Genomic DNA, 134,349 nt, shown 5'->3' on the forward strand with positions numbered 1-134,349 from the left:
GTAGTGACGATGGTGTTTGTTGTTGTGTAGCAAATCATATAAAATACTGCAGTTTAAAAACAATTCTAAATGCCTTCTCATCTTGATATTGCCCACATAGCATAGCATGAACTGGTTAAACAATCACCTTATGTTTTTACGAGGGCATATTTCTGTTAGACAAAATAAATCAGACTGTGGACGATTGTTCCATTTAACTGACATTCTGACAAATGAGTGAGAATCCATACACAGAATGATGACATCTGAGTTCTTTACATCTGTTTGAAAATATAGAGAATAGTCAGAAAACCCCTTGAGGATGAAGAAATTATAAGCATGGCCCATTACTGTCTACATTAAACATGACAAGTGACAGAGCCACTGGCGCCATATAATTCTTTGGTATTAAACTAAAAGTGGGCTTGGAATTACAGGGCCACTCATGGGACTCATTCATGTATGCAGTAATATTTCCATGAATTTTTATACCCACGCAATTGATTTCATGACATGTCTAACGACTAACGAGAATCGTAAAATTATCGTTTGATGTGCCTTTTCTTGAATGTAATTTAACAAGAATTTTTCATCCAGATGGAATGGTAAAGAGGGAAACTCAAAATTAATGAGGCATTTTCTCCACAAACATATTTGAAGTGGTAACAACTTTTTTTTATGTATACCCTCACAACTAATCTTTCAGAATTCCTTTCCAGTAGATCTACTTGTATTTACTACCTTGTCTTAATTTTGTGTATTTTCATGTTTCTCCTTTTCTATTGGACCTTGAACACATTAGTCATGGAGTTGGGGCATTATAAATACTCCATATTGTTATAATGGTTAACTCATTGCCTACTGAAACCTGGCAATCCCTGTATTAATCATATGGGAATAAGAGTCAACAGGTCAACAGGAATTCTATCAGCATAGCTTCCCCCATGAAAGTGATGGTGATGAGCCAGAAGACATATGGCCTTATCCCTATATGAGGGACTTGGTGATTTGAGATCAATACCTTACAAAAGAGCACTAGCACATTCATCTTTAGCCCTTAGTTACACACAAGAGGAAATTGACAGTAATGCATTTTTTCTAAGATCGAAAGAAAAATGTAAAGTAAAGGATATGATAAACTCTTTATGATTGTCTAGCAGAACAGTCATGCAGATACAAATCATATGAATAAACCTGGTATAGAGAAACTTGTTTATAGATAAGTAAGTTGCACCTCCATTCAATTTCTCATACTAGACCATATTTTATTGATTTCTCATTCAAAACGACTCACAAAATACCTTAAATTCACTACTAGCCTATACTTTCAGTTGAGAAAATTTTAATTTCTTATCTTCAAGCTATCACAAGAACTTTTTGTTTTTACAGTGTCAGTTTTTCAATATGTGTTGGAACCCAGAACCTTCCAGTTCCATGACCTTTTTCTATAACCATTAAGCCATCACTGCCTCCATAAAGGTATTACAAAGTTTTGGGAAATTTAAAAAAATGGGTGGATAGTGATTCTTTACAATTTTAATATATTTGGATATCCCCTGTGGATGTATTAAAAACACCAGAAATTTTAGCCCCTAAAACACTTCTGCTTTCGAGAACAATTGAATATAAAGATTTACCGGTGCTCCCGGTAAATTTTGATAAATTTCAAATAGCTCCTACGGCCGTACAATGGTAGCTGCGATCATGAAAATCTCAGAGTATGTAGTTGTGGTATATAATTTCCGAACGAGAATAGCTAATCAGTAAATTTTAGTCAATAAACATTGTTTTATAGCTTAATTAATATCTTGACCTTGAGAGGGAGCTATTCAACATAAATTGTTTATTATTTACAATTTCATAACTTTAGAGTCGATTTGGACCGCGACAACGATCACTGAATATTGTAGGATCGTATATGCTTCCAATATGTTCATTTGAACCAAATTCATGACCCCATACCAAAACTTTGTATTACCTTTAAATAGAGCTAAACCTCAAGAATGTCAAGTATTTTAGGAAATACTACACTAATCACAAAATGCCCTTGACAGTGTTCTTTCAAGGGCCCCCTCCCTCCCCCTCTCTCTTTTCTTTTTCAAATCCAAAGTGCCCCAATAATGGCTTTAGTGAAAGATTAAGTGGTTAACCACAGTATTAGTTTAGCTCACCTAAGCTTTTTGGACTGTCAGCTTGAAGGAGATAATCTCCTGCTTAAAGCTAGGGTTTCTCATTTTAAGAAGACCCAAACGCAAATCGTGAGAAATAGAATGTCTGATATTCAGAGGGATATGGTTACAGATAGTTTTCTATACTTCTTTGGAAAATCAATATTTTTTGTGAATTTTTTGAATTTCAGCCCTCAATTTTCCTGTAGATATGTGCAAGCATCACAAAGAATTTTTAGTTTCTCAATCTCTATTAACTTTCAATAGATGAGAGACTATAGTGAAAATCAGTCGTAAATGGAGAAAGTCTTACACCCATATGACATTATGACAAAAACATTAAAATTTACAAATTTTGCGTTAATTTTGTTTTTAGATTGGCCTTAGATTTGTCCCTTTCAGATGATAGGGTTCATGTTTATTGTGTACCTTACTTTACCTTTAAGATAACTGTTTATGGTCCAAAGCTTTTAGTTGACCTAAAGAGGACATGATCCAAAGAAAGGGTATATTACCAAAAATAAACATCATTTGAAGTTCAAACAAGCAGATACTGTTTACTAAAAGCAAAACAAATACTGTGATCTTCTCAAATAGTCTGAACTTTAGACTTTCCATTTTCCATTCTGTGTATGCTTTAACTTTTCTTTTCAAATTTGTTGCCTGTGTTTCCCTTCCATCTAAAATGGAGGTCCTTGGAGCGTAGATTTCAGGTATTACTTGAGAAGCAGCACGTTATTGAAAGAAAGAAAAGGCTTTTGACCTGAGATTTAGGCTACAGGGGGTTGTATTTATAACCAGGTCCTGTACTTTACAGAAGTTGACTTTAAAACATAATAAAAAAAGAGTTGAGTGTGTAAGAAGTCTTTTAAAAACTGGGCAATTCTCATTATAGAATGTAAATATAACCCCATTCGCATTCGTGGAACTATCTGAAGTTGTCAAACTCCTCTCTTCATACCTTGTTGTATGTATTGTAGAGAGAGAACAATCCAAAACTTGTGACTGTATTGTCTGCTGAGAGCCAGAAGGGCATTAACTCTATGTAAAAGCATGACTTAATGCCCTACTAGATCTAAACTCATATATATATATATATATATATATATATATATATGGAGTCGGGCTAACTCGGACCAGGGGACAACTCGGCCCAGGTACAAAAACGGTCAGTTTTTGCATGTTTAGGGTTATAGGGTTAGGGTTAGAGTTAGGGTTAGAGTTAGGGTTAGAGTTAGGGTAAAATGACAAAAATTGACCGTTTTTGCAGCTGGGCCGAGTTGTTTATATATATATATATATATATATATATATATGCAGTTTGGAAAAGGTAAATTTATTTTGCAGTAAATCATTAATATAGAATAACCATATTTATTGAGTAGGTCACTTAGGTGGAGCATATAAGCATTATTCAAATACTTTTATTGTAGTCTCTAAATGGGCATGAAATAATTGATTTTACAAAGTTTAAAGCAACTTCTTCTTTCTAATGTCAAGGCACAGTATCTGTTGTCTACATGTTTAGATGAATGATTGTACAGTTACTTCTTTGCATTTACCGTTAGGTGAGTTTTCACATAGAGAGTTTAATTAAAGAGGATAAACTTCTCTGTGTTGTGAAAGGGGCATCGGAAGCACTTCAAGATATCCCAAGCTCAGCTGCAAACAGATATAGCTACTGTTCTAAGTGTAACAGAGAGCATTAAGATGCAAAGACTTGCGAAAAAGGCTTTAGAAGGTACTCAGAGGGATTGTAAAGAATTCTTATAGTATCAGCAGCTTATTTTATCCGCATCTTCTGTGAAAAGAAGTGGGTCATTTGTAGTTGGACATCGATTGAAGACATTTTCAGGACTCATAATTTGTCCTCTTTTGCAATTTTAAATTGGATTTGTTTGTTGTAGGGGAGTTTTAGGAGTGTTTAGCTTGTATTATTTAACACCTTCTCATGACAAAGAGGGGTAATGTAAAGGATCCACTTATCTACACTCTAGATAAGGTGTGAAAACCCAAAATAGAAGTTAGCCATGGACTTTTCAGTCAAAAAACTGCTTAAGTTTAAGGATGATCGAGAGTTTATTATCCTAAAGATTTTGGTTTTGTTGGGACATGGAGAAGATTTTTGTTGTTTGGGGGGGGGGGGGTGTTTACAGTATGTTTGTCTACCTGTATATAGATACTTGGTGAATGAGGGCGTTTGCCTGTGTTTCCTTAGAAGTGAATTATTTTTGTTATTTGTGTGAGAAATAGAGTTATTTTCAGTCCTCTCAAATGAGTGGATATGTATGCGCATACATTTATCAATCTATTACAATTGTCTAATACCATGGAGCTTCTGGTGGCTTCATCCTTTGTATTACCAGGCATTATACACTCTACTGGGTATTCTTTGAGAAAAGAGGAGGAAAAGAAAAATACAGCAGTAGTAGAGGAAGATGATGAATTATTTATGGTGTATTTATTTTGAGAATGACTTTGGGAATGTATTCTTATTATTTATTCATTCTGATGTTATTTGATAGAGCATCTTCAGTTGACATTTGTGTTCCAAGAGACATCAATTGATTTTTTGTTTAATGCAAAGAACAGTAAAAGAGAAGAATGCATATTTTATCAAAGAATCAACTCGATATTGCACTGTACGAAAAGTTCATTGAGTGATAATTTTTAAAGTTATTATGACTTTATTTTTTTTCTTTATGAGCAGTGAATCATTTGTTCGTGTCTCCTTAGATCAAGATAGTTATGTAAAGTTCCTTAATTAAAATTAAATTAACTAAATTAAGTTCTCCCATCTCCCGATTGAATAACAAGCATAACAGTGAATAACAAGCATTGATTTAACATTTTCATTAAATTCCGGATCACAGTATCAAATCACCATGAGCTGTCAGAATAGGAATGTTGGATCAAAGCCTGATTTCGAATAAAAAAAGACCATAGACCCATTCACACGTCCAAACACCATTTTGAAAAAACATAAATTTTTCGAACTGCCGTTTACTCTACTTGAATATAAAAAAAAAAAACTGTTATTTTGTGCTTATTCCATTTTTGTTTTAGTAATGACGTGAGGAGAGTCGAGTGCCAAAAAACTAGAATTTTACCTACGCTGCAAAAATCTGTGAAATTTGGCAGGCATTTCAAAAATCCACAGTCCAGCAGGGTAATTTTCTGATTTCAATTTTTCATTGTGTGTTAAGCGAACATTGAAATGTGAGGGAAAAATCAAAGATTTCTAGTTGCAGTGTAAATACAGCTAATTTTCTTCAGTCTGACTCAGGCTTTTCAGACATGGCCGATGACTTCATTTTAAAAGTGCAGAATATGCTTCACGTGTCGTGCGTTCTAGATTCTGACCCTTAGTTCATTCATTCCACGCCATCTTGGGCCGAAAATAGAACGGCTTGAGGGGAAATACAACACCTGGTCTGGCATTCAAAGAAGAGAGACAGGAGGATAAGACGGAAGATTTTGTTATCTTTAGAATTATTCAAGAGAAGAAAGCAGGTGTATCATGGGATGTATGGTGAAATGGCGGAGGAAGCTAAGGCTGTAGTGGCTCACACACGTGAAACACTCTCACGCAACAGATTATGTAGCTTATCAGAGGCAAACAGAAAATGCTACATATGTATAAACAAGGAAATATCACAAGAAAGGGCTTTATATGGTATGTTCTTTCCTATAAGAGCTAGAAGATTGCTAGATTCTTGCCAAATCACATGATGTAATGCCCTTCTGGCTCTCAACAGATCATATGGATAGAGTGATCGGGATACACTTCAATGTCCATCTTGTATTGTTTTTGTATAGAAATCTATTTTTGTGACAATTTTTAAAGCTTCTTTAGACTTGGGAAGAGATAATTTCCATGTACATTCATGAAGGAGGAAATTACTTGATGGAAAATAATAATAAGCGTTAACAACCTTCCAACTTTTAGGAGATAATAATGATAATAACTGTTTCCTACAAACCACTTTTACCAGTTACAACGTAGCAGACCAAAGCGGATACAGTATTTTTTTATCCCAGTCACTAGATTTTGTTACGATTCTCCACTTTACAGTGCACACTCTCCACTCCCTTGGGGAGCATTCCGGCTATTATATTATGTCATTGTAATGTTGGCACATAGGTGATACACAATTAAGGCTATTGAAAAAATTACCCTTAGGTTGATTTCTTAATAGTCTTTGTGATCATTTGTAGAGAAAGATTTGTTTCAAAAAGAAGGGATCCCCCCCCCCCCCACACACACACACAAACAAACAATGGGGATACAATACAAGCTAACTGTTTTTATTCATTGTTACTACTTTTAAATCTTTGGTGGCCTTCACAATGAAAGTCGAAAATGTCAAGAGCCCAGTGAATCACTGATTTATCCTCTTAATGAGCTTAGAAGCCCACTCCAATCCAATTAGAATTAATTTGAATAGATATAATAATCTTAGGGGGAAGTCACCAGGATTACCTCTAGACCTCTGTTCACCTAATGTCAGCTAATGAGGCTTGAGAAGATTCCTCCATCGATTGTATCGATGATGAACAATAGTATTTTAGGACTTAAATCTGATTTACAGGGTTGGAGTCCAAGGGCTACTTGGAAGTCTTTCAGGAAATCAAAGACATCGAGGAGCCCTTGAAGTGATCTTGGAGGATTTAGGCATAATTTGCAAGACTTGGGGTGTGTCCATGCCACTTTTTATTTTAATTATTAAGTCAAGAAGCTCTAAAATCAACCTTTGCTGTGTGGATGGTCTCAGAAGAGGCTTATGGTGCATCCATACCAGTTTTTATTTCTTCTCACAATTGGGGAGCTCACAATCATCTTTTTCCATTACCATGTATGTTGAAGGATAGACATATAGTGCATTCATCCCAGTTTTTATACTTTTAGATCAATAAATCAATTCCAATTTAAGTTGTATAGATGATGAACAATGGTGATTAAGAAGATAAATCTGATTTATACAGTTGGAGTCCAAAACCTACTGAGTCAGGAAATCAAAGACTTGAAGGAATCTTTGAAGAAAGTTTGGAAGACTTAGGGTGCGTCCATTCCAGTTTTAATGTTTCTACTTATTTGTCTCCATGCCAGTTTTTGTATTATTTGTAATGATTCCATTGTCTATCTTAACCAAGTTAACCTTTCAATGCAATATGAGACCTGACATTATGTTCCTGGACATGCTTAGATATATTTGTATGGACAGCGAACTAAGTCATTAATGTCATTTCACATTTAATGGACAATAAAACACAATGGGTATCTTAATTTGCTGTCCATATGATATGCGATATTGTCCCATGCTGGGTAAATGGCAAGAGATATCGCACCTTTATCATTTGATAAACCTGACCAAAAAGTCTTGTCAATTCAGTCCAAAATTAAAAAGGGTATAGATGTAACTATTTCATTAAGAGAAAACAACTGATTCTGACTTACTTTGGCTGCGTTTATGCTTGATGAGCGATCTGAAACGCACATCGTAAACGCTCATCGTAATCGCAGTTTCACGGTGTACTGTTTATGCTCACTTCTCTGGCTCATCCCGGCAATTCTCCCTGTGTGGCCTTAATTGGCCTTGCAGCTGGATTCGCAACCTGCACTGTGCATGCTACGTAGACCCACTAGAGGTCAGTGCGTTGACCCCATTTAAACGCATCTTTTTGTGAGTTTACTATCGGTGATCGTGATCGCCGTTTTTCGGTGATTCTACAAAAGTGAGCATGGACGCAACCGTGTTTTAAACTAAACGCGTAACAGATGCCTGATTCTGGCCAGAAAAAGTTAAGCATAAACACGCCCTTTGAGAGAGAAGGAAATACTCTACAATCTATAGTGAGATAAGCACTTGTCCTTTTCTGCTTTGCTACTTCAAACTTGGACTAAGGATGGTTTGGAATGTTGATTAGTGTTAATTGTTTGACGATGATCCATGCTGGTAAATAGCCAGTTTCATATGTCTAGAAGCTTTTCTTCATGGTTTAAGTTATTGCTTTCTGGCTCAGGTCCCATTTTCTGAAACCTTTGGCATTTCAGAGTCTTGACTCTTGAAAACATCATCAAGGGGTTTCTTACTTTCTTTAGATTTTAAAGGTATGCTAAACAGCCATGACTGTACTTTTTAAAAGGAAAAGTCATTACTTTTTTTTTTTTAAACGGTCATCAGCAATTAGTAAATAAAAATGATAAAAACATCATCCATACCGTCATATGAATATGTATCAAATTATAGATTGTCAAAACTAGAGAGGTAATTTCACATGAACTCCAGAGTATGGTCAAACAAATTGCTTCACATATACTTTTTGACTAAATTTTTAGCAAGCATTATATTTTCACTTGATTTTTTTTAATTTCATGTGATTTTTTGTTTTCATATTCATTACTATACTTGCGTTTGTATTTTACAAAAAATATTCATGTACTGTGCATTGAAGTTTCCTTATAATAATGAATACAAAAATTAAATACTAGTGCCCTTTAAAATAATAGGGATTTCATTTGATTGCCTATTAACATGATCAAGGCTTTTAATGGAATCCAACATTTGGAGGCAAGATTTTGGCCTTAATTTACATCATCTCTCCCATGTCTTGTCTCTGAAAAGCATCAGGTGGACTGCGTTTAAACATAAAATGTGTCGATTAACTTACCTCATTAATTCATTGCTTCTGAGACCATATGCACCCTATGTCTCATTCATTACATTCGGATGAGCCATTTGGGAGAGAGAGGGGGAGGCGGGGAGGGGGAGAGATATAAAGAGAGAGAGAGAGAGAGAGCAAGAAAGGGAGAGATAGCAAGAGAGTTTATGTGTGAAGAACCAAGCTGTGTTTTCAGCATGGCATCAATTTGAAATCGCCCATGTCCGCTATTCCCGTCAAGCGGCTTTCGGAGAAGACTCGATGGAGACAACCTCCTTTGAGTCTAATCTAATTGAATTTGTCAGGATTGCAAGGGAACTTTGTCAGATCCTTTGCCCGTTTTTTTTTCACCTGTAACATTAAACAGACCTTATAAGGGGAGGGGGAAGAAACAAAATTAAATTAAAAATGCAGTGTTCTGGCTCATACATGTGATATGTAATAGGAAATTGCAAATTGTAACCAGCCAGAAGTTGTGTCATATAAAAAGCAAGTCATGCTTCAAAAGTCTGGCCAACAGCTCGATAAGCAAGGCAGATCATCCATAATATCTTAAACAAAAAAAAAGGAATTTGGAAAATTAAATCATGCAATGTTACCTCATTAACATTTTGAAGTTTGTAGACTTTGCTGATCTATACAGCACATAGTCTACATGATAACAATTAACAATTTTAAGCCATTTATTTGATTAATTCCAATAGTGCAAGAACTCAAATTTGATATTAGGAATGATCAAATTATTGAAAATTAAATTTTTAGAGATTAAAATTTATACCGGTAGTTAAAAATGAAAATATACTCAAGTCCATATAACATGCTTTATATAAAAGCAGAAATTTTCGTGACATGAAACTTTAGCTAATCATGACATTAAGGTGGCCATTTTCATGGCAAGAAACTAATGAAAATGGCAAAACTTAACTCTTATATCATAATGTTCGAGTGTGATTTGATTATTATGTGGCATAACATTTATGTGAATCTGAACCACTCGCAAAATCTGTGGATATTTAATGCACATAATTTTTGAGGTATTAAAGTGATATGTTGTTACTACCATGACTTAAGCTGAGCTGCTATTTAAACCATTAAGCAACAGGGGGTGTGTCACACCATGTTGCCTCTGTGTTATTTGGTTTCACCCACTTTCTGTTTATCTCACCTCCTGTGACATAGATATTATTGGTTGATATGTGTGTGGGAGGTGTAGATAGACAAAAAATATTTGTCATTGTTTCAGTTTGATCTGAAATCGTTCAAAGAATGAGTTTAATGTTTTATCCTGTTCTAGCAGGCCCTAGTTGATAGAAAGTTTTTAAAGTCAAAGTTTAAATTACTTGGGCTTTGATACAAATATTATTTCTAAATATTAAAAATGAGAAGGAGCCCCAGCCCCAGGCCCCCCCCCCCCAAGAAATAAAACAAATAAACAAATAAAACAAATAAAATAAAATAAACAAAATTAATGAATAATGGATTTCGCTGTTGTTGATGTTGTTTTTATTATTGTTAATGTTAGTTTTGTTGTGATGGATGTTTTTGTTTCTTTAATGACTGACATTTTTGTATATGTATGTTTAGACAGATTTTTCTTGAATCTTTCTTCTTTCGCTTATGAAGCAATTGTAGATAATTGCACATCTTCATGTTATTTTTATGTTACCTTTTACCTTTAATTCATTTCTATGAATGACACTGCACTTTACTTAGGGGAGACCAGAGATCAAGAAACCACATAGTTTGTCAAAACAATGCATTTCAGGAATCTTGAGTGGGCTTAGCGTTTGTGGGCAAAACCACACATTTTAAGGACGGTCATTGTATTTTAGTTGTCATGGAAAGAGTACTGGTAAATAAATGCAAACTATCTGTGATGAATTGGCTTATTAAAGTAGGGCAGCTTCAACCTCAAGTAGTTTGGAAAGTGTTATACAAAAGGCAAAAAGAAACAAAAACATGTCAGACATTTCCTTTGAATTAAGGAGAATGAAAGTATCCCATATTCCAGTTAAGCATAATAGATATCTACAAACTATTTTATTAAAGGCTATCTTTTTATCATTTGTTTAGTGTTGATAGGAAATAGAAAAAGACATTACTAATAACTCCTGAATATGCACCAAAATGTTCAGTAAAAAAAGGGCTATTATTTTCATGCCTCTCTGCTGCAATATTCTGATATGTTTATTCTGTATCTTATGAATAACTTATGCATAAGTATATTCATTGAATAGATATGATAATAGAACTATGTAAGTAATGGACTTTCCTGTTCTGAAAGTTTATTCCTTCTCTGTATCCTATTCTGTTTTGCAAATAGACATAGAAAATAAATGTTGTGCACAGTTGCTCTAATTATTTGCCAGTTTGAGAAAATTATTATTGTAACTTTTTGTTTATTAATCCAATTGCATTTAACACAAGTATGATGACACCCCCCCCCCCCCCCCCCCCCCCCCCCGTTAAAAGGGCTCTTCACATCCTTTTTTTTTCTATCACGAGGTGAACTTTCTGTCCAGGGCCGGAATGGTTCCTGTTTGGAAGGTTAATTTCAGGATATTTTTCCTAATTTTGTCCCCATGACATCTCTCTCTTCCAAATAATTTATTCCATAGACATCGTGTAAATATCACATGGTTTAGAACCACATGAGCCTTAGGATGCGTGGGCCTATATTTTTTTTTACCCCAAAATATGAAATTTGAACCCCAAAAAGGGCATTTTGTCAACATATACACCCACACACGCACATGATTGATTGAAAACATATGCCAACATTAAAGATAAGAGATATTATTGACCTTATTTGGAAGAAATTGAAAACAATTGTCGAATACATATATGCTTTAAAATCATATTTTAAGTTTCAGACGGTATTGTTGAGTGTCTCCAAAAAGAAACATGATTCTTTTGTATTCATTTGATGTTTTCTAAAGAAAGAAATACAGAATGATGCTAAATTGTCAACAAATGGCAAATATTCCCTCTTATCGTCCCTTTTAGTTCCTACATTTAGAATAAAAGTTTTAGTGATAGAAGATAAGAGAAATTGATTGAGATATTTAGAATTCAGCCTTGAACTTCAAAATTCAGAACACTTCATACTCTATCCAAATAATACTGTAAAATCCCTTTAATTCATTACATATTGAGCAATTCTTTAGAGATATATGATCCCACAAAAATATTTTCCTGTTGTTATTCCACTCTCCCACTCACTGGAAGAATAATGTTCTGTTGAATATGTTTTGATGTTGTCTTCTCCGGTTGAATGGTGAAAGGTTACACCTTAACAGCGTTGGCAAAAAAGAAAAGATGAAAAGGTGTAAAGCAAATGATAAACAGTTTTGTGTTAAAAAAGATCTCTTTTTATCACCATGCACATATCTACATTTTGTTATCTACAACAAGTTTTAATGATTTTGTGTGATAAGACCTTGCCTATTTGTTGTTGTCGTTTTGTTTACTTTATGCTTTTTATCATTATCTACACATTTCTTATTTTATTGTCCTTTACAAGTTGAGATAATTTTGCATAAAGTTATTGTACATGTTTAACGGTTCCTTTAAAGGTACTATGTCCCATTTGCAGGCCCAAAAAATGAAAAAGTTAAATTCCAACTGCATTTGAAAGAAAATACTAATTTAGAACTTCCCTAAAAAAGGTGGGGCTTGAAAATGTCTTCAAGTGGGAAAATAACGACTATTAGTTGCCAAATCGACTTTAGGGCTATAGAGCCCAAAAGTAATAGTCTTGATTTTCAGACAATTGTACCGAATGGTCATACGTTTTATGCTGCGCAAAGATTCAATCAGTTTAATCTTGGCCATCACAAGAAGTGGGTTATTGATGTAGACAAATGCTCATGTACCCTTTACAACTCTTTTCATGGATGTTATTACCAAAGAAGAAAAAAAGCCAGTCAGTCACTCAATAGTGTCTGACAGTGAAGTCTAGCAAGTAAACAGGTTTCCTTGCATAATTTGAATATGAGGACACTGCTAACGTTTAAATTTCACAGATAGGACATACATGACATATTCATAATTCCTGCAAAGTTCTACAGCATTTGAGGTTGGCTGCAAAAAGGACATAGTTCCTTTAAAGACACATGATCTGCCAAAATTGTTTTCCTGTTGTTATTCTGTACACTCCCACTCACATTATTACAAGGTTACATGTGAGGAGGGAATTCCAGAATGTTTTAAGGAAAAGGTTCAACTCTAGTGAAATTGGAAAGTAATTTGTGAGCCTTTTCATTCTTTTTTTTATGTCAGTTTTGAAAAATTATGATAGAAAAAAATACCCCTGAGAAGGATTACTCTTCAAATGCCATCAAATTCAAAAAATGGGAAAAAGCCAAAACGCTTGGACCAAACTTTCATGTCACCAGTGTGTGCAGTCTCTTATACACCTATCCACATTTTGTGAATGTGACTTTCAAGAAGATTGAGTACATTTCTTATCATGTTGATGATTCCAAAACCTAACATGATCGATGCTCTAGTTTGTTTTAATTCTTATGTAGTACAAATAAATCAACCATTCTCAATTGCTTCCCGACAATTTCTTTCACAATGATATCATAATGGCCAGAAATCAATCTTGACTTTAACACCCACTCAAAAATGAAGAAAAGAGTTTGTTTACATTCAATATTGTGTACTCTCCTGAGTATTGATAAAGGGAATACAGCGCACCTGCAGGAAGGACGTGTTACTTCTTGGCACACCTTTGGAACCAAAAGTTTGAAGAAGAAACAGTACAGTCTCACCTTTATATGATTATAAATATTGCTCAAGGAAGACTAAAAAGGCAGTCTTTACATTGAGTTGGTCTCATACACAATACTTTGCGATGACCTAATTAGCCAGAGTACGATGAAATTTTTTACAGCCTTTTTTCTGGCTAGATCGGAATGCGCGTAGATAGAAAGTGCCCTTACCTGGCATTATACGCTTATTTCTTCAACCGGATAAATTCAGTATAACTAATAGAAACATGCTGATAGAGAGTGGAGTAGTGTCTAGTGATTAGCTCAATGGTAGAGCAGTGGTCTCTAAACGGGAGGTCCCAGGTTCAAAACCAAGCTGATGCACTGGTGCCCTTTGTTGGAGAGTCCATCGGAGAGGACTTAAAGCTGTTGGTCCCCTGGTTGCTTTCTTACAAGCACTAACAAGCTTTCTTAGCAGTCAGGTAAAACAAACAAACCAACTAAATGTACAGGTTATTTAGACTACATGTTTTAATGAATGACACATTTGTTTAAGGGAAACAAAAAATATTGTATATCTATACAGTTGGGATATCTATACAGGTCATAGCTAAATGGGTTTCGCTGCATCTCACATTGGGTCCTATTTTTATTTGCTCAAGGGATCATGTTTAATACCGGTAATAATTTTTTTTATAGAGGAAAAAATATCATTTTGGTAAGAAAGCATTGCAAGCATATACCTCTCTGGTATTCTAATTGAAAATATAAAAATATAAGAAGCAAATCAAATAAATAAATTCAAATTCAAATCAAGCATTTGTTTGTAAATGAATTAGTAGAAGCTGTTCAACTTCATGTTTATTACTCACCATCACCACCCCTCAAAAAGGAAAGGAATGAGAAGGAAAAACATTTTGAATGGAACATGAAAATAAGAAAAAAAAATGAAAATACCCATGTTGGTAAAGCATATTTTCCATCAAGTCATATCAACTACTAATACTTTTTCCAGATGGAAATAATAAGTTTTGTCCTACATTATGGTTTGTGTGCACCTTGTTGTTCCCCTTTACCAATTCACGTTCATAATCTAGAAGGGAGTAAATTAAAAACTCTTCCCTTGGTAATTTCAGATTCTAGTGAGCATCACCAACAAGAATTTCATTGTAGCTGCATCTTTTTTCCATCTCCCTGGTGGTGTGCTCATTACGATCCTCCGGAGCCAATAACGAGCTTCTATTTTGGGGTTAACTGCTCCTGGTTGTGCCATCACTCTGGCTGCTATCATCTGCTCTCCAGCTGTCTACCAGGCATCACCACCTGCTAACAGAGGATGGTGCTCTCATCAGGAGGGTCTCTGTCATCATGGAAAGTTTTCAGAGGAGAGAGATGAGGATGGAGGGAAGGAGGGACAGAGGGATAGACAGAGGAAGGAGGAAGGGGTTTTCAAAGGAGGGAGGGGCTGTCGAAGGAGGGAGGGTTGTCGAAGGAGGGAGGGTTGTCGAAGGAGGGAGGAAAGGGAAGGAGGGAGACATGGAAGGAGGAGGAGGAAGGGAGAGGAAGAAGGAAGGACTGGTGGAGAGATGAAGATGGAGGGGTGGAGAGAGGAAGGGAGGGAGGGGTTGTCGAAGGAGGGAGGAAAGGGAAGGAGGGAGACATGGAAGGAGGAGGAGGAAGGGAGAGGAAGAAGGAAGGACTGGTGGAGAGATGAGGATGGAGGGGTGGAGAGAGGAAGGGAGGGAGGGGTTGTCGAAGGAGGGAGGAAAGGGAAGGAGGGAGACATGGAAGGAGGAGGAGGAAAGGAGAGGAAGAAGGAAGGACTGGTGGAGAGATGAAGATGGAGGGGTGGACAGAGGAAGGGAGGGAGGGGTTGTTAAAGGAGGGAGAGTTGTTGAAAGAAGGAGGGAAGGCAAGGAGGGAGACAAGCAAGGAGGGGGAGAAAGGAGGGAGGGAGAGTTGGAGGAAGGACTGATGTAGAGAAGGGGATTGAGGATGAAAGAAGGGGTGAATGGATGGAAGGGTGTAGAGAGGGAGGGGAGAAAGAGAGAGAGAGAGACATGAGGGGAAGGAGGAAGGAGAGTTGGAGGAAGGGTTTATTGAATTTGAATTTGAATTTATTAACAACAACAACACATCACAATAATGACAGTACATATGAACAATCATACAATGCAAAGAATAATACTGATACATGTATACATAACATAAGAGTAATGTCGATTGAACAGTAATGGTTTTAAAACGATATTTTTTAGACATACATCTGCATACTATTAAATGTACAAAAGATATATACGTAAACTATGTTTAGGTGAAGTTGTTAATGGGAACTAGAAGTTAGCACAAGTGCTAGTCGAGCCTAGTTCCATTCTTTGGCAAGATTTTTTTCTGTTAATTTGTTTTTACATATGAATGTAAAACTTGTTTGTTTTGTATTTACATATATACAACAAAATAATACAATATCATGTAACTTTTTTTCTTTACTAAAATGAAAAAAATAAAAATAAAAAAGCTTAAGCGTTAAAGCATTATAATGAAAGAAGACAAATCTTTGAAGAAATAAAATCATCAATGTGTTCATAAAAATGAAAAGGTTGTATTAATAAAAATAATCATACACATGTTCGTACATGCACAAATCCTGTAAAAGCTTAAGGCTGCTATAATCGTTAACAAGGAAGTGTATACAGGGAGGGAGGGATTGTGTGGATTTTTTTTTTATCTATATCATATCACTTTCACACTTCTGACTTTAAATATTGTAATGAGAATTTGTTTATATCAAATTTTGAATGTCTCTTTTATTTTCCACGTATAGGCCTACCTATTCAAGTCATGGAAAAGAGCAGCATGTACATGTTAACTGCAGGAGTAGAAGTCCTGTTTTGTATGTGCCATCGAAAGTAGAGCAGATTTTAATCAAGTGCCATGTTTATGTATCAAAGAGCTGATACAAATAATGCTTTTTTTGTGATATCAAATAAAGTGCAGACGAAGGGTATTGTATGGAATCAATAGAATAATAAAAGTCTATTCTATCGAATTTCAATGGTCATTTTACCTTTAAAGGAAAATGACAGTTTTAATCAGCTCTCGAAGATATAATTTAGTTTTTTAAATGTTATTTTCATCAATTCACACATCACAAGCAGGATACAAATCGAGATGAAGCTAAGAAACGTGACCCTTTCATCCTTCTGGACAACCAATTTAGAAGTAATTAGTTTTATTTTTATCTTTTATTTCTATTTTCTCTTCCGTTCGAAGAAGAGACTTAATGTAAACAACCATAACATTGATAGGGCGTTCCTATTACTGTATTAGATCAGAGACCAGGATAAATACTGATACGTTTTTTTAAAAGTTTTTCATACTTGTTATTTCTGTCTAGAAGAATATCACAAGAAATAGATTGCTCTTAATATGACTATAAATAGCTTAAAACTTTTGACTAAAATTTGATTGGCAGAAGATAATTTCGTCCCATATTACTGAATCTTTGAACAAAGTAAAACAGTACATCAATCCAAAGTTATATGAACAAGCAAGTCAGCAACTATTATAACAAAAGCACATATAACAATTAAAAACTATTGCCTAAAAATGAGCTTGGTTGATAATCATTGGCATTTTTATGTATATGATTGTCTGCTAACTCAAGCATATTTTGTAAAATGTTGTTGAATTTCTGTTTGAACAAAGTAAACGATAATCATCTTGCCAATGTTATGATTCAAAGCATAGATCATGATTATAGACAATTTAAATATATATCCTTTCTCTTCCACATGAAAGTATCCAGTAGTATATACACACCAGTTAAGATTTTGATTTTGAATTATTCAGAAAGACTTCCATCATGAAAAAATCATGCTTTGTATTCCATTTATAATTATACTGTATACACAACATGTTTAGCTATACCAACTGCTGGAAGGAGTGTGTGTGTGTGTGTGTGTGGGGGGGGGGGGGGCGGGGCACTTTTAATCCCCAATTATTGTTTAATTGTCAATTAGCAAGAATAATTGCTAGAATATACATAGAAAACCACATATACTGGTATAGATTTTCTATGTATAATAAATCCTGCTATCTAGAAGTAGCACAATATTGTTTTATACCTTTACAAAAAGAAGGGTGTATCCTTTTATTTCTCTGAATTTGTTTATTTCCTCTTCTCTGAAACGATGACCATTTTTTCTGACCCGCTGTACGCAGGCAGGGTTGAGGGACGGCGGGCGGTAGGACAGGAAGAGAACGAGCTCAGTGATGACTTTTCCAGAAGAATTGCGAAGAGGCCTCCAAATTAAGACCTGATCGTTTCCCCAGAAGAAGCGTTGCATTAGAACGCTTCTCTTCAGGGGGAGCCAGCGTGCTACACTATGCAGTTCACACACATTTTGATATATATCTTTACATCATGCACCATAATGCACAGTGTATTCTTGTCGCTAGTATATCCATGGCATATCAGGGCAAGTTTTGTAGAGTACCCTCATATAGGCATTATTGCATTTTTAATGCGCCTCTCCAATTACAAGATATATTACATCTAATTACATAACGAGATGACCATGAGTACCTTATGACATGACATAACAGTTCACCCATGCAATCTCTTGAGAATTTTTTTCTTCTTGTCTTTCATGGAGCATGTACTGTATACTTTTTGAGTATCTACCAAATTGATTTTCTTCAAATGTGACCAATATCCTTTATGTGAGATAATCGTAGTGTTAATTGCTAAAAAGCTTGCATGATAACAAAAGTAATGCCAGGAAACAATTATGAGCACTAAGATATACGAGTGGATTTAATTTTCTCAAGGCATTAGACAAGTATTAAAGGGGCAGTCCACCCTGATATTAAGTTGGTTTAGAAGGAGGAAAAATAGGAGAAACAGGTCAGTTAAAGTTTGAGCAAATACAGAGTTAAAATTATAAAGTTATGAAATTTTGAAGGTGCGATTAATCAAACACAAATTGGCAGCTCTGGGACGTATCTTGCGAGTTCTCTTATTTACCTGGACTAAAAAGAGAAAATTTTCAATCGTACATTCACAATAAATATAATTATTGCAAATATGTTTTTTATACAACCCCTGAATGATACAAAACTATTTTGTCATCAACAAAACTAAAAAAAAAAAGTTTATGAAATTATCTGTACAGAGCAACTTTGAGAGGAGCTCGCATGATACATCACAGTGTTGCCAATTTGTGTTTCACTGATGACTTCCCCTTGAGGACTGTCGTTGTATGTAACCACGCTCCGTTTGAGATGTATACCATGTGTGTCAGGTTTCACGTTGAAGCGGAATGGATGTTACCTGACATGAATGAATACATGCATGTCAATAATGTGATGGTTTGATGCTTACAAACAGAGTACATGGAATGTACATTACATGCATCATGGTTCTGCATGATGAGACACTACAGACGGGTTTAATTAAACTTTTTGTAAAGAGTTAGGGGCTTAACCCCCCCCCCCCCATCCTTCTTCTAGTTCCTACTATACCCTGTGATGGCCCTGTGGTCTTGTAACAGGAAGGTCCTAGGTTCAAGACCAAATTGTTGCTTTTATGTACATTACCACTTGCCAGTGCTCTTCAGTGGTTTTTTTGGATTTGGCTTTCCAGGCCCGGTCTTTGTTGTTCTCACTATGAAGGAATTCAAAGAAAAGTGTAGAGATCCAAGTACCATTATGTAAACTTAAAATTTAATTACAAGGATCTATGATCATCCTTTCAAAATGTTAACATTGGCAACACTGTGATGCCAGCAAGCAAGCAAGCAAATAGAGTACATTTCAGACATAAATAAATCATAGCAGTTTGTTTTAGAAGTTGCATATTAAAGAAAACATTTCCCTCCTTGATCCCCCCATATATTTGAAGTTCACCCTTGTCTCTCAAGGCAATACCCCCAAATGTTGAAATTTCTTGTGTATTTTGCAATAGCCATTGTTTTGTTTTTAGTGGGGGATTCCCCCAAACCCTAGTCCCTCTCCATTGGATCAACATATAAAGTTTATTGACCTTATTTCCAGCCAGTGGGATCACATGTGATAATCCTAGATTTGGTTGACCTCAAAAAATATTAAACCCACTGCTAGTCTAAGTACTCAGAACCTGGTGTTAAATGTTTACATCCAAATTCTTCTTCTTCTTCTTCTTCTTCTTCATCTTCTTCTTCTTCATCATGTTCTTGTTCTTTGCAAAGTTTGTGAATCATGTCCCTGGAAGTATGTTGCAACCTAGGTATTTGCAATGTTTGTTTAGTGTATGACAATGAACTGTTATGATATGATATTGCACATGAAGTAATTGTTTCTGAATTTCAGCATGTCTGTACATGTGTGAGTGGATGAATACCTGACTTTATTTGCCCATGCTCATACCAATGAATGAGACAATAGTTGAAAAGGTTAAGGAATTGATTTTGTATTAATGATGAGTTTTGTAAGGACATTCTTTCTCGAGAGGAGCTTGAGAAAATTATTAAATAAATAGACTCTGATTTCCCCTTTCTACCGTTGCATTTCCCCCCTAAAAACGATGTTAATCTTTGCTATTTTGTATGATTTATGTGTGCTTTTTACAATGAGTGAAAAACAAATTATATTGTATTAAATCAAATCAGTTTTAAATGTATTGAATTATGGTACCAAGAAAGGGCAGATATAGAAAACTTTGCTGTGAACTTTTACTGTTCACAAACATACTAAAATAACGAGCACTAAAGTTTTGTTAATGATCTAAACCTTTTCTAGGGTCAAAAACCTTTAACTGTGAGTTCATTGTGAGATAAAATGACAAAAGTAATGGAATATATGAAAATGCATTATCCCTGCTTGTAGGAGTCACAGTGTACAAATAGATAGACATTACAAATTGGGGAATTGATGATGTACAGTCATGTATGGTGAATTAAATAATAAATCAAAAATTAGAGAAAGAAAAACAAGCAATAAATGCATTCACAAAATGGAGATTATGTTACCGTAGGCCTGTTGGGTAGTTGTTTTCAGGAACTTTTGTCATCATTCTGTTTGTGGATTATCCATAACCTTTTAATAAAGAAGGAGAATGTTGAGAATGGTTACAAACTCCGTTTTTCATCTTGTAATGGGAGAAGCTACCCCACAGAAATAAATGGAAGAAGATAAAATGAGGTTACTAATTAAATTAAATTCAAGTTAATCTCATTAAATTCATGATTTTTTTAATAAGTAAAGATGTAGCAACATGATTGGTAGTCAGTGTTGGTCCTGTAAACATTGCAATAGGTTTCGGGACAGGATATTTAACAGAAATCATGTTTATGAAACTAGGGTCTGATATTGGAGACTAAGCCTGGCCATGCAAAGAGGAAGCAACCAAGGGAAATCACAGGATACAAGAAGAAGATCACCTTCACAATCACATGGTACATCAGGGATAGTGCATAGATGTATGATGGGTAGGTGGGTGCCTTTCATTTCATAGGAGCAGACATGTAGTCTCGTCTGCAGTCTCTTTTGTGATATTTTAGATTCAAGGAAATACCATTTCTAACTTTTGTTTTATCAAATTATGTTGGCACAGATATGAGCACCCAAATTTATCGACTAGCGCAGTTCATGACACCCATCTATCAGAAAGTACTTTGTATTGTCATTGTGCATCAGTTTATAAGTATAACAGTAAAAAAAAATCTTCCAGAAAATGTCTGTGCAAGAAATGTTGCAATGTTTAGATTACACCAATTGTTTCAAACAAAATGTTCTCATTCAGTAAGATTTAAAAATGTCCCACTTTCAAGCCTTGCTCAAGGCTAGTAAAAAGGTGTATGAAATTTACTCATTAACACAATGGCATATCCAAGATTCTGTAAGTATTGGGGTGCATTGATGAAAACTCTCTGACAAGCAAAATATCAACATACAAGATACAAGATATATATATTTTTTTAATTTTCATTTACAACAAGAAATGAAGTTCATAAAAACATGTGTACTTTATTCAGGAATGTCAGGTTTGGTTTGGGTGCCCCATCTCCCCCTTAATTTTGTTTTACAGATGATCATAACTATGATTGAGCTATTCCAAGAACTCGTCGCTGTTTTCATGAAGTGACAGTAGTGAAAAAAAATTGCATTCACTTTGCGTTACGATTTTCCTCACTACCGTCACTTCGTGAAAACAAGGACGAACTGTACAAGCTACCATAGGAAACTACTACTCAACATATTTTGTTTTAATGTTTATGTTTGCATATCTGAAACTCACTTTCATTTTCTATGATTCCATACATCACTTGTGTATGTTTCAAAGTATCATCAAGAAAGATAGATACAAAATATGTTGACCCAAAATGAACTGAAATATGATTTAGTCTATTGAGGTAGAATGTAGAGAGAAAGTACATGTAGAAGATCTCATATGTATACTTTTTCTGAATCACTTTTACATTTTCCCCAAAAAATGTGAAGTCGATTTTCACTTTCACTTTCTTTGATATACTTTCAACATACCTCATCAGAGAAGAGAGAGTGTGTTTCTGACAGTTTTCCTGTGAAACACTGCATGTGATAGTCAATACAACCTCCTTTGATCATCTGAACTGTATAGAGATAAGATGGGCTAGTGAAGGTCATTTATGTGATCAAATGTGTTCTTCTGGTTTGATAGAGATGCTCTAAGGCCACAATGACAATTAAAAAGTGATTAATAATCAGACCTAGGTCTTCCTTCAGTGTCTAAACTACCCTGGGGTCTGCTAAATCTGCCTGTACCCAGACAATGATGTTTTCCTATTTTATAAAGCTTTTTCTTTTCTTTTCGTTTATAAGCCCTAAATTAATTGACATGTTGAGATTCTCCAGCATGAATAGATCTGCATTTGTGAGTCGACTATGAGACCCCTAAATCCTTGTCAGCTTTCTGAAGAGCCCCCTTCCAGTCACAAAGGAGGGGGTCTTCATTAATTGACTACTTCAGAAGGACACTTGGTATGTTTGATCAAAACAGTATTTCTTCAGTTTGTTCATGGATATTTATCATTTCTTTTTTAATTGTCATATCAAACCAGAAGACCTCGATATAGATTTTTCTTAGACCTCTGACAAGTGATTCTTTTTTTTTTGGTAGGGTAGGGCCTACATGGTTTGATCTTTAGAGGAAGCGCATGAAAGAATGAAATATCTTGATCAATTTCCCCCAAGAGTGTTATCAGTACATGCTTTCCGTCTTTATTACTTCCTACTAAGATTTATAATCGTGTTGTTTTGCAACCAGGATAAAGATGATATGTTCCAAATGAAATATGTTCTTCCTACTTCCACTATCTCATAATTATACTGCCCCAAAATATGACATTTTTAGTGATCATGTAGGGGATGGTTTACAAATTACTAAAGAGTAAAAGAAAGATTAAATTGGGTCACATATCCTTCCCACAAGTCCTACCTTTGAGATAATGTGAACTAGAAATTATGACACATTTCTTGTGGTCAAAATGGAGGAAGTTTTACGATTTACGAGAGAATACAGAGATAACAATGAAGATAAGAATTGGTATCTTTTTAAGGAAGTCTTGAGGAAACAGAAACGTTGTGATTGTCATGTCTTGTTTTGAATCTTATTGTGGGGTCATGTGACAATGGGATACCCCCTAAATAACCTCTGATATTTTTGTAAAACCATAGGGCCTACTATACCTCTTTGGAACTACCCATAGTTTTAAATCTGAAAGCTCTATGATGATATATTATTGTAGGAAATTGATATCTGCTCAGAAGGAGGTTATTAATGATAATAGGCCAGTTCCAAAACAATAAAACTCTTCTGCTTTCTACTTCTACTTTCCTTTTTAATTTGATGAAAAAAAAATGTATGATTGCATCAAGTTATATTCACAAGTTGTAATAATTTGTCTTAACTACTTTCCTTTTCAATGTTATGACAAAATCCATTATTGTATCAAATTGTATCGTACTCATACATTGTTAGAAGTTTTTTCTTAACAACAGTAATAAACTTATAATAATAATAACAACATTTCTGATATTATTTGTCTCAAAATCAAATGCACTCAGCATTCATTCTCTGCCTCTCTGACTTTGCAAACTTTTTTGGGGTGCTTTTTGGGGTAATTTCTGCGCCAGTTTGCATGGAAATGACAAATTCTATAAATAAAGCGGTTTCCTGGTGGGATTTTGGTGTGCTTTGAGGAGGAAAGCACTCAGGAAGAAGCAGTGGAACCTGTGGAGGAAGGCACAAGGCAAATGTCTGACAGGCTTGATTGCCAAATCAGACTCCAGGGAGAAAGTTTAGAAAGGGATTGGTTGTGCGACACAGAGGGGAAAACCAATGGCAGGTTAAAGGAAGAATTACTAAAAAAATTGTAAAAACGGCATACAGTTAACAGCTAAATTATTCATATCCCTTTTAAATGTGCTGTTTTTTTTATTGTTCGTAACTCAAGAATTGGATTTAACATAAATCGGGACAAATCAACTTTTCACATACTTACAGAAGAACAAAACTTGGTAAGGGTATGAATAATTTAGCTGGTAATTGTGTGTATATATATATATATATATATATATATATATATATGTTTTGCTATATTGCATATTGCAATTTTCTTGTACATGAGCTTCCCAAACTGGACATCATTTCCCTTGCTTTTGACATTTATCCAGGTCTTTAGCTCCAGGCTGGGAAATACACCACCATCATTACATCTCAGGCAAACATCCCATTCCTGTTTTCTTAATATTTAGCGATAACATCGTTTCATTTTGTTAGCGCACTACTCACAGCATTGGGTGAAGGTTATAGAAATATTGATTTGTTGGATCGGAGCACTGGGAAAAAATTATATGTTATCATGCTGCTATACCAATAATGTGTACTATTTCAACAGTTTATCTCATTTCCAATTCAAGTCAGTCATATTTCCGGATGGTCTTTTTAATGTCATGTGTTGTATTGAATGTGGTTTTATCATTCTGTAGATATCTTGTTCTGTTTTATTATGATTTTGAATGATAAAGAGGAGAATAATAATATCACTGGTAATATTTATCTTTAAAAGTTATTGAGAGGAAATATGTAGTTATAAGAGTATTTTTACTAGATCAGATTTAAGAAATTGAAGGAAGATATTATGGCTAGTATCTTCTTAAATTATCATTCTTATCCGATATCCTCATCTCTGTGAAATAGTCCAATAGCTTGGTATACTATTCCTAATGGACACTCATTTCTCAGAATGAATTAAACAAAATGATAAGTTCCCTTTCAAATAAATTGCTCTGTAAAGAATTCCTTTCTTTGCCAGAATGCTCTGGAGGGCTGTTAGATCTCTCTTGTAATTTGTTGAAGAATTTCTTACTTGAATGGCAGTTATTTCAAGATAATTATCTAAGGAGCGATTACAGAGCTCCTTGGGTTAGCTTGCTGTTGTTTCAAAACCAGCTCATTTGTGAGAGAAGTTTCTGTTTAGATTTCATTTTGGTGTATAATTCTTTGGATTGTAGAGAATTCAGTCTGTCTAGTGAATTAATGTGTTTTAGGCATGAAAGTTAACTGACTGTCCAAGAGGGATTACAATTTTAAAGACATTGTTTCATGTCCTCCACATTGTAAATACTTTCACTTATAATCATAATAATGATAATGCGATCCTGTAGACCACTTAAGTCTGTCTTAAATGAAGGCTCTTGCGCTAGAATATTATTATTCTAAAGCTGAGCTGCTGATACACATGTAGGCTACAGAGCTATAGCATCTTAGTTCTATACTCCACCAAGTAGCCATTTTCTGCAACTGGGTCGAGAGTGGCAAATATAGATTAATGTCGTGAAAGAAAAAATGTTTATTTGTCTGTCAGGTTTTAAACCAATGAGACTTTTACATCCTCAGTTAATGATCAAACCACTTGACTATCCAAAGCATAACAAAAAAGAGAAAGACTTTGGACAAAATGCATTTGACAAATGTGACTAGTAGGACGTTGAGGAGATAATGAAAGTGAAAGGAGTAGTGGCTAGTAGCATTAGCATAAGCAATAGCGGTAGTATAAATGGAAGCAGTAGTATAGGCAGTAGCAGAAGTAGAGGTAGTAGCAGGGGTAGCAGCAGTACGTAGCAGTAGTTGTAGCAGTAGTAGAAGTAGAGGTAGTAGCAGGGGTAGCAGCAGTACGTAGTTGTAGCAGTAGTAGAAGTAGTAGAAGAAGTAGAAGTAGTAGAAGTAGCAGAGGCTGTAGTAGTATAGCAGTAGTTGTAGCAGTTATGTATATTACACTATAAAGTAGAAAATAGATTTTGAAGTAGGAGCAATTGTAATGGACACCAGAAGAGACGTAGAATACTCTATTTATTTACAGTTACGTCAAACTTTTGTCAAAGTTTGAGAAATCAGTGAACTATACAACGCGCCGTAGACCATTTAATCCTCCAGCTTTGTATCCCCCTCCCACCTCTCACAGCTGAAACAGACCGTGGGAGTTTCAATCAATCTCTTCTCACAAGATCTTATTCCTTTCAAAGGACCAATGAATGGGTATTGTAATCTTTGAAAGGGTCAATGAAGTCACAGTATGGAATTCTTTCTGAGGCAAAGGCCATTGATCTGCTATAGTGTGGATAATGCCAGATTTACGCTATTTCTCAATGCACTTCAGCTGGAATAAGCACCTTTAAAAACTTCCCATCTTTTATACCTACACAATTCCCCTTCCCACCCAAAACTCTTAATTCCTTTTCTCCTTACACTAGCCATCCCACCCAAAACTCTTTCCTTTTTTAAGTTATCAATTATCTATTATGACGTATGTCGATTAATGATTCAAATCAAATGAAGGGAGCTTTGTGGTCTTATCTCTCTCTTCCAAATGTATATAGTCTTCCACCTTTTCCTTTTGCTTGGGGTGTTTCATGGCAAGTCCGGGATATAGAGAATTGTTGTGATTTTTCCACTTTTTTATTGCTCTTGTGACCCAAAACTCTTTCCTTTTTCCCTGATCCCTCTCTTGTGAGACATCTAGATAACACGATACCAAGCAAATTTATGAGAAGTGTCTCTTTTTTCTTCTTTAAATCGCATTCTCCCCAAATGCTCTTTATCGCCCTCACCTGATGCGCACCCAAATCCGGGATTCCTGCATTAATGTTGAGATTTTCAATTATTCCCATTTTTCTCCTTCAAAGGTCACCTTCTAACATAACAGTCATGTAAAGAATGCTATGAACTTATTGGAAATATCTGGAACATAAAAAAGTGGACTAAAGTTGAATGCTCAAGTACATTTCACAAAAGAAAGATAATTTTCAGATGCAAACATATATGGAAATGATATGCAAATATATGAACATGATATGCAAATATATGGACATGATATGCAAATATATGGACATGATATGCAAATACATGTATTCATATACATATCATCTGTTGAGAGCCAGGGGAGTATGATCCTCAAATACTTTTATATTGAGATTCTCCCTTCCAACTCTCAGCAGACAATATAATACACAACATCCTTTGTGTTAGGTATATTTATATCTCTACTATTCTACTGGTAATAGTCTATATCAGTTTAGATCTATAAATACCAAGATTTTGTTCCTCTTGTGATTTGGAAGTTTCTTTCCACTTCTGCATAGGCTCAAGATGGTTCATTCTTGGTGGTGATTTGTGTATTTTACATGGATTAGACCATGATTATACTTTATAGGCAGGTGTTGAAAACAATGTCTTTGAACTTCTTCTGCGAATCCTCTACCCTTTCCACCTAAATAGATAGTATAAGGGGGCGGGCGGGTCACATACCAGAAGATTGTGAGTATGATGGTCCATTCATAGCAGAGATTAGTACCGTTAGAAATTTGGTGAAAGGTATAGTATTTGGACCATGTGGAACTGTTCCAAGGATTTCACGCTTGGAGGAAAACTGGTGGGTGAATGGTTTCCCCCAGATTTTCCTCTTTACACCCACCTACATATACCCTTCACGATACTATCGAATGCTGTTGAAAGTCTGAAAATGGCACGAAAATGATTATGGTGTTACAGCATGGACCTACTATCCATGGTTACAGTCAGAAAAGGAAAGTTATCTTTAGTTGAAGTTGACAATCAGGCCAATAGTTCCACACATAAAAGTAGAATTAATGTTTATTGGTCAGAAGAAACAATCTGCCTCAGCAACATTGCTGTTTATCACGATGAGTCAATCTCTGTTGAGCAAGTGCTATTCAAGTCATTTTAATATTTCAAGATAACCACATTTAAAGTTTCTAGTAAGTAAGGCCTGTGACTTTTGAACTAATGGTAATGATCGACATCTTTTGCTGAAAAAAGTTTTAAACTTCAACAAATTTCGAAGGACAAATGTTTAGACCATTTTCATACCATTTCATTTGACATAGGTAGGAGAAACATTCTAAGTGTAAATCAAAATACATGTATTTCTAGTTGAGCTAAGTTTAAAGTAATCTGCATTTATCCCTGTTCTATCTGTTTTAAAGTTTGGTGTTATTTGTTAAGTACTTCATCCAAATCCTTAGATAAACCTCTTTTGGACAGGTATAATAACAAGCCACTATTTTTAGGCACGATACAAGAACATCAAAGAGTCTATAGTACCCAACCAAATTATGAAGAAGTCCTTTCTTTCCCACCCTCTCAAAGAGAACAATCACTTTAATCCGCCATCTTTATCCTTTGACCCGAGCTTATTCTTCCCCGCGACATCGTTGGCATTTTTCTCATTTTTGGCCGGATTTTCTTCCTCGACACTTTCCTTTTCCTCACTTCAGTGTTTAGTTTGTCGCCTGTTACAAGCCCCTGTTCCTACAGTAAAGCAAGACAAATGCACCTTTTTAGAAAGTTTGTTTACCCCTATACCTACCATGATTGTAAAGGACTTCGAGAAACCAAATCAAGGGCAATTCAACCACCCTCCCCTATTGCCCATATATATCATGTTTGGGTTATGTAATATATCATTGTAATGTTTACACATTTCATAAGGTGATGTGCAAGGCCCTTTAAATTGCCTTAAACTACTCATTTTCTTCTTCAAGTTTTTGTGATGCTTCCTGGACCCCCCCCCCCCTCCCCCCTCCCCCCTCCCCCAAACAATTTTTTTTAATTACTAAACCAGCAATTTTTGTTTTTTCTCTAGCTTGAAAACCACTTTCATACAGTGTAGATTGAATTCCTTTTATAACTATCAGTGTATATTCCATATAGAGATTTTCAAATAGTGTCTGGGTTATCTTTTAAATGTGAAAGGTGATGTAAGTCTTATTACAGGGTTGAGAATGCCAAGGCTACTGAAGGTTTCTGGAGGTTTTTGTTTCTTTTTCAAGACATTCGCTTTACTTGCTTCCTCAAAAGGGTAAAGACTTCTTGTCTTTAGCAAATCACATCCAGAAGAATCATCTTAAAGGAATTGCTCAAACTTTTCTCTTTTTGGAAGCATTTGTTTTTCACGTTTTCTTGGGAGGTTTTGTGGGGAGGGGGTATATCCCAACCCCACTGTGGAGAGCAAGATGACCTTCCCCTTAAAGGTACTATGTCCCTTTTGCAAGCTAAAAAAAATGAAAAGGATAAATTCCAACGGCATTTTAAAGACAATACTAATTTAGAACTTCCCTAAAAAAAGGGGGGCTTGAAAATGTCTTTAAGTGGGAAAATAACGACTATTAGTTGTCAAATCGACTTAGGAGCTATAGAGCCAGTAAGTTTTAGTCTGATTTTTCAGACCATTGTACTGAATGGTCGTACTTTTAATGCTGCGCAAAGATTCAATCAGTTTAATTTGGGCCATTACAAGAAGTGGGTTATTGATGTAGACATGCTCATGGACTCAATAGTGTCTGACAGTGAAGTCTAGCAAGTAAACAGGTTTCCTTGCACAATTTGAATATGAGGACACTGCTAGCATTTAAATTTCGCAGATAGGACATACATGACATATTCATAATTCCTCCAAAGTTCTACAGAATTTTATGTTGGCTGCAAAAGGGACAGAGTAGGAAATTCTATCTAAGGAACTCAGATTTTTTTACTGTTACAATGTGTCCTTTTATGCTGTCTTTCTGGGATTTCTTTCTTTCTTTTTTGTTGTTGGGGGGGGGGGGCGCATGGACTACAAATCAGCATAATTGTTGAGATTGAGAGCAAGATATCCCTTCCCTAATACAAAAAGAGTTCTATTTAAAGACCTCAGAATTTACACTGTTACCACAGGGGCACGGGAGTCACTGATTTTCCCTGTGGCTGCTGCATGTTGTTGTAATTTCTTGCATTCTAAATCAAATTTGACTTCAGGCTTATACAGTGTAACAACAATACAACAATTGTTCTGTGGTCTATTTCTAACTCAAGTCAAATTCCAAACTCCGACCCTTGATCCAGAACTATATACCTAACCCTAATTCTTTACTATACCAAATGTCGAACCCAGGGACAGGACCATAATAAAATAATAAATTTTGATAAAATAAAGCCTTGAAAAAATGCTGCATTTAGCAAACTTTTTGTCACTGCTTCCTGTATATTACCCGAGAGTGAACATGAAAAGATCAAGGCTGCACATATATGTTTCATTTGGTAAATAACTTACACACTAGAAAATGTCAGAAGGATAGAACATTATACTCCACCCACTCATGTCTCAAGAGGTGCTGTTTCCATTTGCCAGAGAAAAGTTGGAGCTTGAGATATTAGACTGATCAACACTTCAAGAAAATGAGTTTCAATTTCCCTGTTTTCATTTGCCAGAGTATAGCAATGCCTGTTTGATCAAGAAATTAGTTTGAGCTACAGATCATGTCATAAACATACTGCATCTTGACTGGTGTTTTATAGCCAGTTATTCGGCCAAATTGTTGGTTATCTCACAAAAAAGCCTTAGTTTGCTTAGGAAAATATAATTCAAGCTAAAATCCATATTGCAATGGTAAAATACCCCATTTTGTAAATCTTCACTGTGAGTAAGCGCAATCTAGTTTATATCAGGCTAATTTCCCCCTATAGACTCTATATATATCAGAATTAGCTGGCTATTTTGAAAGCTCAGGCTAATGAAAATGGATCTTTACTCTTTAGTGTGCTGATATGAAGCACTAAGGACTAAATGACACAGAAACCCAAATTTTGTAGCTCAAGCCAAATTATAGACCATTTTCAAAATGTATTCAAATTTATACACATTTACCTATATCAATACTAATAATAACAATATGCCTTGTTTATTCAGGATAGCCTCATCAGTATTCATAATGACATACTTAATAAAGACATATTACATTAATGAAAATGGCCTATTCTTAAAGAAAGTGAGGATTGCTTGACTTGGGCTAATGGAAACAGAACCTCAATCTCCTATCTCACATTATGTTCCTTGAGATGCACTGATCAGTACAAGGGCAAGTTATGCTTGGTCTAATAGGAACGCAGCTACTGAGGCATTTACCTGTGACCTGATTCACCTGTCATAGCCCTGGAGCCCTTAGAGACCAATCAATTAGTCTTAATAGACAAGCCTTGGCCATTCTCTATCATCAATACTAATGATATCAATTCACCCCAAACAGGTCTAGTATGACTGAGCAGTATGGAAGGAAGGAAGGAAAGTGAAACCCCTCCTTGGGAGCCAACAAGTGGCGACGAGTAGATGACAATGTTCAGCTATCCTTCTTTCTTTCTTTTGTTTTCCTTTCCTGGCCTTGTCATACTTTAGTTGTGCTATTAATTTGACATTTGTTTCTTAATATTCAGTGCCTGCAAAAATGTGTCATGAATAGAAAGTTATTATGCTGCTACTGCTATTACTATTGCTATTTCTATTACTGTTACTACTGCTGCTTCTATACTTGTATTATTATTACTACTACTACTACTACTACTACTACTACTACTACTACTACTACTACTACTAATTTTCCTTCTTCTTCTTCTCATCCTCCTCCTTCTCCTCCTCCTCCTTCTCCTTCTCCTTCTCCTTCTTCTTCTTCTTCTTCTTTTTCTTCTACTTCTACTAATGTTCCCTTAAAACACTGCTGGTCATTTAAAATTTGTGTAGTTCTCAAATTTCAGGGGTAAATTTGACCCTTATATGAGTAATCCTGGCCTATAAAAAGCTACCATCTGACACGCTTCTCCTATATATTCTTAACCCCATTCCACATTTCCACAAGAAATATGACCTCACAACTTTCTTCCCTCCCTCCAGAATTCTACAAATTTCCCACTCCTCTCAGCTTTCATCCTCTGAACCCCAAAAAGTTCAGACAAGAGAAAAGAAGCAATAAGAGTTTCTTTGATGATAACGTCTAAATACAACATCTCTGTGTCTTCCGAGCTTCTTGTTAGAAAGGAAATGATTCATCTGCGCGATCACTCGCAAATTCCATGCAAATGTAAAATAATATTTCAACATTCTTTCTGTGAAATATTTAGCTCCTGAAGGTTGTCTCTGATCTTAGATTGAAATTAATTATGTTATGTTCTTGCTATAATTGAAGTGATTTATCTGCTCAATTGCTCACAAATGTCATGCAAACAAAAAAACATTTTCCAATAATATTTCTGTAAAATGAGAGTTCTTGAACTTGTCTCCCATCTGATGTACCATTTGAAATACATTAATGTCACAGGTTCCATTTACACAACATGTCAAAATTGTAACTCTTTACATCCTTTTCATTCATTTCATGCATGAATTGCCAAAGGTTATCTGCAAGTAATGTTAGTAAAGCTATATAGGCGTTTTAGTGCCAAAAGATATCTTAACATAATGTTTTTGAAGCTGTAAATGACATCTCTGCTCCAGTTGGCAGTTTTCTTTTGAATCAATCACATCTTGGAAAAAAAGTATTAACATTTCTATAGTAAAATGAGAGTGACTGAATGTTATTTTAGCCATTTCTCTGTTTATAGTGAATTGATTGACATTGTGTCATACCCCAAATGGTAAAATTGACTGGATATAAGTAAAACAGACTGAATAGAAACATTTTGAGAAGGAATCCAAAGTTTCTATGGAACTTATATGAGCTGGAAATAAAAGGAATACATTGCCTTGTAAAGAGTTGTAATTTGTGATATTTGGTAATCATCATCTGTGAAGTGTTGGTTTACCTTTAAACTTTGTACCTTGCATGGAATGTCAGTGAAAAGATCATTCTGCAGGCTAATTTGATAAGATGACAACGGAAATGCAAAGTTTAGGGACAGGAGGATGGCTGTTTTTTTTTTATGTGACGGCAGCCAATAACTAATTGAAGTCTTCCAGTTTGGCTTAGGCAGACCTGGTGACATGCCAGATAGCAACCAAATAAGCTCACTTCTGTCTTGTCAAACTCTTTTGCAATATTTAGCCGTGTTTGCAATATTTAGCCGTGTTTGCATAACATGTTCTGTATCTTTGAGAAGTGGATATTCAAGAGGATGGAAGACTTTGAGAACTTAACTCTCAAGAAGATGGACTGCAAGAAATGTCTACTATGTTGTGCTTTTCAAAATTGAGATTTTCTGGCCTGCAAAAACTTGTAGACAAATTCTAAGAACATAACTTGTTCACATTAGAATTTTTGTATCTTTGAGATACAGGAAAACAGGCAGCAGAAAATTTCAATAATTTGTTGTCACCTTGTAAATTTTCATACACCTCAAAAACCTTAGGAAATTTGTAGGTGTCTAGTCCTATTCACATTAGAAAGTATATATCTTCCAGAACTTAATTTTTAAGCAGATAGATTGCAGAAATACAAAAACCTACATTGTTAGGAATATGCAAAGTATAGCCTGTGCAATAACCACAGCTTATGTTATGAATTACAGATAATGGATATACATGTACTATATTAACAGAAACCTGTTCAAACTTCCAAACCCTGCGAACATAGTTGTCTAGTACCAGTATTAAATTCTCTAGAACTTGCCACTGTGTGAAGCCAGCCACTATTGAAGCTATTCAAGTCTGCATTGAGCAAGAGGAAGTACAATTTGGCAGGATCATAGATGGAAGAGAGAAGAGGATTGGAAGGGAATAGAGTGAAGAAAGAGAGAACAAGAGAGACAGATAAGAGACTTACAGGATAGAATGATTTTTTAAAAATGTGTCCCCCCCCCCCTCCCCACATCAAAATTAAGTGCTCGTTGAATTATGATAAAATTCCTGTACAAATCTTCGTTAATATAGGACAGGGTTAAACAGCACTATCTAGAGAAGTTGTCATTAAATTGAAGGAGGAAGGGAAAAGGAGAGACGGGGTGAATGCCAACAAATAATAGAGATAATAATTAGAGAAAAATTAAAAGAGAGAAACAATCAAAATCAAAATGGGAGATATTGAATTAAAATTGTTAGTAAGAGAGAGAGAATACAGAATGTTTAGGTCCAGTATATATATGCAAAAGAGAACTATTCAGAGAGATGGACGGCTAGAGATGGCAAAAGAAAGGAGATGTACATGGTAATATGTAGAATCCATATTTTATCAACAGTTTTATGTTTTCTTCGAGGATTAACATGATCATTCTCTGTTGATCATGACATGTAGAGATAGAGGTGAGATTCCTAAGAATATTAAACCTTGAAGATAATTTTGAGTTTGAAATTATTAACATGATATTAAAGCTCCATTACTCGTGATGCTTCATATGTGCTGTAAAATTGCCTATTTTGTTTTATAGTGCATATATAATAATTGCAATTTTCAGTAAATACATACATTAACATAAGATAATTTGACTTTGTAGCTTTTAGCAAACATTATCAGCCTTATGCTCTTTTCCCCTCTATTCTCACTCTTCTCTTCTCTCACTCCCACCCCCCCCCCCTTTATCTCTCTGCCTTTCTCTCTCTTCCTCTCCCTCTTCCTCTCCCTCTTCCTCTCTTCCTCTCTCTCCCTCTCTCCCTTTTCCTCCCCCTCTCTCTCTCACACACTCTCTCTCTCTTGCACCCTTTCTCCCTCTTCCTCCCCTCCCTCTTCTCCCCCTCTCTCTCTCTCTCTCTCCCTCTCCCTCTCTCTCCCTCTCACCTTCTCCCCTTCTCCCCCCTCTCTCTCTCTTCTCCCCCTCTCTCTCTCTCTCTCCTGAGAGACGCAAGAGAAAACAAACTTCTCAACAGGTAGATGCAAGCAGACGGTTGTCATGTCATTAGTGACGTAGATCATTGCACTTGCCTTTTGAGACTTCTGTTACCATGGCGATCTAATGTGGTAGATGGTGTTTTAGTAGGCCAACAGTGAATTCCAAAGTACTCTCAAAGCCTTGCTCTCGGGAGGTCCTTGAAGAGAAACAGTATTGTTATTTTTATAAACCTTTGTTATTTTTCTGTATATTTCCCTTTCCCTGTATGTTTTTCTTGCTAATTACTTAAAATAAGACTGGAAATTCAATTATAGTATTGATTTTCCATCTTCCCATTCCTTTTTAGTTCTTTTATTTAGAAATTCTATTATTTTTCTGAAGGTTATTTCTAAATTCTCAAGTGTTATTGAAAGAGGTATTTGTCCTTAAAGAAATTCAATGAATTCTTAAAGGAGTTTTTTTTCTTCTCCCCATTGAAAGGAAACTGTGGAGTGTTTCATTAGAATGTTAGTCCATTTTAAAATTCAGATTCATGTGGTTGTATGAATTTGCTCCACCATAAAAAAAAATATGAAAATAAGTAAACAAAAAAGAGCCATTACTATACTGACATGTCGGCTTAAATCCTACCCAACCTAAAACCAAAAAGCAAATATCTAACCCTATTAGGTACGAATATCATCCCCAAATTTAGACTAGGAACAGCAACCCTCTTTCCATAATGGAAATTACCTGTCTTGCCACCTTCATGTCAAAAGATCCCTCAAAACTTACCTTTTCCCCCAGTGATCTATGTGATCTACTTTGTATTTGTATTTGTAAGCACTATGGTACTTATTGTTTTCAGCGCTCCTCAATATTCTATATTATTATCATTATAAAGAGTGACACAGCCATGAAAAACAGAGTACTGAAGCTGTAAATCACTTCAACACCACTAATTTTCATTCCTTTCTTATGTTTCATTATCTAGGTTCATTAAAATGATTCTCTTGGATTTTATGACAGAAACGGATAACTGTTTACTTTTTCCCTACTTTTTTTCCTTTATTCAGGTTTTAATGAGCATGGATGTTTTCAGAGAAAAAAGTAAATATATACTTTTAGCTCTTGTTACTTTACCTAGGTTCATTAATGTGGTTCATTGAATGAGCATGGATGTTTTGATAGAAACATATTGTGATTTCATTTTTTCTTTCTTTTGTTTCTTTATCCAGGCTTATCAAAGTGGTTCAATGAGTTTGGATCTTTTGAGACAAACAGGTAACCCATTTATTTATTTATCTATTTTTTATTTATTTGTTTATTTGTTTGTTTGTTTATTTTTTATTTATTTATTCTGTTTATTTATTTTTTTTTTTTTTTACTATTTATTGTTTCTTGTGTTTCTTCTCTGGGTTCAGGAAAGGGGTTCTCTAAAAAAGCATTGGTGTTTTTAGAGACACAAATAATTCTTTTTCTTTTTCTTTTTCCAGGTTTATCCAAAATGATTTCCATGATTGAGGGTGGATATTATGACTGAAACAAGGGATGCTGAGCTGGACCTTGCTATCCCCAGACTGTCACTGCATCATCGGGTATGGTAGGATCACTTCTCTAGAAAGGACACCTGTGCAGAAAGTATGGTGGCCCTGAAGGGACATCGCGAATAGACTAAATCGTGAAAAATATGCGATAAAATTCACGATATCGTCAATTTTATCGCATATTTTTCACGAAGAAATTCACGAAATTGACGATATCGTGAACTTTATCGTGAACTTTTCACGATGAAATTGACGATATCGTGAATTTTATCGTGAAAAGTTCACGATATAAAGTTCACGATATCGTCAATTTTATCGTGTACTCTATCGTGTACTCTATCGTGTACTCTCCTGACGGGCGCTTCGTAAACAAAACCAGCCCTAGCTGGGGGAGACAGAGAGAAGGAAAAAAGGGAAAGGGAAAGAGAAGATAAAAGGAAAGAAAGAATAATAAGAAGAAAAGAGGGAAACGGGGGGGGGGGGGGCGAAGGGCTCTTGCCTCCTCCTCATGCACTCCCCCCCCCCCCCCGCCAAAAATAAATAAGGAGAGAGAGAAGGGAAAGGGAAAGGGAAAGAAAATATAAAAGGAAAGAAAGAAGAGGAAAAGGGGAAGAGGGAAACGGGGGAAGGGCGAAAGGCTCTTACCTCCCCCCCCCCCGCCAAAAAAATAAATAAGAGAGAGAGAGAGAGAGAGAGAAGGGAAAGGGAAAGAAAGAAGAGGAATAAGAGGGAAACAGGGGAAGGGCGAAGGGCTCTTGCCTCCTCCCCCCCCCCCCCCCCCCCGCCAAAAATAAATAAGAGAGAGAAGGGAAAGGGAAAGAAAATATAAAAGGAAAGAAAGAAGAGGAATAAGAAGGAAAGAGGGAAACGGGGGAAGGGCGAAGGGCTCTTGCCTCCTCCCTCCCCACCCCCCGCCAAACAAATAAATAAGAGATAGAGAGAGAAGGGAAAGGGAAAGGGAAAGAGAAGATAAAAGGAAAGAAAGAAGAGGAAGAAGAAGAAGAAAAGAGGGAAACGGGGGCGAAGGGCTCTTGCATCCCCCGCCCAAAAAATAAATAAGAGAGAGAGAGAGAGAGAGAAGGGAAAGGGAAAGAGAATAAAAAGGAAAGGAAGAAGAATAAGAAGAAAAGAGGGGCTCTTGCCTCCTCCCCCCTCCCGCGCCAACAAATAAATAGGAGAGAGAGAGAGAGATAGAGAGAAGGGAAAGGGAAAGGGAAAGAAAATATAAAAGGAAAGAAAGAAGAGGAAAAAGAATAAGAAAAGAGGGAAACAGGGGCGAAGGGCTCTTGCCTCCTTTCTTTTCTTTCTTTTCCTTTCTTTCCTATTCTCCCTCTTTTTCGTTTTTCTCTTTCTTTCTTCTCTTTCCCTTTCCTTCTCTCTCTCTCTCTCTTATTTATTTTTTGGCGGGGGGCGGGGAGACGAGGCAAAAGCCCTTTGCCCCCGTTTCCCTCTTTTCTTCTTCTTCCTCTTCTTTCTTTCCTTTTATCTTCTCTTTCCCTTTCCCTTTCCCTTCTCTCTCTCTCTCTGATTTATTTTTTGGCGGGGGGGGGGAGGGGGGGGGGGCAAGAGTCCTTCGCCCTTCCCCCGTTTTCCTCTTTTCTTCTTCTTCCTCTTCTTTCTTTCCTTTTATCTTCTCTTTCCCTTTCCCTTTCCCTTCTCTCTCTCTGATTTATTTTTTTTTTGGGGGGGGGGGGGAGTGAGGAGGAGGCAAGAGCCCTTCGCCCCCCCCCCGTTTCCCTCTTTTCTTCTTATTATTCTTTCTTTCCTTTTATCTTCTCTTTCCCTTTCCCTTTTTTCCTTCTCTCTGTCTCCCCCAGCTAGGGCTGGTTTTGTTTACGAAGCGCCCGTCAGGAGAGTACACGATAGAGTACACGATAGAGTACACGATAAAATTGACGATATCGTGAACTTTATATCGTGAACTTTTCACGATAAAATTCACGATATCGTCAATTTCATCGTGAAAAGTTCACGATAAAGTTCACGATATCGTCAATTTCGTGAATTTCTTCGTGAAAAATATGCGACAAAATTGACGATATCGTGAATTTTATCGCATATTTTTCACGATTTAGTCTATTCGCGATGTCCCTTCAGGGCCACCATAAGAAAGGGCAAGGATCTTTAGAAGTGGAATGCTTCTGGATAATTTATCACGAGCATGTGCTAGGCGACGTCTGCGGAGCATTCTGGCTGAAGAAGCCTTTTGTTTTCATCACGTTTTGAAAACTGCTATTGTATCACCATAGACCGTGGTTAAACAATGTCGTGTCTTGTGCCATGAGTTAAATTAAACTGCATTTTTTTTACCATGTTGTATCGTATCGCAGTGTGAATTTTTTTCAGGCAGCATTTTATGTTGTATTTGTATAATTATATGACGGTGGTGAAGCATTATTCATTTTCTTCATGTGAAGTACCACTTGCAAAAATTGATCAAAGATGGGTATGATATTGTAAAACACTCTCAAGGGGGGAATGAATGGAAGCCCAGGAGAGGAAATAAAAATAGTCAGAGATTGGAAGAGAGGGTGACAATAAGAGTTGATATGAGAGAAAAGGAGTGGCTGGATAATAGCCTTGAGGAGGAAACAAACTTACTGGGTCAAGAGCGGTGGTGCTCAAGGAATCAAAAGGGTGGAAGAAATTAAAATAAGACTCATTAAGTCAAGATGGGGAAAGGGGAAATATAGAAGAATGATTTAAGTAATGTTGAAGTTGGAAAAGGTAGTGGGAGAGAGGAGGAAAAAGGGATCTGACAAGACTAACTCATTAAGGCAAGATGGGGAAGGAAAATATTGAATGATGATTAAGGAGATATTGAAGGGGGTGGAGAAAGGCAATAAAAATGCATTATACATAGCACTGAAAACAGCTCCTTCACAAGTAATCAGGGTACTAGCTGGTCATTATGAGACGAAGGCAATATCATTTTTTTGTTGATCCTTGAAGTGAACCTTTGGAAAGCACTCCTAATATTGTCCTAGGAGGGATGCAAGCTGAGATAATTGGATGTTCATTATCAGGGTCCGTGCCTAATCACTCTGTATGCCTCCCAACCACAGACACTCTCCTCCTCCGTCACCCGCTGGCGTTCCCTCTCCGCATCTCACACCCCTCCCCTCCCCCCTGAGCTATTCAGACTGGCGGAATGAAACGTAGAGTGAAAGATGGTAACAACAAAGATATGTTACTGTCCATCATGAACAGTGGTTTCAGTTGTAGTGTATGGAATTATGGACTACTTCAGAAAAGAGGTGATTTTAGAGAAAGTACAACATTTCAAGTGGAAGATCAATTGTTGGCTCTTGATTTTGGAAAGTTAAAGATTGTAGGGATAGGGTCGTGATTGATTTTGGGGTTAGGTTTAAGTTAGATACACCGACATCATGGCCTGGACTGTACTTCTACAGAAGAAGAAGAAGAAGAAGTCTAGTGTATGATGGGTCTCGGGTTGATATCAATAATTATGTAACGAGTATGAAAAATTAACCATAGATACATTTTTACCTCGAGTTGTGTGAAGACAAGTTGTTTCAAATTTTTAACTGTCAAAGCTTCCAAACTAATTCAATTTAATAGTTTCCCTATGGTATATCATCAATCCTCAATTTAGTTAGGACTTAAGGCTGTAGAACCCTGGTTGCTTATCTTTAACCCATATACATTTACTTTTTTAGTAATTAGGTAAAATAATAAATCCATAAATAAAGTAGAAGACTAATGATGCCTAACAAAACAGCAGTGGCACATAGTGAACCGGGTACCTTCAGGTTCAGGGATCAAGGCTTACCAACCACTGAGCTACCAAGCCTCAACTCAATCGAGCCCATCATGTTTGTACGTGTGAACATGGTCTCTGCTGCTCCTATGATGTTAATGTACTTTTGGCCAGCAGATTCCGTGTGAGTGAGTTTGGAGGGGCTGGATTATTTCTTGTCTGGTTGCTGGTCGGTTGTTCCTGTCGGCCAAACGCAATCAGGTGAAAATTGTCTGACGGCTGGGAGGAAAGAATGTTCTGGATTACCCAAGGGGAGGGGTAAAGGGGTGTGATGGGATGAGGAGGGGAAGATGATGAGATGGACATGGTAGGATGGGAGTGGAGTAAGGCAAGGATTGAGATGGAGTAAGAGAAAGATAGGGGTTGAGTAAGGGAATAATGGGAGAAGAATAAGAGAAGAGTACAGCAGAGTAAGAGCAGGATAAGAGGATAAGGGAATGATAAAGGTGGAATAAGGGGAAAACAGTGCAGAGGGGAATAAGGAAAGGATTGAGGTGAAGTAAGAGTAAGACAGGAGTAAAGTAATAATAATAGGGGAATAGTATAAGGGATAAGTGGATTAAGGAAAAGTTAAAGATGGAGTAAGGAGAAGATAATGGTGGAATAAGGGAATGATAGGGTAAGAGTAAGGGATGAATAGAGAACCGTATACTGTGCCATATATATATATATATAAACAAACTTTGACGAGTGGTATTGGAAAGATATTGCATAGAGATGGGTTTAAAATTTAAAAAAATACAATCTGTATTATGATTGCTATCTGTAGTGTTATATGAACGCTATTGTAGTGTGGGTTGTGCAATCATTTATCCTTTCTCCACTTCTAACAATAATGTATCACATTCACGATTATTGTATTTCATCGATAATATATTCTTTATAAATGCTACATATTGTTTATATTATATGACTGTTGTAACATTGATATCAACCTAATGTATTTGAGATTGAGACACTCTTTTTCCCAGAGTATAGAATGGAGACGTTGCATTGAAGAAATACACAGAAAAACACAAACACAAACACAAAGAAAAACAGTTTGTCTATTTATTGAAGCGTCAGTAATCCAGGTATAAAAATATGATATGATACTAGCTTCTGGTCAGTGGTGGCCTAGGGGGTCGTGTGGATGACATAACCAGAAGTGATATATATCATTTAACTGTGAATTATTTGTCTGTATGACTGTCTATCTCTCCCTCTGTCAGTCTATGTCTGTCTGTATGTCTGTCTCTCTCTCTCACACATTTTCATACTTTCATATGTCTTATTCCTGTTCCTTCCTCTCTGTCTCTTCTCTCTCTCTCCTCCATCTCTCTCTCTCTCTCTCTCTCTCTCTCTCTCTCTCTCTCTCTCTCTGTCCCCTCATGTGTACCTACTTTTTTATATATAGCATGCAGTATGTGTATAGTTTTGGGATTTGGAAACAAATATTGTCATATCTATTCTCATTAGAGTTTAAAAGTTCATTTTGGGGGGTATTTTTGTGTACTTAATACAATTTTATTTCATCGGTTCGGCATTGTGCAATTTTTACTCTGTACACAAGTGCAAAGTACAAACCCCATCAATACTCATCCCGGTACTTTTTGATGTGTTTCTTTTACTTCTTTAAAAAAGGATTTAATAAATATTACATATTTTGTCCTGTTAAAAAGAGATTTAAGAACTTTTTCTTTCATATTTTATTTGATAAAAAGCAAGTTTACTCAAATGAAAAGGTTGTTTTTAATTATTTTTCCAGGAACACATTTACAGAGCGCAACATTACAAACAATTCAAGATTAGATGGAATTTGTCAAGCGTGAGAACTATTAAAAGAGGACTCATTTCTGTATAACGCTATCCTCCTTAGCAAATAGCAGAAACATGGTAAAAGTACATAAATAATGCATTATCAAGCGCCATGAGCGTCCCTGGATGGTGTGTTCGTCTATAAGTTTACACTATTATTATTATTATTATTATTAAAGGTATTACAAAGTTTTGGTATGGGGTCATGAATTTGGTTCAAATTAACATATTGGATGCATATGTGTTCCTACAATATTCATTGATCGTTGTCGCGGTTGAAATCGAGTATCAAGTTATGAAATTATAAATAATAAACTCTTTATGTTGTATAGCTCCCTCTCAAGGTCAAGATATCAATTTAGCTATGAAACAATGTTTCTTGACTAAAATTGACCGATTAGCTATTCCCGTTTGGAAATTATATATCACAACTACATATTCTGAGATTTTCATGGTCGTAGCTACCATTGTACGGCCGTAGGCGCTATTTGAAATTTATCAAAATTTACCGGGAGCACCGGTTTTAATTTTTTCTCGAAAACGAGTTCTTTAGATATCAATTTTTTAGTGCTTATAATACATCCACAGGGGCATCCAAATATATCAAAATTGTAAAGATTCACTATCCACCCAATTTTCAAAATTTCCCAAAACTTTGTATCACCTTTAAAAGAGACAATATCAACATTCTCCTGAATTGAAAAATCTATGAACACGGGAGTTGAATGATTAAAATTCCCAGTTTTTTCTAAATTAATCCTTTATTTTCATTTTTTTGACATTCCCTATCACATGAATATTTACACAAACTATTTTCAGGTAAACATCTGTTCTAGGGTTGCTTATGTGCGTAATATGAACAGATTCATATTGTATTATTATGCAGTATCTACTTTTTAATATGCAATTACTCTATTTTGCCTTTAAACTGCTGTGTGAGAAGGAGTACCATAAATATTTGCCAAAGTATTGTGCGATTAGCTAGATCAAACACCACGTATGAAAAATTTCCCATGCATGATTTCAAAACAGAACAAACAAAAATCCACTTTGTGTACTTATGTGCACTTTGAACACATACCTGCATGCATTCATACTGTGTAAATAGATGTTCCCACTTCCACATTATATGTAATTCTCTTTGATGTGTTTAATCTCTTTTATTTTTAATGTTAATTAATAATTTTTATTCCTCAGGATTAAAAAAACATTAATAATTCTTAGTAAATTATTTATGAGGTCCAATTTTGCTCTAATCAAAGAAATAGATGTATAGATGTACCACGTTGGTAACAGAGGTGCTACATTGAAAAGAAAATCTCTCTGTTTATCAAACATTCTTTGAAATGAAAGAATGTGTGGCCTCAATGTTGCCTTTGTCACAGTTGTAATATGTTTGCTTTGTGGAGAGAGCAATTATTCAGATATTTTTAGAATTTGACCTCATACATATTTCTAAGCATTCATGGTTTGTCCCTTATTTCAGTTTGAGTCTAAATATTGAATGAGTGGGAATTAATGGGGGTTATAGAGGGGTTATTATTAATGATAAACGGAAAAGCAAAGTTCATCGCCAGAACTGTTTTGCTTGGTTTTTTTTTCTTATCAATTCTATTATTCAAGAGAAGATGAAGAAGAACAAGACAATTAAAGCTGCAATAACTGCATTCCCATAAGCATTTTACCTTGATTTACTTTGATTTACCTTGATTAACCTTGATGTTGGGCTTCAAGTATAATTACTTATATGCCCCTCTGCAGCAGGATTAATGTCTGTATGTACTGGGGATTGTGCATACGTTGGAGCTTCGGACAATGCAATAGCAAGGAAACATTTCTTTAGGGTTGTACATGTCATATTTAGCTCTCCATGCTTTTTAGTCAAGTAGGAGAGAGAGAGAGAGCGAGAGAGAGAGAGAGAGAGAGAGAGAGAGAGAGAGGAATGAAGAATAAGCCAATGAGCCATAAAAGAATTTCCCTTGAGAGAAAAACATTCTTTAAAATGTTTTTCTGTTATGATGATTGTCACATTGACATTTGAAAACACATTTATGCGTGGTTGTTTTGGTTTTACCCCCGAGCACCCTTCTCTCTAGATAAATGTTGTTTGCACATTCACAGCTATTCATTTTTTTCAGCAAGTGTTATTCGCTATTTTCTAATTATATCTGTATATATGAGGCTTACGAAGAGGGTTTCAAAACAAACTTGAAAGTTTTCTTTATTGTTTGTATGTGTGGGAGATTATTTATATGTAGAAGTTAATTGAGTATTTCTTATATGTTTTATCCTACTAGATCGCTATTTCTCTCCTGGGTATGGAGTAGCAAATGTAGATTAATATCTTGCAAAAGGACATTAGTGCCGTGTTGGGGATTGAAACCAAACCCATTGCATTTCAAGTCAAATTCTTAAACCACTCGACTCCTTGACGATCGTTGATCTCTGAAATAGCGGCCTGAGAATAAGATGATGATGATATCGGTAGAAATAGGCAGATGGTCTTCATGTTCAGGCTCCTTCTAATCTATATAATTATGGTTCAGTGAGAAATATCTATCAATAGGAACAACAGAAAAGGGGGTCTTTTAAAAGTTTACAAGACAGGTGGTCTTTCTACAAAGGTGGTCACTAAAGTAGGTTTGACATGCAGACCTTCATCAACCTTTAGTCAGAAAATTGGTTCACAGATCGATGGTCCATGGGTTAAATCACTCTAAAATACAAACAGTATGCTTTGGTCTTTTGGACCTTCACTCTCCTGAACTGTAGTGTAGGTCAACCGAACCGTCCTCAAATGCAAGGTTATGAAATATCACAGAGGTGAGCAAAGTTCATGTCTTAAAATGCGAGAGGACATTTATGACATCATCATTTCATCCTGTATTGTCCAGATCTGCTGAGAGCCAGAAGGGCATTTACTCTGCAAAGACATTGTCTGTTTGGAGCCAAAACAGCATCAAATGTGTATTCATGTATATGAGACGCCCTTGTGGCTTGAACCAGACAATTTATCAGGATATCGGGATCTGCATGTGGTTGATATGCCTGTAAAAACAGGAAATATAAGCTGTAGGAGAAGTGGGGGTGGTGTTTTCCAAAGGGAAATATACAGTTAACAATTAAATTATCCATACCTCTTGTAAATTTGAGGTTTTTTGTGTTTTTCGTCACTCAAGAATAAAAGGTGGACAAGTTGAATTATACTTTTTTGTTGAATACTTTTAGATGTAAACGATTCTTAATGTGCAAAGGTGGTGACTCTCCTCTACACTCTCGTCTGTGCTATTCTCAAGATACATAAATTGGGGCAAATCAACTTTTCACATACCTAAAAAAATTAAACAAATTGGTAAGGGTATGAATAATTTGGTGGTTAACTGTTTGTATGTGCCGCTCATCCCACTTCCACCTTGTGGTGCCATACCAATAGCAGTTGATTATTGTGAAATTCCACCAGTACAAATACATTCATGAAAAGTCAACATTCTTGAAATGTCTGTTTGGGGAATGGATCATTTGTTAACAAAGGAAATGGGATTGTGATATATTATGATTGCTACATTAGAAGATTTCTCAGACAAAACACACATAGAGAGTCAACGTTCTTTAGTTTTGTGTTTTTCATTTACTTTTCACTTGAATCTGAACTCAAAGGAATTTTGTGTTTTTCATTTACTATTCAAGTTTATCAGAACTAAATGGAGTAATATCACAGGTTAATTGATTAACTTCTGGATTCCTAACAAAACATAGCAGACAAAAGAGTTCAGACAAATACTGGAAGTTTTGAAACAATACGCTTTATCCAAGAAATTAACGCACTGAATACTGGAACTGGATGGCTCCTTTAAAAACTGGATTAAAGCATGTGGGAATGAGAGAATTTAGTTTTCAAAGGGTTGAAAATATTATTGAAGCCACACAAACCAAACTGTATAGAGATGTTGTGTATGAACAACAATCAGGTGACTGGATGTGTGACCATTGTTTTTCTTCACAAATGTTATCAAGATACCCAATTAAACAATTCTGTATGAGGCATGTAAAGACAAATATGACTTTAATAGTAGCAACCTTGTCTTTCTAAAGGTCAGCTATCTGTAGCCGTCCACAGTTAATACATCATTTTAATTTCATGATTTAAGCTTCTTTAATTTATTACCATAATTAAAATGATGCAGGTACTGTTCATTTAGCCAGAAAGGAAATATATGAGGGATAGGCTTACCTTGAAAAGGCAAAATCATTAGGTGCAAAAAGGGGTCCCTGTTAAAAAGGAGATTGTCAAAACTACTGTAATTCATGAAAAGGATAGCATATACAATGTGGTTTGATGTTTTTTAAATTCAATTTGAAAAGAATTAAGATATCATTCAATATGACCCATGATGATGCAAATGATTATTTGATGGTAGATAAAATAAATAAAATACAATAACCCCAAGATATCCATATTGTTGCTGGTATGCGTGTCATGATGTACATGTAGTCAATATATCATTGACAGAGGGTGTCACATGACTAGGTCATATGATGCTCTCATAACCATATGATGGCCTTGTCTTTAGTTTTTCAAAACACTTGTAATAAAATTGAAATAATATATTGTTGCTTGTCTGGCCTCTATATGCTTTGTTCTTAACAAGAAAACAGTAATATGATGCCAAAAATACCTAGAAATGAAAAGTATAACATTAATTTGGCCCTTACACTTTAATCTTGTTCATTATGTTTAGCCTACATGTGTATGGTTCTTGATATGAAAACAGTATTATGATGCCTAACATACTGAGAAGTGAAAAGTATTTAAAAAAAAGATTGGGGCCCTTACACTGTAATCTCGTTCAGTATTTTGAGAGGATAGGTAAACCCCATAGAGAAATCAATAGGTACAACATTGAAATGATCATGATCATGTTTAAACTCCAAAGAGAGTTGATTTTTTAAATGCACCATGTTTTATGTTAGACAACAATCCTAAGCAAATGTGAGTTCTTGGTTCTAAGTCAAACTGGCCAGACTTAAATTCTGAGAAATGTTGTCTTTTGATGACTTTCATACCTTTACATGAAAATAATATAATTGTTACAGACTTTATTCCCCAGACATGTCATGAGGTTTCTGTCAGATTGATCTACATAATTGACATGTTTTTCTCAAGTTACTTATTCAACCAGTAAACATCAAGTGAGGTTAATAACCGTTCATTCGATAATTACATTGTTCTTGCAGTCATTGAAGTACATTGTATTTGACTAGTTGTTATCACATGTTTGCTCATATACTACCTTCAAGGATGTCTGGGTTGACCTAGGGTTGGTTGATCATCTGCAGAGATAAACAAAAGAACATTGTATTTTTTTTAAAACTGTAACCTTTGAAAATAGGGTTCGAATTTTGAAGCTATTTGATTTTCTAGGCCTTGTAGTTATCAGTTGTTAATTATTTCCTATGCCATATTTGACATGTGATAAAATAATGATTCAAAGAATTGTCCAATATAGATATATTATCAGTTTACAGATTAATTGATGATATTGTAACACAGCTATATTAACATAATTTGCATCATAATGACACAATAGACGGGTTTACTAACATATGTAAGTTTACGCATACTTTTTAAACAAAGGTTGTTCTTTGACAATCGAAAAATTGACAGAGGCTTGCCAGACATCGCAACAAGTAATCTATGCAGACTGGATTCCAAGTATTGTAGTTCATTCATAAATAAAAGGTTAATGGGATAACTCATCACCAGGAAAGAAACAGCTATAAATGTGTATATGTTAGTAAACAGATGTAAGAACAATTTGAAGTTGTGTAACTCAGCATATTCAAATATAATCATGGAATCTGAATTGACTAATATTTTATAAGTGTATATAATTTTAAATTATACCATGTTGTTTCAAAATAAGAGAAATGCTTGTAATGACAGCAAGTTATTATGTATGATTACATGTTGATATGTTTGTACAGTATTGTGCTACGTAATTGGCTGAAAATGGATTGTTGTTTATGTTTGGAAGCTAAATTCAGCAGAAGAGATAAAAAATAAATGTGTACGGTCAATATCATTATGTCAATTTGGTTTATTTCTCTCTCTCTCTCTATATAATGCTTGTTATTGTTATTATTCTCACACAGAGAGAGAGAGAGAGAGAGAAAGAAAGAGAGATACTTGTATGGTTTCACATAAAAGTATATAAATACATCACATGTTTACTTACGAAGCAGTTAGTCAATATTAGATATTTGATTACTGCATCAACAAGTCTTGCATGCATGGTTTACACGTAGACCCGAGCCTCAGAGGACATTTTGGGAGGATAGAAAGAGAGAAACAGAGCCAGAGACGGGGATACAGAGAGGGAGGGAGGATAAAAACACTCTGTAAATGGAGATCTGTTGTTTAATTAAACAGAGGTCTTGTGTGTTTTTTACCTTGACCATTAATACAATGCATATGCCTACAATATTTGAACAGAATTATTAGCAGGCATGTTTTAATTGTCCAGCATTAAAAGGTGTGAGAGATTGGAAATATGAGAGGGAGGGGAAAGAGAGAGAGAGAGAGAGAGAGAGAAAGATAGGGAGTGATGGAGGTAGAAGGAGTGCAAGGAGAGATTGGGGAAAAGAGAGAGGAGATGAGAGATGCAAGAGAGAAAGAGGGTTAGGAAAAGAAAAAGTGAAAGTGTTGAAGAGATAGAATGAGAGAGGCAGAGAGTAAGAAAGTGAGTGAGTGAGAGCAAGAAAGAGTGAATGAGAGAGAGAGAGAGAGAGAGAGAGAGAGAATGAAATAGGAAAAAGAGAAAGGAGATGATATAACATATGCTTCCAATAATCATGTTTATTCCGCCAGACTTTTCCCATGTCGCACAGAATGTAATGAAGCTTAGAAAAGATAATATTGTTGATCTTCTTCTCTATCTCTTTGTTTTCTCAAGGGATACCTGTTAACGCGCCAGAAAACAAGGCCATGGCAAGCTCATTCTATTTATAGCCCTCCTCCATACCTGGCACGCGGTTGTGTCATGATCGCAGTACGGGGCAAACAAGCTACTTATTCCGACACCTCGCATCGATTGGAGCGAGAGACAACCTGAGAGATGGATCACTTCAAGCGAAAAGATGGAAATAGCAATTTCCCTCTCTTCTCGCCTCCTCTTGGTTCTTACCTACCCCCCCCCCCCCCCCCCTCTGTAAATCATATCCATATCTATTTCTATCATTGTCTCTTCTATTTTACCCCTCCTTTCTCTTTTCCTCGTCTCGTTATTCCCTAATCTGTCCCTGTTTTCTCCACATCTTATTTCTCTCTTCATTTTGTTATCTTGCTTTTGTTCTCTCTCCCTCTCCGTCTCCCTCTCTCTCCCTCCCTCTCTGTCTCTCTCCCTCCCCTCTCTTTCTTTCTTTCCTTGCCAATCTATATGGTCTATGTTTTCTATACACATTTGATTTCTCTGTTTACTTTCATACTCTCTCTCTCTCTCTCTCTCTCTCTCTTTCTCTCTCTCTCTCTTTCTCTCCCTCTGTCTGTCTCTCTCTCTCTCTCTCACACACACACTCTCTCTCTCTTTTCTCTCTCTCTCTCTCTCTCTCTCGCTATCCTCCTCCAACCTGACAGTATATCCTCCACCCCGCATCCTGCTCTCCATCTTCCCTCAGAAAAACACTCCACATTGTCCTCCATCTGAACTCCGCATCAGACTGCACACATCACATTAGAAACTAGTCTATCACCACAGAACCCTTAAGAGATTAACACTAAAACAAATACCAGCATTTCCATGAAAAGAGAACAACTGGATCACAATCAGCATCTTTTCATATTCACAGTGATAAAACATACATGTACATAATAATTGGTTATGTGGAAGCGAAAAGGCTGCATTATTCATATTTGTTAAAATATTTGTTTGTAGTAGAATCAGATTAAAGTCTGTATCTACAGAACACCATGAATTATTTGCCAATGTGAGACATGGCATGTACACCGTGGACCTCACAGACAGAGAGCTATGCCAAATTAATTATGTCTGAATATTGACAAGTTGCATTAAAATAATTCATCATCTATGTCATTAAATGAGAATGTCATTCACTTCTGCTCTACCCTTCACACCAAGCGTTTCATTTAGATGCAATATTTAGTAGTAGATGTATGTGTTGATGTAGATATAGTAGATGTACATGTACTGGTGATTGTAGTATTGTTGATGTTGAAGCTGAAGTAGATGTAACAGTAGCAGTAGTAGTAATAATGGTAGTAGAAGCATTCGTAGAAGTGGAAGTAGACGATGAAGAAGCAATAGTACAAGTATAAGAAGAAGTAGTAGATGTAGAATTATAATTAGATGAAGATGTAATAAACGTAGAAGTAGAAGTAGATGTATAAGGTTAAATAGATGTGGATGAAGAAGAAGATGTAGCAGTAGTAGCTGTATAAGTAGATGTAGAAATATAAGTATAAGTGGATTTAGATGTAGAAGTAGAAGTAGTAGATGAAGAAGTAGAAGATGAAGTAGTAGAAGATGTAGAATTAGAAGTAGTAGATGTAGAAGTATACGTAGATGTAGAAGTAGAAGTAGTAGATGAAGAAGTAGAAGATGAAGTAGTAGAAGATGTAAAATTAAAAGTAGTAGATGTAGATGTAGAAGTAGAAGTAGAAGTAGTAGATGTAGAAGTAGAAGTAGTAGATGAAGTAGTAGAAGTAGAAGTAGTAGATGTAGAAGTAGAAGTAGTAGATGTAGAAGTATACGTAGATGTAGAAGTAGAAGTAGATGTAGATGTAGAAGTAGAAGTAGTAGATGTAGAAGTAGAAGTAGTAGATGTAGAATTAGAAGTAGTAGATGTAAAAGTAGAAGTAGAAGTAGAAGTAGTAGATGTAGAAGTAGTAGATGTAGAATTAGAAGTAGTAGATGAAGTAGTAGAAGTAGAAGTAGTAGATGAAGTAGTAGATGTAGAATTAGAAGTAGTAGATGTAGAAGTATACGTAGATGTAGAAGTAGTAGATGAAGAAGTAGTAGATGTAGAAGTATACGTAGATGTAGAAGTAGAAGTAGTAGATGAAGAAGTATACGTAGATGTAGAAGTATACGTAGATGTAGATGTAGAAGTAGAAGTAGTAGATGAAGAAGTATACGTAGATGTAGAAGTATACGTAGCTGTACATGTAGAAGTAGAAGTAGTTGATGAAGAAGTAGTAGATGTAGAAGTATACGTAGATGTAGAAGTAGAAGTAGTAGATGAAGAAGTATACATAGATGTAGAAGTATACGTAGATGTAGATGTAGAAGTAGAAGTAGTAGATGTAGAAGTAGAAGTAGTAGATGAAGTAGTAGATGAAGAAGTAGTAGATGAAGTAGTAGATGAAGAAGTAGAAGATGTAGTAGAAGTAGATGTAGAAGTAGTAGAAGATGTAGAATTAGAAGTAGTAGATGTAGATGTAGAAGTAGAAGTAGTAGATATATAGATGTAGCTCTATAAGTAGATGTATTAAATGTAGATGTAGAAGTAGAAGTAACTAAAAGAAGTAGATATAGATGTAGAAGTAGAAGTAGTAGATGAATAAGTATTAGTAGATGTAGAAGTAGAAGATGTATAAGAAGTAGCAGAAGAAGAAGTAGTAGATGTATAAGAAGTAGCAGAAGTAGAAGTAGTAGATGAAGAGTATTAGCAGAAGTAGAAGTAGTAGATGTATAAGAAGTAGCAGAAGAAGAAGTAGTAGATGTATAAGAAGTAGCAGAAGTAGAAGTAGTAGATGTAGAAGTTGTAGATGTAGAAGTATGAGTAGATCTAGGAGAAGTAGACGTTTTCCTGACATGTATATATCATCTCTTCCCTTTATCTGTCCTTCTGCCTCCTTTCATTGTTCATCCGGATGATGCTCAACCTTCAGCATCTCGTTTCCAATCTCCTTGAAATTTCCCAGCTTTTGTTGACAGCCTTCTTTCTTCCGTTGCCCATTTCTCCATTTAAGAGACTCAAGGTCTAAGCTCTCTTCACTTATCTTCATCTAAGATTGTCTCCTCTGTTAGCTTTACACGTTGTCCATCTGACCTCTCCATTATCAATTATCCGTTGCCAAGGGGACGGTAATGATTGCCATCATCTCTTCCCGGCCGCATCCTCTAGGCTGCGTCGTCAAGGATGAGAGAAAGAGGGGAAGAAGGGGAGAGGGGGATGGGGAAATAAGATTATAGAAATATCGGGGTTCATGTAGTCTTGTAGAGAGAGAGAGAGAGAGAGAGAGAGAAAGAAAATAGAGAAGGAGAAGGAAATGAGGTAAAAGAGAGGAGAGATAGAGGGAGAAAGAGAGAGATAGTGAGGACGAGAGAGTGTGATATGAGAGAGGGGGGGGGGGGGGCAGAAACTACGTTGACCCGTTGCATGTTATTGATTAACGTGATGATGCTTCCGTGGCGTGGCGTACGCGGCTATAACACCAGCAGGACCTCGAGTGAAATATCAAGCAAAATCGTATTGATTCTAAAAGATCTGTGATAGCAATCGGATACTGTAGAAGGCAAGTGAAGTAAATGGTAAATACTGTAGACAGAGAGAACGTATGATAATTTTGTTTTAATTGTAAGTCTACTTTGAACATATTTTACACGAGATACAAATTAATAAAGTGTTTTTTCCCCCAATTTTTCCTAATGGATTCATAGATTACAAGCAAATTAATAATATATCGTTTGTTCTAAATAGGTAAAAAGATAAACTTCTGTCTTTCTGTACGTCAAATTATACTTGTTAATTTAAAAGGTAAAGACCAGTATTGGAAACGCCCCAATTTCAAAAAATGAAATGGAAGCTCTCATTACCAATCATGTGAAAGAATATGTTTTGACTAATACATGATGATAAAAAATTTGCTGGGAAACCGCCTACTAATTCATATATTTGGTAAATTTGTTTCTCTCATGGTTTGTCAGAGATATAGGGTAGTCCCATATACATCTTTCTGTGTATAGTGCTTGTAACTTTACGAAGAATGGGCCAAATTTCTTATCATTTTGATGATTCCAGAACATTGCAGATGCTAGATGCTAGATGATCAACCTTTTCTGATCGATTCCACAACGTTTCTTTCACAATGCAATCGCTTGACCAGAACTGGTCTTTACCTTTAATACATGATCATGTATTTAGGACAAAATTACAATAATTTCTCTCTCTCTCTCTCTCTCTCTCTTGTTTAGGGATAGAACTTTGATAACATGATAATAATTAATCATCAAATTTATCGAAAATGCCGGGGATAAAAAAATTATCGTAATTTCATAACAGTTACTTTTAATAATCTTTTGACAGAAATGATCTAGAAAAGCGTACAACTAGGACTCAATTCTGCAATTTCACAGAAAAATTCTGCATGGCGAGGTATTGTTGTATTCCCCTCTCGAAACAGGTTTATTTTAGCCTGGCCTGGTGAGATGCCAGAGGTCCTTGGCCCATTTTGTCACATCCATGCGCAGTCTCCATGTGCAGTCGCCTAGAAACTAGGACAATCCAATATCAATTATTTTGTTTGTTATCTCTGTTTTTTGGCGCGAACCAGACGGTGCCTCGGGAAACCTGATACAATGATCTCTCATCCTTTTCATTGTTATCTTTGGCTTTCATCGTCACACTTTCTCTTCTTAATCATGTCTACCCTGTTTACCCTTTCCACCATTTTCGATGCACATCTTCCTTTATGTATTTTAGATTAAATAAGTCAACTTCTCCTATCCCCCATACATCTCCCCCCCCCCCCGCCCCCTCTCTCTCTCCTCCTATTTTGTCTCTCTTATCTTCTTACTCTCGCTCTCACTCTCTCTCTCTCTCTCCTTCTATTGTAACTCTCTCTTTTCTTTTCTTTTTTTTTCTCTCTCTCTCTTTCCTAATTTGTCTCTCTTTCCCAATTTGTCTCTCTCTTTTCTTTTTAGTTCTTATCTCTCTCTCTCTCTCTCTCTCTCTATCTCTCTCTCCTATTTTGTCTCTCTCTCTCTCTCTTCTTTGTAACTTTTTTGTTGTCTCTCTCTCTCTCTCTCTCTTCATCATATTCATCTCCCTTTATTTCCACTACGATTCATTCCAATTCAAAACATTTTTCATCCCAATAAATAAACCCACTTTCCTCATTAGCTAACCCAGTATGCTAATCTGCATGCAATATGCATTCACGTTCCAATTAGAGAAAAAAGACATGGTCCATTAGGTAAGAGCGCTGTTGATGGAAAATCTAATAATAAGCGATGGGAGTATAAACACCCCCCCCCCCCCCCACCACCACCACCACCACCACCACCACCCTCTCTCCTTCCCGCACATACTCCAACGTCACCTTTCATTCCTCCTCTTAACCCCTTTCATCTTTGACCCCCCCCCCCTTCCATCATCTTCGTCCTCCGACGGGAAAAAAGATTATGCAAATCTTTGTTGAAATCTCATCTTAAAGGATTAGATACCTTTTCGCCTAATGTACCTATTTATACACATGTACATATTCCATTACAGATTGTGAATAATGCTGTACACCTCTTGATTAAAAATTAGAATATAAATTGATTTAAAACAAAACAGAAACTAAACTAAGCTTCTTCCCCTAACGGGAAGAAGATTATGCAAAATCCTTAAAAACCTAGTTTTAAATGATTAGATTTTCCCCATCCAAAGTACCTTTGTCAATATAACAACAGTGTTTAATCTCTTGCCCAATATACAAACTGATTAAATTCATATAAGAGTACGTAATTTAAAAAGAATGATAAGAAACGTATTGGAGTTTTGAATGAAACTGAGGCGTGCATATACTAGATTGTGCAAGAACTATAACATATGTGTCATAATCCTCTTTAAAAAAGATATACATGTCAACAAAATATAAGTGACTTGTGACGGGGACGCCATAACGATACATAGTTATAGATTGCCTAAAGTATCTTCGCTCCAGTGATGTCGAGGCAGCAAACAGCAAGAAACTGTGCGAATAATCACTTGGCTTGAGAAAGTCAACAGGAGTGGATGAAAGTTTGCCCACTAAATGTTAAGTTTGCATGGTAGAAGCTTAAATTACGAGTCATGATTACTCCCCAACCAATCAAACTTTTCTGTATCATACATGAAATATCTTGATAAAAGTAATAAAAGAGTAGAATTATCTTCAGGTAATCTACGCAAATGCTAAATGCGGCGCTCATGATAAAACCGCAATAATCGCAAATACCCTACACGCTCCTGTTCATTATTGTTTCCACTTGAACAATATTCAAATAATATGCATGGCCGTCACCGGGCCTGGATGGGAGATGGACGTGGGTGAAGGATGCTAGACGGATCGCATCCTCTTCTAATGGCTGTCATTAATTTGAGTAAACAGTAAGCAGCATCTAAAGCGAGCAGTGGTCGTGGTAATAACGAGTTCAATTGGCGTTCATTTGCGGACGACCGTCAGTAAATGGTGTCAACGCTGTGTTAAATAAAACAGCAGCGAACGAGTGGTTAGGTGGTGGTTGTAGTCCGACAGAGAGTTTAGTACACGACATCGATAGGATCTCCCTTTCTCTTTCTCTCTCTTTCTCTCTCTCTCTCTCTGCCTCTCTCCATTTATTCATGTCCATCTCTCTCTCAATCTCTTGATCTCTCTCAATTAAACTGTTATTTTAACCGATTTGCAGAAAGCCTGATGTATGTGTTTATAAATACACTTGAAACCTCCCTTCTGTCTATGAATCAATCTCCCAACAAAATTGACCCCCCCCCCCCCGGAAAAATAGATGATGATGATTTAGGAGGAGGAGGATGATCACGACAGAAGAGGATGATGAAGGCGACGACGATGATGATGATGATGGTCATGATCATGATACTTTGGTGAATAGAACGATGATGTTGATCATGGTGATGATTGTGAGATTGATGTGGTGGTGACTAGGATGATGATGATGAGCAGGAGGAAGAGGATGATGGAAGGAAGGGGAAGATGATGAATTTTATAACAATTAGGCCAACAGTGTGATATTTTTCTCTGCATACTTGTTTTGCCATTTCAGTTATGTGGGCATGAAACCATAAGAAATTGGAAGTCACGCAGTTTTACTTTTTCTTCATTGTCAGTAAACTATTTTTAAACAATGCTTTTTGATCAGCCCATAGAAATCCTGCAAAGTTGATGCCCTATCACGATATTCGAATGATTTGCTCGATTCTGTGAATTATTTTTACATCTCTCCCAGGAAGTGATTACATACTCACGAGCTAAATATGGCAACACTTTTTGTTCGAAAGGGGCTGAAGATTAGCTAAACTTAGACAACTTTACATCACAATGTAAGGAGGTAGTGAACCCATATTGTCGTAATTATGGCTAATGATCATCATGTGTGCTATTTATACAAAGAAATAATCAGCGGCTTAATATAGGGGCACTACTCGGCATGTGCCTGAGCACAGGGCTTGAGAGTAGACAATCGTTCGGAATGGGGCGCATTCTAATATTCCAGGAAGTTAGGTAAATAATAATCTAGTAGTTTATGAATAAATGGTAAATAACTTTCAATCCGTAGTTATATATATACAGATCAGTATTGTTAGGCTAACTCAGAGATGTGTAGACAGACATGATTTATATATTCCAATAAAATCACATATCGAAACCATATGCTTATGAAAATCAAACCTTATATTTGAATACTCATGTATGCCTATTTCATAACTCACTCTTTTGAATAATTAAAATGAATGATGGTGAATGAATCAAATGAATAATAACAAACGCTTATAATGGTAGAGGGGAATATACAACCATGTTATTCGTTGCAGAAACAGTTTTAATGATGATTAAAAACTTTACAAGATGGAAACACAATGATGATTATAATCATCACCGAAAAACGTAATTTTCATGGCTGCAATACCTCTTTTCTCTTCAGTGGTTACCATCATCATCACCACGATCATCATCATCATCATCATCACAACCATCACCATCTCCATCACCACCACCATCACCAACATCATTACCATCACCAGCACCAGCAACACCAATACCATCATCATCACATCACCATCACTATCACCAACATCATCATCACCAATATCATCATCATCATCACATCACCATCACTATCACCAACATCATCACCACCAATATCATCATCATCACATCACCATCATCATCACCATCAACATCACCACCATCATCAACACCATCACCACCACCATCACCACCACCATCACCATCATCATCACCATCATCACAACCATCACCATCTCCATCACCATCCCTATCACCCAGATCACCATCATCACTACGACCACCACCAACAGCATCACCATCACCAGCACCACCATCATCATCACCACCATCACCATCACCACCATCACCATCACCACCACCACCACCACCACCACCAACATCACCGTCACCAACATCACCATCACCAGCACCAGCAACACCAATACCATCATCATCACATCACCATCACCACCACCATCACCATCATCATCACCATCATCACAACCATTACCATCTCCATCACCACCACCAACAGCATCACCTTTAACAGCACCACCATCAACATCACCGCCATCATCATCATCACCATCACTATCACCAACATCATCACCACCATCATCACCATCCCTATCACCCAGATCACCATCATCACTACGACCACCACCAACAGCATCACCATCACCAGCACCACCATCATCATCACCACCATCACCATCACCACCATCACCATCACCACCACCACCACCACCACCACCAACATCACCGTCACCAATATCACCATCACCAGCATCACCATCACCATCACCACCATCACCACCACCACCACCACCAACATCACGAACATCATCAATTGACCAAATTGACCAACCCAATTGACTCACATTGACTCACTCACACGTCACAGTCGGTACGTCCGATATTTTAACGCGACCTTTATGGTTCATAAATAGCTGCTTTCAAATCAGAAGCTTTAACGAATAAATAATAGGTGACTCAGGGCTGATTGAAGAATAAATGAATAATTAAAATGATGAATGGGTATGAGGATGGAGGATGCAATGAGGGATAGAGTCCTCCGGGTTTGTGAGTGTTCGATGGACATCGTGGACTGTGGTCATCTTATATGAATGAGTGTTCACAGCGAACCATTCCAGAGAGCATCTTACATTAAATATATATATAATTTTAGAATGAAGACTAGGAAAAAGAATAAAATATTGATGATGATGATGATGGTAATGATGATGATAATGAAGACATCTAAAATGATGATGATAATGATAATAATTATGATTGCATTAGCAATACTGCTGCCGCTGTTGCTGGTAATGATAATGATGATGATAGTGATGACAATGACCATGATGTTTACGAAACCACCGATGCACTTCTTCATTCTTCATATCATTACCATTTCGTTCGTCATACTGATTTTCGGCATTGACTGTTGTTCCGTGTCATCATTTTATTTTCTCATGTTATATTTTAAGTTTATTTAAGAAGACGTGAAGCGATACGAACATTATTAAAGAAACCGTGCAATAATTCCCTTTACCGATCGTGATATCAAACAAATATGATTTCTATCAAACTCTGACAAGACCAGCAATCCTCGAGCTAGAGATTTTTTACTCTACAGGACAGATAAGCAAGAAAACAAGAAGAAAAGAAAAAACAGAGAATACCACAAAAGCTTGAGTCTGTGTGATCATGCCTGTAAATGTCAATGTCATTACATGCTCAAATTTTCTCTGGTTTGTAATATTCGCCGCTGTTTTTTTTTTTTCAAGGAAAAATCAAGCGAAATCTCTTCAGAAAAAAAGTTGTGAAATTGAGAGGCTGATGCATTTTCAGGAGCAGTCATTTTTGTATGAAATGCCAAACGTGTTAAATGAAATGTGAGGAGCGATGGGATGAATTGAGGTAATGAGGCGAACAGGGAGATGATAAAACAGGTTTCTCATATGTAATACTTTCTCATTTCGTATCTGGGCTCGGTAGAAAAGGAGAAATTTGATGTGATTTACAGAATGGAATTGAACTTTGTTCATTATATATTTCCAACCCCCCCCCCCTCCTTTCTCTTTCTCTCTCTCTCTCTCTCTCTCTCTCTCTCTCTCTCTCTCTATATATATATATATATATCTCTCTCTCTTTCTTTCTCTCTCCCCTCCCCCAACCTCCCTCCCCTCCCCAACCTCCCTCCCTCTCCCCCTCTCTCTCCCAGTTTCTCTATATATTTCTCTATCATTTTCTCTCTACCCCTTCTGTTATAGTATTAGTCTCTCTCTCTCTCTCTCTCTCTCTCTCTCTCTCTCTCTCTCTCTCTCTCTCTCTCTCTCTCTCTCACTCTTACTCAAACACTCTCCCTTCTTTGACTACCTTTCTGCCATCCTAATTTGCCAGTTTGTCTATCTCATTAATATGCTGCATCTCTCCTTCGTTCTATTATAATCCACTTCTATCCTTTTAATCTGGTTCATTAAACATACACTCTGTTCTGCATACCATGGAGCTACGAGAGATAATGAATATACCGAGCTCCCAAACGCTGATTTTGTCCATACAAATATTCTGGCATACACTAACTGCAATTGCGTGTACCTTGCTCTTTGCCGTAAGTCTGTATTTTTTCTAGTAAATCCCTAACAGTAGTCCAATTTTCAAACTGTCATTTTGAACCAATTCTATCATTTGTCCCAATAACCAGACAATTCGATACACAATTTTGCTGGGATAAACAAAACATCTTTCTCTGGAGTAGCTTATTTCAAAATGAGCTCCCATATTCCGTAAATCTATGAGATGAAGGTCATAAATCATATACGAGGCAAGGACAAATATTATATGTTTGTTTTGCTTGTAATCGTAGCTTGGGCAATTTTTTTGCGATTGAGGTAGATGCTCTTTAAATTTTATTTGAGACGGGTTAATTTTATCTGTGGTGCATGCCAGTTCGATAAAATAATGAAGGAGACTCAATTATGAAATGCCGAAAAGAGTTGTGTATTCGATCCTGTATTTTTATGTAAGGATATAAGGGCAAGTATTTTGTTTGATTTTCAGTTCATTATCGAGCCATTTATATACATGAAACTGAAATGTTGGCTTCATGCGATAAAGCAAATAATGTTCGTATCAATTGAAATCTATAATAATTTTGTCTCTTTTTAAATTGATGATAATGGTAACAATACTAATCATAATTGTATCCATGATAGACTCGATATTATCACCATGCTTTGTCTTCTGCAAACGACTTATAAAGGATCTCTTCCTACCTGTCTAAACCACCCGGGTAGAGAGTGGCAAAAGTAGATCGTCGCAACTACGTTTCAAACTTGAACTTTTTCACATTCGGGTAAAAAATAACCACTAGACCATGTTCATCGCAACACCTAAAAGCCCATAAGAATTTAAACAAATATATTTTACTTTGACGTTGTACTGAGCCTATGAAGTGAGGTATAGTAGATAATTTTAATAGATTCTAAGTTTTTGACAATAATCTGGTTTGCTTTACACACTTTATTTACTTGTCTAATTCAGGTTGTTTTTCTTCCTGCATTTGCTCCTCATTTAAATAATTTCTGCCTGACATTGATAGTCAATTATGGATATTGCGTCATAATTATAATGAGTTATGTCCATAACCCCTCTCACCCCCGTCTCTCTCTCTCTCTCTCTCTCTCTCTCTCTCTCTCTCTCTCTTTCTCTCTCTCTCTCTCTCTCTCTCTCTCTCTCTCTCTCACTCACTCACTCACCCCTCCACTCTCTTCCTCCCATACCATGACACCCGCCTTCGGGTACAGACAATACACCGTCTTCATCCTATTACGCTAAAAGCATTTGAAGGAAATTTAAGGAAATTGCATCTGCGATGAAGTCCAATTAAACGAGGGGTCGAGTCTAAAAGTATGACCCATCTCGTGCGCTAGTAGGCAAAGGCTTATGAAAATTCATGCCCTAATATTGATATTTGTATAACTTCTGAATCTGATGCACTTTATGTTCCCCCGCTTCCATTTAGAAGTGAATTTGAGAAGATTTGGAAGATGAGCTAAACATGTCATTTGATTTTTTTTTCTCGGAAATCTGCACGTACTCTCCGCCCCTACTCCCCACAATCTCTTTCTCTCTCTCTCTCTCTCTCTCTCTCCCCCTCTCTCTCTCTCTCTCTCTCTCTCAAATGTATCAATAATAGATAGATTGCTGTGTTTGTTCTCTCCCTCTCCGTCTCTGTATGTCTCTCTCTCTCTCTTTTTCTCTCTCCCCTTCTCTCGCTCTATTTTTTTCTACACCTTTCTCTCGCATTCTTATTTACTCATCAAATGTATCAATAATAAATAGATTACTCATGACTGTATTGCTCAACCATATTTTTTTTTTGTTAAATGAATTCATTTGCGTAAACGATTTCACATTACAAATCACTTTTGTTCATCTTCAGGTTTGTCTCATTCAACCGAGCTTATTGGTAATCTAATAAATGAAATTTGAATCAGTCTGTGAATTTCATTTCAATTTCCATGATCCCTCTGGAATTGACAATGTTGTTTTTCAGAATTGCTAAAGGGATAATGGGATAAGGATGAAGATGAAGAGAGTCAGAAGCAATTAAGGAAACTTATCAATCAGAATTAAGTTGGCCTAACTTGTGATTTATTGTTAAATCTCACTCCCCTCCCCCTTTTTCTGCGTTTGTGTGTATGTCTGTCTCTCCCTCTCCACCTCTGTATGTCAGTCGGTCGGTCTCTCTCTCTCTCTCTCTAGTATATATCCCTCCCTTTCCTTCCCTATATGCCTTGGCTCCCTCCCTCTCACTCATAAGCCTCTCATATATCATTTCACATTTTTTGTTTACTATGACATGCAGATGTTGTCATAAATTGTCTACCTTATTGTTGGCATCCTTCACTGATAGCTAGTAACTTGTTGTGCTTTAAATGAAGCAGATAAAGAATAGCTTTGTTGTTCAATCCCCAGATGTTCCAACCAGATGTTTAAAAAAAAAAAGGCTTCAATCAATCAATAAATTGATGAAATACTTGACTCTGGCATTAAATACACAATAACATATTGGGATTAACATTTTTTCTTTCATATTTTAATTCATTCATACAAGTTCATGTTGTACACATTACATATCGGTTCCAGTACATAACACATTACATGGTGGAACAATAATACATTTTTGTTGTTTTTGTATTTATATTTATGATACATTCTGTACATGTACTGAAATATATATATATATTTATATTTTTTGTTGAAAATATTCACATTGGTAATATAAAGTAAACAAAACGTAATGGCAAGCACCTCATGCCTCATAATGAATGCAAATACATACTGACCAAAATGGGTGAGAAATACAAAATAATTGATTGATAATATGCTTTAAATTGAATTTCAAATTGATTAAAATGCTGATTTATAGATGGATTATCATTTACTTTACTGTCTCTCGAAAAGAGAACAGAAATAGGATAAATACTGAATTTTATATCACATACTGAGCTTATGGGTTTAATATAAGCCTACGATTGCTTCGTCCTTACAAATGTTTTCCTCAGTCAATACAATTAGTACTTTAAACACGCACATCCTGTTAACATACATGTAACATGGACATACTTTCTCAAAATTTAATTATATTACTGATAGGGTTGTCTTCCCTATGAATTAATGATAGTACTTTATTGATGGCTTATTTTAGAGTAATTGTAAACAGTAAATACTGTGTCATCTATTATTACATTGTAGTGGTAGATGATTACGTTCATCCTTTGTTCAGAGAAGACTTATTACGAAGTCAAACTACATATTATTATGATTCAATCAATAGTAAACAAAATACTAATTAACGATAATGATGATGATCATGAAAATTAACACAGTATGGTAACAATGGTCTTAAACTACTAATAAACTTATATTGGTCCTATATATGGTTTAATAAGAAAGAATGAAAAACTTATTTTAATTGATTTCCAAAGCCTCTTCTCCTATACCAGAATGGGATATAAATGGTGTATAAATGATTTAGGATGAATTACAAAACATAAAAATGCTTTCAAAATTCAAACTTGATGCCTATAATCACCACCTTGATAATAATGTTTTCTTAATACTGTTCAAAATAAAACGTGGGAAGCTTGAATGTTGTAATACTGATATAATTTTCCTATCAAAGTCAGCAATATGGTTATAACAAAACTGTCATCAAAAGAATTTGAAAGATTGTAAGAGATGGAAATAATGTAAGAAAAGTGATATGTTAGGAAACACTAATACGTCAAGTTATAATCTTAAAAGATAAAAGGGGTGAAATGTCAACAAAAAATAAAATGTTTTTCTTTCAGGATTTCTTGAATGGAGTTTGAAAAAGGCTATCAGCAGTTCTATACATGTTTAATGGGGCATTTTACACTTACAATGCAAAAAATCAAAATGGGATATAAATGCAATTTCAAAGCACTTTGCAGCTTTCACTAATCATTAAATGAAAGTATGTGTATATATAACATATTTACTTCCTCAAAATAAATAATGGCTGATACATACAGTGTATTTCAGAATGCAACATCAACTTAAGATAATAATATCTAAGCATAGGGATGCATAATTGGCAATAGGCAATCTGAATTGATATGGGCAGATTTCATTTAAAGATAAATGATGATATATAAAGATAGATAATAATAGATATTATTTCGCTTAAATGGCAGTCTCACAATGCAGATTTCTTTCACATCAAATGAAAGGAATAATAATATCAACTCTTTATTTCTACATTGCATGAGTGCACCCCTTCAAATGCTGCGTGTCAATTTTTGTAGATCGTGATGTGAAAGAGGCAGGGTTAACAGAGACTTGCCGTATTATGATTAATAAAAAGAAGAAGAGGGGGAAGAAAGGTGGAGAGAGGGAACGAGAGATAGAGAGAGAAAGATGGAAAGATGGCCTCTCTAGATTGATTGCTACAACACTGATGCAACGCACGCATATTAATTAAAGTCTACTTCAATCTCTCTACCTCGTGTCTGATGCCTTGTTGAAATACTCAGAAGGAGAGGCGGCAAAAGACTGCACCTGTTTTCATTTCACACGTCTCTCTCCCAGGCGTACGTTATTACATCCCTGCGTTACGGCCCATTTCCCACTTCCTAATCGTGTAGAACATTTTCTTGGAAAAGGGTTGCATACATCCTATGTGATGAAATGCTCCTTCATTGCACATTCGTGTATAATTGATATGCTGTTAACAATATTCACAGACCCAGTTTAAACAGAATATTCAAACTGAACAACCACATGAAATTCAGAATAAACTCAACTTTCTGTTTATGCATGGACCTACGGGAGAGTTTAGGCATCATGAAGCAATGGGTGGCTGGGTGTGATGTTAGACGTACAAGTGTGAACGTGTCAAATTTATACAATCCCCTCCGAGTATCTCAACAAGCTAGACAACTGTCACAACTTAATAAATCCACAAAATCAAAGAAAAGCCATTTCTAACGAAAAAACAATATAACATTTGGCAAGATTTTGTGATTTGTTTGTTCATAATGGAGACTGAAAAATAAAGCAATCTCCAAAAAAGTATGAGTGGAAAATTGTTCTACAAAATGGAAAGAGGTCAGGATGGCAAGTGAGAAGGGGGTCATGAACCCCTTTCACACGTGGCACTTGTTCCCATTCCTCTTTGAAAACTCAAAGGGAACAACGTGAACAGAGGCATGCATTAGAACTCGCTTACTGGAATGAAAGGAACCTTTGTTGGCTGTAATGGGAAAACCAAATGGGAATGGGTCACTGAACAGGTGATATCATTAACCCTTCATATGCCAAGATCATCTTTGAGTTCCACCATAAAGGTTCCATCCCAAAGAAAGCAACCATTGATTTACAATTGAGAAACTCAAATGAGAATGACACACATTATTAATTCGGATTAAATCTAATGTAGATTAAATTGACACTACAAGCAACCCGGGACACATGGGTGCCCAAAATTTAAGTCAGGACCCCCCCCCCCCCCCCAAAAAAAAAATGGTAAGTTTTTCCATAGTACACATGCATACAGACTGTAAACACATTCGATTCATACCCCCTTACAAAAAATTAATGTGGAACCCTGATATATGGTTTTACAAATTGGACACTCCCCCCCCCCCCCCCCCCCCCAGAAAGAAAAAAAAAGTTTGCAAATTTCAAAGATTGGAATTATGAAAATGGCACATTTTTTACCCTTCACTCTCAGTGATAAATGACAAATATCAGAAAAATATGGCCACCATAGGGTTATAAATGAAATTCAGTACGTAAACATAAACAACGAATATGATTGAGAATTATCGGTTATACTATAGTTATAGAGGCAAGATATAACAGTGTACATGTTTTCAGTATCGTGAAGACATTATGACTACCGTAATCCTAGTTTTAAAGAATGCAATGCTGTAAATCACCAGAAATAATCCACTTAACTTGCTAAGATATAATTCAGAAGTTTCTTCAGTGGTACTTCTTGTACATTCATTCACTAATAGACATTAAAGCGCAAAAAGCCGCAAATCTATGTGTGTTCATGTAAGAAAGCAAGTATCGATACAGTGTGTCTTAAACGAGTCTGATATTATAGGCATACGGCAGAGCAGGCTAATGCATTCTATTAATGAAAGATCACCAGACTTGTAGGCCCTGAATAAAACTTGAAGCTGGATCTGGTGGGCACTTAGTTTCTTATCCAACACAATCTTGATTAAGCCTGTGCAGTATGCAGACTATGCAGATTATCTCCCATCTCTCCCACTCATTTGAGTCATTCGCGTGGGTCTGCAGTCCAGTCAATTTGAAAGTCACAGATCGTTAAGTTTTCAATCACTGCACAATACACAGCCTCTGTATTTCACATGATTTTCTAAAAGATCACGACAAGGGTCAAGAATTTTAATTGTTTAGCATGGCTCCTGTGACTAACAACGTCATTAGGATGATTTGAAGTGGATCGGAAACGAGAGTTCAAGCATGCATTGCTAGTTAACAGCACAAAACAAACCATCATCATCATGCCCATTTAGCCCCTTGCATGAACCTTCCATGGGAATCCTAAATCTCCACAATTCTAAACATCTAGCCCCAGCATATGCTGCAACTGCAAGTATTTCAAAATTAATCCTTAATCCTCGCATTTGGGGCTTGCCAGCTTCAATTTAACATATCGTTCCCATTCAACCTTTTTTTTAAATCCAGCGGTACAAAGTGAGCTACATTAGGAAACTAACTAATTGATTGACAGCATTTCCTGGTGGAAAACTTCCAGAGTAATTACAAATACAATGCTTCAAAGTGGCACGGAAATACTCATTACATCCTAGCATAATCCTGATAATAAGGAACTTATGCTGTTAGTTTACGTGCACAAAGATATGTATATTTGCTATCTGCAAATTAGTCTGTAATTCAGCACTGCTCTGGAACGAATGTTGCAACCAATTACGACTGTTCCCACTTTCTTGTCTAGAGATGATCAATGATTTTCTTGCTTTAAAATTGCGCAGACTGGATGAACAGTTAATACATGGTGGGTATTGCTTTATGCAACGTGACCTGAATGTTGAGTGGGGTTGTGCACAACGTTGAAAGCCCCTCCAAACAAGGTCATATGTGACCTGTTTCTGAGAGACACACTAATAAATCAGGATATGTGTAGGAGAAACGGCAGAGACAGACAGAGAGGAAGAGAGAGACGAAGAGAGAAAGAGAGAGAGAGAGAGAGAGGGGGAGGGAGAGGAAAGGAGAGGAAAGAGCCATGAGCCGCTCCTAATCAGTGAAGGAAACTGCATTTTGTGATCTCACTTTGGCCTAGGTTGCCACTAAATCTGCCATTTCCATCCTGTCTCACTTCCCTGTGCGGTTAACCTAGCGCCAGTCGGCAACATAGCAACATGGCGCATCCATTCCCATTTGCTTGCCAACTACCAGAACGTGGGATAAAGACAGTTGCCACAGCTCTGGGAAGTTCCCACATGAAATTCAAAAGAACGAGTAAAAGAAACCAGCCACACCGCCTCCTCCTCTCCAAGCAGCGAGACTCAATATTAGATTACAATTGGATAGGATTAGAGACGCTAAGATGAAGAATGGAAGGCGCAACCAGGCCTGATATTTTAGGTACTGAATGCCTGGAAATAGAATTAAATCCACACTCGGGAGAGAGAGCTTGTCTTCCTGACTGGGACAAGACCTGCATGTAGGTGCTCAAATGCAATGATTAGATGAACGTGCTGCACAAACATGAGGCCTAATAGAAGATCACTGAAAGGAATACTGCAAAAGAAGAACCTAACAAGTAATCCACAATACAAATTGTATTTGACTTGAATCATGTACTCTTTTGTATGTAACTGATGATAGAATAAATAGGAAGGCTAAAGGGTATTTTATAAAGTGACCCTTTCACACCAATGTTTTTTTAAATCTATCATTGCTAAACAATTTTGGTCAGGGGGTTTCACTTGGTTATCATGTCAATATTAAAATGAACTCCAAGAGAAAGAGAAAGAACATACATTTTCCATAGAGCAATATTGCATTCCCCAAGTACATTGTAAACCGTTTGTATGCCACTGCCAGCAAGAACATGTCAAAATGCCCATTTCAATTTGAATCTTTGCCGATAAGAGCGGAAATGATAAGCCTCTAACCTCTTGCCGGTCTAGAGTCTAAATTTAGATCTCCTTTCCCTTACACAACATGAACATTCATGTTTCAACTTCAGAGATCTGTCATGTCTCCTGTACAGAAGAGATGGGGGAGGGAGGGGTACCTGTAACAAACAAGCTCTGTTGGAAGTTTGTCTGGGAAAGTCATATGCCTCATCTGACCCCAGAGGCATACAGTATTGTTCACACTGCTATTCAATTACGTTGTGATTTGAACGAGAGCCAACAACATCTTCTCCATAAATACAAGGAGGAAATTCTCACGAGAATTGTAATTACTTGAAACAGATTTATGATCATCATTAGCTGTAAAGAAGGCGGGAAACCTGAAATAACATTGGGTGATGAACAACCTCGTTGACGATTTTCAAGTGCAAGAACACACTGTCAGACACACTGCAGAACATTCTATTTGCATACAATGAATATGGTCTGCTAAAATTACTGCAGGTTGTTGCAGAGCAAAACATACGTGCAAGCACAGTTGGAGCACATGACTTATTTTTGATGGAGTCGTGCCAAAATTTGAGTACTAGACAGGGACTTGCTACAGATGAAACATTGTGCACATGTGCCATCCACTGTCAGGCTTTTCTCTAACTTTTCTTTAGGATGCACATCAGTACAGACGCAGCGGTATCGATATTTGCTTTCAAACATGAACATACATGAAAATAGTTGTTATTCCTTTCAGAGAAGGCAGCTACAGAGTAGAATACAGCAGATTTATCTTTATGTAGTCTATTAGTTACGCTTCTGATCATCATGATCTTGGATTATTTATTAAAAAAATATAAATGACCTTGAAATAAGTTGGATATGAAAAAAGGAAGTTGATAATGCGCACATTCATACAACCATGGCGGCTACATGTACATGTAGGAATGCGGTGCCATAAATTTCAGGCCTTTCTAGCCAAGAGTGAACGCTGTATTTCTCCTGCTCTTTGTTTAGTTCCATAGAACAAGACCCGCCCCCTGCCGTAGCAGAGTGGGAGGTATAACAATGCAGGCTTTCCGTGTGTACACACCGTGCACACATCAAAGGCATCCAATGTTTCAAGCTCTATACAGTAGCTTTGTTTTCATGCATATTGCACTCCAGGGATGATTTTTATGATTTTGAGCAAATCTGCCACAAAATGAAAAATTTGGATGAATATTGAGTTGGCATGCCATTCTAACATGTTTACTTCCACTGAAATTAAATTGACATATCCAAAGTAGATACTGAAAACAATCTATATTCCAAGAATCTTATCACAACCATATCAACTCATTTGTGGCCATGGGGTAAGAATTTCCTAGAGATGGAAGGGAAAAGGGGGAGGGGGACCCTCGGATCTTTTCCTCTCTAGTCTCTACTGAACCTTGATGCAGTAAAAACAATTCCTAGCATCCGGCAGCTTTGACTCATCTTAATTTCCAAAACCACAGACGCTTTTTTCCAAAGTTTACAGCTAAAGTGTGTGCATTTCTTACAATCAATGGCTAGAGATTGCCAAAGGAAATAGAGGACACTTTTCTACAAATGTGTATAAAAATAATCAGAACACATTGACAGAACAAGGCAAAGGCCTCATGTCAATTCATGTGTAGAAGTCACATGTACAATGACAACCCTGTTAAAATTTCACTTTTTAAGTGGATGATTGGGAAAAGGGATCCTTAAAGATTGGATATCTGATCAATTAGAATTGATAGCAGATACAAGTATAGCTTGTCATATACGGTAGCTATTTTGACAGGTAGAATATAATTTGTTTTTAAATCAACTAAAAATAGGAACTGGGAAGTTGAAAATAGAATATTACTTTCAGAACTGTGACAGATTAGACTGATATACTAATGTGGAACATACAGGAACTAAAGTAGGGAAATTTCTGTTTACAAGCCAACAGTACTGTTTGTTTTCATCAGTTTTAGAAACTTAAAATGAATCAAAATTTTGAGAAAAATAGGACATACTTTCCAACTGTTCTCATATATTTCTTTCTCTACATGCCAATAAGTTGCTAATGTATTTTGAGTAAATATTTTGTTCTTCTTGCTTTCAGGGTAAATAGATATATGGGTATAATAAAAAATTGAATGATGTATCATTTACACTACAGTGTAAGATACACTATTTCAAGGTATACTTTTTATAAAATATAGATTAATAATTATACAAAAAATCTGATTAATGAATCTATCATTTTTAGAGAGAGTATACATGCCAATAAGTATCAACATAAGGCACCATTTTTCTGGATTACCTTGTAAATTGTAACACAAATATAAAATTTTGGTCTCTTTTTTGTTTCCTTAAGCTACAGTCAAACTCTTAAATAATAAAAGTCCTCAAAATGGCCGGTATCTTATAGTACTATTGATTACGGTAAACTTTTTACTTTCCTCACAAAAAACATAAAAAATAAAAAACTTTACCACAGGGCTGTTAGGAATAATTTTTTCCTGGAACATTCCGATATGTAACTCTTTCATTACACTGATATTAATTCTGTGTGTGTAGGCCAACAAGGGTGATTGTTTGCATATTTTGCAAATATAAAATATAAAAAAAGGAATGAAACTTGTTAAATTGTAAACATAAACATGCAAGATCCATGAGATTTGTAACAAACATGGCATCTCATGCACAATAATCACAACAACTGCATTGCATCTGTTGCTTTCAAATAAAATTACCAAAACAAAATTGCAATTTTTTGCAGTACACACATTCTTCATGAGTGTTTATCATAAAATCATAAACAAAATATAACTTTGCAATAAATGAAAACAAAAACAGTGAACAAAAATTGCTTTAAAAAATGCTGTCAGCTGATAACTGGAAAGTAAAGAATGCCTTGATAAATCCATTGCCACAATGTTAAGCGCCTCAGCTACGACAAACTTCCGGTGATCGCACAAAGTATTTCTGTCCTTGGATTGACTGTCCTACCGTGGTCTTGGGTTTGGATGAGTTCAACACAGTTGCACGCTTTCTGATCAATTTTCCTTTTTGAATGTGGGGTTGACTTCTGGACCGTTGCAGCGAGACCTGACAACGATCAAGCTGCGGTGAAGGTGAACCCGCACTAAGAGTTCTACGATGTCCTTTCCAGGGTGGTCGATGAGGTTGACTTGGATGCGTGATGGCGATGTCGTCCTTGCTCTGCATGAGGGAAGGCGTCACGTTAGAGAGTTCAGGCATGGCCGTCTCACGTCTGCTCTCGTCCCTCAGAGCATACAACCACTCCTCTCGAGTCTCCCAGCATTCCGTGTTGTATTTGTACACTTGATTATTCTTTCCACTGAACACCATCTGAAAGCTGTATTCTCCAATAGGCGCGATCTTCCCACCTTGGATGGTGCAGAAGCCACGAGCCTTCTTCTTAGCCTTGTCCCCGTACCACACAAGAAACGGACTAGAATCGTTGGTGTAGAGCACCATGTGGACACTCTTTGGCTTCTTCTTGTGCCTGCGCCAGGGTTCGTGTACGGACAGTTGCCCTTCCATCAAAATACGACTCATTTGGCAGTTTGTGTACAAAGCATGAACATCGACTTTGGGTCTCTGCGAAGACTCCGACCCTCGCTTCAACAATCGTCTCAAAAATTCGGAAGCCATGGCTGCTGCCGGTGGCGAGTAATCCTACAAATCCTTTCAGAAGGAAAATGTTGAAGTTTTTACATCTAGAGAAATGTGTACAGATGTTTGTCAGAGAAGGAGTTGAGAACGGTGTAGCGATGAAATCGAGTGCCTGAATGGGCCGTGTCGCTGAGTGTTTAACCAGGCACTCCAATCGGTCCGACTTGATTGCTTGACTAAATGTAAATACCGCTTCTCACCCGGAGGCCAGGGAGTGTTTGGTAGGCAGTCCTGCTGAGAAATTTCAACATTTGTTGTGGTCCTGGTTCCAACAGCTACAGGAGGGTGGTGACGTCTAGCGGCTTGCTAACGAGCCTCCGTCAGGGGAGGTGTTCAGGCAGAGGCACAGTATGACCCGTCCCACATTAGCCACAGCCTACTTGCTCGCTTGCTAGCTAGGCCAGTGTAGATGGCCAAAGACTCGGGCTGTCACTGCATGGAAAAATACCCGGCTACGCTGAAGAGCTAGTTAGTAATGTATTCAAGCGGCTAGCTAGATGCTCCGTTAGTAGTAGTACCCTTCAGCTCTGTGTCGAGCACACAATAACAGTACTCCGGTGTGTGCATAAGCCTTGTGTCTGCATGTGTGTGTGATCAACGTTGAGGGGTAGCACTAGTCCTTGCAATCAGCCAATCAGTGAAGCATCCCTCCCTCTGTACAGTGTAGTAGTTGAGAAGCCTGCAGCAGGGAGAAACAGACAGAAACAGAAAAATAGTAAAAATATATGGGCTCTTCCATTGTGCAAGCAGGGGTGTAGTGATTTTTATTGATCAGAGAGAGGGGGGGGGGGGTTTCACTGCTATTTTTGTAATATATTACAAAATTGATTTGTGGGACATAAAAGTTGTTTGTATTTTTCATAAGTGCCTGGAAAAGTCAACAAAATACAAGGAAGCAGGAAGAGGTTACATTCTATAAATATAGTTGAAAATAAAATATAAAATACACATTTAAAGGTACATACTGTATATGTCACATTTGTAGGCCAAAAAAGGGAAAGTTTAAATTCAAATGGCATTTGAAAGATAATACTAATTTAGAGCTTCACTCAAAACAGAACGGCCTGAAAATGTTTTTTTCTCTTCTTACATGACCTATTCCATTATTCATATTCCATTTACATGTACGGTAGGCATAAACAAGTTGTAAGTAACCTTATTTTCTAGATGTCACAAAACACTGAACATGTTGTACTGCATTCTACAACATCATGTACAACACAATGTGTTACATTTTTTATATTAAAAAATTGAAAATAGTTTTTTAAAAGCTCATGAAATAATGTTGCAAGTAGTTTCTTTCCATCTGCAATCGCTTTTATTGGAAATTGTAGATGATAAAATTTAGGCAAGTAGGCTACATTCTTGGAGTATATAATACCGGTATGGATTAGACTAAAATGTTATCAAAACCTGGAACGGTTGGCCATAAATTGTTCATACATTGTAAGATTGTAGTACACATACTGGTATAGATCCTCCAACTAGTCACTACTGCAAAGTACTAAGTATTTCAGATAAAAGAAAAACAAAAAAGTACTGCAAAGTACCAAGTATTTCAGATAAAAGAAAAACAAAAAACAATGACTTACAAACACATGACCAATCACTTGCGTTCTTAGCTGTTTACCATACTGACCTTCTAATAGGCCTCCTTCCAATTCATAGGTACACTGTATTTTATTTTGTTTATCTATTATCATTTGGTATAAAATGTATAAATCAAAGGTTCAATATGGGCAAATGTGCTCCTTGGACTTTAACCCTACAATGGACTATATGTCTGCTTGTTTTTTAAAATCAAATAAAAGAACACTTTTGGGAAAAAATATGAAGCAATTATTTCTAATGTTCAAGGTTGGTGAAATGATATTTGACATACGAATGAACATTGTACATGTCATAAGCAGATGTATGGTTTTTATTCCAACAACTCTCATAATGCATAAGAGCTACAATGTATATGTTTATGAGCATCAGTCATTAATTTCAATAATCATTGCTGTGTAGTAAAAAGAAAAGAAAATGGAAAAGGCCACATTAAAACAAAAATCTGACAATGATTTGTAATGAATACCGTACATGTCAATTTTTGAACAAATATGTACGTACCTGTAGTTTTCATTTTCAAAGTAGTCCTCACAATAAATGAATTTATAATAAGGCTATGTATGTACTGTACATGAAGTTAATTAATCATCAGAACAGAAGCCGATCTGTAGTACTTCCCTGATCAGATCTATGTTGGCTCCTGTCCAAGGAACAATGAATGCATGACAGCCTACAGCTGCACACAATGGTAATCAATAATACGATCAATGGCATCTTTTGTTATCACTCCTTTCAGGTGATGAAGAAACCTAAGTGCTAAGACACCCATGCAGTGCGCTGCTCCACCAGGAAATACAAGAAGAATAGGGAGAATGAAAAATCAATAACGAATGCCTCTGGGAAGCCTAAAGAGTGCCATCTGAGGTTTGACAGCTTTGTAGTTGTACACCAGGCTGAGCCTGGCTGGCTGACCCCCTGGATTTTCAATTGTGTCTTTAGTTTTCTTTGTTATGGGTCATGAAATCTTTTGAAGCTCTTGAGCAGCATCATGATTCTTTTATCCTAATTAAATAATAACTGACATACATCCACATGTACAGAGCAAAGTGAGCAGCGTACGAGACATTACTAAATTGACATCATGACAGCAGACAATGACTGCATCTCCAATGTACTTCTGGTATCAGTGGTATTCTTCAATCTTGACTACTGTATCATTGATGAAGAGGATACCATACTGTACATGAAAAGAGAAACTATATGAAAACACCTACTGTACAATTTCAAAAGTTCTCTGGAAGTACATGTATGTAATAGGGTCATTATATACATGTGCATGTACCATAATGACTTGAATGTCACGTAATCTCACAATTGTGATATTTTCGATACATCTGCCACTTGTGATGCCTAGAGTCCGTGACCCTTCTATACAATGATAGTCACGAGATGATGGGTGCTCAAAGAACTGGTAGTTTGGATTACAGTTTTACAATGAAAAAGATGAATCCATCCATGGTCACTGCAATTTCTACCTGGACATTTTAAGACAATTGCACTTCTACTTGTACATGAAAAGCAGGTCACACGCAAGATAAAAGGGAACTGCACATAATTAAACAAACTTTCTACAGATTAAACTAATTCATTTCAAGTTACACTGGTCAAGTAGGCGCAAGTAGGCATATTTCAGAAGTGTTTGCAATATAATTTCACAGGTTTTCTCTCTTAAAATATTACATGTTGCCTAATTCGGCATCAATATGTTCTGGTTGATTGTACATGAAACATGTGTGCCAGCTGAAATCTAGTGAAGAATTGTTATATATTTTGAATATTGGATACATCTGCCAGACTGCCACTTGTGATGTCTACGAGTCCATGACCCTTTACAATGAGAGTCACAAGATGAAGCTTGAGTCATTGCAGCATAATAGGCGATAAAAGAACTGGTAGTTTGGATTACAGTTGAAGACATAGGCCTACATGTACATGTACATGTAATCATACAGCTACCGGTACATGGATATTGAACAAGGTGTATTCATTCATGGTCATGGTCACTGCAATTTCTACCTGGACATTTAAGACAATTGCACTTCTACTTGTAGATGAAAAGCAGGTCACACGCAAGATAAAAGGGCATAACACGTACTACAACACAATGAAAACAAGCATTTATACACTAACTATTTCTAAATTTGCAAAACGGGGTAAAATACCAAAACATTTTTACAGAAGTTTTGCAAGTCGTAAGGATCGGTAGAAGAAACATGCCATGATTTACATGCAATGGAATCAAATGTTTGCAATTCGTAAAAAGTTTCATATCTCTTATTCTAATGGTTTTACAGTAGATATGGAATTTGTAAAAAAGTGTACATGTATGTCAATTTTCCTCGCTAATAATAATATTCTGTTCTTGTAAAACCCATATCACATTACATGTACATGTACATGTATATAACGTCTCCCTTCGCTTCCAAAGAGCTTTTGGCTCGTTAGGTCCATCAAGTTAAAGGATATTATAATTTGGAAACCTTACGGTCTGAAGAAACAAAAATACCCAATCACATTCAAGTCAGAATCGTTTGTGCAAATGGTCTGACGTCACTGCGAGCAAAGAATCTCACTCGCATATATATGTTAGGAAACATACAAGCTTACATTTAAAAGGTATGCCAGAGGGTCTACCTGTACATAACTGTACTTGTGTAATAGGATTAATCTCCAGAAGTAATTGAGCTAATCCTATTAGGACCCTGGTATCAATATCAACAAGGTTATTCTAGGATATACCGAAACTGATTAATTATATAGACCTCAAGGTGAACAGGTTAATAGGATTAACAGATGAATACCAAAATGGCTGTATACGGTACACATGCAAAGTGGCATGCTATCTTGTTTTACAAGGAGAGCCTGATGCCATGACCAGGAGGAAAACAATTCTTTTTGAAGGTGTCTTTGAGGGCAGGGTCTGTTGTATTCTCTGAAAGTAGGTATCACAGCTAAAGTTTGAAAGTATCTTCATTTCATTTCCCCTGCCAATTTCATTTTAGAGCACATGGAAAGAGGAGTTTTGATACCTCATTTGTCAAATTTGAATAAGTACTTTTGAAAATACGGCCACTTACATAAGAGACGAAATGGTCAAATTTTGAGTAATTAGGCTATAACTGGCAATTAGCCATTTTCAAGGTGACATAATTTTGTAATTAATTGATGAATCACCTTTCTTTTCAAGAAATCTGTTCTCTGTATGGATTTCTACATGCCTATTTTTTTCCAGGTTCTTTAGACAAAATTTTTTTTTGTGGAATTTTTCAAATAATTAAATGAAGCCCATTTTGATGCGTGTGACAAATGGCTATTTTTGCGTCGCCGGAACAAGTTTTCATGGGTTTTGAAACATGGCTAGATTTAAGAGTGTCTATGAAGTGGGGCTGAATTTCGGCATATCTGGGGTACGTATATAGCTTAATCATTTCTGTAAGTTTGGACCATCAAATCCATTTAAATTAATTTTAAATGGCATTTGAAAAAGGCTCTAAACTCTTAAAACTTCATATTTTAAAGCACCCTTAAGCTTTTTTGTGTGTTTTCAAGTCTGCCTAAATTGAAAACCGTTAATGGTAGGGGAATGAATTTTGGCACATCAATAGAAAGTATGGCAGTGGCAGATCCAGGGGGCGGGGGGGGGGGGGGGGGGGGGGGGGGGGCACAGGGGGCACGTACCCCCCCCCCCCCCCCCCCGGCCAAAAAAATATGTTAAAATCAGCCTTAAATGTGCTCTTTCCAACCAGTGGATTTTTAAAACTCAAAGACGAATGGCGTTCAAGCGAATTGAGCTAAAACTAGGGATACAAATCGGCCGTCAAAAAAAAATGGCGACAAACGAAGTGAGACCGTACGAATTAGAGGGTAAATCTCAAGCAACTTTGTCGTAAGTAATTTATGGATTTTGATGAAAATGACATGACACGAAAGACAGAATTCTGAGCTTTCGAGAGACATATAATCTTATAATATTTATTTTTTCCATGATATGAAAATCTTCCTTCACAAAGAGAGAATTTGCGTGGTTGAGCTCTGTGTGTCCCCACTCAACGCAGCTCTTCTGTGATACCTACTGAAAGCCCATCAGTATTTAGCAAGATTGCATAAAAAGAAATATGAAATCTTAAAATATTTGTTCACAAGTGCAAAGCTATGTAGATGCAGATGTATGATCTTGTAGCAATGCGGACAGAACGTTTTGTGCAGTACCGGTATTAGATATTCTTTCCAAATATAGTTGGCCCCGAAAATGCCTATACCGGTAGATGCTTTCCCAGTAAAACAAAAAGTATATACCGGTACAGTGTACAGTATGTGTATTACTGTATTTTAATTATTTTTCTCCATTTATCGATTATTAAATTCATACAATTTTTTGTATATGTACAGTTGTACACTGTATCAATTCCTATTAGTTATTGAACATTGTTTCTTCTCAATCTGCAAATGGTATCATAAAACAATACTGTGGGTATTTGTAAGTACCGTTCATACAGAAATTTAATTATTGATCTCTTCCAATCATTCTACAAATGAATCGGTGTGAATGAATTGAAAAGTTTGCTAAAGATCACCTCTTTCACCTTGAACTATGACCAGCCAATCATACTCCGTCATCCCTAAATGAAACAAAAGAATAATACTACAAGCACGCTTGAGTCACTGGCATAATGAGTGCACTTAAATCCGAAGTAGAATTACAAGGCCAGCGGCGATGAACTGACATGTATTAGCCCTTGAGGAAAGTACAGGCATACACGCATGCATGCCTTGATTGGGAAGGCAAATCTAGTCAGGAATTAGAAGCACATTTCCTTTCCCATCCACCCCGAAAGCCTTAAGCCTGAATGAGTCATTTGTCTGTAATTAATTGCTTATGGGCTTCCAACTAGACAGCCGCAATGGACAAATATAAGTCACAGACAGCAAAAACAAGACGGCCCTACCAAATATGTCCATGTAACTGATACAATATGTAATAACATGAGCATGCACATGAAGCTCACATTTCCAGTGTCTCATGCCTGAATGAAGATGCCTTTGTGAAGACAGGTAATGTGATTTATTCTGCGCAATGCCTTTCGGTGAGACAGTATGAAATAAAAATATAGCAAAACTCATAAATTTGAGGGAGAGGAGAGGAGCGGGGGACATGACTGCTTTGTATGCACTTGATTTATCACAGGAAATTAAAATTTCTTATAAAAATATCCATGTACATGAACTTTCTGATATCAATATATCTTCAGGGATACATAAAACATGGCTTTGATTGTTCTGCTCAAAGAGATATCACAGTGGTTTCTCTTTGCTCTTATCTTGTACAAGTGAGTGACTGAGTGTATAACATAATCAAATATCCTCTGAGAATATTTCACACTTACACATTATCAAATATCCTCAGAGAATATTTCACACTCTGATATTATCAAATAATTTCCAAGGATATTTCAAACTCCGGGGAGGCGGGTAACAATATTCTTGAAATTATAATTGCAATTACATGTATATGATTGCAAATCTTTAGAGTAGGGAAGGAAATGTAGTGGAGTACTGGAGTGGACTCAGTGGAGTAAAGAAGAATGATCATATCATAACCAAAAGGCAGAAACTTGTGAGCAGGTGTGAATGAACATGTTTTTGTCAATTTAGTTTAAATTCAGCTTTTTGCAAACAAACAGAATAACACAACATGTGGAACCTGAGACGAGAAACAAAACAACACAACAACAAAAATACACAAACATGGCTTGGGGGCGTGGATGGTTGACCCTACCTAGCCCTTTGGATAATATTATATTACCATGTTTAGCACCATAGTTTTTGTTATTTTATTGACCTCAACCTGCATTCCAATGGCACCCTCTAATATCAATCATCCTTGTAGTGATGATATCCCATAGTCAATACATGAGAGAAAGTGACCATTTAGTGAGCTGGCCAATGGGTAGTAGAAGCAACCATCGAAGAGGTCCATTTGCTTACATACCGTAGATAGATTGAATATGACACTGTCTAAACACTCGATACATCATCCCTTCTTGTTAGTTACAGGTTTCCACGCAAACCTAGTCTCCTTAGACAAGACTCTAGTTTGAAGGATTTACTTTCGCAAGTGACAGTCAAGGTAGTCTGCAAGCATCGACTCTACATTTGACACTTGAAGGCATTGTATAATAATGTTTCCAGTTTTACAAATCTGAGATACGTATTATCAGTGTCTGTAATACTGAAGCACTTAAAAAACTGCACTTCAAAAAATTAAAAACCTTTGAGTGACCGGTTTTACCATACTCATTTTCCCCAATGGACTGTAGTGTTGTTCAAAACTATTTGGCAAACGGTTCTGACATTTTTAATTCCAATCATAAATATCTTGACAATCAGACAGGCGATCGGCTTGTAAAATTCATGGGATTCCTGACTGACCTAAAGGTTTATAATTATGATTGCAGCGTGAGCTAAATCTAGGATTTTGTTTAGAATCTGAGGCAAAATACCCAATCCCTTTAAACTAAATTCCATCAATTTCTGGCTGTGTCAGATATAATGTAGCTGTACAGTACATGTAGGTAGAGAGTGATCCAATAGTACAGAGCAACGTTTCAGACTATGTGAAACATGATATTATGAACATGGACTAGGGCTGCGACGTGTAGTCGAATGCTCGAGTACCCGCACGGTTGACAACTACTCGGGTACAATTTTTAGTACCCGAATATTCGGCCGCAAAAAAAAAAAAAAAAATCTGTCCAGGCCGACGCTTACCCGTGCCTGGGTGAGCGGCGGCCGCTGGCATGGTGCCGTCGGTAAAAATGCTTCCCAACTCAAGCACTGTCAAACTCACTACTCAGAAACTGGGACCAAATGTCTGGATTTCTGTTTGGACTTGGAGGAAAATGGATTATTCTGCTATCTTTGGTTTTTAAAACAGCATTGTTTACTGTTATTATTATTATTAAATCGGCGCCTTCAACTGCAACTCTAAGTAAAATTGCATGCGTTTTCGGCGACGTGAGATACTGCCCCTGTGGTATGGTGGTGGCAACAAACAAAAAAATCAAATCAAAAAAATTTTAAAATTTTTTAATTTTTTTAAAAAAAATTCAAAAAATTCAAAAAAATTATAAAAAAACATGGCGTCCGAAAACTCGAGTATTCGCTTGTAAGCCTGGGAGTGTACTCGGGTACCTCATTACACTGTTGTGCACAGCCTTAACATGGACCTACATGATGTATGACTAACCAAGGTTTTTGTGTCCGCAAGCCACAGTCAAGCTAGGGGCCTTTGACTGGATCTTAGCTGGGCCGGGTGAGATGATACACCACGTCTGTCATGCTAGTTCTTCCAGTCATAATAAATACAGATCACTGAGGAGGTGATGGAGAGGCACCAAGATGCTTTCTGACACATAATTCATCATTCCTTAGGGGGCGTATCCACACTGCCAACCTCTTGTACATGTATACACATCCAAAAGATTATAGATAGATAGATAGCATGTTCAGACTTAAGGAAATTTATTTTTTTTAAATTTAAGGGACTCACAAAGAATCATTGTCTAGTGAAGAGAGGCATGACAAACAAAATCATATATAGAAATGTTGAAACTGTGGCATTTGATTAGCTGAGAGCTAAATTCGTCATAGAAATGTAATAATATGTTTTTGATTACATGTTTTATGAAACAGGGCCTACTCTTTGAACATAACATTCTAAGGCTGTGCACAACAGTGCAATGAGGTACCCGAATACACTCCCAGGCTCACAAGCGAATACTAAAATATTCGGACGCCATGTTTTTTTATAATTTTGTTCGAATTTTTTGAATTTTTTTGAATTTTGTTGAATTTTTTTCTTTTTTTCTTTTTTTGCCACCACCATACCACTCGGCAGTTTCCCAGGTCCCTCGCCGAAAACACATGCAATTTTACTTAGAGTTGCAGTTGAAGGCGCCGATTTAATAATAATAATAACAGTAAACAATGCTGTTTTAAAAACCAAAGATGGCAGAATAATCCATTGTCCTCTGAGTCCAAACAAAAATCTGGACATTTGGTCCCAGTTTCTGAGTGGTGAGTTTGACAGTGCTCGAGTTGGGAAACATTTTTACCGACGGTACCATGCCAGGGGCCGACGCTCTCCCTGGCACGGATAAGCGTGGGCCTGGACTTTTTTTTTTTTTTTTTTTGCGGCCGAATATTCGGGTACGAGAAATCGTACCCGAGTAGTTGTCAACCGTGCGGGTACTCGAGCATTCGACTACACGTCGCAGCTTTATAACATTCCCAAGAGATTGTACAAATACTGTCATCTTAATAATACAGATTTATAGCCACATATTTATACAATTTAGTATTTTGGTCCTGATAGGTAATGTACATGTAGGCCAGTAAAGAGTATGTACCTGTACTGTATGTTGGCTACACACGTACAAGGGCTTACATGCAGGCCTAGAGAGGACAAGGCCTGTGCGCAAAACACTGAACATACAACACACAATTAGTCACTTGAAAGAGTGATTCAGTAGTACATCATGTGCATTGTAACCTTCCGCAGATCTGAACACTCATTTTTATATTAATTAATTGCGCAAGCTTCCTGATAATGGAAAATTTGGTTTCAAAGAAAAGATCCTTAGCACAATGGTGCTCATTATGGATGAGAATGGGTTTAGGAGGAGTACACAAAGCTCCATGTTAGGTAAAATTAATTGTATATTAGTGACACACACATGTAATCAGTAGCACAGGTTTAGCTGCTTCCAAAAAAAAATTCTCCAAGAGTCAAGACCTCCGCAAATTTCTGTGAGGCACATGTACTGTATGTAGATAATGAATGCAACCCCCCCCCCCCCCAATATTTTTTTTAGAATACCACTTTTCTTGATAGCATAATATGTACAATTATATATCCTTTTCCCCTACTTAGAGTGCATTGTTGAGGCATGGGCCTACGATGTACTGTACATGTACACTGTATGGCTTAAAATACATTTTAAATCTAATGGTGAACATTACAAAAGGCCTAAAGGGCATCAAAATACAAGATACACGAGTATAACACAATGTATCTCTCATGATCATGCTCGTCTATGATCTATGACTACATGCTCGGCCTTTGTCTCTTTCAACTTGGCTGGGGGTTGCAGGAGTTTTTCTTTCAGACATGTCACATGTGTGAATTTATGAATGTATTCTCATAACAATACCATCCCCTTTTCACCTCCTACATAGACAAAGCATTTGTCATCTCTTGTTGTGTGTGCCCCTTTGTCTGTGCACCTGTCTTACCTCCACACAAACATTCAATCGCACGTGATCGCAGAGTTATATATACCAAGATAGGTAACCCGATAGCAATCCCCTGGTGGGAAATTTGAAACTCGGCATGCACGCATCATCTGCCTGTGTCATATCGCAATAATAATCTTCAGTTGTTATTCAATGGTATAGTCTGACAAGACATGCCGTTTCAATGTTCACGTTCATGTTCACCTACTTTAGTCTAGGCTCCATATTGAATTGTTTTCACAGGGCTTTGCTTGAAGTTTAATACCGATACCTGTAGACGCATATTAATAAGTGATTTATTTTTTTTGGAAGGAAAAAAAAAAAAATGCAATAGATGAATACCGGTAGTAAATTTGCTCCTTGTTTTACTTCTTACAGTCTTGAGGTGAACTGAGATTTGCTACATGTATGGCAACATTTCATCAAAGAAATGTGCAGTTGTGCACAGGGTTTGGGCTGCGATTTTGGTCTACATGTACAATGTCCATGTACCGATAGGTTAGGATTAGTGTTGGGGTACAAAATTGTACCGGAGTGTTGGCTCAGTCAGTAGAGCGTCCGCCACACAACCGGGAGGTCGTGGGTTCGAACCCCGGCCGCGTCATACCAAAAGACGTTAAAAGATGGGAGTTGTTGCTACCTTGTTTGGCGTTCAACAATAAGGGATAGAGCAACGTCGATCTGGCGCTGCTCAGTGGCTGCCGGGCTCACGATCAATTGGGCAAAAAGAATTTCCGTTTCGGTTTAATAAAATTTGGAGTGGACTATTAGGCTATTATTATATTATTATAAATGTAGATACAGTGCTTGGCCCAGGGGTCACCTGACTCCGGTTAAATGATCGGCAGAGCATGTGTCATAGGATCATTAATACACATCAAGGGTGCATCTGTGCTTGCTTGATTTCAATCCAAGCTTTCTCTACAGAAGCTGACAAGTATCAAGGTGAAGGTTGGGGTAGCCTGAATGCAGCAGCCCACCCCCCCCCCCCCATTCAATCTCAGCCATGTCACATCTATCTACACTTTACTCATATCATGGAATGGTGTTGACTGTTTGAATGGTATGTGTAACCATGGAGCGAAGGAACACAAAAGTAATAGTAGGAGTCCAAGCATCTACAAGCACCATGCAGAGGGGCATGCCAAATTCCAGGCAATTACTTATGCTTTGCTTTGTTAGACCACTGTCAAGTCTTTTCTTTTAGTTTCTTATTGCAATAGTGCATTTCAAAAGGAGGACTGAAAAAGAAAAAACAAATCCAAGACCTAATACAGACTACATGTTGTAAGGACGTGTGAATCAGGAGGATTTGTAAATTAGGGAGTGTTATGTTAACTATTTAGGAAGAGATCACTCCCATCTATCGACCGGTTCGACCCACATGTAACTGCTCCATCCCACTTTTCATTTTATATTCATGCGGATCTGGATTGAAATATCAGGGTTCTTTGTGGCAAGGCAGACCCTGGTTTTCATTCTGATATTTGGGGATTCAGAGTAAAATTGAAGGGAGAGGTGGAGTGGGGGTTCAGCAATGGACCTGTGTATCTGTTTGACAGTTATCAAGAACTTTCTGTCACTGAATGTGTCCAACGAACAGTTACATGTACATGTGAAATATACATCCTACAGTATGTGATTCCCTTCCCAGAGCCCTATAATATGTTTATTTTTATCATTATATGACATTTTAATCTACTGCACTTTAATTTTACTTGACAAAATATACGATGGAAGAAAACATACCTTTTAACAGCAAACTGGCATGAACTCGAGCAGTCTCAGGCTCTCAGCTGGAAATACCAAGTGCGTTGAAATTCCTATTGAAGAAAGAATATCACATTTTAAAACTTTGAAAATTATACCAGATAAACAAAAACATACTGTAGATCTTCCTTACTTTGTGTGATACTGTATAGCCTATGAATGTTAGCATATATACATGTACATGTAATGTAGGTAAACTAGGCATGTACATGTACATGAACTTCTAGACCTACATTTCATTCATTATTGTGTATTTGAAGTGGGTCTTTAGGAGTACTGGTATGTTTCTTTTCATACAGCTTTTAATAAAAAATCACTTTTTAATCTGCTCTAACTTCTAAGAATACACCCTGTTGAGCCTAATGATTACATTATGTCATACTGCTGCCACCCAAAAGTACACAATTCAACACCCAAAGTAGTGAAACTTACACCATTGAAGAGAAAAAGAGATGTTATGCAATAAAGGGTGGAGAAAAAGCCACCAATTGTTTGCCATGAATATGTTAACGACTTAAAAGTAGCAAGCTTGCTACTAATACTAATACCAGAACAAATACTAAATAGGCCCTTTGAGACTACACAGAAAATCTAAGCTATTGATAGTCAACAAGAACAGTTGTGTGCTTAGGGGCACCCTGCTGTGAATGAATAACACAGCCACCATTCAATCGAGGGTCAACGCACTTGTAATGGAGCTCAAAGTCACCTTTAACAATCAATGCTCCACAGATTTGTCATGCTCCCATCAAAATGAAGCACAATGATGATTGATAATTAAAGCTGCTGCATTAGAGATTGATACAGATAAATAAAAACTTGTGGTGGATCACACATGTACATGTACATGTATACAATTCATCATCGGTTGCTTTGATTCATTGCCGAAAATATTTTGGCACCTACTGTATCATCCCCCCCAACCATGGATACAAATCGACACCGTTGTCTTAGAGGATATTCAAATCAATGATGTTTCATGAATAAAATAGACGTACTAGATGTGTACATACATGTACTACACAACTCTTTGGTCATCTTGTCAATAATTTAAAAGGCAGACTGAACACATCGGCCAACCAAATAACATGTTTGCCTGTCTCGAGAACAAAGCAAATACTACCAAGCCACAGCTGACCAATCGATATAAAACAAAATCAATACAAATCCACTCCGGTGAACATCCGTAAAACTAGTCTCCATGCATAGTTCGTCAATAAACTACATTGTAGGCATGCATATTACGGAGTTCACAGCAAGTGTTCACATTCAAAAACTATTCACTTGATATACAGACTGCTTGTTTTCTATATACATTTTCTTTCTTTGTTGTCTACCTTTGTAAGCATATTTATGAAGGTTTAAAGCCCCAAGCCTAACAAATATGAGCTCACAAAACAAATTAAAAAATAAAACAATTGCAGATCTCTTGTACAAACTAAGATAACTATATTCTAATACAATGAAAATTAGGTTAAATGGCTTCCAATATTTCACAAAGATAGTACACATAAACCTGTATGTACATGTATAGCGTAACAGGGTAGAGGAGAACGGATTTTTAAAAACTACCCATACAAGAGTTACAAGTTCTGTATTAGATTACAAATACTTGACTAGTTAATGAGCACATTGAGGCCTTTTGAGGGCATTAATCAGGATTCTTTTATTTCATTTCCTTTAATCATCTTTTGCCAACAAATTATGAATGCAGCCATAAGAATATCATACATGTACTTCCAATTTCAGCATGACTACTATCGTAATCTCTTTATTTCTTTAGCACCTTCAGGGTGCTACAAGAATTTTTTTCACCACTTGCCCTGTCGGGCAAGTGGGTTTTCAATTTACTTGCCCAAACAATATTTCCACTTGCCCAAAACTTTAAAGCGAAAAAGGACTCGAGGTTAAAGCATTTATTATCTCGTAATGATAAGTTAGTGTTTTAGATAGCAAATTAATGCACATACATGTACAGTGTAATTTGGGTCAACTCTTCCATCAAGAAACGTCATGTAAATAATGGGTAATCAACTATTTTAAATAAAGTACGGACATTTTTATTTCATCATTCACTGCTATAAATATCATGCCAAAATTTGTAAATTCTTACTAAATAATAATATTGAAGATATTTTACGATAAATCTCGGATAAGTATGCGAAAACTAGACTAAACAACGTCGCTAAAACCATGAAAACAAAACAACAACGGCTTATATTCTGGGGGTCTCGATACTATTATCAAAATGACTCGCTCGGTCGGATCTTGAGACCGCAGTAATAAATTGAAAACGAGACAAAAACATTCATCTGATTTATATGAGCAGCGAGTTTTAAATAATATGTTCACAATCATTAACAGTCATTATGAATAAATATCAAACATTTGACTTTTTGTAATTACTAGAAAATCCCTGTTGTTTATTCCATTCCGATTCGCACGTGTTCATTTCCCTAGAATAATGACGACATATTTGGCGTGATTCAACCAATCGGCAATCAGAGAATAGCAAAGGCCTGTCGGTGCGGCCTGCAGAGCTAGAGAGAGAGAGCGCGAATAAGCTCGCAGCTGGTACGATCGCGCTAGCTGTCTCTAGCTAGCTCACGGCCGGCCGTGCGTGGAGGCGGAGCGGCATTCATGGCTTGAAGTGTCACTGTTGCATGCGCGCTGAGCTAGCTGAGCTGGCTAGCTGTCTGTGAAGTTTTTTCGAAATCGGAACGATCGCTTTTTTGCTTCTGGATTTTGACGACGGGTAAGAAGTTGACGGGTGAATGGTAGAGTTCTTGGACACTAGGAAATTACTGTAAAAGTATCACTTGCCCGAATCGGGCAAGTGATAATTTGATTTACTTGCCCGACGGCTCAATTTGGTTGCCCCGGGACGTCGGGCAAGCGGGTTTGTCGCGCCCTGACCTTGTAATATGAAAAAATACAATCAAAACATCTAAAATACAAACAAACAAAACAAAAGATCTACATGTACATGTAATTGTACATTCTCTGAACTATGCCAGGTATTGGAATTTATTAATGACAGTTGGAACTCTGTTAAAACCTTTTTCATTTCGTTTAATCATCTTTTCCAAAAAAATTATGAACGCAGCCATAACAAAATCATAATTCCAATTTCAACATGACTACTATGGTAATCTCTTTAGTTCTTTAGCACCTTGTAATGTGAGAAAATACAATCAAAACATCTAAAATACAAACAAACAAAACAAAAGATCTACATGTAATTGTACATTTTCTGAACTATGCCAGGTATTGGAATTTATTAATGACAGATGGAACTGTTCAAACCTTTTTTGTTGGACTACTAGTAATGTAGCGAGACCTGCTATTTTTTTCCAAAATATAACCACAATGATAAGTCTATTGAATGACATGTCACAGGAAAAGTGCTTCATATTCATACAAGCCAATTAAGGGTCGACCACTAGAATGTCAGCAATGCTCCTATTCATTCCAATACAATAAACTGCCCAGAAAGAGCATCAAGCTCAGAATCTCAGATTGAAAGTGCCTATCCATCCATATCTTTGGTTTACTGAGTTTTGTTATATGTTACATCAGCCTGTGGCTGCTTGCCCACAAAAAAATGTACTGAAATAAGCTAAATATGTCTTTTCATTTCTGTAAAGTTTGCAATTAGACCGAAAATGGTGGAAAATAAGGATTCTTGCCTCGAGAGTACCGTAGTGTCAAAAGGAAAATATGGCAGTTTGACAATGTTTTATTTTTCTTGTAATCAAATATTCATGCACTCCACTAGGAGACCATCAAAAAGGATGCTTACCAGGGATTTACCAGTAAGAATATTTCCATGTATCAATATCCTACAATAAGCTCTCTTATTTAATTGTATTCTTTACCAGAGCTTCTTTTGTGATTCAATTCAAGAGCACTTCTTCTTCTCTTTTTTCGAGCGTGCCATTGAGCTTTAATTATCCAGAGATAACTCATCGACTGGTCCTGTGTATTTCGTGCTGCTCAGTATGAGGAAAATTCAAAACATTTCACAACCACAGTAGAGTAAAGGAGGGGTTTTTCGGCCACTTAAGACAAAATCCTATTTTTTTACCCTTTACTTCCTATTTATTATCATTTCTTGTTCAAATCATGAAGCAAATATTATTATTATTTAAACAAAAAAAGAATCCCAGAAAAAAATCATGAACTGCCATGACAATATTCGTTTCAATTTTCACTGTTTCGGAGTCAGTTATCGGCATAGCGAACCAGTTTTCGGCCGCATGTACAAAGTCAATAGGAAGCGCGCATGCGCGCCGTGCGTTTCCGCGCTGATCTATAGCACTAGCGGGTGGAGCAGGTATCCCACGCCGGAGCTCCCCGGAGCTCGCCAGGCCGAAAACTAGTACTGCGGTGATCGGAAATTGGAATCTGAATTAGACAGAGATATCGTGTGTGCGTTGTGGTGTGCGGCTGCATTGATTTAATACATGCGATGAGATACTTTTGAGCTTGCGACTGGCACAAAATCGGGCTCTTAATCTGAAAAATACTTGAAATAAAGCTCATTTTATGGTACCCATATTTCTTACAAACACGCGTAAGATACTCGATTTTTCAGATTCGGGTAGCGGGACTGCTGATTACATCGCTAAAATGTGATATTTTAGGATATATTTTTCATTGCAAATGTGGTTCTTCAGTGACACTGGCATGGTATGGTATGTGTGGGGGATATGTGTTATGGCTATGCTATTATGCGATGTATTTTAAAGGGATTTTACCATGCATCCAACCAATCGGCCGAAAACTGGAGCTGGTCGATTACCCCCTCCTTTACTCTAGTCAGTAAGTCAGTTGACTACTTTATTCAGTCATTATAAATCCCCCCTCTCTCTCTCTCTCTCTCTCTCTCCCCTCCTCCTCCTCGATCCTCCTCCTCCTTCGTCACTCATAGTCTTCTTCCTCCTCCTCCTCCTCCTCTTCTTCTTCTTCTTCTTCCCCTTCTTCTTAACGTGACCTCATCTATACTTAGGCCTAGCGCCTAGATCTAGATCTAGTAGATCTACTAGTAGTCAGGTCTACTGTTCCTTTCTCTCTTTCAGTTTTACCAACGCTGTCAGCAACAGTGTGGGACTAGGCCTACATCACTCTCTACACAACCTCTCAACCGACGAGCGCTCGATACGACGAATATTCAATTATTTCACACGTTGCTTGTTCCTTATTTATATATCGTACACTAAGACCATTTTAATTTATTACTTAATAATTAGAGATGTATAAAAGTAATTTTCTCTCACCAATAAGCTCACGGAAGCTGTCATTTCAAGGTTCTAAAATGTTCACTTTTCGGCGACTGGCGCTCAGATACACACTGCAGTTTATGTGTTGAAATTGCACGCTCAAACGGCATGCACGTTTTACACACACACACACACACACACACAAGTACAGCATCAAACACCGATCAATATTTTCCTCTGATCGTTGAACTCACCGGTCGAAAATGGAAAAGTTCGAAAAATACCGGGGTCGCAAAACTAACGAAATCTAGTTTTTCTTAGATTGTTATTACATTAATTTTTTATTATAAGTCAATTTTAACGTTTTTAAATCATATTGATTGAAACAATATTGTACTAGTAGCAGAAACTCTACTCTTTTAAAGTTATGTCTTCATTATATTAATTATATTCTAACTAATTAAAAAAACGCATGTAATACTTAGGATGTACACCCCTCGGTTTTTTCGTATTTTGAAAAGAGAAAAGTTTGTTGCCCTCTGTATAAAAACACATAAAGCGTGAAAGTTTGTTGATCCGGGCCTTGTGAATGAAAAGAAGAAATGGATTACAGGGGACGAGGAGGAGAGATAAGATTAAGAATCAAAGAAGCAAAGAGAAAGAGGTACGAGAGAGAGAGAGAGAGAGAGAGAGAGAGAGAGAGAGAGAGAGAGAGAGAAAGAGGGGCGTGAATTTACGTTCACGTGTAGTCTGTGGAAGGTGGGCGTGTCGTTCTGTCTGATATACCACAACAAAACAACAAATTCAGCTGAAAAACACGCCCACAAACATTGTAGCACAGAAATTGAATTGGTCTTTAGAAACGTGCTTTTGGACGAGTTAAAAAGGAATTTATTCCCCTTGATACTCGATATCAAAACAATTAGTATAACTTGAAAGACTTCTACTTTCTTTCTTTCTTTCTTAGAATGAATTGAATACAAAAATCTTACAGCTGTGCCTATAAACCTAATCGTCTGATGTAATGAAATTGTCAGCATTTTCAAAAATTGGTATTGTGCGATGATTCCCGAATTACCAAGGAATATAGCACTGCTGTTGAGAACTTATCATTTTGGCTATTATCACTTGTGAAATAAATGAATGCCATGAACATATCTAGGCCTATGGATGGAATTCGCTTTGCATACATTGTTTGTTGATGTCAGGCAAGCTCTTATATTCTGCATCTGCAGTAAAGCCTACGGCAGAATATTGTTTTAAAATTAGATTTCAAAATTGTATTTTTAAACCATATTCTGGCGTAGATTTTCCTTACGGACACCCGACTATGTTATTGTTGTGCCCCTTCAAATTTTGAGATCACCCATGATATTTCTAAATCTGATATTTTTTCTGCTTGTTTGCTAGCTTTCTTGCTTGTCAGGGATCGTGGGTAATTATGTCCCTCCTCCATTACAGAATCCTGGATACGCTTCTAAATGAACCATTAAAATGCTTTTGAAATCACTTCGATCTCAATTTCGAATTCAGATCACTGATTATGCACCGATGAATTTGAGTTTGACGAGAACTAACTGTTGACCTCTCCTTGTTGTAAATCATAAACTTGAATTTCAGCCAAATTTGTTGAGGATATGATTTCAGGACACAGAAAGGAATTCGTATCAAGAATGTATTTCTCTTTCTCTTCTGTTTAATTCACTTTCGTGGGTTTTTATCAAGGGCGTAGGATGATGGAGAAGGCAAGTGTACCCTTTTTTGAGTCCGTCTGTGTGTGTTTGCATTGATCGACCAACCCAGATTTAGACTCTATGCATACTATTTCCCTGTTTTACCTTAATATATCTCGATACCCCAGCAGTGGCGGATCCAGGGGGTGCCGAAACGGCCGCGGCCCCCCCTATTGGCGGCGCAAAAAAAAGGAAGAAAAAAAGAGGAAGAAAAGAAGAGAAAAAAAAAGGAGAAGAGGAGAAGAAAAAAAGGAGAAGAGAAAAGAAAGGAGAAGGGAAAAGAAAAAGGAAGAAAAGAGAAAAGAAAAGATAAAGAAGAAAGCCCAACTCCCCCCCCCCCCCCCCTCCCCCTCCCTCCCACTCCGGGGTCGGAGGGACCGAATATGTGTTCCCAAAATTTCCGATAAAGAGTTACTTTTCACGCAACAAAGTCCGGCCCATAATACACAAAATTCCGGCCCGTACTGACTTACATCGCAGATAGAGGGGTGCTTTCAAAAAGAGGGAACATACATGTGCGTACCCTATAGTAAGTGGGTGGGGGGGGGGATTCGGTGAGAAAGGGGGAAAGACAAGGAAATGGCGCTAAGTGACAGTAACGACGAATAAGGGAGAACTGTAATCGGGAGATTTGGGGTCATTCCAGAAGGTTTGGCAAACGTTATTGAATAGAGGGGGCCGGGCCGGCCGCATAAAATCTCGAGCCGCGGATTCAAAGTTAAACGTAAAAAACAGCCCCCTTGCGCTGCAAAGGTCATCACTCTTTAGTGAGAAATTTGAAAAGGGCACAATATTTTGGATGTCTTTTAAATAGAAGCTATATACTCAACAGTCAAATTTTAAATTAACGGTTGGGCCGCTTCATTACTCTTATTTTGCCCTTCATTTGGATTCAGCTCATACCAACTCGCTCGTGTTTGTATTTGAACTCATGTTGGTAGTAATCATGGACAGGGGCGGCAATCCTGGGCCCGATAGGGAGACACGTCCCCCAGGAAATTTAGAAATATAGCTAGAAAGAAATATAGCGGAATTTTCTAGAATGCATAATTTCAACATTGCAAAATCTTGCTTGGTTGCTACGCCCCGGCCCTCACCCGATAACACAAAACTATGATATGACGCTCCCGGCCGTGATTTATCCATGGTTAGTGTAATAGATCTTTTCTCCCTTTCATTTCTACTAACCTAATTGTGTGCTATCACAATCATGATTGTTTCATTTTCCCTTTAAAGTAGGCGCGTAGCCAGGGGCGGTAGGGGCAGGAAGAGGACATAGGACTAAAGAGGAGCAGACAAAGAAAAAATCGTCTTCTTTCTCTAATAATTTAATGTAATGTCAAAGCTTCCGCGCTTCGCTCGGGAGGGGGGCAACTGAAATCAGACAAGGAATGGTAAAAAGAATCGTCTTCTTTGTCTAATAATTTAATGAAACGTCAGAAGTTTACGCGCTACGCGCGGGCGGGGAAAAACTGAATTCAGCCAAGGATTTAGAGTCGAAAATGGAACAACGAATCATCTTCTTTCTCTAATAATTCAATGAAACGTCAAAGCTTCCGCGCGTCGCGCGGGAGGGGGAAAACTGAATTCAAACAAGGATTAAGAGACGAGAATGGTACAACGATTAGTCTTCTTCCTCTAATAATGTAATGAACCGTCAAAGCTTACGCGCTACGCACGGGCGGGGAAAAACTGAATTCAGACAAGGATTAAGAGTCGAGAATGGTACAAAGAATCGTCTCTTTTCCCCTTATAATTTAATGAAACGACAAAGCTTCCGTGCTTCGCGCGGGAGGGGGGGGGGGGACTCCATTCAGACAAGGATTAAGAGTTACGAATCGTCTTCTTTCTCTAATAATTTAATGAAACGTCAAAGCTTCCGCGCTTCGCGCGGGAGGGGGGGGGGGCACTCAATTCAGACAAGGATAAAGAGTCGAGGACGGTACAAAGAATCGTCATCTTCGTCATCTTTCTCTAATAATTTAATGAAACGTCAAAGCTTCCGCGGTTCGCGCGGAAGGGGGGAACTCAATTCAGAGAAGGATTAAGAGTCGAAAATGGAACAACGAATCATCTTTCTCTAATAATTTCATTAATCTATGAAGGGCCAAAGTTTCCGTGCTTCGCGCGGGAGGCGGGGGGGCTGAATTCAGTCAAGTAATAAGAGTCGAGAATGGTACAACACATCTTCTTCTTTCTCTAATAATTAATGAAACGTCAAAGCTTCCGCGCTTCGCGCGGGAGGAGGAAAACTGAATTCAAACAAGAATTAAGAGACGAGAATGGTACAACGATTCGTCTTCTTCCTCTTATAATTTAATAAACCGTCAAAGCTTAAGCGCTACGCGCGGGCGGGGAAAAACTGAATTCAGACAAGGATTAAGAGTTGAGAATGGTACAAAGAATCGTCTCCTTTCCCCTTATAATTTAATGAAACGACAAAGCTTCCGCGCTTCGCGCGGGAGGGGGGGGGGAAACTTAATTCAGACAAGGATTAAGAGTTACGAATCGTCTTCTTTCTCTAATAATTTAATGAAACGTCAAAGCTTCCGCGCTTCGCGCGGGAGGGGGGGGGGGGGGACTCAATTCAGACAAGGATAAAGAGTCGAGGACGGTACAAAGAATCGTCATCTTTCTCTAATAATTTAATGAAACGTCAAAGCTTCCGCGGTTCGCGCGGAAGGGGGGGGGGGGGGGAACTCAATTCAGAAAGGATTAAGAGTCGAAAATGGAACAACGAATCATCTTTCTCTAATAATTTCATTAATCTATGAAAGGCCAAAGTTTCCGTGCTTCGCGCGGGAGGCGGGGGGGGGGGGGCTGAATTCAGTCAAGTAATAAGAGTCGAGAATGGTACAACAAATCTTCTTCTTTCTCTAATAATTAATGAAACGTCAAAGCTTACGCGCTTCGCGGGGGGGGAACTGAATTCAAACAAGAATTAAGAGACGAGAATGGTACAACGATTCGTCTTCTTCCTCTAATAATTTAATAAACCGTCAAAGCTTACGCGCTACGCGCGGGCGGGGAAAAACTGAATTCAGACAAGGATAAAGAGTCGAGAATAGTACAAAGAATCGTCTCCTTTCCCTTATAATTTAATGAAATGCCAAAGCTTCCGCGCTTCGCGCGGGAGGGGGGGGGGGGGAAACTTAATTCAGAGAATCTTTAAGGGTCGAAAATGGAACAACGAATCATCGTTCTCTAATAACTTCATTAAACTATGAAAAGCCTAAGTTTCCGTGCTTCGCGCGGGAAGGGGGGGGGGGCTGAATTCAGTCAAGTAATAAGAGTCGAGAATGGCACAACAAATCTTCTTCTTTCTCTAATAATTAATGAAAGGCCAACACTTTGAAAAGCCAAAGCTTCCGCGCTTCGCGCGGGCGGGAGGAAACTGAATTCAGACAAGGATTAAGAGTTGAGAATGGTACAACAAATCGTCTTCCTTCTCTAGTAACAATTAATAAAAGGGTCATAGCTTCCGCGCTTCGCGCGTAATGGAGGGGGGGGGGGGGGGACAGCGAGCTGCCCGAATATGAGTTTTTGATATCTTTTCTCGTTTATTTTGGTGATAAATAACACTTTCACAAATTATTGTTGCTCGCTCGCTTCGCTCACTATTTCGAATTGTGAAACCAGAAAATTACTTTCCGGGCAAGAGGCTATAGCTCCCCCCCCCCGATGAAATGTCAAAAATTCTACCGGTATCGTACTTCTAATATTTATGACCTTGTCAGTATTGGTATGTTGAGTTGAAAAAATGGTCTGCGCAATTTTCAAATTTCCGGCCCCCCCTATTGGAAAATCCTGGATCCGCGCCTGCCCAGTATCTTTCCCTGCCTCTATTTCGCCAAGCAACAAAACCATCACCCGAAAAAGGCATAACACAATTTTAACGAATGCTGGCGCTCTTGCATTTCTTCACCAGACACTTATTGACCGTACAATTCTAACTTATAAGTCTCTCGGTTCAATTTCGAATGTTAGAGATAACCTGTTGCATTTCGGGACGGGGCGGGGGGGGGGGGGGGGGGGGGGGAGCGGGGAGAATCAATAAAGGTGTTTGAAGATATGTAATAAAGAATAAAAACAGCGACAGAAATTTCGAGAAAGAGAGACAGAGAGGAAGAGAAATACATACACACAGTGGCGTAATTTATTCTAAATTTTGATTTTATCGATAATTTGACAAAAAGTTATTCCTCGAGGGATGTGAGTTTTTACAGCTAACATCTAATTGTTAAAACTGTACTAATGAACACCTTGTCAACTATTTATGTTACTAGTGATCAAGTAGGCCACAATGTGCCTTGACTTATCTTTACCAACTACATGTATTATATTAAACACATCCTCATTGAATAATCTGAATACGAACTTTATGTCGACTACATATGCTAAGTCTATAGTAGTATAGTTTGAAGCTTTTAACATAAATACTTATCCAGGAGTTTGCAGCGTATTTCAATATAATATGCAATGGTTGAATATATATATATATATAAATAATGGTGCTCCTCATATTGATTTAGAATATGTCATACTCTGAGAAAAAAAATGTACATATTCAGTGTCTGTTATTTCAACCTTGAAACTTTTGCTATCAACACAATAGCCAACGCTATTTTCACAGCTATACATATACAGGCAAACCAAAAAGACAATATCGGCAGAACTGTTTGCTTACACATAGGCCTCTAGTATTTGCAAGCGGCCAAGCCCCAAGCTTGACTTTCAAATTTATTTGATAATTTTTGAGAAACACTGCCTGATACTTCATCAATCCAGAAGTTACTATTTACTGTTACACTATCATTATCATCATCACTATTAGTATATTGACTATCAATTTTGAGAGGGTATATAAGCAAAGAGCTTGAAAACTACTATCAATCCTCAACTCTGTTTTTAAGCAGAATAGAATTCACTCAACCAAGGACTCCAAATTTTGTCACGGAGTGGTCTTTTACGACTAAAGTGAGAATATTAGTTTCCGTTACACAATAATCAATAAGATTGTAAGTAGAGGATCAAGGAAACCTATACGCGATTATGCTGTTTTGAATTTTTTTTCTGAATTAAGTCTCAGGTACCAATTATGATGGAGAAACTCTTTAAATCTTTATGCATATCATATACTGATCCTATATTTAATGATTACTTTTAAAAAAAGAAAAATAGAGTGTGTTTTCACACAATTATCGATACTGATGTTTTACCTTGTTAAAAAGAATATGAATATGGTAAAGATAACGAGATTATATAGTCACTGTAATAGAGATATTTTCGAACTCTAAACGTTAATATTCAGTTTCGGTTCGCAGGTTTAATACTCAATATGAAATAAAATTGTGATTTTTCTTTACCATAATCTGTTGTAAGAGGTGCAGTCACATATTAATATAATCTTTGAAGAACATTGTCGAGCAAACTATCTCCTTATAATCTCACGTTCTTTCCCCTTTTCCTTCACCTTTCCCACGCTCTCATTTGTTCCCTTTTATGTTGCCATTCGACAGATGGAGCGGCACGTGCCCCCCCCCTCTCCCCGTACCCCTCCCAGTAGCTATGCCACTGCGTACACACATTAACGGCGAACAAAACAGAGACAGACAGAAATATTTTGAAACTAGACAGAGGGACAAAAAAGATAGAAAAAAGGAAGGAGGAAGAGAGAGAGAGAGAGAGAGCATAATATTGAATACAGGGAAACAGAGTGGGAGAGAAGAAGGTGAGGGGGGGGGGGGGGTACGTGTTGGGTGGGGAATTCCGGTTTCGTTGTCGCACGCAAACACGGAAGTACAATAGAAAAGGCCGATCTCTTTTGTGCATGGTATTGCTTCAATAGTTTTGAAAGACTCTATATTTATTCTGTCTACTGAAAAATAACACAACCATCGAATAGCCGTCTACATAACGGTGCAAACTAGCTCTATTTCGAAGCTACAGAAGTCGCTACACAGGTTCACAGTAATTAAAAACAAACTGTCTTGAAATAAGAAGCCACACGAATGGTTACGTATTAATCTGTTAGGTAAGAGTCAAAGTCTGTTTGTCTTTAGTCTGATCTGATATTACAGAGGCAGAGCCATGTCGCCTGTATTTAAATTGACCTGTGTATTAGTACATACTGGATATTGAGCTTTCTATACTACTAGTATGTGATTCGCCACTGAGTTGTTTCGTGTGTGAATATCATGTCTGTGCATGTCGTATATTGATATTAATTATGGCGGTTGCTTGGTTGTGAAATATGGAGAGAAATTGTAATTTTCTGACTAATTTTTTCGGATGAACTTCATAAGTTGTAGTATAATTTGGATATAATTTTACAACAGCATTTGCAAATAGGCAAGGGCAAAGGTGGAGGGGGGGGGGGAGTCTATAAGATCGATCTGTCGTCTGTTTCCTTCCTCAACCTTTCCTAGATCAAAATTTATGATATGAGACAACAAGCAATCAATTTAAGCGCAGAATGAAATGAAATGAAATGAAATGAAATAAAATGCCATTTCCTTCTTTTGAATTTGCATTCAATTCAAAATCCTTCTGACACATCGGTACAATGCATCTGACAATAGATCAGTACAGAAAATATTGCAAAGAATAAGAAGACGAATATCTGGGGGGGGGGGGGAGCTTGTGTTGGGAACGCCATGTTTTCATCCTCTAGATATCAAAAGCCGGTTAATGGTAGGACACTTGCTATTGCCACAATCATTGCTCCGCGATATTATGTCCTACTCTGTGACCGAATTCATAACTTCAACCGTATAGCCCAAAACTGAACCCAACTCTAAACATGACCATAAACCTAACCTAAAAGTAACCTAACTATTAAACCTAACTCTATCGTTTTTTACAAAATAAACCAGGAGCCAATAGCAGAGCACGCTACGGCACTAGTGTCCTTTGGCAGAATAAGACAATTTCTTCCTACCGGGTACCCATTTACTACACCTGGATGGAGAGTGGCAAAAGGGTAGCCGGTAGGAAGAAATTTCTAGAATGCTTAAGCGCCTTATCATGGTAGCTCGGCTAAAGCCCTGGTAATTGCAGGGTTCTCAGGGAGAACAGTATTAAACTGATGAGGCTACCCTGGGAAAATAAGATCACCAATCAAAAATATTATTATTATTATAATTGTTGTTATTGTTATTGTTGTTGTTATTGTCATTATTATCACGATAACAGGAACATTCCAAACAACTAGGATGGATCTTTATACCTTCCTGGACCCTTATGCCTTCTTCATCATGCTCATGACTGTCCTCGTCCTCTATACCCAATGGTTCGAGTACCCCATCTCAAACGTCAAACCTCTCCCAGGCCCACGGACGTGGTCCATTCTGGGGAACCTACCCCAACTCATTGCAGCCAGGTTCGACATCAATGACTTCCACGAGAGGCTGAGGAAGATGTACGGAGCGGTGGTCGGGTATCGGATCTACCATCATAACGTGGTGGTCATCAACGACTTGAAGCTTGTTCGAGAAGTCGCCAATCATCCCGATTTCTGCGGACGAATGAGATCCAAGTTACATGCGAACCTGTCCAAAGAGCCGAATGTTGGTGAGAATAAGTAAATCAATTTGTCGGTCCCTGAATAGTGCTAAGATTGTCTAAACAATCATCATTATTAGAATATCATATCCCATTTACAGATTCAGATCACTATAAATGAATAAATGGCGTGACCATTAGAATGAATTCGACAACCCTTCAGTGTCATTGCGATGCTCTGATAAACTTAATTCCTGTAAAATTATGTCACTACTTTAAAGACACCTTTATTTTTTTAGAAAATACAAGTGGTTCATTTGAATGCAGTCATTTTTTTTTTGCTGTAAGTGTTGGGTCAGTGGAGTCGGTGTCTCATCATGTGATATATGTGGTATATTGGTCAAAGCTCTTAACTATCAGTCGTCCAGTCCTGCATGGGTTCGAGCTCGTCTTCGTGATTTAGAGTTGCATCCTATTACTAGGTTTTATACTACATTTTGTCTCTCTCGACCAATGGTATCTGGAAACATTGGGTAATAACTGATGAGGCTATCTTTAGTAAAGAAGACAATGTATCTATAATAATAATAATTATATGTTATATGGATGCCCACATTTCATTCTAATTCTGCTCTTTCCAGGTATCTTAACTTCCTACGGACACACATGGAAGGAACATCACGATGTCCTCTCAGGTTTTGTGACAGCACTGTCCAAGAGCAAACAACTGGAAGACATCTGTACCATAGAGGCCACCAAATTTATCAAGGTTCTGACCGACCAAACTGACAAAGACCTCATCATCCATCATTACTCTGTCCAGACTCTTGCCGTCATCTTCTGTCAGGTGATCTTCGGAAAGGTTCTCGATGTCAATGATGACATCGTGAAGGAGGTCGTTGACATCGTTATGGAGAGACAGAGAGAATCGGCCTCTGCGACAAGGCGTCTGCTGCCGTCCTACGTAAATAACTTGACGGGCAGTGGCGCCAAAAGGAGACATCAACTCAATGTCCAATTTGTTGCTCTGGTCAAGACATTGGTCGGTGACCACACCAAACAGACCGAGATTTTAATACCCTGCTTTGTTAGGAGGTATTGGGACGAAAGGCATGAGAAATTACAAAGTATGGTACGTATATGCCAAGTCTGTTATAATCTTAAATATATTGAATTATAAGTAAATGATTGGCTTTTATAATGTTATCATAATATAGTTAAGCGACAATTGAATAACTGAAATCTCGAAGTGTTTTTTTCATCTATAATGAGAAAATGTTTTTCAAAAAGACAGAATGCACTTTTAATCAGCCAAAGGTGACTTCTAGTAAATTCGTAATATATATATATATTTAGACTTGGTCGCAATTGGTCTACATTTTGCACAAAAATAAAAAAATCAATTGTAGGCATTTTATGTAACTTTATAATCTTTCATAGAGATTCTATCAAGTCTTTTCTCTATTATTAGCAGTGTGTTAAATTTCCAATGATTCATGAATTTATGTTAAGTATGATTTCAGGAGGGTGCACAACTCGAGTATTTGACCACTTCACCATACTATACTTTATTATTTGGACATTGGTTACCAGGAAGACGGTTCGATGACATCCCTAACCAGTGACAACCTTCTCTGGGCATGCATAGACCTCGTGACTGTCTGCGTTGATGAAGCATCCCTCCTTCTTACCCAATCCCTCCTCCTGCTCGCTTCACACCCAGAAGTTCAGTCCAAGTTGAAGGAAGACATCTGTCCTAAAGCAAGGGAACAAGACGACCAGGAACCTTCGGCTTACCTTGCAGCAGTTCAGCTCGAGACGCAACGCCTCGCACCTGACAATCCTTGGTCAACGTCGTTGATGGCGCTGTCCGATGTCAAACTCGCTGACTTCGAGATTCTTCAGGACGCTGTAGTCGTGGCAAATTGGAGATACCTCAGGCAGGGTGATGACCAGGATTGGGACGAACCGACTCAGTTCCAACCTGGAAGATTTCTGGGCGAGGACGGATCTCTGGTTGAACATCCACAGATGATCTCATTTCCAGCAGGTATGTCAAAATGGTTTACGGGGTCAATGTGACTACCAAACTTTGTATAAAATTGTTTGTGACTGTTACAGAAATATGAGGAACAGGTTTGATACTTAATTTTGTCAACTCTTTCGTTTTCCCCTCCCTCTCTCGCCCCTGGCCTTATTCGCATCCTTTCTCTTTTATATTTCCCCTTTTCTTCTTCATGATATAATCCATAGTATCCTTGTCTTTTTCCGTCTCGTTCTCCGATTCTATTTTCGTATTCGTTGTCTCACTTTCTCAAGCATTTTTCTTTTAATTTCTCTGTTCCTCAGGTAAACGAGCATGTCCAGCTGATGCGATGTCGTCATCAGCCTCTTCCATGCTGATCAGACACATTTGTCAACGGTTCAAACTGAGTTTGCCAGCTCAAACGACACACCCCTGTGATAAGAATGGACTCATCCAGCGAAGTTCGCTATTCAAAACAAAACTTCGAATAGTACCACATTAATGTTCTCAGTTGTAGTATATAACTAGTCGGGAGTGCTTTTAAAATTCACAAGTATGAGAAGTTATTTAACATGTATATTATTGTAGCTTGCCTTATGTCGATGAAAAGAGACAAATTACAAGGAGTTACGGGAAGTGAAAAAAAGGGAAAAGTAAGTGTAGGAAAGTAAAACTTCTTTCATCTTTCATTATCATTACTATAATAGTAAAAGCAGCAGAAGTGAAAACAAAAGAAGAAGAAGAAGAAGAAGAAGAAGAAGAAGAAGAAGAAGAAGAAGAGGAAGAGGAAGAAGAAGAAGAAGAGGAGCAGGAGAAGAAGAAGAAGAAGAAGTAGTATAGGAATAAGAATAGGAATAGGAAGAAGATAATAACGATGTAGAAGGAGAAGAGAAAGGAGGAGGAGGAGGAGAGGAAGAAGGAGGAGGAGGAGGAGAAGAACAAGTTGTAGTAGTAGAAGCAGTAGCAGTAGTAGGCTAGTAACAGCTGCAATGGTTGAAATATAAGTAAAATAGAAGATAAAAAAGGGGGAAACAAAGAGGGAAATTAAACTCAGAAAAGAAAAGAAGCGAGAATCCTAAAAAAAAAAAATCTCACAAGTTCATAATTTTTATATTCCATGAGTTTATGTGTATTTTCCTTTGTGTCTCAGTTATTTTGTATTTTTTCGTTGTTAATTTATGTAGTTACTGGATGATGTTAAACATTACCAAAGCTTTGGGTTAAATAGATAATTAGACAACTATAATTTAAATGGATCGTTTAACAATGATAAATCTGAGATACACGGTCCTACATGTTACCAGTGTCTGTAATATGGTGTAATATTGAAGCCCTAAAAAAAAATCGCGCTTCAAAATGATCAAGAAGTGCCTCAAAAAAGTTAAAATCTTTGAGTGACCGGTTTTACCATACTCGTTTTCCCCAATAGGCTGTAGTGTTATGAAAACCGTTCGGTGAACGGTTTTCAAAATTTGTAATTCCAATCATTAATACCTTGATAATCAGACAGGCGATCGGCTTGTAAAAGTCATGGAGTTCCTGACTGACCTAAAGGTTTATAATTATCATTGCAGCATGAGCTAAATCAAGGACTATTTATAAAGGATCTAAGACAAAGTTACCGGATCCCTTTAACGTATAACAGTTGGAGAATGAATAATCTGAAATAAATACCATACTTCGGAAGCCTTATATCAGCCGAGGGAGTGTTTCTTGGTTTGTTTTATCTTTTCCTGTTTGTCTATGCTGTTTTGTTGGTTGACCACTTTTGACACAAGTCGGGCCCCTGCCTTTAAAGGTAAAGACCAGTTCTGGTCATGCGATTGCATTGTGAAAGAAACGTTGTGGAATCGATCATAAACGGTTGATCATCTAGCATCTAGCATCTGCAAGGTTCTGGAATCATCAAAATGATAAGAAATTTGGCCCATTCTTCGTAAAGTTACAAGCACTATACACAGAAAGATGTATATGGGACTACCCTATATCTCTCACAGACCATGAGAGAAACAAATTTACCAAATATATGAATTAGTAGGCGGTTTCCCGGCAAATTTTTTATCATCATGTATTAGTCAAAACATATTCTTTTACATGATTGGTAATGAGAGCTTCCATTTCATTTTTTGAAATTGGGGCGTTTCCAATACTGACCTTTAATTCATTACAGTTGTGATTGTGATGAACTACCACGCGTCATCAAATGAATTCCAACAAAACAAATTTAGAAGACTTGCCGACTGATAATCAAAGCCTGGTTGCGGACCATGAATGTCAATTTTTCATCCGCAAGACGCAACTAGGGATCGAACCTTGATCAGTCGAGAGTGAGACCATATAGCTAACCACAGGGCCACCATACATTTCCCATACAATGTTCACCATACATTTCCCATACAATGGCAACCACTTTTGGTTTTAAAAGTTGCTTAGTTGAATTTGTTATGTCAGAAAACATATTATTAGACACTAAAATCATTAGAATCGGACGTTGTTAACCGTGTTGGTAAATTTGACCACCAGTCAAAAGTGTGTTGACCTTTCGACGTTTTTTTACCATAGCGCCCTCATTTAAGGTCGGAGGTACATGTATAGCAAACTATACATTTTTTTAATCCTCATGACCAGACGAGTAGTTTGATATGCATATCGACACGATTGGAATATATTTGAATTTCTACCCTGTATGACCTTTGTTGACCCCTCACGAAAATGCCTGGGATTTTCAAGGGGGCAGCCCAAGTCAAAATTGTTCGATATTCATCAGGGAACACAAAAACACTTTCAAACCTTTGTTCCCCGAGATTGGTCACGGGACCTACAGGCTGGTCTCCTACTAAAATACGAACAAGACGGAATAATTATAATCCAGGCAATATGAAGAACAAACGAAACTTAAGAAAGACATAAAAATCCACGATACGAATAATGAAAGCTAAAAACAATTCTAGATTTTATTACGTCCAATTATTTTATGACAAATGCAAAACTTCTTTCCTGTTACCAGATTTAAACAAATCTATAAAAATATAGGTATAGATAAAATGGGATAGAATGGGAGGGGTTGCTTGAATTTACAGATAAAAAGAGGGAGGATGCGTCATTGTATCTGGACATGCCAGAGAGATGTGCGCCCATTGCAAGATGTATTGATTTTTATATCCCTATAGACCTCCAAAATGCTGTACCCCCTTGCTGGATGTGCCATTAAGCCCCTCTAGAGGGTGGTTGGGAGCCCCAAATTCGCCTTAAACAAATTAATGGCAACATTTCACCTAAATTATTTAATGAGGTAAAAGAGGGTGTCATATAACACTCAACACTCCAAGGATTTTCAAAACAAAAATGTTTGAAGACAAATAATGAATGAAAGAATACAAAACTTGTGTTGTTGTTTTTTGCGCAGAAAACCTGAATTTTGTATTCTTTCATCAATATTCGTCTTCACACACATGTATTCTGAAAATCCTTGCAGAAGTCATTACACTGACATCCTCTTTCACTTTATTATACAATTGAAGTGAATGTTTGCCATCAAATTAGTTGGGCTCCCAACACTAATTGAGAGAGGCTTTTACCCACCAACCATTATAAATCCATGACAAAATCCTCCTACAAAAAATAAATCAAATATTTATAAACAGTAATAATAAATGTTTTTTTTTGTTACAATGTACATTACAAAATAGCGAGGTAGGTGAAAGACTTTGGAAATGGATATTCAACCTCCAAATACAGCTAAATATACTAATTTTTCGTCGCATATATATTTTATTTTTAGTTAACGGAAGATATACGAATTTTTCAAACGAAAGTGTGAAAGTGCGAAATTTTCAACGCCATTAAATTTGATGTAGGACAATCATACGGAAAGTACACAAATAAGGCACATTCTACAGGACTATACAAGTTTCCTATATCGCCTATTAATATCCAATAATTCTTCTTCTTTACGATTACCGATGTATGTTGGAAGGCTGCTACTTAAATAAATGAACTAAAATTGTATCCAAACGTGTTTCATTTTTTCTAAAATATAGTAGCAAAGCAGCACTTGTAACAAAATGTAATATTTACATATATTTACAAAAACATAAAACACGAAACAAAGTATACTACAACCTCTGACTACTTATACTCTTCCTTATACTACAATACTGATAGAAATTTTTTAGATTATCTTTGGAACAATTCTCTGTGCCCTGTTTCATCAAACTTGTTCGCAATAACAAGTTACAATAACTGTTAAGTTACTGAAATCGTGGCATTTGTTGGACTGAGAGCAAATTTGTCATATAGAAATCAGTGAGCATTTGTTATTGATAACAAGTTTTTATGAAACAGGGCCATTGTCCAATATTACATCGAACCAGGGGATACTTAGGGGGGGGGGGGGGTGGACAATGAATAACGACTCGTTCAGATATGATGCGGTTATAACCGCTGCGGTATTTTTATGATGACGTAAAGTGTAATATTCTTGAACTTTCTGTATATTACAACACAGAGCTCGTTGAATATGCGCGAGTTCTTTGTGGCCATTTATTGTACAAGTACAAAACATCCGTGACGTTTTTTTTGTGTGTGGTGGTTTATTGACCGCTCCATATCATAACGAACCTCAAGTGACCAAGCCTAAAAGGGGCGGATCCAGGAGTGCCGGAAAGGGAAGAGGTCAATATTTTTCAAAACATTTTCTTCCCCTTGGGAACGTGGTTTCGGCACCCTTTCTTTTTTATTCTCGGAGGGGGTGAGGGGAATTTTCACCTCAAATGTGATTTTTGGAATTTGACTTAGGAGGCTTGGGGGGGGGGGGGGGGGGAATCGGTCCCTGGATCTGACTGTATGCCAAGATTAGAGGCCTATATTATTGATGTTCGGATTTCCTTTCCTGTTTTCACGGAGACCTCGATATCAACATCCATTTCCGGTGTATATATTTACACAAATCACTGGTAGAACAAACTGGTAGAGTTTAGTACTGGTCGTGCTATTGTACTATTATAAAACCTGTCGGGAAATTATTAAGAAAGGCTACATAGTTCATCAAGAATAACTGCATTTTTTTGTGAGGTTTTTAAATCATCAAAATTAAAACGCCGTGTAACATACTAATTTAGAAAACCTCTCTACATTTATATGTAATCCTGCAAGGCTACATCATTAACGTAGTGAGAGCGAGAGGGATCCGTCTCCTCTCAAACTTTGCCAATTTTCAGAATAGAGTTTCTGTTTGCTTGTGAAACAACGGAACATTATCTCTTATTTTACATTGGGAAACTGCATAAGAACTCCAACCTTTACCCCATGGCTTACATGTATGGGCTACAAGCCGCAAGTTGCTTGGTTTAGAACTTCCGACCGAGATTATTACAAGATTTGTTTAAAGAATTTGCAAATGGATTAGGCCTATATATGCAAAATGTAAAAAGTTGTAAATCCTCCCTTATAAAGATCCCTTATACGAATAGTAATACAAAAATTAAAGGTTGTTAAGCGCATTCCTATGGGAGAAAAGAACCGATTAGATGTTTCCCACAGTGACGTTGTTATAGTCGCACGACTGCCCACCGACTGGTAGCCGATTGAGCTAGCTAGAAGGCTTCAATTATTCATATGGCTATGCGGATACCCAATCAGGAGGAATTGTCTTATCTTTTCCTAATTGATATCTATTGTAATTGTTGTCAGAACGTAGTACCAGTCCGGTCGTATTACGGTCGTATTACGGTAGTATACAAGTCGTAGACAAGTGGTTGACTAGTCGCAGTGCAGTCGTAGTGCATTCGTAGTGCAGTCGTAGTCTAGTCGTAGGCCCTAGTGTGTTCGGTGGCCTTAATACGATTCAGTCCCGTGGTATTGCACATAGTTGATAGGACACGGGTGTATTGACGGCGCCCAGCGAATCTTTCATGGAGTAAGACGGGACACCGTCGGGTAAGGTAAACGTGAACCGGTGGAGAAGATGCGTGAATAACAGAGATAGTTCCATCTTCGCTAACGACTCACCAATGCACACTCGTTTGCCTGCGGGAAGTAAAGATGAAAAGAGGGAAATTGTATTTGAAAATGAAACCTTTCTTTGATGCAGTAAACAATAATCGGATTGATAGTGGGAACATGCAGTTAGTTCCAACAAAAGCGCAAACTTGTGTGTAGACGACATGATTTACAATTATTTGTGTAAAAAACAACGGTTGGGTCACTCATTCTTAACATTCTCCCGTATGATCACAATTCTTTGCTTGTACCAGTCATCGACGCACCCCCCCCCCCCCCCTCCTATCCCCATGCCCATCCTTATCATCCAAAACTGCTACCCTCCGGGATAGAGAATTGGCAGAAGAGTACGATAGACTCACCAATACTGAACGGAGTCAACTCATCTGGCTTCACGCATTTGCCCTCCTCGTTCAGAAAACGCTCGGGCCTGAACACTTCCGGGTCATCCCACAGCTTTGGATCTCGTGATATGCTCCAGTAATTGGCAAAGACGATGGCGCCCTCAGGGATATCGTAACCATGGAAACTAAGTTCACCACGCCCAGTGTACTGATGAGGTACGCCGAGAGGTGTGACGAAATTGAGTCGCATAACCTCGAGTATGGTGGCCTCCGTGTATGGTAGTTTGGGTTTGTCCAATAACGTGGGTAACCTGCAAAAATAGTGCTTACCGGTGAATTCAAATTGCTTCATGCAGTTTGTACCATTTCTACAACAAAACTTTCACTTTTCGATGAATAACGTTTGAACAGAATTTAGAACGTTTCAAGAATATCATTTTAACTCAATGTGAGCCAATATGAGACTAATAATCTAAACGGAGGAGACGTTTCCTTCTTCCTTTGTTTACAATGTTTACACAATGGTGATATAATTAATCTTGGGATGAACCCGGACAAGCAACTTTTACTTTTGCTTTCCACATCCGCATACTGGTTTCCCAAGTTTACTCACATTTCCCCTTTGGTCAATTATTTGGTTTTTTGTATGTTTGTTTCTTTACGAAAAGATTCCTTTGCAGTTTATTATATATATATATATATATATATATATATATATATATATATATATACATATATATATTCCAATGAAAAATTGTATTCAATCGTTCTTGAGTGAGAACAACAATAGATTTAAACAAAGTACATGTTGTGACATATTAGTAAAAGTCAACTGCACATGTCTCCATTTATTTAGTAATAAAACAAATTTATTGCGTTTGATGTAAGAATCCGCTCAACTTCATAAAAACGTTTAAGCATCATGTTTTACATTGGAATTTGGAAGATAAGTAAATGAAATGAAAAAGAAAGAAAGAAAGAAAGAAAGAGAAGAGGTGAAAATAATCTATATCCTGGCAAATGATGTAAATTATCACGTGACAATGATGTAAATTATCACGTGACAAGGATGTGTGTGAACAAACTGTAGGTTGTGTATGTAAATGAATATCTATGAGTTACACTTGCAGTTTGAAATAGTGTCGATGAAGACACAGAGAGAGCCTTGATTTGGCCTTTCAGTAAGAGATTTACTCCACTATTCATCAGATCTCGGAGCAATCAATTATCTGGCTCATTATCTTGCTATACAATACAAGTAGAAAATCACTGTATCAGACGGGAATCTCCGGATAAAAACATAATATACAAATGCCAAAATGTGTGAATGGCATGAACATCTGGGCCCCGTCTTACAGTTGCGATTGATCCAAATCAATCGCAAGTTTGCAGTCTCCTGTCACTTATGTACATAGTTGCGGCAAATAAGTTTCGATTAATATCAACTCTTTATCAGACGGGGCCCTGGTGTCTTCAAACATCAAATTATTAATTTATTTTGACATTCACTTGTTATTTTCGGAAATACAATATCTGAATAAGCAGAACTCTAGGCGCAGCCGGAGATCTGACACGATCGGAGATTTTCAATTTTTACTTTTGCTAGTAAATCAATTGTAAAATATAATAATCACCTGTCCCGACCAACTGCGTCGTCGATCTCGTCTTGGATTTTCTTCTGGATGTCGGGATGTGTGACCATACGGAGCATCAACCACCGCAACGTGGTGGTGGTGGTTTCAGAGGCAGCGGCGAAGATATCGGCGAGACTAAACACGGTGTTAAGCTCATCGTAAGAAGATACAGTACCGTTCTGTGAGACAGAGTGAGAAAGAGGGAGAAAGAGTGTGTGATTGGGAGAGAGAGAGAGAGAGAGAGAGAGAGAGAGTAAGAGAGATAGAGAGAGAGAGAGGGAGAGAGAGAGAGAGAGAGAGAGAGAGAGTGAGAGAGAATTGAAGTCTAAGATCTCATCAACCTGACTTTCTTTTCTAACTATACTGGGCCGAGAAAATGAGATGCTCCTTAAGCTTAACTGACGAAATCCAACTTGAAATCCTTGAAGCTACACATATAATAGCTGAATGAGGAAAAAGCTTGTGCCGCTAAATTTGTCACTCCAACTCTCGTAAGATGAGAAGGACGACATACAAAACTTCATCACCCCAGCCGATATTCTGAAGTCGTGTCTAACTTAGTCATGAATAAAGTTAAACAACTGTTTAGTTGGACAGGACTTAGTTACGACTTCAGAATACCGGCTATTTACTTTTTGTACAAGACAATGAGCGTCTCAATCCCGTCAACTCGACTATACAGAGACAAAAATAATAGATTCCTGGATTTCGTCACTCTTAATAGCGACAAAAACTCGGAACTCATCATCTCAAAAAGGCAGCAGAAGAAGGGACTCGAATCTCGTCACCCGCAAATAATGATGAGAGAAAACAGCTCGGGTTTCCTTACCCATAATAGCGACGAGAAAAACAAATCGACGACAAGAAACAGTTCGGATTTCGTCATCCCTAATAGCAACAAACTCGGATCGCGTCATCCCAAATAGTCACGAGATGAAGAGACCCAAATCTCGTTACCCTAAAATAGCGACGAGAAGAAACAATTCGAATTTCATCAACCCTAACAACAATGAGAAGAAATTACTCGGATTTCGTCTCCCCAAATAATAATAATCTCTTCAATAATAAGAGCAACAAGAATGAACTCTTATCTCGTTAATAGCGACAAAAAGGAACAATACGGATTCGTCACTTAAAACAACTCGAATCTCGTCACCCCAAATAGCGACGAGAAGGCAGTTTGGTTTCTTCAACTCGACTTCCTGAGGAGCAAAAAAAATTAGAGTCCTATTTCATACAATCAACTATCTTGGGGGTGAGAACTCCGATCTACATTATTATCACCACCATCATCATCATCATCACCATCATCATCACCACCATTGTCATCATCATCATCACCTAACTATCACCAATATCTCCACCATTGTCATCATCACCACCACCACCATCACCACCATCGTCATCATCATCACCACCATCACCACCATCACCACCACCACCATCGTCATCATCATCATCACCTAACTATCACAAATATCTCCACCATTGTCATCATCATCACCACCACCATCACCACCATCGTCATCATCATTATCACCACCACCACCATCATCATCCCCACTATCACCACCGTCGTCATTGTCATCATTTACCATCTCCATCACCATTATCACCATCGTCATCATCATCACCAACACCATCAACACTATCACCACCATCGTCATCACCATCACCACTATCATGACCATCGTCATGACCATCACCATCATCTCCACCATCACAACTATCACCACCATCGTCATTGTCAACATCACCACCACCATCACCATTATCACCATCGTCATCATCATCATCAACACCATCATCACCACCATCGTCATCATCATTGCCACCGCTACCACTTTCATCATCATACCTGCTTGTGCTGATGAATCTTATCGATGTACATGTCGACCATGTCCCGGGGTTGGTCCGGTTGGTGGTCTTTGAGGTGATCATCCAGAAACTTCTTCATATGGGTGCTGATGCAGGTGACATTCTGGCGGATCTTGTGACCTGGAGTGTTGGGGACGTTGGCCAATGTGTGCAGGAAGAAGAAGAGGCCGCCGGATTTACCTGATCAAAAAAACAGTGACAACAAAACAAAACATAATTCATTATATGTTAATACGTATAAAATGGATGAATTTTGAAAAGAAATGTTTTAAGACGCGCCTTAAAGTTGTCAACAGTATTTTGTTATAGATTTTCCAGAACCAGACAAAAATCCAATCGACCTACCATCAGGCAACGACTGCAAACAGATCGGTCCTTGTGCTAACTTCAACTTTGAATAGTCATACACATTAAAAAAAAGTATTTAAACAAAAAATGGGGGGGGGGGGGGAGGGGGGCAACGACAAACACAGAACACACACATTAATAACTTACTTATCTGCAAATTGGAGTTGAGAGCATTTAATATCGCATTGAAGACTGGATCGCTATACTCGTGTCTTGAACCAAAGGTTACGGCACAGATAATATTGGACATGGCGTTGTTTATCATCACCTTGGGACTGAAAGCTTTCCCCTGCAAACCAAAGAAGAATAGAACATTAATCAAACTTTCTTATGCAATACTGTATGGTGATATATTTTTATTAATAATTAAATAAAACTTCTTGTCAAGTTATCAAGTTAATCAATAATACAGTTGCGTGGTGTCCAGTTAAGTTTGTTGCGGGAAATAGATTAAATTTAATGTTAATCAATGGCGTGAGTGTATTCCCATTTTCAATTCTTCGATAATAATTTATTTAGATCATAATTCATATCAAGACCGGGGGGGTGCATGCCCCTTCCCCGTACTCATCGTAGTTACTCTACGCCAAATTAGATAGACAGCAGGGTAGATCTAATAAAATAAAATGAGTTAGAGTAAAGGACTAGATTCAACAAGATCCGATTAAAGAGTTAAACAAGACGGACAAATACCTCTGTTTTTCTGAACGCGTCCATAAGATGGGTGATTTCTACCACAATCTTCTCTTCAAAGCTGCTTTTTACAAGACCGAGGTTTCTAAAGAAGGAGTACGCCACCTGTCGTTGCTCCTTAGAGACGTCACCCGAGGCTGACATCAGACCTATCAGGGTGAGAGTAGTAGTAGCCTCACTTTTCAATATCTTATAAATATTTTCATTATATTGTGTATATATTCATTTGTGCAATATGTGTACGATGTTGATTTCTGTTGTTACATATATCATTTTTTGCACAATTTATACATACTTTTAATTTTCCTATTTCCCACGAAAGCTATATTATACTGTCTAAAAAAATATCGTTAGATTAAAGATTGAACCCTGATGTAAAATGAAAGATGCACAGTAGGACAACTATGATATTTTCCCCCAGAAAAATCAGATACAAGAAAGCAGTGGTGTACAACAAAGATTAAAGGGGAATTACATCATTGTAGAAAGGTGAAGGTGAACAATACGAATGCATACAATAAAGTGTAGTGTCTAACATGTGGGGTGAGCGAAGCAAGTGAAACAGATGCACTGTATTTATAAATATTCTACAAAGGTTTGATCGACGCCCGATTGCCATTTTGTTCAGGAAATAAGCCCACTTCAATTTTTTCCGGCATGAATATCTATTATTGATTCATGTTTTGGTGAATAAACAGCAATGCCAGGTTGTTTAGCGGGGCCGATGGGGGGGGGGGGGGGGGGGCAGGGCATCGCTAGAGAAAGGTTGTTTTGTTCTTTTACACTTCCCTTCTCCTAATAATTAGAAACGCTCTGTTGGCTAAAGTGTCGCTTTTAACCTTACCAATGATTATACCACATAAAGGATTTTTAGTCGTACGTTGGAAAGTTTGGCAAGCATTACCCAAATTAGTACGACAACATCCTCCCCCGCGCCAATGGGTCTAGCAAAGCCCCTTTGGGGGAAGTCACAGATGGTTATCAGTATATTAGTAGATTCAAATTGCCAAAATTGCCTAAAATGATTATTTGTTTACACAAGGAAGCCTCATCAGCTCTAGGCTGCTCTTCCTGACCAGGGTGGAGAGTGGCAAGACATTAATCGACATTCGAACCCTCAAACCTTGGATTGAGAGTCACGTGAATGAACCACTATTCCACGCCACCTCTATCTGCTTTGGGATTACGTACCGAAGTTGCTCCGGCCTGCAACCGTGTGGTAGACAGGCTTGGGACGAGCTGAGAAATCGGCTCTGTGAAACGCCTCTTTGATGATGCTATATTCGCTCAAGATGATGATGTCGTAACCGACTATCCGAAGATGTGCGATGTCACCGAAGATCTCGGGTATCTTGGACAGGAGGTCCAGCGGGTTCAGACGCATCCTGGTGGTAGAAATAATAGATAACACTTAACAACTTTGTAAAACTCAAGCGTAGAGTAAAAAAATGTACGTTATTTTTCAAAGCCAAAAGGGCCCAAACTCTGAATGAAATTATAAAAGTTATAAATCAATAAATGTATGCTGAGTTAACGCTCGTTTGGCTCTCACGCAGCAGACGATAATCACGTGTTGATAGCTAGAAGGGTGCTAACTTATATCATTCTATACAGATGTAACGCTTAAACGCCCTTGAGATCAAAAAGGACATTAATTACTAATTTTCGAGCAACGATTAATCAGTGAAATTTCATGATGATATTTAACAGAGCCAAAATCTATAATAATATAAACCATATAGCAATAATAATAATCATAAAACGATGTTAACAAGTAACAAACACTCTTTCTTCAAATTACAACTGTCATGATAACAGTCTACTTGGCCGGAGCATAGGGGAAAATGTGAAGTATGATGAGTGATTTATACCCTTACTCATGTTTGTTGAAATTATGTCGTCATGGAAACTGATTCGTTTATCACGATACCTTTATAAAATAATTAGGTTATCTTCTGTCACAAAATGACTGCGCGTTTTCTATTACACATGTTTAGCATGATCGAGTGATATATGAATTTTTTGGCCTGTATCATTATGTTGTAAAAATGTGGCTTGTCATTTTATATCCAGGTTCTTTTTTCTGATTTTCCCTCTTCTAATATGTTTTTTGACCTTCGTGTATACTCATTCTTAGATTTATAATCCTCCTTTTAATTCTTTCTTCTAATCTTAGATATCATGTCCTGTTATTGTTTTTTTTCTAGTTCTTAATCTCATTCTACTTCTTGTTCTCCTTTGTCATTTTCCTCTTCTTATTCTCCTCCTCCTCCTCCCTCTCCTCCTCTTCTTCTTCGTTTTATTCTTCTTCCTTTTCTTCACCCTCCACCTTCTTCTTCTTTTTCTTCTTCTTCTTCTTCTTCTTGTACAAGCAGTATACACCTATTTGATATGATATTCATTGGAATACTGCACTACCAATGAATCTTATGTTTCATTTGAATCAAATTATTGTGGATTTACATAAATCTGAACAACTGACGTAAGTAACATCATATCATCAGGAAAATGGCTGCCTGTAGCATACGTTCCGCTAAAAGTGCATTCCCTCCTCGTATAACAAATTTATGGGAGAAAAATCTTAGAAACTTGCATGAGTTGCAGGTACTGCAGCATGTACGTAGTTCCCCTTTAAGTTCCCGAGTATGTCATTCTAGCCCTAGAAATGGATTTTGTGAGATAATATATACATGTATGTATCTAAGAAAATAAGACGATATACTGGTCTAAATTATACATATAAGGGCAATTTTACCATGTGGGGGTTTTGGGGGATTCCTAAATATTATTATATAATATAAAGTCATTGCGTATATTTAAAATAAATGTTTCTATCGCACAGAACAGGCAGCCATTTTTGTTTTTCTTCAAAATTACACCAAATAAGAATATAATGCTAAAATGAATATATTAACATTTAGTTGGCAGACAAAACACATCAAATTTTCTAATTTTCTAATTTTAGCGAGTCAAATACCCGTTATGAATCTCTTTTACATTTCAAACGCATCATTATAATGAATTACGTATATCTTAATATCGTCATACGCGGGGGTTTTCCCTTTGATAATTTGTACAATGGTATTCTGTTTCTCTTTACATATCCAGTCAGGCTAATAGCCGACAACCTGTTATTATTTGCATAGCTACTCTTCTTTTACATTTATATTAAACTTGTAAGTACATATCTTCTTTAGGTCGGGCACTTATAAGGGTTACTTCCTTGTTTATTCTGGCTGCTACCTCCCAATCAACCAATGGCAATGTATTTACAAGTATTATATTCTTTTTATGCAACGATGTTTAATTCTATGTATATGACATTGTATGCATGTTATTTTTTAATTGCTCTGGTGAAATGAAATTGAATTAAATAAAGAAAATGCTTGTCATTATGTATTTTAAATATTCATTTTCTATCGAAACAGGATACGAGCCTTTGTTCCTCCTTCATTGGCCTTGGTTTCTATACATTCCTGATAGATCTATTTGATTTGGTACTAGCAGAGGCTGTTTACAATTACACACTGGTTCTAGTATACATACTATTTTGTAATTTCTGCGGAAACAGGATTCAGGCCTTTGTTTCTCCTTCATTTACCCTCGGTTTTTCATGCATTCCTAGTATATTCCTATTTGATTTGACTCTAGTTGTTACAATTATACCCGGGTTCTAGTTAATGATATCCCACACGTAGTATGAGGCCGCTATCTCGTTGTTATATAAAGAGGAAATAAAACTAATTTAACTGCCGTTTATATTGGGTGGAAGGAAGCGCCGTACAAACACCACACGTCACGAAGAAACCATTATTGTGCTCTAGTTCACGTCATACAATAGGCCTAATGATCATTGTAACCCCTAGGGCATTGTCATTGTCTACAGCAGGTAGGCTAAATGCTCAAAAAATGTCAAGTATAGCTTTGAAATATGATTAATCGCTGTTAAAGACCATGCTGATGTACCTGTATATTTTGCAATTTTGAAAGGTTGGCATATCAAATGATCATTTCAACAGCTTTGAAGTATCACGACTATACCAGGTTCTTGATATCAACGTTCACAGTGATTCAAAGGAGAAAATCACAGTCATCAAATTTCTTTTTCATGTTTATATGGGTATCAGAAGAAGAAAAACAAAGCATTAAAAAACAAACAAAAGATCAGAGAAAAACAAAAGACGTACACACACACACACACACATCCCCCTTAAATCTGAATGAGTAATATAAATAATTACTTTTAAAGATAAACTTGAGTTCTGGTAATGCGATTGCATTGTGAAAGAAAAGGTGTGGAATGAATCAGAAAAGTTGATCATATAGCATGAAAGTAATGGTGTGTAATGCAAGGTTCTGGAGTCATCAAAATCATCTTAAATTTGGCAGAGTCTTGGTAAAGTAACAATCACTTACACAGAAAGATGTATTTCGGACAACACACATGGTGTCGGGGCTAGTACTACCCTGATTTCCTTATCTTTCTATGCTCATTACTCAGCCAGTATACATTTTCTTCCAAAATTGATTGGTACTTGACATTTATTTGTAATCTTGAACATTCAGTGTAAGTTTCGTTAGATTCTGTGAGAATTCATTTTCTTTTCTTACCAGAACTCAACTTTATCTTTAACTTCACAATCTCTCCCCAATCATGCCCGTCCCTACTAATCATACTTAGCTGGATCCTAGTACATCACCGCAAAGTCACCAATAATCACAACGAAGATGGACACCGCCTAGAACGATGAACTCTCCCTGTGACAAGGTCTTTCGAATGTTTCCAGATTTTACAAATATGTGCTTTTTAAACAACTATACTTCTTTAAACAACATGACTTATATACAATAAAAATGTTGTGCACAAATTTACAAAACATGTAGAGAATTTAAACCCTTTCAGATGATACCAAATATTCCTAATTTTACTGAATTTCATTCATAAGTATTATTGTGAAATGAATATGAAGTTCCTTTTATTCGTTTATGTTTCTGTACCACATTTGGTTACTTTTATTCATGGCTTAAGTAAGAAAACGTCTTGAAAACAAATCCTAAACGTTCTCCAAAAATGTCTATGGTAGCGTATGATAATTATTAGTTAATTAGAAAACGTAATTCATGCTCTATTTATATACATGAACATTGGTCACTACAGGCATACTGCTTGGTGGGGCAACGTGTGATTGAGTCTGTGTGTCACATATACGTGATACCGGAAAAGAAAATGTATTAGGGTTATCACCCCCAACATCCCTAAAGGGAAAACGATTGGGGGGGGGGGGGGTAAATAAAAACTAAAATGGACAAATGCGTGTTAAGCCTGCGGAATACAGAAAACAAGATGAAGGGATATACAGTGCGTCCCAGAAAAAACGAAACCGAGAAATATCGATGTTTTATTATATCTTAATCACAATTATAATTAATAAATGACACATATATTTAAAGCTTAATAGATCCTCATCTGTCATTTGATGTAGCCCAACTCAAATGATGCATATTTCACGCTTGAGTGATTACGAACAATTTTAAAAGAAACCAAAATGTCATTTGGCGGACGGTATCTGAATTTCAAAGAGAAAATCACATTTCTAGAAAGTTCATTTTCTGCCCTTTCATATGACACCTCAGTCAGGAAAAATGAGCAAGAAATAACAAAGTTTTGTTTGTTTAAAGTAATGCTTGCATTTCCATAATTTGATTAAACGAATTCGTTTTCACTGGCTGCCTGATGAAGCAACAAACAGAGTTGATAAAAGACTTAACTCTGTTTCGTTGACGATCAGCCATGCATGAAGTCTTTCGTCTTTTTGTGCATGGCTGATCGTCAACGAAACGGAGTCTTTTGTCAACTCTGTTTATTTCTTTACTTAAAGATTTATATAAGGGCAATGTAACTGCTGTAAAGTTGTCACATGCACAGGTCCCAATTCTGGTAACATTTCTGGTCATATTGTTAAATTTCAATTTAAAATGATTGACAACAATATATGTTTACAGAAAATATCAATAGAATCAATCAGGTACCTTACATTGAGAAATTTGATATCGCACATAATATTCATAATTCTGAATTATTTCAATAACGATCGTTGGTAACCTTTGATAACGCGGGATTTACCATCAGTTTCACAAGTACTTAATACTTTACAATTTAATTTAACCATGTTAATTATAGATCTTTACTTTCGATCTGTCATTTTAATTGTTAGTGCGAAACTGCGAATCGATTAATTTTAAAGGTAGTAGACCAGTTTACGAACATAATCAATAGCTTATAAATGTATATACTGCAATGGTGTCTTATAACCATATGCTTAGAGATTTGTATGAGGCCTAATCATCCGACATAGCAACATACAGTTATACATGTGATTATGTGCATGGGCGCCCTACTGTATTTTTCTTCTGAAATACATTATTGTGTACTACATGTTACGTAGTTTACAATCGTAAAAAATATGGTTACATTTCATGCAGAAAGTTACTGATTTCAAGTTTACACAAATAGAACATGATTGTAATTGAGCAGAATCATTGTATGATAACGCATCAGTTTTTAATAATTATGATGTGTGTGTGAGTGTGTATTGGGTTTATACAGACGTGTATCAATCAGATATGATTAATTACGTCTGGGGACCGACCTTTAAACGTCACCATCCGAAAGACGTGACTCAACTTGTCAGATCCAAGCATTGTACTTTGCTATGTCTGGCGATAGGAGCTAGTTCTCTTTGTATAGGGGTTGGTTTTGAATTTAACACACAAAGAAAAACACAAATTTCATTCGTTGTCTGTATAGTTACATCTTAAAACAACACTTTATTAATGAAATTAACAAAAACAAACAATCAACCTGCGTTTTTCAAGACGTGTAATCTACAGGTTTATCCTAGTGATGAAAAATGAAAATAGTATCATGTGTCTTTTACTTTGAAGCAAAATATTTCCACAATCTTACGATGTTTCTAAGCAAACTGTTTCATCCGAGGACGCAGGTTCGAAACTGAGTGACGAACCTGACTGAGTCACGAACCACGAAACTGGATCGAGAAGGCGTAGCCTCCCCCTCCCCCTCCTTGTGTGTTTTTTTTTAGTTCAGAAGAAGAAGACAAAATCGTCACATTGAATCCTCCGCTTCGGAAGATTCCACCTCCCCCCTCAGTCTGTTTGCAATAAATTTCTCGAAACAACATTAGTTATTGAATACACGCCTAATGTATTTCGTTCTGTATTGGTGAATTTTCCAGACTTGATCATTTTATTTTCCTATTTGGAATTGAGGCGTTGCATGCATGTTAACTTTTGGGTGAACAATGAATTACCACGGTCCTTGATAAAGCCATTGATTCTATAGAAATTAGGACAATGAAGAGTGTGATCGTGACGTCTGTTATTATTTCACGTTTTACTTTACCCACCCCGCCGCCTCCTTCTCTCTCTCTCTCTCTCTCTCTCTCTCTTTCTATCTCTCTTTCTTTCTCTTTCTTTCTCTCTCTCTCTCTCTCTCTCTAGCTATTTCTCACTGCCTCTATTTTTTCCGTCCGTCTCTGTTTCTGCCTCTCTCTCTTAAGTACACAAAGTAGGACATTTTGTGAACTTTTACTACGGGTAAAGTTCAGCTGCTTTTTTTTTTCTTTCTCTTTCCTCTCTCTCTCTCTCTCTCTTTCTCTTTCTCACTCTGTCTATCTGTCTCTCACTCTGTCCACCTGTCTCTTTTCCTCTCTCTTTATCTTTCTCTGTGTATGTCTGTCTGTCTCTCTGTATGTCTCTCTCTTTCTAATAATTGTTCTCAAAATTGAGTGTCATGAGTTTCTACGTCTAATCCAACTTTTAGTTAGATGATTGGGTTAGATAATTTTCTAGTCGACATAAAAATTAACCCGACAGCTTAACTTTACGACGGGTCATGTAAATAAGGCATTGTTCCTACCTGACAATAAAAGGGATGCTCCCCAACAAAGGCCATGCCGGTGGGCCCGGCGGCAACTTCCTCGTCTTCTCGTTGAGCCTCCTGATCAGGTAGGACGTCAATAGAACGGCGAAGACGGAGAGGAGAACGACTCTGACGTCGAACACCCAAGTCAAATCCATGACGATATCCGATGTCTTGAAGCTGTCAGGGCTACCAAACCGATGTCGGGTGCTCTGTATGCAATGCCAATGGACCTGTATGTTTTCGTGACTTTAACTCAACAGGTTGTTTGCACGAATAGTAGAGCTATAGCTTGCTATTGCTTCAGGAAACTGCACATGTCTTGTTTACTATTTTTTTAGTCTTTCCAACTTCCCTATTGGTATGATCGGATGCGCTTTTCACAGCGCTGTGTCAAAACAGGGCAGATCTTATTCAATCCATTGTGGGGGCGTTATAGAGGCGACATCGAGGTGTAATTATCTAGGGGGGGGGGGCGGGGTGGTCTTAGGGTAAAGAAACCTTACGAACTGAACCATGAGCATTATTACTCAATGTGAATGAGGTTGTTGTCCCTTTAAAGGTGGGGGTGAAATCCAAATATATTTCATATATTATTAAATATTTGTTGAAATATATTTAGATGTTTGAATGAAAAAATGTGAGTTGTATACAGCCTTGGATGTCACCCAATCATTAACTGGGTTACGTGAAAACCAACATTACAAAAAACGTTATTTGCGGACGAAGGACATGAAAAGCGTCACACATCCAATTGCCCGTTTTGGAAGCCATATAGCCGACCGTGTTTTTGGTAAATTCAGAGGAATCATAAATCATAAGGATACATTCTAAAACCGCCCTCTTTATGAATTAATCAAGAACATTTCAAATAGTGTCATCTCATTAAACCCACGTTCGTTAAAGGAATAGACCAGTTCTGGTCATGCGATTGCATTGTGAAAGAAACGTTGTGGAATCGATCAGAAAGGGTTGATCATCTATTGGTGTGTACTGCAAGGTTATGGAATCATCAAAATGATAAGAAAATTGGCCCAGTCTTTGTGAAGTTACAAGCACTGCACAGAAAGATGTATATAGGACTACGATATATCTATCCAATCCGGATAGATATACAAATTTACCAAATATATCAATTAGTAAGCAGTTTCCCGGCAAAATTTGTATCATCACGTATTAGTCGAAACATATTCCTTCACACGATTGGTAATAAGAGCTGCCCCCATGTCACCCCACTTCCGGTGCCTATGTATTCACTCACAGCCCATCAAAATAATGCAGTAACTACATTTGATGGGTTGTGAGTGAATTCCTCATCGAATTCCAACATTTGTTACTGATAATAGTTTTTATGAAACAGGGTTTTGTTTCTTCCTAATGTTTTGCCAGGACTGATGTCAATGCGCTGAACCTGTAAAAAAAAAACCTCGTATTCACCAGTATACAAATTATAACAACAACGAAAATACGAAATATAACGGTCCCCCAAAAAATAAACAAAATATTTCTTTAAAAAAACATCTTGAGGGGTCTGCAGGATAATTCAGAGCATATTTTTTTTGGTCCCGAAAATTGAAAATTTGGCCGATCGATATTTCGTTTCGTTTCGGGGGGGGGGGGGGGGGGGGAGTAAGGTCACCTTTTTTGGTCACCCATTAGCCCCAAAAAACGTGAGGGGGGGGGGGTTCTTCCAAATCACACACATAAAACAAATTTGAGGGGGGTTCAACCCCCTACCCCCCCCCCCCCCCCCAGCTTACGTGCCTGTCACCAACTGATGAAATGCAAGGTAATGGGAAGAGGTTACAACTTACAAGTATCAAACTTTCTGCTTCTTTCTTTTTTTTAACTTTAACTCATTTTGAATTAAGACTTTTTTGTTGTTGTTGTTGTTTTTCTCATACTGTTTTTATAACGATGTCCTTTGTCAATGTGTTAAGTATATGTGTCTGCTGTAAAAAAAAAAAAAAAAAAACGTCAAAAAGAATCAAATTGAAGGTCTCCGTTGTAGTGTATGTACAGACTGGTTGCACATTAGCTGTGTTGGAATAACCCCTCAAGTTTACGATAACTTATCAACCTCCTTTGAGAATTGGCGTTGTCCAAAATGTTTATTTCAAGAGCTGCCTTTTTCTAATGTGGAACAACTTCCTTTTGAACCATTAACAACCACGATCAATCCGGAGTTCAATAATTTACCAAGTGATATAATTCAGAGTAATCTAAAATATGAAAAACTTAATTACAGGGGTTTAGAGATATGTCAACTGAATGTAAACAGCCTCATTAGACATTCAGATGAATTAAAGTCCATGTTAGTCTATGAATGAGACCAAGATTAACAACTCTGTAAGTGACTACGAGATAGCAATCGAAAATTATGTCACGATTCGAAAAGACCGGAATCGTCAAGGTGGTGGTGTCGCCCTCTATGTTTATAAATCCTTAAAAGTGGAGATGTCTCTCAACGATTTAGAAATCGTGGCTGTTGTTGTCCATTCAAAGATTTGTAAACCGCTCTTACTTCATGGTATAGACCACCGAGTTCTACTATTTATGTACTCAAGGCGTATATATATTGATAGTTTGAAGAAAGATAGCATATTGGTTGGTGATGTAAATTGTGATATATTATTGCAGGTATACTTCCTCGCATACCAGAATGTACGGTGATATTAACAATATCTTTGCTTTTGAGCAGATAAATACGACTGAACCAACGAAAGTAACTAACCAGTCCAACTCTAGTAGACCACATGTTAAGCAAATTATTGTTCACATAGAGGTAAATCACATGATGTCATTTATAATGGATTAAGTTATCATTCCATCAGCTTTCTGGTTCTTAAATCCGAATCGACTTCAATCTCACGTACAGTTCAATTTAGAAATTGCAAAGACTTTGATATCGGCAAATTTAAATCAGACCTTAAAAATCAACCTTGGGAAATGATTAAAGACATCGAAAATATTGATGATGCTGTTAGAAAATGGGAAAAACTTTTAATCGATGTAATTGAAACATATGCCTATCCGAACGAAAAGATAAAAACAACGTAATACTCCTTTGATGAAAGATCGAGACAAAATTAAGCATACAGCTTTCAGGACTAAGAGTGGTGATATGATGTCACAATATAGAAAGCTTCGTAATAAAGTTACATTCGACATTCGAAAGGCGAAATGCAAATATTTTACTAATAAATTTACAAATGTGAATACTGATCCCAGAAAAACATGGACAATTTTAAAATCAGTGATTTCTGTTAAAAAATGTGATTCTACAATTGGTGATACGAATGAAAGTGTTAAAGTAGCGGAAGATTTTAACTCGTACGTTGTAAGTATTGGCACAACTTTAGCCGAACAAATTCCACCAGTTCACTTTTCACATAAAAATAACTCAACCCTGGATAGCACTTTTAGCTTTATGTCCATAACTGAAACTGACACGCTGAACTTAATCAAAAAATTGAAAAAACAAAAAATCGACTGGTCTTGATGGAATAGTAGTATTTATCTTGAAATTAAGCGCTATTGCAATTGACCCACCCTTACTTACTTATTCAACAAATCAATGAAAACTGGAAAAATTCCCGAATCCTTGGAAAACGGTTAAGATTGTGCCTATACAAAAGAATGGTGATAAATCCTCCCCTGGTAATTTCAGGCCAATTTCGATATTGCCCTGTGTGTCTAAAATGTTTGAACGAGTTGTACAACACCAGATATTAGATTACTTACACTCACTGGCGTACTGGTGGGGGGGGGGGGGCCTGGGGGGCGCCAGCCACCCCCCCCCCCAAATAAAATTGAATCATGACTTACTTTCAATTCCATATACAAGTGATGAATAAAATATGTTCGTGAAATCACATGATTTTCAACAAAGTGCGCGTTTCTCCATTTCTGTTGCAAACTGACACATTCCCAAATGGCCAGGAAGAGCAAATGTTTTTTTATAGTCACTAAGGGGCCGTGGCCACTAACAGTAACACTAGTAAAAAAAAAATGCTTTCCAGACGCAACTGTGGCAAGCACTGCCAGGCGTTCCATACTTACATCATGTAACACTGCACATGTACCGTAAAGGAGCCCAGTGGGGAATTGAATTCAGACAAGATTAACAGTAGTGAACGGTACAACGAATCGTCTTCTTTCTCTAATAATTTAATGAAACGGCAAAGCTTCCGCGCTTCGGGGGGGGGGGGGGAGAAACTGAATTCAGACTAGGATTCAGACTATTTCCTTACTCCTCTATTATGTCTCCTTGTTCACGTTGATAACGCCTTTATTTTCTCTCAACAGTATTACTTCGGATTGCCTAATGTCAACAAAGAGAGAGTATTTCTAAACCCATGATGATGTCTAATTTCGATAATAGGCAATCGATGCCTTTTCAAATGCTTGGTGATGACGATTTCTTTGATTTACATCGACCTTCTCAATCTGACGATGCGTCGCATACTTCTGTTAATTCGTATGATAATTTTATATGGGATAACACTAACGTTTCATCTGCAAATTTAGAGTTCGATTTCGATTTTGATGACCCTGCCCAACGTGGAATTACTAACTACATAACCATCAATCAATTTTGTAATGTTTCGAAAGATTTTCAAAATAATTCATTTTCCCTACTTCATTTAAATATCAGAAGTTTGAATAAGCACTTCGATGACCTTCTTTCACTAATAGATAAACCCATGTCAAACCCACTTTCCCTGATTGGCCTCACAAAAACTTGGTTAAATTACGATTCAAACCACCCATTTCATATCAATGATTATGAATTCATTAATAAAAATAGACAAAACAGAGTTGGTGGTGGAGTTGCACTCTACATTCGTAAATCACTTAAATACACTATTTTGAATGAAATCTCAGTTTGTAATGCTATTGTTGAATCCCTTTTTATTGAAATTGTGATTCCTGGTAATAAGAATATCATCGCCGGTGTTATTTATAGGTGTCCTAGCTCAAATACTCTAGAATTTTTACAATATTTGTCAAATTTGTTAAGAAATGTCAACTTTGACAATAAAGACTTCTTCTTGATGGGAGATTTTAATATAGACTTATTGAACCATGAACATAACGGCTTCTCAAGAATTTCTGGAATTAATTTTATCCGCCTCTTGCTTACCACTTGTATCTAAGCCAACGCGTGTTACAAATACATCTGCTACTTTAATTGACAATATTTTTTCTAATGTCATTCCGCATCCAGATTCCTATATAATTCTTTCGGACATAACTGATCACTATCCTATTGCACTGCATTATCAACTGGGTCAATCGATTAATACTAATAATTCTTCAACTTACAGACGTAAAGTTAGTGAAGAAAGTCTGGCACACCTTGGAATTAATCTGGAAAATTATGATTGGTTGTGTGTGCATACTAATAAAGACATTAATAGTTCATATGAAAAATTTGTCCATATATTAAACAATCAGTTGGACATCAATATGCCGAAACAAAAAGTCAAAACCAGTTATAAAAAAACACCTAAACTTCCATGGATTTCAAAGTCTCTTCTACGCTCAATTAATCGGGAAAATAATCTCTTCTATAAATACAAAATAAAAGGTATTGAGAAATCTAAACTGAAATATACATCCTATAAAAACACATTGACTAAAATCATTCGCCTAGAAAAGAGAAAATACTTTGTAAATCGTTTGGAAATGTTTAAACACGACATGCAAAATACCTGGAAAGTTATTAAACAAGCGATGAATTTGACTAAAGGAAGATCTGACATAAATAAAATCAAGTATAACAATGAAACTGTTGAAAATTCCAAAGATATTGCGAACATTTTTAATAATTACTTTTCCTCAATCGGTAACAATCTCGCCGAAAATATCCCCCCATCAAACAAAAATTATACTGACTTTTTAGGTCCCGCTAATCCGAATTCTATTTTTTTCTTTCCGACAAATAGACAAGAAGTCCATAATATCGTCTCTAATCTACAAAATAAAACAAGTTCTGGCTTCGATGGAATTAGTAATGTTATTTTGAAAGCCATTATTCCTTTTATTGTCGACCCATTAGTCCATATATTCAATTTATCATTACTGCATGGTGAATTTCCTGATTCCATGAAACTAGCAAAAATTATTCCCCTATTCAAAAAAGGTGATAAACTTGAAATAGGTAATTACAGGCCAATCTCCTTGTTATCTTCATTTTCCAAAATCTTGGAAAAAATAGTATTTACTCGAATGATTGCTTTCCTGAAGAAATATGATATTTTATCCAACTTTCAGTTTGGTTTCAGGGAAAAACATAGTACTGTTCATGCTTTAATGTCTTTTGTTGAAAAAATTGCCCATTCAATTGACTCGTCTTCTCACACAGTTGGTATTTTCCTGGACTTCTCCAAGGCCTTTGATACGATAAATCACGAAATTTTACTTTACAAACTCGCCAATATTGGTGTCCGTGGAAAGGCCTTGGAGTGGTTCAGGAGCTACCTTTCTAACAGAAGACAATTTGTGTTTTTAAATGAGCAGGCATCTGATTTTAAAAATATTACTTGTGGTGTTCCGCAAGGGAGTCTTTTAGGCCCGCTATTGTTTATTATTTATATAAATGATTTTCATAAATCATCCAATGCTATGTCATTCATTTTATTTGCTGATGATACTAATTTATTTTTTTCACACAGTGATCCAAATATTATTGTTGATGTAATTAACGCAGAGTTGCGAAAAATATTAGAATGGATTAGAGCTAATAAATTGTCATTGAATCTCTTGAAGACGAACTACATATTGTTCAGTAACTCCTTAACATCATTACCCACTGATATTATTCTTGACAACACCCCTCTTGAGCAAGTTTCTCATACAAATTTTTTAGGTGTTGTGGTTGATAGTAAACTATCCTGGAAACTCCACGTTGAAAATATTTGTAAAACTATATCTCGCAATGTTGGTATCATTAACAGACTTAAATCACACCTTCCACAACGATCTTTGTTTATGCTTTATTCTTCTCTTATTTTACCATACTTAAATTATGGACTTCTGCTTTGGGGAAACACGTACCAAACATTGGTGGAAAAAGTTTTATTACTACAAAAGAAAGTCATTCGTATCATATGTAATGCTCCTTTTCTTGCCCATACGGATCCGCTGTTCCTTGAACATAATATCCTAAAAATTAACGATCTATACTTATTACATCTAGGTGAATTTATGTATAAATTCAATTCTGGTACTCTTCCATTTGCGTTTCACGATATGTTTTAACAAAATCGTACATTTCATAAATATCCCACAAGACAGTCAGAAGAATTTCATTTACCTTTTTTGAGAACATTTTTCGCACAAAAAACATTCATCTTTGAAGGCCCTAAATTTTGGAATACTTTGCGTGTTGATTTGAAAAACTCCCCTTCTCTCTCAGTCTTTAAAAGAAATCTAAAGAAATCTTTACTGGCCCCGTACAAAACCTAGCTCCTTGTTATATCGCCTGTGTATATTATATGCAGGAATTTTCATGATTATTACTATTGTCATTATTTTAATTATGATCATTATTGTTGAGATTGTATTATGTTCTCCAGAGAACTCGTCACCACTCGTTTACCAAGTACTTCCTCTCATTGAACTGTTTTTCTTTTTTTGAAAATTTGATCTTGCGCGCAACCTTCATTCTGTTTGTTATCACCTTTCATCTATTTCTGTAGTCCACATGCAAACCTTTTCTCTTTACTGTATCCCTTCTCCTCTCACACTCTCCTTGTTTTCTTTGTACATTGTTCGTGTTATGCGTATTGTTTTGTTTCTCCTTTTGTGTCCTCTCTATTGGCAATTATCCTTATTTTACTCATGTAACTTACTATTATTGAATACTACCACCCGAGGGGTCCACGATTTACAAGCATCGCTTCACAGTGGACCTCTGCGTTTCCAGCTTAACATTAATAAATTATTTTAAGCAGCAATATTTCTTGATATTCAAATATGTAATTCTGTTAAATTCATATTTTGTATTGCATGGTTACTACTTTGATTGTTTATTGTAATTATATTTCTATGAATACTGTATTCTTTTGCTGGAAATGAGAAAAAATAAAATTGAATTGAATTGAATTGAAAAGAGTCGAGAACGGTACAACAAATCGTCTTTTTTCTCTGATAATGTAATGAAACGTAAAAGCTTCTGCCTTTCGCGCGGGCTGGGAAAATATTAATTCAGACAAGAATTAAGAGTAATATTTTAATGAAATGTCAGATTTTCCGCGCTTCGCGCGAGATGGGCGAAAATGTATTCAGACAAGGATTATGAGTCGGAACCGGTACTGTACAATGAGCTGGGAGAATATAATTCAGACAAGGATTGAGAGTAATGATTTATTGAACCGTCAAAGTTTCCGCGCTTCGCGCGGGATGGGCGAAAATGAATTCAGACAAAGATTAAGAGTAATAATTTATTGAAACGTCAAAACTGCCGCGCTTCGCGGGAGAGGGGGGGGGGGGGGGAACTGGATCCAAACAAGAATTGAGAGTCGAGAACGGTACAACGGATCGTCTTCTTTCTCTAACAATTTAATGAAGTGTCAAAGTTTTCGCGCTTCGCGCGGGAGGGTGGAGACTGAAAAATAACTTAGTTCCTGGCCCCTGGTTTATAGAATTAAATTTATAAATATTTGGACATTGGCATTAATATATTTGTCGGTAAGTGGTTGCTCGTTTTGTCGGTAATCGTTGGCCAAGGAAAAAGAGTAATGATTTATTGAACCGTCAAAGCTTCCGCGCTTCGCGCGGGATGGGCGAAAACGAATTCAGACAAAGATTAAGAGTAATAATTTATTGAAACGTCAAAACTGCCGCGCTTCGCGGGAGAGGGGGGGGGGGGGGGGAACTGGATCCAAACAAGAATTAAGAGTCGAGAACGGTACAATGGATCGTATGGTGGCCCTGAAGGGACATCGCGAATAGACTAAATCGTGAAAAATATGCGATAAAATTCACGATATCGTCAATTTTATCGCATATTTTTCACGAAGAAATTCACGAAATTGACGATATCGTGAACTTTATCGTGAACTTTTCACGATGAAATTGACGATATCGTGAATTTTATCGTGAAAAGTTCACGATATAAAGTTCACGATATCGTCAATTTTATCGTGTACTCTATCGTGTACTCTATCGTGTACTCTCCTGACGGGCGCTTCGTAAACAAAACCAGCCCTAGCTGGGGGAGACAGAGAGAAGGAAAAAAGGGAAAGGGAAAGAGAAGATAAAAGGAAAGAAAGAATAAGAAGAAGAAAAGAGGGAAACGGGGGGGGGGGGGCGAAGGGCTCTTGCCTCCTCCTCACTCCCCCCCCCCCGCCAAAAAATAAATAAGGAGAGAGAGAAGGGAAAGGGAAAGGGAAAGAAAATATAAAAGGAAAGAAAGAAGAGGAAGAAGGAAAGAGGGAAACGGGGGAAGGGCGAAAGGCTCTTACCTCCCCCCCCCCGCCAAAAAAATAAATAAGAGAGAGAGAGAGAGAGAGAGAGAGAAGGGAAAGGGAAAGAAAGAAGAGGAATAAGAGGGAAACAGGGGAAGGGCGAAGGGCTCTTGCCTCCTCCCCCCCCCCCGCCAAAAATAAATAAGAGAGAGAAGGGAAAGGGAAAGAAAATATAAAAGGAAAGAAAGAAGAGGAAGAAGAAGAAGAAAAGAGGGAAACGGGGGCGAAGGGCTCTTGCATCCCCCCGCCCAAAAAATAAATAAGAGAGAGAGAAAGAGAAGGGAAAGGGAAAGAGAATAAAAAAGGAAAGGAAGAAGAATAAGAAGAAAAGAGGGAAACGGGGGCGAAGGGCTCTTGCATCCCCCCGCCCAAAAAATAAATAAGAGAGAGAGAGAGAGAGAAGGGAAAGGGAAAGAGAATAAAAAAGGAAAGGAAGAAGAATAAGAAGAAAAGAGGGGCTCTTGCCTCCTCCCCCCTCCCGCGCCAACAAATAAATAGGAGAGAGAGAGAGAGATAGAGAGAAGGGGAAAGGGAAAGGGAAAGAAAATATAAAAGGAAAGAAAGAAGAAGAAGAGGGAAAGAGGGAAACGGGGGAAGGGCGAAAGGCTCTTACCTCCCCCTCCCCCCTCCCGCCATAAAGGGAAAGAGAAGGGAGAGGGAAAGAAAATATAAAAGGAAAGAAAGAAGAGGAAAAGGAATAAGAAAAGAGGGAAACAGGGGCGAAGGGCTCTTGCCTCCTTTCTTTTCTTTCTTTTCCTTTCTTTCCTATTCTCCCTCTTTTTCGTTTTTCTCTTTCTTTCTTCTCTTTCCCTTTCCTTCTCTCTCTCTCTCTCTCTTATTTATTTTTTGGCGGGGGCGGGGGGACGAGGCAAAAGCCCTTTGCCCCCGTTTCCCTCTTTTCTTCTTCTTCCTCTTCTTTCTTTCCTTTTATCTTCTCTTTCCCTTTCCCTTTCCCTTCTCTCTCTCTCTCTGATTTATTTTTTGGCGGGGGAGGGGGAGGGGGGGGGGCAAGAGTCCTTCGCCCTTCCCCCGTTTTCCTCTTTTCTTCTTCTTCCTCTTCTTTCTTTCCTTTTATCTTCTCTTTCCCTTTGCCTTTCCCTTCTCTCTCTCTCTCTGATTTATTTTTTGGCGGGGAGGGGGGGGGGGGAGTGAGGAGGAGGCAAGAGCCCTTCGCCCCCCCCCCGTTTCCCTCTTTTCTTCTTATTATTCTTTCTTTCCTTTTATCTTCTCTTTCCCTTTCCCTTTTTTCCTTCTCTCTGTCTCCCCCAGCTAGGGCTGGTTTTGTTTACGAAGCGCCCGTCAGGAGAGTACACGATAGAGTACACGATAGAGTACACGATAAAATTGACGATATCGTGAACTTTATATCGTGAACTTTTCACGATAAAATTCACGATATCGTCAATTTCATCGTGAAAAGTTCACGATAAAGTTCACGATATCGTCAATTTCGTGAATTTCTTCGTGAAAAATATGCGATAAAATTGACGATATCGTGAATTTTATCGCATATTTTTCACGATTTAGTCTATTCGCGATGTCCCTTCTGGGCCACCATAGGATCGTCTTCTTTCTCTAACAATTTAATGAAGTGTCAAAGTTTCCGCGCTTCGCGCGGGAGGGTGGAGACTGAAAAATAACCTAGTTCCTGGCCCCTGGTTTATAGGGTTAAATTTATAAACATTTGGACATTGGCATAATGGCATTAACATATTTGTCGGTAATTGGTTGCTCGTTTTGTCGGTAATCGGTGGCCTCTACACCCTCCCCACTCCCCCACTGACAAAGATCTAGCGACGCCCCTGATAACGACACAGTTTATACACTCGAGAGTCGAGAACATTTTTTGCAACTTCTCGTGACGTGACAGATCACTTTTCTCCAACTTCTAACCACTCATAAGTCCTCATTTTTTTTCTCCAGGAAGTGCCGGTGGACATTAATGCGCCAAATGTGGTTCTTAAATTGCAAAAGATCCCTACTCTTGGAAGGGGTAGGAGAAAGCAATTTTACGTCATATTACTCTAGGAAGTGCCTGAAAATGCATCTTATTTGGTTCTGAAATTGCAAATGCTTCTTACTCTGTGAGGGGGCCAGAACCCCCTCCCAGATCCACCCCCGTTTGGTCGCTTCACTCCCTCGCCGCTGAAGCCTCGTTCTGTCGCTTCATCGTTTTACATAATTATTACATATATATAGTGAGCACATTTTTTATTTATTTTTTGATCCTCAAAAAAAATTTCAATTTGCACCCCCCCCCCTTGTGCGCCAGGGGGGGGGGGGGGCCCAAAAAGGTAAAAATCACGTGATTTTACATGGTTTTTTTTTCTCAAGGGGGGGGGGGGCCGGGCCCCCCGGCCCCCCCCCCCCTGGATCCGCCACTGAGTGGAAGAACATGTAAAACCCTTGTAAATCATTCTCTTTCATCACCTTCTAAATTCATACCATTCGGGGTCCCGCAAGGGTCGCTTTTAAGAGGTCTCTTTTTAAGAGGGGGAGGGGGGGAGGGGGTAAGGTCATCTTTTTTAGGTCAGCCATTAGCATAATTTTTTGTTGTTGGTCTTTTTGTCTTTTTGTAGAGTTTAAGCATCTATAATTGTGTATTGTACCTTCTTTATATCCTTTAATTGATTAAATAATCACATGTCATGTTTTATATCTATTTATGTAGACCCCATGGAAGACTAGCAGTGTCGTGCCTGGCACCGCTGAATATGGGCTATCCAGCCGTTTTATGAACGTTATGTATATACTTGTATTATATGTTTGTTTTTTAAAACGGAAAATAAGTCTGTCTCGAGCTCTGACCCCGCCCCCTCGGCCTCGTTTATTGCATTAGGAAAACATCTCATTTGAGCTCTGCTCACCAGTTCACCACTTTTCCTGGTGCTACCATAATCTGATAGGAGCACTGACCACTGATAAAGGGATTACCAGTAGGGTCCATGGGGAGAGAGACAGCGGTCAATCATAGCCTAGTTACTGATAAAGGGATTACCAGCTGATATCTGATATCCAGTCCAGATTCATAGTCTTCTCATCGCAGACCCTACACCTATATTTATAATAGGCCTGGATTCAGTGTGTCTTAAGTCTCACTTCATATTGTTTTTTTTATAGCAAGTACTAGCTACTTTCTTTTACGTATAGAAGAGAACATTGATGTGCTTGGCAATGGAAAAATGCAGAAGGAAAATATAAAGGGAGGATAAAATAGGGAAAGACGGGTGATAATAAGGAAAGATGGAAATGGAGGGAAAGAAGGAAGAGAAAATAAAGAATAGCATAAGGAAAGATGGAAAAAGAAGATAAAAAGTTTAAAAAGAAATACATAAGGAAAGATGGAAACAGAAGATAAAGAAGGTTAGAAAAAAAAAAATACATAGAGAGAATAAAACAAGGTGAAAATAGAGGAGGAAAGATGAAAAAGATAAAATTAGGAGAAAATAAAGAATAACATAAGGAAAGATGGAAAAGGAAGATAAAAGAAGGTTTAAAAAGAAATACACAGGGAAAGATGGAAACAGAACATAATGAAGGTTAGAAATAAAGAAATACATGAGAAAAGATAGAGAGAATAAAACAAGGTGAAAATAGAGGAATACATAAGGAAAGATGAAAATTAGAAAGACGGAGAAAATAAAGAAGGGCATAAGGAAAGATGGCTAAAGAAGATAAAATTAGGAGAAAATAAAGAAATATATAATGAAAATTAGAAAAGAGATGTTGAAAGAAGGAGAAAAATAAAGAATAATATCAGCCGAAAGGTATATAGAACAAAGGTGATTATAGTGAAAAACATGAGGAAAGATGGAAAGGAAACATGGAAATGAAACATTGAGAAGATAAAGAAGTTAATTGGACAAATAAACTTTTAAAAAACCACCAACCAACATGCGTTAACTGGACCAAACTTTGATTGGTCATGTTGCTGCATAATAAGGGCGACTTGAAATAATCGCACTGTCACAAGTATTTTAGTTTTTCTGCATAAATATAATCATTACCTTAAAACATAAAGGTTAGATGTCTTATGTATTGAACCAAATCTTTAATAGGCAAGCTTGCCCAGTACCTCTTTGATCAAACGACACGGCGAATTTTTAAGAACACTAAAAGAAAATACACTGAAAAACGGCCGCTCAGAGTGCCGGGCGCATTCACGATACTGCATGTGGCAAGTTTTTTCCGAATTGGGTGGTGGAGTAACGCCTTTAACATAGGCTATATTTGTCGACCTTACCCGACTTTCAAATGGAGAATCTCACTTTTCGGTGAACGGGGACCGAAATACCCCACTTGCGTGTCTGGTATTACAGACCGCTTTCTTTCCCGATATCTTCGCGTACACCAAGCTTCGTGAGAATGAGCAATCTCAGAAGCTGGATGAATGTTGTCCTTGTAGTGTGAGGTTCATGAGTAATTATTGTTATAAACTCCGACATATAATATGGATGATAATGTTTGTCAAGTTTATTGCGGACTTTGTCATCCTCATGAAAGTATTAGATCAAGTAAAAAGGCTTCAATTAAAATAGTTAAAAATGACCAGAAATCATTTCGATGTTAAGATATTTTTGACGCACTTCTCGTCATGATATTGAATTTATAACATACAACGAAACGAGGACATCATAATCATAAAGACGTTCGTTGTGCAGATATGTATTTGCTTATTAATACATACAGTGACAAAAAGAATAATGCGCTATAATCATGAGCAAAAAACCAAGAGGTTTCGGAGAATGGTAAAAAATCATCCGAGCAGTCAATTAGGCAATTCTTCAACAATCTTAAGTATCAAAAAGTGAAAAGGTTTAACTGTCGTGATAAAAATGAGCTTGTCATAGAGATTTATTATACAAGTGAGCATCGAAATGTTTCTTTAATGAACTGCTATAAAATTTTGAAACCAAATACTCTTGTGCTGAAATTTCATATCCTCAGTATCGAGAAGCATAATGTTCCATTATGGTTGCATCAACTATTGTAAAATAGATTAAGTCCTTCGATGTCTTGTAATGCCCTAATCACTCAGCTAATTATTATCTTTCTAAAGGATTGTAGATTTGAGAGTTTCTGTTTCTTTCGTGTTACATGCAATGGACATTCAATCATCACGGCTTGATGTGTTGTGGGGAAATAAATATTGTATCCTATACGTGTACAGATCATATTAAATCAAATAAAAGTTTGATGAAATTCAATTCTTATCTTGCCAGAATCATCATTTTTTTAAATACCGTCTTTATAACGAATTCCAAGAAATATGCCGTCTGCCTAAACAACCACCCCCCCCCCCCCTATTTCAAATTTGACGTCTGAGCCCCGGCCACTCCCTATTTTCAAATCCTTGATCTGCCGTTTGGGGGGGGGGGGGGCAAGAAATAGGCAAAGAAAGTTGAGTAGACCTTCAGATTACGCACTGATGTAACGAAAACAATATTTACAACATCCTATTCTTGCTTTAATACCTCAAAAATATTTAACGGTCAAACCAACAAAATGTATGTTTTCCCGGCCTTTCCTTATAGGCCTAGGCCTACACCATTTTTCTAAATGCGTTCGAGTTTATTTTGTCTATGCGAATAAATTTGGTGGAGAGTAACGCCTTTAACAGAGGCTATATTTGTCGACCTTACCCGACTTTCAAATGGAGAATCTCACTTTTCGGTGAACGGGGACCGAAATACCCCACTTGCGTGTCTGGTATTACAGACCGCTTTCTTTCCCGATATCTTCGCGTACACCAAGC

The 134,349-nt window shown here is 37.2% G+C and overlaps 4 protein-coding genes across 4 annotated transcripts; 1 reads left to right on the forward strand and 3 right to left on the reverse strand.

Annotated features, from left to right (window-relative positions):
- Window positions 1-47,051: 47,051 nt before the first annotated feature.
- LOC115921618 (chitinase 3-like) lies at window positions 47,052-51,472 on the reverse strand (the record flags this gene model as incomplete). Its single annotated transcript, XM_030979234.1, has 5 exons — window positions 47,052-47,069; window positions 49,944-50,024; window positions 50,283-50,342; window positions 50,827-50,911; window positions 51,393-51,472. Coding segments are annotated over 5 exons (324 nt in total), but the record flags the coding sequence as incomplete, so codon positions are not given.
- A 10,364-nt stretch (window positions 51,473-61,836) lies between these two features.
- On the reverse strand, window positions 61,837-89,197 carry LOC100891299. Its single transcript, XM_003729691.3, has 3 exons — window positions 89,075-89,197; window positions 83,775-83,848; window positions 61,837-71,799 (listed from the first exon to the last, which is right to left on the reverse strand). The coding sequence occupies exon 3, from the start codon at window positions 71,097-71,099 to the stop codon at window positions 70,368-70,370; it is 732 nt and encodes a 243-aa protein (XP_003729739.1). The 5' UTR covers window positions 71,100-71,799; window positions 83,775-83,848; window positions 89,075-89,197; the 3' UTR covers window positions 61,837-70,367.
- Window positions 89,198-96,591: 7,394 nt separating this feature from the next.
- On the forward strand, window positions 96,592-101,012 carry LOC589925 (cytochrome P450 2D1). The gene is made up of 5 exons (XM_789553.5): window positions 96,592-96,784; window positions 97,945-98,322; window positions 98,895-99,385; window positions 99,847-100,303; window positions 100,603-101,012. Exons 2-5 carry the CDS (start codon window positions 97,965-97,967, stop codon window positions 100,779-100,781), a joined length of 1,485 nt encoding a protein of 494 aa, XP_794646.2. The 5' UTR covers window positions 96,592-96,784; window positions 97,945-97,964; the 3' UTR covers window positions 100,782-101,012.
- A 3,534-nt stretch (window positions 101,013-104,546) lies between these two features.
- On the reverse strand, window positions 104,547-119,489 carry LOC577467 (cytochrome P450 2U1). The gene is made up of 8 exons (XM_030980017.1): window positions 119,116-119,489; window positions 112,368-112,561; window positions 111,177-111,325; window positions 110,631-110,772; window positions 110,116-110,315; window positions 108,258-108,436; window positions 106,642-106,934; window positions 104,547-106,306 (listed from the first exon to the last, which is right to left on the reverse strand). The coding sequence occupies exons 1-8, from the start codon at window positions 119,274-119,276 to the stop codon at window positions 106,125-106,127; spliced, it is 1,500 nt and encodes a 499-aa protein (XP_030835877.1). The 5' UTR covers window positions 119,277-119,489; the 3' UTR covers window positions 104,547-106,124.
- Between the last annotated feature and the right edge of the window lie 14,860 nt (window positions 119,490-134,349).

The sequence above is a fragment of the Strongylocentrotus purpuratus genome, unplaced genomic scaffold (genome assembly GCF_000002235.5).
Source record: "Strongylocentrotus purpuratus isolate Spur 01 unplaced genomic scaffold, Spur_5.0 spur5_scaffold_10, whole genome shotgun sequence".
Classification (NCBI taxonomy): Eukaryota; Metazoa; Echinodermata; class Echinoidea; order Camarodonta; family Strongylocentrotidae; genus Strongylocentrotus; species Strongylocentrotus purpuratus.

Excerpts from the sequence above, each read along its gene's own strand:
- LOC100891299 (XM_003729691.3), bottom strand. The coding sequence starts at position 71,099 with ATGGCTTCCGAATTTTTGAGACGATTGTTGAAGCGAGGGTCGGAGTCT.
- LOC577467 (XM_030980017.1), bottom strand. The coding sequence starts at position 119,276 with ATGGATTTGACTTGGGTGTTCGACGTCAGAGTCGTTCTCCTCTCCGTC. Across the intron at positions 112,562-119,115 it reads AGCATCCCTTTTATTGTCAG|GATGCGTCTGAACCCGCTGG; the intron begins GTAGGAACAATG and ends TTCTACCACCAG. Across the intron at positions 110,773-111,176 it reads ACGCGTTCAGAAAAACAGAG|GGGAAAGCTTTCAGTCCCAA; the intron begins GTATTTGTCCGT and ends TTTGGTTTGCAG.
- LOC589925 (XM_789553.5), top strand. The coding sequence starts at position 97,965 with ATGGATCTTTATACCTTCCTGGACCCTTATGCCTTCTTCATCATGCTC. Across the intron at positions 99,386-99,846 it reads ATGAGAAATTACAAAGTATG|GAAGACGGTTCGATGACATC; the intron begins GTACGTATATGC and ends ATTGGTTACCAG. Across the intron at positions 100,304-100,602 it reads GATGATCTCATTTCCAGCAG|GTAAACGAGCATGTCCAGCT; the intron begins GTATGTCAAAAT and ends TCTGTTCCTCAG.